Source organism: Pelodiscus sinensis, chromosome 24 (assembly GCF_049634645.1).
Source record: "Pelodiscus sinensis isolate JC-2024 chromosome 24, ASM4963464v1, whole genome shotgun sequence".
In the NCBI taxonomy this organism is placed as follows: Eukaryota; Metazoa; Chordata; order Testudines; family Trionychidae; genus Pelodiscus; species Pelodiscus sinensis.
The window spans coordinates 4,342,502-4,465,156 of record NC_134734.1 but is presented as its reverse complement, the minus strand read 5'-3'; the positions used below and the strand labels follow the sequence as shown (position 1 = coordinate 4,465,156).

General features: G+C 52.1%; 4 protein-coding genes across 5 annotated transcripts; all 4 read right to left on the bottom strand.

The window, feature by feature from the left end:
* Positions 1-8,181: 8,181 nt before the first annotated feature.
* LOC142819470 (trypsin-like) lies at positions 8,182-21,098 on the bottom strand. The gene is made up of 6 exons (XM_075906922.1): positions 20,732-21,098; positions 19,705-19,793; positions 18,059-18,224; positions 15,612-15,865; positions 12,689-12,825; positions 8,182-12,127 (listed from the first exon to the last, which is right to left on the bottom strand). Exons 2-6 carry the CDS (start codon positions 19,748-19,750, stop codon positions 11,969-11,971), a joined length of 762 nt encoding a protein of 253 aa, XP_075763037.1. The 5' UTR covers positions 19,751-19,793; positions 20,732-21,098; the 3' UTR covers positions 8,182-11,968.
* Positions 21,099-22,490: 1,392 nt separating this feature from the next.
* On the bottom strand, positions 22,491-35,486 carry LOC102449662 (trypsin-3-like). 2 transcript variants are annotated; one of them, XM_075906928.1, is made up of 6 exons: positions 35,390-35,486; positions 34,401-34,495; positions 32,746-32,890; positions 30,204-30,457; positions 27,230-27,366; positions 22,491-26,728 (listed from the first exon to the last, which is right to left on the bottom strand). In XM_075906928.1, the coding sequence occupies exons 2-6, from the start codon at positions 34,459-34,461 to the stop codon at positions 26,567-26,569; spliced, it is 759 nt and encodes a 252-aa protein (XP_075763043.1). In that variant the 5' UTR covers positions 34,462-34,495; positions 35,390-35,486; the 3' UTR covers positions 22,491-26,566. The 2 variants fall into 2 exon arrangements, with proteins under 2 accessions (XP_075763043.1, XP_075763044.1); XM_075906929.1 differs by lacking the exon at positions 35,390-35,486 and having other exon boundaries at positions 32,746-32,930; positions 34,401-34,494.
* A 13,602-nt stretch (positions 35,487-49,088) lies between these two features.
* LOC102449909 (uncharacterized) lies at positions 49,089-82,832 on the bottom strand. The gene is made up of 12 exons (XM_075908244.1): positions 82,609-82,832; positions 80,953-81,035; positions 80,684-80,843; positions 78,895-79,148; positions 75,620-75,780; positions 74,175-74,322; positions 69,165-69,486; positions 60,329-60,417; positions 55,647-55,821; positions 52,172-52,425; positions 51,383-51,519; positions 49,089-50,695 (listed from the first exon to the last, which is right to left on the bottom strand). The coding sequence occupies exons 2-12, from the start codon at positions 80,990-80,992 to the stop codon at positions 50,528-50,530; spliced, it is 1,908 nt and encodes a 635-aa protein (XP_075764359.1). The 5' UTR covers positions 80,993-81,035; positions 82,609-82,832; the 3' UTR covers positions 49,089-50,527.
* A 22,547-nt stretch (positions 82,833-105,379) lies between these two features.
* LOC102450141 (trypsin-like) lies at positions 105,380-114,165 on the bottom strand. Its single transcript, XM_006116864.4, has 6 exons — positions 113,834-114,165; positions 112,282-112,372; positions 110,615-110,771; positions 109,645-109,898; positions 108,301-108,437; positions 105,380-105,692 (listed from the first exon to the last, which is right to left on the bottom strand). Exons 2-6 carry the CDS (start codon positions 112,319-112,321, stop codon positions 105,540-105,542), a joined length of 741 nt encoding a protein of 246 aa, XP_006116926.4. The 5' UTR covers positions 112,322-112,372; positions 113,834-114,165; the 3' UTR covers positions 105,380-105,539.
* Positions 114,166-122,655: the final 8,490 nt, after the last annotated feature.

Here is a 122,655-nt window from a genome sequence, read left to right as displayed (position 1 = left end):
GGTGTCAGACACGAGGTATAAGGAAAGCTAAAGCACCTTCCACTTAAGGCAACAAAGATCGTTCTGAAGAGCATGCGGGAGAAGCGGTTCCCCTCCAGAGCACTACTGATGCTAAGGTGGAGCTCAATGGACAGACGGCTGAATTGCCACTGTTTGTGGGGAAAGGCCATTACCCAGCCTTCATGGGGAGATGGTGGAGTAGGACGATCCCGCTGACGTGCACCGGATGACTAAAGCAGAAGCGGGTCTGACCAATGTATGAAAGAAACATGCTGCTGGTTTTGGAGAGGATCGGGGAAGTACGAGGGGAATCATTGTGAAGCTGAACATTAAACCCGGCAGCCAGCCAAAATATCTGAAGGCCAGAATTGTGCCATATGCCATCAGGCCAAAAGATGAAGCTGACCTGGAGCACCTACACAGAAATGGAGTCCTAATACCAGATTTGCAGAGATGTTAAGGTCACTCTTAAGGTCAGTGTTGTGTGCAGAGTAATACCCCCTTCCCTGCGTCGATGACGTCTTTGCAGGCCAGGCTGGGCAACAAAAGTTCAGCAAGATCGATCTGAGTCAAGCATATTTACAGATGCACATTGAGGAGAAGTCCCAAGAGCTGTTGACTATTGTGATACATAAAGAGGATGAAGGTCCCGTCCAGTTCTCTGAGGGTCTGTCTACACTACAAAGTTAATTCGAACTAACGGACGTTAGTTTGAATTAACTTCAATAGGCGCTACACATGCAAACCGCTAGTTCGAACTTAATTCAAATTAGCGGAGCGCTTAATTCGAACTAGGTAAACCTCATTCCATGAGGACTAACGCCCAGTTCGAATTAAGTCGTTTGAATTAAGGGCTGTGTAGCCACTTAATTCAAACTAGTGGGAGGCTAGCCCTCCCCAGCTTGCCCTGGTGGCCACTCTGGGCACAACCAGGGAAACTCTTCTGCCCCCCTCCCAGCCCCGGAGCCCTTAAAGGGGCATGTCTCGCTACGGTGCCCGTGCCAGGTGCAAGCCTGCCTGCACCCAGCCAGCAGACCCTGCACCTGGCACAGCTGGAGCCAGCCACCCGCTGCCACCCAGCCCTCTGCCACTTCCCGGTACCAGGCTGGCGGCTCTCGGGAGCCTGCCTGGAGCCGCAAGAGGCAGGCGCCCGCCTGGTCTAGTGCGGACATCGTGGACCTCATCCACGACCTCCACACTAGGCACAGGAAAGTGGCTGTTTAGGGCAGGATAGCTGCCAACCTGGCCACCCAGGAGCAGATTGGCATGAAAATCAAGGTGGTCCACTGAGACACCCGACCCTGAGCCCTGAGCTTAGAATGGCCGTACTGGGTCAGACCAAAGGTCCATCTAGCCCAGTAGCCTGTCTGCCGACAGCAGCCAACACTAGGTACCCTGGAGAGGATGGACCGAAGACAATGATCAAGCCATTTGTCTCGTGCCATCCATCTCCAGCCTTCCACAAACAGAAGCCAGGGACACCATTTCTACCCCCTGGCTAATAGCACTCCATGGACCCAACCTCCATGAAATGATCTCACTTCTCTTTAAACTCTGTTCTAGTTCTAGCCTTCACAGCCTCCTGCAGCAAGGAGTTCCACAGGTTGACTATTTGCTTTGTGAAGAACAACTTTCTGGTATTAGTTTGAAGTCTGCTACCCATTCATTTCATTTGGTGTCCTCTAGTCCTTCTATTATGGGAACTAATGAAGAACTTTTCTTTATGCACCCTCTCCACACCACTCATGCTTTTATAGACCTCTATCATATCCCCTCTCAGTCTCCTCTTTTCTAAGCTGAGAAGTCCCAGTCTCTTTAGCCTCTCTTCATATGGGACCTGTTCCAAACCCCTGATTTTTTTAGTTGCCCTCCCTTCTCCCACCCTCTCTCTTCCCCTCTCCCACCTCCTTTTCCCAGTCTCCCCCAGTTTTGTTCAATAAAGAGAGTTTCGATTTTTGAACACAGGTGTCCTTTATTTTGTACATCAGGTAGGGGGGGTTAGGGACGGGTAAGTGGAAGGAGGTGAGGGAGGAATGGGGTACGAGCCCCCGATGAGGAGGACTGGGGTGGCTCTGCAGGCTCCTCGGGGTGGAAGCTCTTCTGCAGCCCCCCGATTGACACCCCCCCCCCCCGGATGGCAGCCTGTGGCAAGTGCAGCCAGGCTGATGTGATGTGATGTGCCGAGTGTGGGCACTCAGGGCACTCCAAGCCAGGACTGCTTTGCTAGCGGGGAACCTCTGAGAACTGTCTGTAAGGGGTGGGGGTCGGGTCCCTTTAAGCACAGCCCTCGGCTAGCCTGAGACAGAAGCTCCACGCTCTAAGTCCTAATCTGATGCCCTGCCAGCACTGCTTCCGGCCAGTCTTAACCCCGGTTCAGGGTCCACTCAGTGTAGACATGCTAGCTCGAATTAGCAAAACGCTAATTCAAACTATTTTTTAGGTCTAGATGCACTAGTTCGAATCAGTTTAGTTCTAATTAACTAATTCAAATTAAGTTAGTTCGAATTAGTGCTGTAGTGTAGACATACGCTGAGATAGGTACATCTCCATATATAAATGTGTCCCTAGCATTAGCCTGTACAGAGGCCCAGGATATAAACCAGCAATTGGTTGTTCAAATCATCTGGAAAGGTCTACAAGGAAATTTGCCTTTGGAAATAAGGAAACTGTTGAGGGAAAACATTACAGACAGGGAGAGACAATTAATGGCAGGGTGGAAGTTGGCAAATTTTCCCCTACATAAAGATGAAACGGTTCTCCAAGCATGTGAAATCACTATACAACCCAACCTAACTGGTAGTATCTATGCAGTGGTGTCTATGGGAAGTCAGCTAATGAAAAATTTAATTATTTATTCCACCGATCGCCATTCCTGGACATATTAAGAAAACCAACATTTAATGTGGAAAATCACTGCCACCTTTCATTCAGTGTGTGGCCCGTGAAAATTTGGGATGTGTGTGGATCAAAATTTATCAGAAAGGGACAAATGTTTCTATGTAAAAGACTGTCATGATCATGAGAGATGACCAGCAGCCTGGGGAATAAGAGGTTAACTACACCTAAGACAGGTAGAGTCGGCCAATAGGAATGTAGGTAGGAATTTCAAACTGGTACCAAAGAATTTTCTGTTTTTTTTCTCCTCTGTCCCTGGGCAGTTTCTGTCCAGCTATTGAGGGGGACAGACATCTTGTCTACCTCCAAGAAAAGACTCTTCACTATGTGTAAGTAGGGTAAAGTTTAGATAAATCCATTAGGTTTTATTGTTTTATGGTTTGGGAATGGGAATCTGATGTCTGTGCATTTAAAAAATGGGTTTTCCTCTCCTTTGCCACTAAAGTCTTGGCCCATGGGAGGGAGGTCCCTCCATGAGTATATTAATTTGTGACTTTTCCATCTAGTCATTATGCTTGCTGTTACCCCAAAAATATCCTCACTGGAGACCATCTAAGGTTACACTAGTATGGGTTTATTTCCACTAGGTAAAACTAAAGAGGAGAAAGCAGCCACCAGAGGTTTAAAATAAAGAAGATAGAACTCTCTCTCTCTCTCTCTCTCTCTCTCACACTCACACTCACACACACACACACACACACACACACACACACAAGCAAGGAAGCACACACCCTTCCATTCATTCACTCCCATTCATTCCTGCCCACTGACACAGACACATGGGTTGCAGAAGGAGGAAAGGTATATGGATCCTGCAGGGTCTGTCTGCTCATCATAGATGGGGAAGCTGGTCAGGAGAGTCACTGGAGAGGAGCTTCTCAGCAGGATCAGAGGAAGGAAAAAGACAGAGTCTCACATGTGCTCCTTCTCTTTATGTAACCCTTCTGCCAGGCCGAGTTAATAGCAGCAAGGGCCGGGTTCAGTATCTAGGGGGTCTCCTCCCAAGGACATAATACAACACTGGCTCGAGCTCCCACCCAGTGACCTGGGAAATCTTACATACACTCCTGGGCGCCTCAAAGAAGCAATTCTTCCCCTCTCTCAAGCACAGAGCCTCAGTATAGCAGCAAATCTTTAATAACATGAAGTAACCGACATCAGCATTAACTTGGGAAAACACCACAACTCGGATTCATAGACCAAACATGAGCAAAGACCCACCCCCCAGGCACGAATCACCCAACGTCCCCAAAAGTCCAACACTCAAAGGGTCTCTTGGGTCCAGCAACCCAAAAATCTTCCAAAGTCCCAAAATCTGACACCCCCAAAGTGTCTGCCCCGGGTCAGTGCCGCCCCAGGGTTCAAAAGTTCACCCGGCAGGGTTTCACAATCCCAAAGTGGGTGGAATGGACGGGGAGGGTTGATACACCTGACATGGTCCGCTGCCGGGTCCGCCTCTCCGTAGGGTTCTGCTGCCGCCGTTAACGCAAGTCTCTCTGCCACACTCCACCTGCTGTCCCGTCAGCCACTCCAGCCGTCCCACAAACTGCCCTGCTCCGCCAGCCATCTCGGCCCACGCCCCTGGCCGCCAGCTGGTTGCTCCTGCAGCTGCTCCATGGCTGTCTGCTGCTGCTCCTACCGGCCGCCCGCCACTCGTCCCCACCAGCCGCTCTGCTAATAGCTCAGCAGTACAGTGTCAGGCTCCCCACAGCAACAGTGGGTTCAGCTCATAGCAGAAGTCAGCTCTTCAGCAGTATAGCTCCAGGCTCCCCTCAGCACACAGTGATGTCAGCTCTTCAGCAAGTTCAGCTCACAGTGGAGGCGCCTCAGTGCTAGTGCACCATTAGCCCACAGTGAAGTCAGCTCTTCAGCAAGTTCAGCTCACAGTGGAGGCGCCTCAGTGCTAGTGCACCATTAGCCCACAGTGAAGTCAGCTCAGCAGCTTGCAACTAGACTCCTAGGCTATGTCTACATTGGCAAGATTTGGGGCAAAAGCAGCTGCTTTTCACAAAATCTTGCTGCCTGTCTACACTGGTGGGGAGTTCTTGCGCAGGAACACTGACATTCTAATCTGTGAAATTAGTGCTTCTTGCACAAGAACTATGATGCTCCCGCTCAGAAATAAGTCCTCTTGTGCAACTGTTCTTGTGCAAGAGGCCAGTGTAGACAGGCAACATGAATTTCTTGTGCAAGAAAGCTGGATGATTAAAATGGCCATTGGAGCTTTCTTGCACAAGAGAACGCCTACACTGGTAAGGATGCTATTGCGCAAAAGTACATACCAGTGTAGATACTCTTGTGCAAGGATGCTCTTGTGCAAAAGTACATACGTGCCCCTAGCTGCATGCCAGCAGCTTCCTTCCCCCCACCGCCACGGGGCCCTGCATGTGCCGTGCAACCGCGGGTGGTGCCGCATGCCCGGGCCTGGGACGCCAAAATGGCTCGGTCTGACCCTGCTGGTGAGGTTTGTAAAACCAAACTTGCACAAGCTGAAGGTGATTTGTTTGAGGGAGCTCAGTGTGTGGAGCCTGGCAGTGTGGCTGCTGGGAGGGGCAGCAGGCCTGAGGGGAAGGGTTTCTTCCCAGCTCTCTGTCTGCAGGAGGTGCCCGTCAGCCTGGAAGGCTGAGGAGAGTGCTGTGGGCCCACATTCAGCTCTGGGGACAGCTGAAGCCCAGAAAAGGGAGGCCTCTAAGAAGTGTCACAATGTGCAACGTGCGTGATTTTCTGCAAGGGCCCTGGAAACTGTTACGAAATATACCCAAGGACACACTGTATGTTAAAAAACTGGTGATACTGACATTTCACTGTTGAAACCTGTAATGGAGTTTGGAGCGTCTCACTTGAGAAGGGGCATCCCAGGACTGGTGTGCTCTGTGGAAAAGGGAAACTGAGGCACGACTACATTTTTGTTTTCATGGCTAAGGCCAAAAATGCCTATACTATGGGGAATTAGGATTCATACTTTGTACCAGTGTGAATTGGATTTCAGACCATTGCCGAAGCTGGCGTGGATAAATTTAATTTGTTTAGCTCTAAGCAAGGGTGTTGCTGTAATCACTAATGGGTGTTGGGTCCAAATTTGGTGCAAAGGGGCCCATGTAAGGGGTCTACTGAAAGCTTGTACTCTGTGGATTCTATGCATGATACTTGTGTACTTCTGTGATGGTTGTATATGAAGTTACAGAATGGACTCTCTTCTTTTATGTTGAAATGTTTCTGTCTGACTCTGGAGCGACTAAGTGGGCGTGGACTGCCTACTGTGAAGCGTGCTTATTCAGTAAATGGCTGTGCTAAGTAGCACTGCCTCATGAACAATGACCCGACACCTGCATCTGGAAAAATGCAAACCAGCTTGCATGGGACTTCTTGGATAGGACCAGCTCCAGTTTGGAGACACAAGGAGCATTGAAGGGCCCTCGGAGGCTGACACTAAGGACTGTTAAGGGAGCAGTTTGTACTTTCTTTGCTAACCGCCCGCAGCACACACTCGGTGATCGATGTATGACAAGTGTTCGCATTAACAACCTTACTCTCCACTTTTTCTTTCTTTTATTAATATCCCTTTGGAGTTTGGATTCTAAAGAACTGGCCCAGCGTGCCCTTGTGGGTCAGATCTATAGTGAAACCTGGCCTGGAATGTGGCTGAGTCCTTTGGCCCAGGAGGATCTGTCTGGAGTTGGTGAGTGTGGGTTTTCTAACCTCTCACCTGTGTGTGAGGCCTAAGTCTGATGGTGGCACAGGGAAGCCGGGGTGTGTCACATTACTGGATTTTAAAGGGAGAAGCTAGATCACTCTTGCACCCATGGGGGTGTATGTACCCCAAAAGTCTGTACAAAGGGGGCCATGTGAGGTGTCACATGAAAGCTTTTGTTCTACTGATTCTGAACGTGCTATTCATGTACTTGTGTAATGTCTGTGTGGAGAGTTATAATTATGTGCTCTCTGTTGATGCTGGAAGGAAGATTCTCTGTCTAAGGCAGAGCAATGGGCAAGGAATGCTCAGCCAATGGCTGTGCTAATTAGCAAGGAGACAATGAAGCTATAGGGGCCAGTACACACCTCCTCAGGAATAAAATGCAGGACAATGTAGCACTTTAGAGACTAACAAGATGGTTTATTAGATGATGAGCTTTCGTGGGCCAGACCCACTTCCTCAGATCAAATAGTGGAAGAAAATAGTCACAACCATATATACCAAAGAATACAATTAAAAAAAATGAACACATATGAAAAGGACAAATCACATTTCAGAACAGGAGGGGGATGCGGGGGGGGGGGGAGGAAGGAAGGAAGGTAAGTGTCTGTGAATTGATGATATTAGAGGTGGGGAGAGTGGGATGTTTGTGAGTTAATGGTATTAGAGGTGATAATAGGGGAAGCTATCTTGGTAATGGGTAAGATAGCTTGAGTGTTTGTTCATTCCTTTTTGGAGAGTGTCGAATTTTAACATGAATGACAGTTCAGAGGATTCCCTTTCAAGTGCAGATGTAAAAGGTCTTTGTAGCAGAATGCAGGTGGTTAAGTCATTGAGAGAGTGTCCTTTCTGGTTAAAGTGGCAAGAAACTGTTTTCTCTTTGTGATCTTGTCCGATATCTGTTTTGTGGGCATTAATCCTTTGGCGAAGTGTCTGAGATGTTTGTCCAATGTACATAGCAGACGGACACTTTCGGCACATGATAGCATAGATTATATTTCTGGAGGCGCAGGAATATGTGTTCTTGATCTTATAACTCACTTGGGGTATGTCTACACTACCCCGCTAGTTCGAACTAGCGGGGTAATGTATGCATACCGCACTTGCTAATGAAGCCTGGGATTTGAATTTCCCGGGCTTCATTAGCATAAGCGGGGAGCCGCCATTTTTAAATCCCCGCTGCTTCGAACCCCGTGTAGCGCGGCTACACGGGGCTCGAACTAGGTAGTTCGGACTAGGGTCCTATTCCGAACTACCGGTACTCCTCGTGAAACGAGGTGTACCGGTAGTTCGGAATAGGCACCCTAGTCCGAACTACCTAGTTCGAGCCCCGTGTAGCCGCGCTACACGGGGTTCGAAGCAGCGGGGATTTAAAAATGGCGGCTCCCCGCTTATGCTAATGAAGCCCGGGAAATTCAAATCCCGGGCTTCATTAGCAAGTGCGGTATGCATACATTACCCTCCTAGTTCGAACTAGGAGGGTAGTGTAGACATACCCTTGGTTAGGTCCAATAATGGTATCAGCAGAATGAGTCTGGCCCATGAAAGCTCATCACCTAATAAACCATCTTGTTAGTCTTTAAAGTGCTACATTGTCCTGCATTTTGCTTCAGCTACCCCAGACTAACACGGCTACATTTCTATCACTCCTCAGGAATGTGACTGATACTTGCAAACCAGCCAGGGCCAAAGGGCTGCCAGCATGGGACACAGGGATAGGTTGTTGGACCACGGGACCTGCACTGATCTCTTCTGGCCAGGAAGATGCCAGGGGAGGTATATAAGTGCCATATGGCACCCTCCATCTGGTCTTCAGAAGCTTTATTCCAAAGCCTGGAAAGATAAGGTTTTGGGGTACTTCTGCAGGCCCCCACTTCTGCATTTATGGGGAAAAGCCTTGACAAAGACATAGGAACCCAAAGATGGATGTTTGCTATATTAGGCATGTACTCGGGAGGGGGGGGGGGAGAGAAGGGTGCAAACGCACCCTCCCATGGTTCCCCAAGGAAGCGTGCTCTGGCCGGCCAAGGGAAGGCAGGAGTTTCACACTGTCTGAGCCTCCCTCCCCTGTGATCTGGTCGGCCAAGGGAAGGCCGGGGATGATTTCCCCGACTCCCCCAGGAGAGAGGCCGGGGCTGGGCTTCACAGGTGGTCGGTGAAGGTAGGGCTGGGGGAGGAAGCCCCACCCCCATCCCCACCTCTTCTTCTAGGCTCCACCCATCCCCGCCCCTGCGAGGCAGGGCAGTGCACCGTGTATGTGCTCCCCCTTTCCAACCACAGGCAAGAGAGGGGAGTGGGTGCGCGCTCGCCGCAGCCTCCCCAGCCCCGGTGGAAGGTGCTCCACGCCACGTGACCAGCCAACCCCAGCCCAGCCTTGGAGCACCGGGGCAGGGAGGAGTCAGGGTGTGCAGCACCGCCCAGCCTGGCCCAGTCTCTCCAGCCCCAGAGCACCGGGAGGGTGAGTCCGGGAAGGGGGGCAGGAACACTCTGCCCCCAGATCACCTCAGGCAGCTTACTTGGGGGAGCATGGGGGAGAGGTGCGTTTGCTCCCTAATGCTCCACATTTACAAAGAAAGCCTACACCCAGCAATGCCTGCCTGCTGCTGCCAGGGAACCCATCCCAGAGCTTCCCCATCCTCCTAGGGAAATCGTTTTTCCAACCTAGATCTCCCCCACTGCAGCTTAGAGTTGGAAAGTTCTTCCTACGCTCTTAGACTAGGTTTCACGCCCTCACGTAACAGCAAAATGAAAGCTTAATGATTCAAAATGCCAAGGCTGCCCTGAAGCATGGGTTCTTCTCCTTTGCAAAACATTTTATGAAGCCAAAGGGGGCAGGGTTATAGGAATAAAATACTTTTACTGTAGAACTGCAACGTTTCACCATGAGCAAAACCATGTTTTTTTAGCATTCTCACTTTGTTGGAGATTAAAGATGTCAGCTTTTCACTCCCATTCACAATGGAGATCCTTTCTTCCCCTCCCCTCCCCGCCCCACAAAGGCTGTGTCTAGACTGGCATGATTTTGCGCAAAAGCATCCGTGCCGGTGTAGACGCTCTTTTGCACAAATACTTTTAACGAAAAACTTTTCTGTTAAAAGTATTGGCGCAAAATCATGCCAGTCTAGACTCAGCCATAATGTGTGAATTTCTCATGGAACAGGAGCCTCATTTTCCAGCCAGCTCTGGCTTGTAGGAGCACACGCTGCCTCCCTGTCGATCTCTTTCGTGTCACAGTTTCTTTTTTGGGTTCAGTCTGTGCTTTTCCCACCCTTGCTGCTGGCATTTCTGGCTAAGTCTAGACTGGAGGTTTCTTTTGGAATGAGCTTTTCTGGAAGAGATCTTCCAGAAAAACTTCTTTCGAAAGAGAGCGTCCACATGGATTGTAATAGAAATGTAGCCGTGTTAGTCTGATCTTGCTGAAACAAAAGACAGGACTATGCAGCACTTTAAAAACTAACAAGATAGTTTATTAGGTGATGAGCTTTCGAGTGCCAGATTCTGGAAGAGAATTGGCATGACCATATATACCAAAGAGATACAATGGAAAACATGAAAAAAAATTGAACACATTATAAAGGTGACAAATCAGATTTAGAACAGAAGGGCGTGGGGGAGGGGGAAGGCTTGTATCTATGAGATAATGATACTAGGGGTGATCATTGGGGAAGCTATATTTGTAATGGGTAAAGTAATTAGCATCTTTGTTAAGGCCCATTCGTAAAGTGTCAAATTTAAGCATGAATGGGATAGGATGCTCTCGTATTTCAGTTGTGATGACTGTGGACAGAGGGGCGACCAGGGCACCGGTGCTTTTTCCTGGTGGCCTCTTCTTTCTAAAAAAATGCTCTCTTCCGCATCCACACGCGCCTTTTCCCGAAAAAGCTCATAGACTGAGGTTAACCACCGTTGGAAAAAACCCTCCGTTCTTTCAACTTTCTGTCAAAAGAATTCACTCGCAATCTGGACGTCAAGTGTTGTTTTTCCAGAAAAACTCTGCAGCGTAGACAGACTCTCTGATGCACAATTTCAAAGAAGGCAAGTAGGAGCCCCCTGAAAATTGTGAGATTGGCTTTCAATGTCACAAGATTAAAAAACAAATGAAAGCTTTTGGGGCTTGTTTATTCGCTGGTTTTTGATGCTCTGTGGCTCAATTTCGGTTTTCTTTCTCCGAACCCCAGGACTAGAGTGTGATGGTTTTCATAGAATCATAGAACCATAGAGCTGGAAGAGACCTCAGGAGTCATCAAGTCCAGCCCCCTGCCCTAGGCAAGACCAACCCCAACTCCTTATTTATACTATCGGCTCCGCAGCTCGGTCGCTGTAGCTCTGCTTCGGTCGCACAATAAAGCTTCCGTGAGATTTCAGACTTTAGGACTTCAGAGCTGGTATAGCCACTTCCCCCACCCACACCAATGCAAGAGATCTGTGTGCTACTCATGGCATTTTAAAACCCGTCTTTGAGACCGGAAACTATTTTGAAATTTGAAATTCGACGTAAGGAGCTTCTGATTTAACAAATTCCAACTCGCGTCTCCTCACCACGGGGAAGCATCGAAATGAGTCCGAGGCAGGCTGCTTTAATGGGGACGGGCTGCCTCAGACTTAACTCCCAAGAAACCCTCTGGGGAGCTGCGGGAGTACTCCTGGAGGCCAATGCGTTTGAATCAGTGGCACCGGCGCATCCACAGTACCGTTATTTCGAAATTACTATTTCCAAGTTACTGTTAGTCTTGATGAAAACCAGAAGTACTGAGTTTGAATTCCGCAGCCAGTTATTTCAAAATAACAGGGGTCTTAGTGTGGGCACAGCACTTAGGAATTCGACCATGGGGACAGTTATTTCAAAATAAGGTCCTAGTGTACACCAGGACCAAACGTTTAATCCACTCTCTTCATCTGGAAACCCACCTCACAGTTGTGGTGAGTACAGAGGTTTTGTGGTTGTCCAGCCAATCCCGAGATTCTAAAGCAAATCTTTTGATTTTTAAAGTCGGCCTTTGGATTTCTGAACTGCTCCTGTTCACTCCAGGCTGATTCAGGGCTTTTATGGTTTTGGGAAACCAGTTGAGAGAATTTCAAGCTGATCTCGTGTTTTCTAAACCAATCTCACAATCTCCAGGCTGATTTGGGCTTTTTATGCCACTTGCACATTTTTCATTCAGTTGCTGGATTGTGTCAGGTCTGTGTTGTAACTGCTGGCTGCTTTGGATTGGCCACTCTGCAATACCCCCAGCGCAGTGCTGCCCGAGCAATCTCTCCACACTCCACTCGATATCCCCCGGGTGCTGTGATGAGGTGAGGAGAGGCATGGCGGGGGCGTGGAGAGGGGCCTGGTGGGTTACTGTGGCAGGCGTGCTGTGCTGTGAGTCCTCAGTCCCATTAGGTGGGCCTGTCCCTTATGGTGTCCCTCACCCACTGGACGGCTTTGCAGACATTGGCGTAGACCCCAGGATATCCCCGCTGGGCACAGACGGCTGTTCCCCAGGAGACCACGCCATGCAGCATCCCATTACAGACCAGTGGGCCTCCGGAATCACCCTGCAAAGAAACACGGAGGTATCAGCAAACACAGCCACACCCCAGTGCGTGTGCACAGCGAGCAGGGCCCGGCCCCTCCAGCAGGGGGCAGTAGACACACACACACACACACACACACACACACACACACACACACACACACACACAGAGCTCCCATCCCCTCCGGCAGGGGATGACACAGACACTCAGACACATACACACACACAGACACACAACAGGCCCATCCCCTTCAGCAGAGGGTGACAGACAGACAGACACCACAAGGGGCAGCAGGGACAAACAGAGAGGAAGGGTGTAAAGAGCAGAAATGGGGTCAGGTGAACTCAGTTTTCTCCACCAGTGCTGGGGGTCAGGGCAGGCCAAAGAAGTGACTGGAGCATTTAGGCCTTGGTGTAGCTGGAGGGCAGACTGGCTGCTCTTCCAGGGGGCAAGTAGACGAGCTGGCGACTGCCCCTCAGCAGCAGCCTGGAAGGATTTGGAGGTCGCCGGGGATAGGACAGTACCGAGCCCTGTGAGCGCCGACACCCGGCACCTGCCCCGATCTCCAAGGTTGCCCCTTACCTCGCATGAGCTTCTCCCGCCCTCTTCCACGCCGGCGCAGAGCATGTTCTCTGTGATCAAGTCCTTGTAACTCTCCTTGCACCTGTCCTCGCTGATACTGTAGATATCTGCGCACTGTAAGATGGGGGTGAGCTTCACTGGGCAATGACAGGAAAACACGCTTGTGAGGAGGGTGCAAGAGACTTAACCTTTGTGTAAGGCCCTCAACTGGCATAGATCCACTGACCCCAATAGAACGGTGTCTGCTTGACCCCAGCTCAGGATCTGGTCCCACTGACCCCACTAAACCTACGGCCCATTGACCCAGCTGGGATCTGGCCCATTGACTGCAATGGAGCTACAGCGCAGCTGGGATCTGTCAGATTGACTCCAATGGAGCTACAGCCCATTGACCCAGCTGGGATCTGCCCATATTCCTTTTCTAAAACAGGAGATATTTTACTAACAGAAAAGCCAGAAAAACCCTCATTTCAGGTCAAATGAGTCGTTATTGTTGGATACCAAATGTTGCGATATTTTAGTTTTCCTTGTGACCGGAAGCACGTCTGTGACATTTTAAAACCAACGAGTAGTCCTGTGGCACATTAGAGACTTCCAAAAATGCACAGTGTCATGAGTTTCAGTGGGTAAAGTCCAAGTAGTGGGCTTTTAAGTTACAGGTAACATGAGACTTCATAGTGTTTTAAAATTGCTCTGAAATCAAAAGGAAATGAAATTTCCTGAGAAAATGTATCAAATAGAAAAAGATACCATTGCGTCTCCGTGTTTTCAAAAGGAAAAGTTTGTGTGTGTGTGTGTGTGTGTGTGTGTGTGTGTGTGTGTGTGTGTGTGTGTGTCTGTGTGTGTGTGTGTGTGTTTTGGAAACAAATGAGATATACAGTCATACAAGATATATCGGAAAGATAGAACAGGTTGTGCTGATGGGGGAGTGGCACTATATGTGTAAGAAAATATAGAATCAAATGAAGTAAGAATCTTAAAGGACCTTCGATGTTCCATAGAATCTCTATGGGTAGTAATTCCATGCTCCAATACTAAAATATAAAGAAAGGGATAGTGATGAAATGCTGAGGGAGATTACAGAGGCTATCAAAAGAAAAAACAATGTAATAGTGGGGGATTTAATCTATCCCTATATTGAGTGGATCCACGTCACCTCAGGATGGGATGCAGAGGTAAAATTTCTTGATACCTTAAATGACTGCTTCTTGGAGCAACTGGTTCTGGAACCCACAAGGGGAGAGGCTATTCTGGATAAAATAAACATTAAAACTCCCTGGGACCAGATGGCAGTCACCCAAGAATTCTAATAGAACTCAAATAGGAAATTGCTGAACTGTTGACTGTGGTTTATAACTTGTCATTTAAATCAGCTTCCCTACCTGATGACTTGCAGGAGGAATAACAAGTAGTTCAAATTAGGGCTTTAATTCGAACTACCGGGTCCCTGACGCGAGTTGCCATGGCAGTTAGTCCGGACTAATGAAAATTAAAAATGGTGACCCGATGGGAAGATGCAAATAAAGCCCGAGATATTTAAATCCCAGGCTTCATTTGCAACTTCGAATACCTACATTAACCTCCATAGTTCATACTAGGGGGCTAGTGTAGACATACCCTATGTGATTGGGCAACAAAACAGCAAATGAAATTAAATGTTGATCAATGTTAAGTTATGCATATTAGAAAAAATAATCCCAACTACACGTACAATATGATGGGGACTCATTTAGCTACAGATACTCAAGAGAGAGATCTTGGAATCCTTGTGGATAGTTCTCTGAAAACATCCACTCAGTGTGCAGCGACGGTCAAAAAAGGAAACAGAATGATAGTAATAATGAAAAAGGGGATAGAGAGTAAGACAGAAAATATCTTATTGCCTCTGTATAAAACCATAGTACGCCCACATCTTGAATATTGCGTACAGATGTGGTCGCCTCATCTCCAAAAAGATATATTGGCATTGGAAAAGGTTCAGAAAAGGGCAACAGAAATGATGAGGGGTTTGGAACGGGTCCCATATGAAGAGAGAGTAAAAGACTGGGACTTTTTAGCTTAGAAAAGAGGAGATTAAGAGGGTGATTTGCTAGAGGTCTCTAAAATCATGACTGGTATGGAAACAATTGGAATAAGGATACATTATTTACTTATTCCCACAATATAAGAACTAGGGGTCACGAAATAAAATTAATAGGCCTCAAGTTTAAAACAAACAAAAGGAAGTTTTTCTGGACTCAGTGCACACTCAACCTGTGGAACCTCTTGCCAGAGGATGCGGTGAAGGCTAGAATTTTCACAGGGTTCAAAAAAGAGCTAGATAGATTCATGGAGGTTAGGACCATCAATGGCTGTTAGCAGGTCTAGCCAAACTCCGGCCAGAGCCACTTGCCGGCCCCGTGCTGTGCAGGCGTAAGACCAGCACTGTGCACATGCAAAGCGCTGGTGAATGGGGCTCGCAGCGCAACCACCCGAAATCTACTTGCCATGGACGTGTAGATTCAGCAATTTGTCGAGCCCTGGCTATTAGCCAGCATGGGTAGGAATGGTGTCCCTGGCCTCTGTTTCTCTGGAGGTGGGTGACAGGGGAGGGATCATGTGAGGATTATGTGTGGTGACCCCTCCCTCTGGGGCGTATGGCATTGGCCACTGTCGGCAGTCAGGACACTGGGCTAGATGGACCTTTGGTCTGACTCTGTCTGGCCATTCTTATGTTCTTATATTCTTGTGAGATCTCCCCAGATGTTGGTTTTGTCGAAGCTGCATTTTGCAGCAACAATTATTTCAAGTTGAAAAATGTCCCGTGTGAGAAGCCAAAGACTGTTGACAACCCGTTAGCAAGGTCTCCCTAACGATCATCAACCCCCTTCCCGACGCTGAGCCCAACCTCAATCCCTCCCTTCCATGCCCCAGTGCCCCTTACGTTCGGGGGTCGTGACGGTGCCCCATCCTGACACGGTGCACTTTGTTCCAGGCGCAGGACACTGGGTCGCCAGGCCGATTGTTTTCACGTTGCTATTGAGTTCAGCCGGTTCATCCAACTCCAGGAGCATGAAGTCATTGTCCCGGGGGCGGCGATTATACTCCGGGTGCACGATGATATTTTTAACTCTTCGAAACTGTTCTGTGCCTTCGTACGTCTGCAGGTCATAATCTCCCAGATGTACCCGCACTGACCTGCATAGAGACAGGGCAAAGGAGGAGATCAAGGGGAGGCGAGTCAAAGCTCATGGCAGAGAAGCAAGAAGTGTTAGGCCATGAGTGGAATTCCTGGGGCCGAGGCGACCTCTGAGACCTTGCCAGCTTGGGTCCCGTAGGGCTCAGTTTGACTCCAGATGCATCTTGTTTTTTTCTTGGCACACACTTCGCCTTCATCGAACTGAGCAGAGTCATGGGGAAGGGTTGGTATGGGGCAGGCCACAGACACAAAAATACAAGTATTGGTTACTTTATACACAAGTTTCACCCTATGCATGTATCCTCCATTTCCATGGTATTGTGCACTGCAAAGTTGGTCCAGTAATTTTTAGTCCCAATAGCTGGACATAAACTGCTTTGTTCTCCTGCCACACCTACGCAATATAGTTCGTTAGTTGTTCTCCGGTCTTACGAATCCCCTTCCTCACATTCTTAGCCACTGTTGCTGACACGGCTGCTTCTTCTGCCCAATTTTAACCAGCTGAAATAACCTCGAAATAAGCTATGTAAGTTGTGTAGTACAAATTGCATAGATTATTTCCAGTTAAGGGTGCAGTATAGATACATCCTAGCTGTGTCTACATTGGCACTCTTTTCCGGAAAAGGGATGCTAATGAGACAAGTTGGAATTGCATGAACATGGCTGACGCTTTTTTCTGGTTTGGGGCATTGCCGGAGAAAAGCGCCAGTCTAGACAGGATCTTTCGGAAAATAAAGCCTTTTCTGGAAGATCCCTTATTCCTGATTTTAAGAGGAATAAGGGATCTTCCGGAAAAGGCTTTATTTTCCTAATTATCCCGTCTAGACTGGCGATTTCTCCGGCAAAGCCCCGAGCCGGAAAAAAGCGGCAGCCATGTTCATGCAAATGCCGCGGGGGATATTTAAATCCCCCGTGGCATTTGCAATTCCGACTTGTCTCATTAGCATCCCTTTTCCGGAAAAGGGTGCCAATGTAGACACAGCCCCTGAGTCAGGCTAAACAGGCATTATCATTCTTGAAGAATAATAATAATAATTAATAATCAGGGCTTGAAAAACGGCAGCGAAAGCCACTTGCCAGCCCCGCACTGCGCATGCACACGCCACCGGTAAACGGGACTCCAGGTTGAAATCTACTTGCCACAGGCGAGTAGATTCAATAGTTTGTTGAGCCCTGATAATAATAATAAATGAAAACATACTAATCATATGTTTAAAAATTTCAATATCTCTTGTCCACTTTTTCAAACATGCTACAATTTGCATCTGAGCCTATTTCTTTCTGAGGGCCCTGTTAGTTTATTTTGAGAACATTTTCACAACAACCAAAATAAACTTTTCTCCCCTGATATTCAGATTCACTTGAGAAGTAGAAATTCTTTGACCCAGATTTCCTCTTTGCCATTCTCGGTGCTACCACACGGAGGTGTAACTTGGGATGAGCGACCATAGTGCACTGGATGAGTGAACAGTAAAACGAACCATATTTAGTGGGTCTCATGAGTAGGGGGAGCCGAGGGCAGTGTGAAAAGCCAGGTCATGTTTTTTCAGGCGGGGGTAGGGTTGCATACAGAAGGCAGACCTTCAACAGTGGGATGATCCCAATATTGCTGAGCGATCTGGTCCCCCCAAGCCAAAACCCAGGGGCAAAGGATCCAGGATCAGTTTATGAAAGATGGGGCTGTATACAACTAAGCACCCAACCTCCATTCACGCAGCTTCTTCCAAGAGCCTGGTGTCCACCCCTACGCAGCTTCTCCTGGTGGCCTGGGGCTTGGAGCTTCCTTCCTCCTCCCCCCACATGCTGCTTGGAGCCTTCTTGCAGGTTGGAGCAGAGCTGCAGAAGCTGGGAGCTCCTGTCTGGCCCCAGTCTGGCAGCAAGGAGCCCTGTATTTTGAAGAACCAGGGGGATGCTCCAAGGACTGATGCTGGCAAGTGCCGGGGGGTGAGCTTCCTTCTGTCCACACCACTGGGGAGAGCCATACGGGCCTGCCACCTCCGGGCTGGGCAGCCATATCTAAGGGTGCAGAGAAGAGCCACAAAATGGTGCGAGGGCTGAAAAAACGGGAGGGTGAGGCTGAGATTTGGGAGGGGCAGTGGGAGACGTGGGCACAGATGGGGGGACCCCAAGGAGAAGATAAGAACTGGGGACGTGGCCTCCTCCTTCCTCCCCCCACCTCCATGCCAACGTACCCGAGGTCTTTGTTGCAGTGCGCGGCAGTCAACACCCACTTCTTCTCTACCAGGCTCCCGCCGCAGTGGATGTGGCCGTCCTTCACGAGAGCCACCTGGTAGGGCCGGGAGCCAGGGATGCAGGGCTTCCCACCAGGGACTATGCGTTCCCCTCCCTGTAAGGCTGCTGTGGAGAGAGGTTCACGTCAGCCAGCAGCCGGCCAGGGGCCGGGGTGAGCATCAGCCACGGCCGAATGAATTGACTGGTGGCAGAAGGGCCATGAGCTTTTGTGAGCTGCCACTTGTGCACAGCCGTGCAGAGCACGAGGTGACCTGCGGCTGTCCCAGGCAGAACCGGCTCATAGGCCACACGGGGTTCAACACCCCCATTTCTGCGCAGCTTGCCATGGGGGAGGGAGAGCAGCTCTGTCTTTCTCCTGATGTGCCTGCCCCTGGCCCGCTCGGCCCTGCAGCAGGAAGGACACGGGGCAGCCGCCCACCATGCAGCCACATCAGCCAGGCCACGTGGTTGCCAGCGGAGCTGGAACCAAGGCCCTGGTGAGGCTCGCCCGGCAGGGACAGCCTCACCACGGCCCGGCTGCAGCCACAGCACACAGGGCAGTCTGCAGCGCCACTCGCCGGGGGAGGGAGGGAGGAGAATTGTTAGCGGGCACAGAGGCGCGCACCTTATAGGGAACGGAGCTCCCTGGTGGGCGGGGCTCGTTAGCAGCCGGGGGTGTGGCCTGGCAGGGGTTCATGGCCCCCCACCGCTCTGTGGACCAGTGATTGGGAACTGCGGCCCTAGAGTCAGGAAAGCGCCTTTTGCTGTTTCCAAGAAAAAGCCCCCAGAGCTGATCAAATGATCGGTCTCCGGAAATCACCGTTAGCACAGGCTCAGCAGTGCCCAGAGTCGGTCACCGAGTGGCGTTTCTTGGCTTTGCCGCAATACAAATAATTGAAACTTTTTTCTTCCTATTGGAAAATGCCATTTGGCTGAAGCTGAAAATGTCTGAAAATGAGCTGGTAGCCAGGGAACTTCTTTTATCAGATCTAAACAAATCAACCTCTCTGGGCCGGCCTCCACAATCAAACTACAGCTCCCAGGATGCCTCAAAGCCCGGGACTCCCATGATGCACTGGCTTCTCCTTATCTAGTGGTGCCTGGTGAGTCATGGGATGTGTAGTCTGACATTATTGGAAAAAAGCCATTTCGATTTTTTTTTAATAGTTTTATACGCCTGATTTTTTCTTAAAAGAATTAGCGTCCTATTCGAAATGGAGCTCTGCTCTGTATGTTTTGACAAAAGCTTTGCATGTAAAGACATTGAAGTCTCAGAGAAGCAGATTTTCCTCCCCAAAAAACATTCCAGTTTGTGGGAAATTTCAAAATTCTTCCCTTCTGTCCTGACGCAGGACGAAAACCCCTTGTGAAATCAGGGCTCCTGGCCGTCCCCACAAGCAATGGATGCTCATCAGCGATGAGGCCTGTCTATGTTAATCCCCTTTCACAACCTGTGGAACCGATTTAGGCTCTTCCTGGAACTCTGCACTTCCTGAGAAGCAACTTCTCTTATACCATGTCTGAGACACTCCTGTAGGGCCTGTGGCGAAACTGCAGAACCCTCCCACCCCGCCCAACGGTGGCTTCTCGCCAGGCTCTTCCCTACCTGCCGCTGCCCCGGCGACCAGCACGGCGAGGATCAGGAGCTGCATGGCGGCTGTGGTGATGGGAACAGTCGGCGACGTCGCTGGTTTACTGCAGGGAGAGAGCGACAGGGAATCGTTGGCCGGGGGTGTCTTGAGGAGGACGGGTGACACACAGGTAAGGGGCTCGCTAAGGAGTCAGGCGTGAGCAAGCTGTTTCCCTGCCCCGCAGCTACCCTGCCTGTACCGTAGGGCGATAGCAGAGCCCCTCATGGATAAACACACTGGGATCGTGTGGTGTCAAGGGGGGGCCAGTCTCCCCCAACTCTGCTCCATCATCCACTTCCACCCAGAGGCTGCCCCAAGGGCACGTTCCATGGAAACATCTGACCTGTTGTGGGGGGAGGGATGAAATCTTAAGCCAGCCGGCAAAGATCTCCATGAGCTGGCCTGAGCCCACCCCTCTCCTCCTAGTTCCCCTTCTCATGCGTTGCCGCAGTAACAGAGCCCCCACTTCCCCCAGCAGCTCTACAACACAGAAATGAATAGCTCTCCGGTGCCAGGTGGCTTCCATCACGGCAGCACCCCAGAGCAGGTGCTGTGCTTATCCCACAACCATTTGTGAGGCTGGGCAGGGCTACTGTCCCTGTTGCAGTGCTGGGGAAACTGAGGCACGGAGCAGCACCACCACTGGGCCAATGTCCGACAGGGAGGCAGCAGCAGCCCAGCGATTAGAAGCCATGTCTCCCTAGTACTGGCAGAGCCGTTAAGCTGCTAAATTCTCCGTCCTTCCTGAGCAACCCATCCCACCCCACCCCCAATAACAGCAGTGCCCCCATCCTCTGAAAATGGGGTGATGCTCTGGCAGCCCATAATCACCCCCATAAGCAGTGAGATGCCTCCCCATGATCTTCTCAGTAACAACGGGATGCTCCGGATCACCTCCCTGCACCACTCTCCAAGCCACAGCAACCTCCTGTGCACCCGTCTGGCACGCCCCCGCCCCTGCCAGACATGCTGATGATGAGGGCTGGAGGGGCCCCGCTTTACCTGTAGCTCCTGGCAGGGCCCTCAGGACCAGCGAGTCCCCAGCGGTTGTGACTTGGAAAAAGCTGAGAAGCCTCCGGTATGGGTCCATTTATATGCCTGGGAAAAGGCCGTCCCAGTGAGTCACTGTCATCAGTGGATCTAAGCAGATGATCAATGTTTTATCCACTGGGTGCCTCCCTCCACCCCCAGTCACCTGGCTGCCATCGGTTGGTTCCGGAGAGTGGGGGAGGGAACCAGATTTTGCTCCCATCTCTGTTGGGAACCTGGCAGGAAGCCCTCGAAACGGCAGTGGCCAAACCTGCCTCCCTGCATTTCCCGCCCTGCTCCAGAATGTGTCTTTCCTCCTCCCTTCCTGGTGCTCTAACCTCACCAGCCGCTCTGCTAGTAGCTCAGCAGTACAGTGTCAGGCTCCACACAGCAACAGTGGTTTTAGCTCATAGCAGATGTCAGCTCTTCAGCAGCATAGCTCCAGGCTCCCCACAGCACACAGTGACGTCAGCTCTTCAGCAAGTTCAGCTCCTAGTAGAGGCGCCTCAGTGCTAGTGCACCATTAGCCCACAGTGACGTCAGCTCAGCAGCTTGCAACTGGACTCCTGAGCTATGTCTACATTGGCAAGATTTTGCGCAAAACCAGTTGCTTTTGCACAAAAATTTGCTGACTGTCTACACTGGCGGGGAGTTCTTGCGCAGGAACAGTGACATTTTAATGTGTGAAATTAGTGCTCCTTGCGCAAGAACTGTGATGCTCCCGCTCAGAAATAAGTCCTCTTGCACAACTGTTCTTGCGCAAGAGGCCAGTGTAGACAGGCAACGTGAATATCTTGTGTAAGAAAGCCGGATGGTTAAATGGCCATCGGAGCTTTCTTGCGCAAGAGAGCGTCTACACTGGCAAGGATGCTCTTGCGCAAAAGTACATACCAGTGTAGATGCTCTCTTCTGGAAGAGGTTTTGCACAAGAACTCTTGCGCAAAAGAGTTCTTGTGCAAAAAGCTGCCAGTGTAGATGGATATACTTTACAGTTTGGTGTAGTTTCAGTAAATCCATGTGTATAAATCAAGTAAGCTCAGGATGAGGCTTTTTTATGCAACACTTGCCACAGGAATATTGTGGTGCTAATAAAAGTTCTTTCTCTTTTCTTTTTATGAACCTGATCTTGGTTAATTTTTGTGTCCTGTTTTTTTACTTTTGGGGGCTGAGATTTCCCCAGGTTTCTTTATTATTACTTGGGTGGTGGCAATGGATTTTTTATCCCCAAAATCGAGGGCTTTAAGATTTTGGGGGGAAGCTTTATACCAAAGCCTAGAAAGATAAGGTTTTGGGGTACTTTTGCGGGCCCCCACTTCTGCATTTATCATGCCAGAGTGTGGAAAAAGCCTAGACACAGTGGCATAGCAGTGGAATTATTTTGAGAAACCGGGATTTTTAAAAGGACACAAGTTTTAAGTTGCAAGCTTTGCAGTTTCTTTTCTCTTGCTCTTTTTTCTTTTCTTTTGTTTTCTGTGCTGCCTTGGGGAGAGGCAGACAGAAGGTTAACCTTAAGACAGACACAGACCATCCTACCTAAAAGGTTTATTTTATTGTAGCTTTTGGGATAACTGGATAGCTGGGCTAGTTAAGGCATGATGTCCAGCTCTAGGACAGATTCATACCCCCAAGGAGAGGGTAGGAGCAAGGTATAGCAGCCCTCCTCTCCCCTCACCAATGCCTTCTATGCGGGAATCTGCCTGTGTGGCAGACCTCTAACTGAGAAGGCGATGGAGTTTCTCCGACAGATAGAGGCCGAGGAGAAAAGCGCCCAACAAGAACATCTGGCGAGGCTAGCACAAATAGAAGCAGGAAAACAAGCAAGACTAGCAGCAATAGAAGTGGAAGCAGAGCAGAAGCGTGAGCGACGAGAGGCCAAGCGAAGGCAAGCAGAAGCGGAAGCACAGGCGAGGCTTACTAAAGTGAAGGCCACACTTGAAATGGTGAAAGCTAAGAAGCCGGACGTTCCAACCAACCACCCTACTCCCGTGAATGTTCCAGTCACTGTTCAATATCCCAGGAAACTCCAGCCCCAGAGAGAGGAAGACCGACAGAGACTGAATCCTCCAGGAGTTCAGTGGATAGCGGTGTGGATATGGGGTGTGATTATAGCGTGGCTACTATGTGTGATCGGGCTGATACCTTAACCCAGCCCCAGAACATGCATGAGTGTGAATCTTCTGTGCTGCCTGTAGCTAACAGGGAGGTCTGTGAAAGGGGTGAGTGTGATCCTGAGACGTTGTCTGTGGCTAGTCAGTCCTATTGGGAGCCGGGTTTGCTTGAGGGAGAGAGCTGTGTGGCTGTACGTACGATTTCTGCTTGTCTGCCTGAAGCCTCAGAGGCGAGGCTGGAATCAGACACAGGGCAGGAAGAGCCCAGTAAGCAGGAAGTCTGGAGTGGCTGGCCAGAGTGAAGTTTTAGCTGAGGGGAAAGATCAAGTTCTGGAAAGGGATGAGTTGTTGGCTGGTAAGCAGGACCGGACTAAGGGGCGGGCAAGCTGGGCAGGTGCCTGGTGCCGCCAACCGATGGGAGAGTCTGATGGCAGCTGCAAGGGGCACACGGCATCCCTTATAGCTGCCATCAGGCGCATTGCGCCCGGTTCCCGCAGCATCAGCCACTCCCATCCCCGCGGCACCAGCCAGCAGCGCCCTCCCCTCCCCGGCCGTGGGGCCCTGCACGGCCAGGCGTGGCCCACCCCTAGCTGCATGCCAGCAGCACCCTTCCCCCCACGGCCATGGGGCTCTGCACGGCCTAGAGCGGCCTGCCCCTAGCTGCATGCCAGCAGCGCCCTTCCCCCCATGGCCGTGAGGCCCTGCACGGCCCGGTGCGGCCCGCCCCTAGATGCACGCCAGCAGCACCCTTCCCCCCGCGGCAATGGGGCCTTGCATGTGCCGTGCGCCCGCGGGTGTCACCGTATGTCCGGGTCCGGGACACCAAAATGTCTTGGCCCGGCCCTGCTGGTGAGGTTTGTAAAACCAAACTTGCACAAGCTGAAAGCGACTTATTTGAGGGAGCTCAGTGTGTGGACCCTGGCAGTGTGGCTGCTGGGAGGGGCAGCAGGCCTGAGGGGGAAGGGTTTCTTCCCAGCTCTCTGTCTGCAGGAGGTGCCCGTCAGCCTGGAATGGCTGAGGAGAGAGCTGTGGGCCCACATTCAGCTCTGGGGACAGCTGAAGCTGAGCAAGGGGAGACCCCTAAGAAGTGTCACAATGTGCAATGTGCGTGATTTTCTGCAAGGGCCCTGGAAACTGTTAAGAAATGTACCCAGGACACACTGTATGTTAAAAAAACTGGTGATACTGACATTGCACTGTTGATACCTGTAATTGAATTTGGAGCTTCTCACCTGAGAAGGAGCATACCAGGACTGGTGTGCTCTGTGGAAAAGGGAAACTTAGGGTGTCACATGAAAGCTTATGTTCTACTGATTCTGTACATGCTATTCATGTACTTGTGTAATGTCTGAATGTGGGGTTATTATTATGTACTCTCTGTTGATGCTGGAAGGCAGATTCTCTGTCTGAGGCAGAGCAATGGGCAAGGAATGCTCAGCCAATGGCTGTGCTAATTAGCAAGGAGACAATGAAGCTCTAGGGGCCAATACTCACCTCCTCAGGAATGTGACTGAAACCTGCAAAGCAGCCAGGGCCAAAGGGCTGCCAGCATGGGACACAGGGATAGGTTGTTGGACCACGGGACCTGCACTGACCTCTTCTGGCCAGGAAGATGCCAGGGGAGGTAGATAAGTGCCATATGGCACCCTCCATCTGGTCTTCAGAAGCTTTATTCGAAAGCCTGGAAAGATAAGGTTTTGGGTACTTTTGCGGGCCCCCACTTCTGCGTTTATGGGGAAAAACCATGAGAAAGACAAAGGAACCCAAAGATGGATGTTTGATGTATCAGGCGCGTACACGGGGGAGGGGGGTGAGAAGGGTGCAAACGCATCCTCCCATGGTTCCCCAAGGAAGCGTGCTCTGGCCGGCCAAGGGAAGGCAGGAGTTTCACACTGCCCCAGCCTCCCTCCCCTGTGATCTGGTCGGCCAAGGCAAGGCTGAGGTTGATTTTCCCGGCTCCCCCAGGAGAGAGGCCAGGGCTGGGCTTTATGGGTGGTTGGTGAAGGTAGGGCTGGGGGAGGAAGCCCCACCCCCATCTCCGCCCCTTCTGCTAGGCCCCGCCCTTCCCTGCCCCTGTGAGGCAGGGCAGTGCACGGTGTATGTGCTCCCCCTTTCCAACCACAGGGAAGGGAAGGGAGTGGGTGCGCGCTCGCTGCAGCCTCCCCAGCCCCGGTGGAAGGTGCTCCACGCCACATGGCTAGCCAACCCCAGCTCAGCCTTGGAGCACCGGGGCAGGGAGGAGTCAGGGTGTGCAGCACCGCCCAGCCTGGCCCAGTCTCTCCAGCCCCAGAGCACCGGGAGGGCGAGTCCGGGGAGGGGGGGCAGGAACACTCTGCCCCCAGATCACTTCAGGCAGCTTACTTGGGGGAGCATGAGGGAGAGGTGTGTTTGCGCCCTAACGCTGCACATTTACCAAAGAAAGCCTACACCCAGCAATGCCTGCCTGCTGCTGCCAGGAAACCCATCCCAGAGCTTCCCCATCCTCCTAGGGAAATCGTTTTTCCAACCTAGATCTCCCCCACTGCAGCTTAGACTTGGAAAGCTTTTCCTTCGCTCTTAGACTAGGTTTCACACCCTCACATAACATCAAAACCAAAACTTAATGATTCAAAATGCCAACGCTGCCCTGAAGCATGGGTTCTTTTCTTTTGCAAAACATTTTATGAAGCCAAAGGAGGCAGGGTTATAGGAGTAAAATACTTTTACAGTAGACCTGCAACGTTTCACCATGAGTAAAACCATTTTTTTTTAGCATTCCCGCTGTGTTGGAGGTTAAACATGTCAGCTTTTCACTCCCATTCACAATGGAGCTCCTTCACCCTCTCCCGCCAGCCTCTCCCGGCCCCTGCAAAATGTGTATATTTCTCATGGAATGGGAGCCTCATGAGGAATAACGGTAGTTCGAACTAGGGGCTTTAATTCGAACTACGTAGACCATGCTGCAGGCAGGTAGTTCGAACTACGCGGCATTTAAAAATGGCGATGCCCGGGAACATGCAAAGGAAGCCCGGGATATGTAAATCCTGGGCTTCATTTGCAAGGTCAAATGATTACATTGCTACCTTAATTCAAACTAGGGTGGCATTGTAGACATACCCTTAGCGTGGGCGCAGCACTTAGGAATTCGACCAGGGGGGCAGATATTTCAAAATAAGGTCCTAGTGTAGACCAGGACCAAACATTTAATCCACTCTCTTCATCTGGAAACCCACCTCACAGTCGTCAGGTGGATCTCGTGATGAGCACAGAGGTTTTCTGGCTGGCCAGTCAATCCCGAGATTCTAAAGCAAATCTCTTGATTTTTAAAGTCGGCCTTTGGATTTCTGAACTGCTCCTGTTCACTCCAGGCTGATTCAGGACTTTTATGGTTTTTGGAAACCAGTTGAGAGAATTTCAAGCTGATCTCGTGTTTTCTAAACCAATCTCACAATCTCCAGGCTGATTTGGGCTTTTTATGCCACTTGCACATTTTTCATCCAGTTGCTGGATTGTGTCAGGTCTGTGTTGTAACTGCTGGCTGCTTTGGATTGGCCACTCCGCAATACCCCCAGTGCAGTGCTGCCCGAGCAATCTCTCCACACTCCACTCGGTATCCCCCGGGTGCTGTGGTGAGATGAGGAGAGGCATGGCGGGGGCGGGGACGGAGAAAGGGGGTTGGTGAGTTACTTTGGCAGGTGTGATGTGCTGTAAGTCCTCCATCCTATTGGGTGGGCCTGTCCCTTATGGTGTCTCTCACCCACTGGATGGCTTTGCAGACATTGGCATAGACCCCAGGCAGTCCCCGCTGGGCACAGATAGGTGTTCCCCAGGAGACCACGCCCTGCAGCATCCCCTCGCAGACCAGTGGGCCTCCAGAATCACCCTGCAAAGAAACACGGAGGTATCAGCAAACACAGCCACACCCCAGTGCGTGTGCACAGCGAGCAGGGCCCGGCCCCTGCAGCGGGAGGCAGCAGACACACACACAGAACTCCCATCCCCTCCAGCAGGCACCTACACACACACAGACACACAACAGGCCCATCCCCTCCAGCTGAGGGTGACAGCCAGACAGACCTACCACATGGGGCAGCAGGGACATACAGACAGGAAGGGTGTAAAGAGCAGAAATGGGGTCAGGCGAACCCAGTTTTTTCCACCAGTGCTGGGGGTCAGGGCAGGCCAAAGAAGTGACTGGAGCATTTAGGCCTTGGTGCAGCTGGAGGGCAGACTGGCTGCTCTTCCAGGGGGCAAGTGGGAGGGCTGGCGACTGCCCCTCAGCAGCAGCCTGGAAGGATTTGGAGGTCGCCGGGGATAGGACAGTACCGAGCCCTGTGAGCGCCGACACCCGGCACCTGCCCCGATCTCCAAGGTTGCCCCTCACCTGGCATGAGCTTCTCCCGCCCTGTTCCACGCCGGCGCAGAGCATGTTCTCTGTGATCAAGCCCCTGTAACGCTCCTTGCAGCTGTCCTGGCTGATGCTGTAGATCTCTGCGCACTGTAATTTCTTGGGGAAGGTCTCTGGGCAATGACAGGAAAACACGCTTGGGAGGAGGGTGCAAGAGACTTAAATTTAGTGTAAGGCCCTCAACTGGCATAGATCCACTGACCCCAATGGAACGATGGCTGCTTGAGCCCAGCTCAGGATCTGGTCCCATTGACCCCACTGAAGCTACGGCCCATTAACCCCAGCTGGGATCTGGCTCTGTTGACCCCAGAGGAGCTCCAGCCCATTCACCTCAGCTAATCAGTGTAGCAGCATTGCATAAGAGGGTTTTTCTGGCGCAAGAAGGGGCAGTGTAGACAGCTCCTTCTTGTGCAAGAGCCTCTTCCGCAAAATGGCGGCTCATTAGATATGCAAATGAGGCTCGGGGATATTCCACGCTTAGCCTCATTTGCATAGCTCTGGCGCAAGATCGCGCCAGTGTAGACATAGCCTATGAGTAGTAATTCCATGCTCCAATACTAAAAATATAAAGGAAGGGATATATTATAGACCATCTGAGCAGGACAGTGATAGTGGCTATGAAATGCTGAGAGAGATTACAGAGTCTATCAAAATCTAACCCCATATTGACTGGGTCTATGTCACCTCAGGACGGGATGCAGAGGTACAATTTCTTGTTATCTTAAGTGACTGCTTTTTGGAGCAGCTGGTTCTGGAACCCAAAAGGAGAGAGGCTATTCTGGATAAAATAAACAGTAAAACTCCCCGGGACCAGATGGCATTCACCCAAGAGTTCTAAAAGAACTCAAATGGGAAATTGCTGAACTGTTGACTGTGGTTTGTAACTTATCATTTAAATCAGCTTCCGTACCTAATGACTGGAAGATAGTTAAAGTGACGCCAATATTTTAAAAGGGCTCTAGAGGTGATCCTGGCAATTACAGACCGGTAAGTCAATACCAGGTAAATTAGTTGAAACCCTAGTAAAGAATAAAATTGTCAGGCACATAGATTAACATAATTTGTTGGGGAAAGTCAACATGGTTTCTGTAAAGGGAAATCATGCCTTACTAATCTGCTAGAGTTCTTTGATGGGGTCAACAAACAGGTGGACAAGCGGAATCCAATGGATGTAATGTACTTAGATTTCCAGAAAGCTTTTGAGAAGGTCCCTCACCAAAGGCTGTTAAGCAAAGTAAGTTGTCATGAGATAAGTGGGAAGGTCCTTTCATGAAGTGATAACTGGTTAAAAGACAGAAAACAAAGGGCAGGAATAAATGGTCAGTTTTCTGAGCAGAGAGATGTAACAAGTGGGGGCCCCCACCCCCAAGGGTCTGTCCTGGGACCAATCCTATTCAAGTTATATCTAAATGATCTAGAGAAAGGGGTAAACAGTGAAGCAGCAAAATTTGCAGATACCAAACTGCTCAAAATACTTAAAACAAAAGCAGACTGTGAAGAGCTTTAAAAAGATCTCACCGAACTAAGGGTATGTTTACACTAGCCCCCTAGTTCAAACTAGGGAGGCTAATGTAGGCATTCGAAGTTGCAAATGAAGCCCGGGACTCGGTAGTTCGAATTAAAGCCCTAATTCGAACTACCTGTTAAAGCTGCTTGCAGGAGGAATAAAAAGGAGTTTTTATTAGGGCTTTAATTCGAACTACCAGGTCCCTGCCCTGGCAGTTAGTCCAGACTTAAAAATGGCGACCGAACGGGAAGATGCAAATAAAGCCTGGGATATTTAAATCCCGGGCTTCAGTTGCAACTTTGAATGCCTACATTAGCCTCCCTAGTTCGAAATAAGAGGCTAGTGTAGACATACCCTAAGTGATTGGGCAACAAAAAAGCAAATGAAATTAAATGTTGATCAATGTAAAGTTATGCATATTAGAAAAAATAATCCCAACTACACGTACAATATGATGGGGACTCATTTAGCTACAGATACTCAAGAGAGAGATCTTGGAATCCTTGTGGATAGTTCTCTGATGAGGGGTTTGGAACGGGTCCCATATGAAGAGAGATTAAAAGACTGGGACTTTTTAGCTTAGAAAAGAGGAGACTAAGAGGGTGATTAGATAGAGGTCTATAAAATCATGACTGGTATGGAAACAATTGGAATAAGGATACATTATTTACTTATTCCCACAATATAAGAACTAGGGGTCACGAAATAAAATTAATAGGCCTCAGGTTTAAAACAAACAAAAGGAAGTTTTTCTGGATTCAGTGCACACTCAACCTGTGGAACTTCTTGCCATAGGATGCGGTGAAGGCTAGAACTTTCACAGGGTTCAAAAAAGAGCTAGATAGATTCATGGAGGTTAGGTCCCTCAAGGGTTATTAGTAGGGCAAGCAAACACCGGCCAGAGCCACTTGCCAGCCATGCGCTGCGCATACGCAAGACTGGCACTGTGCACGCGCAAAGCGCTGGTGAATGGGGCTTGTAGCACGACCAACTAAAATCTCCTTGCCACGGGCGAATAGATTCAGCAATTTGTCAAGCCCTGGCTATTAGCCAGCATGGGTAGGAATGGTGTCCCTGGCCTCTGTTTCTCTGGAGGTAGGTGACAGGGGAGAGATCATGTGGGGATTACCTGGTGTGACCCCTCCCTCTGGAGCATCTGGCATTGGCCATTGTCAGCAGACAGGACAATGGGCTAGATGGACCTTTGGTCTGACCCTGTCTGGCCATTCTTATGTTCTTATATTCTTGTGAGATCTCCCCAGATGTTGGTGTTGTCGAAGCTGCATTTTGCAGCAACAATTGTTTCAAGTTGAAAAATGTCCCGTGTGAGAAGCCAAAGACTGTTGACAACCCATTAGCAAGGTCTCCCTAACGATCATCAACCCCCTTCCCGACGCTGAGCCCAACCTCAATCCCTCCCTTCCATGCCTCAGGGCCCCTTACTTTTGGGGGTCGTGACTGTGCCCCATCCTGACACGGTGCACTTTGTTCCAGGCGCAAGACACTGGGTTGCCAGGCTGATTGTGCTCACGTTGCTATTGAGTTCAGCCGGTTCATCCAACTCCAGGAGCATGAAGTCTTTGTCCTGAAGGCGGCTATTATACCCTGGGTGCACGATGATATTTTTAACTCCTCGAATCTGTTCTGTGCCTTCGTTCGTCTTCAGATTATAATCCCCAAGATACACCAGCACTGACCTGCGTGGAGACAGGGCAAAAGAGGAGATCAAGGGGAGGCGAGTCAAAGCTCATGGCACGCAAGCAAGTAGTGTTGGGCCATGAGTGGATTTCCTGGGGCAGAGGCGACCTCTGAGACCTTGCCAGTTTGGGTTCCGTATGGCTCAGTTTGACTCCAGACACATCTGATCTTGGTTTTTTCTTGGCACAAACTTCGCCTTCACAGAGCTGAGCAGAGCCATGGGGAAGGGCACGTATGGAGCAGGCCACAGACATAAAAATACAAGTATTGGTTACTTTATATTCAAGTTTCACCCTATGCATGTATCCTCCATTTCCATGGTATTGTGCACTGCATAGTTGGTTCAGTTATTTTTAGGCCCAATGGCTGGACATAAAATGCTTTGTTCTCCTGCCACACCTTCCTCCTCCCCCCACATGCTGCTTGGGGCCTTCTTGCAGGTTGGAGCAGAGCTGCCGAGGCTGGGAGCTCCTCTCTGGCCCCAGTCTGGCAGCAAGGAGCCCTCGCATGCTGCTGCCAGAGAAGAGCAGGCGGATGCGGAGTGCGGGTGCAAGCAGGGAGAGGCTCTCCATGGACAGGAGAGAGAAGCCCAGAGAGGAATCCACAGTGATATGCAAGCCCATCCTCAGGAAAACCAGCCCACACGGCTGAGTCCGTCCTGAATTTGTGGGGCATTCTGTCATTACCAAAGCAGCCGTTTTCACCCAAAATCAGGAATTCCATCCCTAGGCTTAAATGAACTACCCGGCTGCATAAGGCTCCTGAAAAACTGGCCCTTTCACAAGGTGCTGGCCAGACGGGAAGTAAACTGCCTTGTGGGATGTTACCCCAGGAGCAAACACCTTTGAAACAGAGCTACATGGACAATGTCCGTAACTCCAGAGACCAAAAGGTATCTGTGCACACACATAAGGGCAACAAAACAGCAAATGAAATTAAATGTTGATCAATGTAAAGCGATGCACTTTGGAAAAAATCATCCCAACTACACGTACAATATGATGGGGACTCATTTAGCTACAACTACTCAAGAGAGAGATCTTGGAATCCTTGTGGATAGTTCTCTGAAAACATCCACTCAGTGTGCAGCGGCAGTCAAAAAAGGAAACAGAATGTTAGGAATAATGAAAAAGGGGATAGAGAGTAAGACAGAAAATATCTTATTGACTCTGTATAAAACCATAGTACGCCCACATCTTGAATACTGCGTACAGATGTGGTCGCTTCATCTCAAAAAAGATATCTTGGCATTTGAAAAGGTTCAGAAAAAGGCTACAAAAATGATGAGGGGTTTGGAACGGGTCCCATATGAAGAGAGATTAAAAGACTAGGACTTTTTAGCTTAGAAAAGAAGAGACTAAGAGGGTGATTTGATAGAGGTCTCTAAAATCGTAAATAGAATGTTAGGAATAATTAACAAGGAGTCCTGTGGCATCTTAAAGACTCACTAACTTATTTGGGCATGACCTTCCGAAGGTGAGTCCTTTAGGTGCCACAGGACTCCTCGGTGTTTTTGCTGACAGACTCCCACCGCTCCCAATCTGAAAATTGTGTGCAAGATGCATTGTTATGATATCAGGCTCCTATCAGCCCACAGCTCAAGCCTAGAGCCCCGAATGGAGAGGGGATGTGGGGAATAGTTGATGACAATGTAATCCCTGGAATGAATGTGTGGTGTTTGGCTGAAGCGGAAGCGCTCTCAAAATGCAGGTGACCTTTCTAGTGCTCTGTAAACACGGCCTGTCCTGAAGATAGCTCTGTCCTTCACACTCTCCCCTCCCCTCTGGGCTGAATTCTGCGAGGGGACCTCCAGACAGCGGAGCTATTTTGGGATTCTGGAAGAATTTCAAAATAGCAATTCCGTGTCTTGAAATGCATCTTTTATTTCAAAATCTATTTCAAAATACTGGGTACGCTATTCCGCACCACGAGGGTTACGGGACCAGTCGGAATAATGCTGTATTTTGAAGAACCAGGGGGATGCTCCAAGGACTGATGCTTGCAAGGGTGGGGGCGAGTTTCCTTCTGCCCACACCACTGGGGAGAGCCATACGGGCCTGCCGCCTCTGGGCTGGGCAGCCACATCTGAAGCAGGGCGCTGAAAACCCCCCGAAGGTGTAGGGAAGGGCCACAAAATGGTGCGGGGGCTGGAAAAATGGAAGGATGAGGCTGGGATTGAGGGGGGAGGGGCAGAGGGAGAGGTGGGCACAGAAGGGGGTCCCAAAGGAGAAGATAAGAACTGGGGACATGGCCTCATCCGCCCTCCCCCACCCCCGCGCTGACTTACCAGATATCTTTGTTGCAGTGCGCGGCAGTCAACACCCACTTCCTGTCGATCAGGCTCCCGCCGCAGTGGATTTGTCCGTGCTTCATGAGAGCTGCTTGGAAGGGCCGGGAGCCGGGGATGCAGGGCTTTGCCCCAATGACATGTACTTCCGTTGGGGAGAGAGGCTCACATAAGCCAGACACCAGCTAGGAGCCAGGGCGAGCATCAGCCACGGCAGTATGAATTGACTGGTGGCAGAAGGGCCGTGAACTGCCGTGAGCCGCCGCTCGTGTGCAGCCGTGCAGAGCTTGAGGCGACCTGAGGCTGTCCCAGGTGCGGTGTCTCCAGCAGAGACAGGGATGGGATCATAGCCCACATGGGGCGGGTGATGCAGGGTCCAACGCCCCCCATTTCTGTGTGGCCTGCCATGGGGGAGGGAGAGCGGCTCTGTCCTTCTCCCATTGTGCCTGCCCTGGCACGCTCGGCCCCACAATGGAAAGGACACGGGGCAGCCGCCCACCATGCAGCCCCATCAGCCAGGCCATGTGATTACTGCCAGAGCTGGAACCAAAGCCATGGTGAGGCTGCCCCCAAAGGGGCAGCCTTACCAAGGCCCGGCTGCAGCCACAGCACACAGGGCAGTCTGCAGCGCCACTCGCCGGGGGAGGGAGGGAGGAGAATTGTTAGCGGGCACAGAGGCGCGCACCTTATAGGGAATGGAGCTCCCCGGTGGGTGGGGCTCATTAGCAGCCGGGGGTGTGGCCTGGCAGGGGTTCATGGCCCCCCACCGCTCTGTGGACCAGTGATTGGGAACTGCGGCCCTAGAGTCAGGAAAGCGCCTTTTGCTGTTCCCAAGAAAAAGCCCCCAGAGCTGATCAAATGATCGGTCTCTGGAAATCACCGTTAGCACAGGCTCAGCAGTGCCGAGAGCTGGCCACCGAGTTTCTCGGCTTTGCCGCAATACAAATAATTGAAACTTTTTTCTTCCTATTGGAAAATGCCATTTGTCTGAAGCTGAAAATGTCTGGAAATGAGCTGGTAGCCAGGCAACTTCTTTTATCAGATCCAAACAAATCAACCTCTGTGGGCCGGGCTCCACAATCAAACGACAGCTCCCAGGATGCCTCAAAGCCCGGGACTCCCATGATGCACTGGCTTCTCCTTATCTAGTGGTGCCTGGTGAGTCATGGGATGGGTAGTCTGACATTACTGGAAAAGAGCCATTTTGATTTTTTTTAAATGATGTCTGTCGCATGGTTTTTTTCATAAAAGAATTAGCGTTCTATTCGAAATGGCGCTCTGCTCTGTAAAAGTGCTATGTTTTTACAAAAGCTTTATTTGTAAAAACATTGATGTCTCAGAGAAGCAGATTTTTTTCCCCAAAAAACATTCTGGTTTGTGGGAAATTTCAAAATTCTTCCCTTATGTCCCGACACGGGATGAAAACCTCTTGTAAAACCAGAGCTCCCGGCCTGCTCCATAAGCACTGGAGACTCGTCAGTGACGAGGCCTGTCTATGTTAATTCCCTTTTGCAACCTGTGGAACCGATTTAGGCACTTCCTGGATCTTCGCGCTTCCGGAGCAGCAACCTGTCTTAAGCCCCGTCTGAGACACTCCTGTACGGCCTGTGGCAAAACTGCAGAACCCTCCCACCCCGCCCAATGCTCTTCCTTACTTTTTCTTACTGCTGCCCCGGCACCCAGCATGGTGAGGATCAGCAGCTGCATGGTGTCCATGGCGATGGGAACAGTCGGCGACGTCGCTGGTTTACTGCAGGGAGAGAGCGACAAGGAATCATTGGCCAGAGGTGCCTTGAGGAGGGAGGGTGACTCGCAGGTAAGGGGCTTGCGTAGGAGTCCAGTGTGAACAAGCTGTTGCCCTGCCCTGCAGCTAGCCACGGAGCCCCACATGGATAAACACACTGGGACTGTGTGGTGGGAATGGGGGGGGGGGTCTCCCCAACTCAGCTCCATCGTCCACTTCCACCCGGAGGCTCCCCCAGGGGCACGTTCCATGGAAACATCTGATCTGTCGCGGCAGGGAGAGACAAAATCTTAAGCCCAGTGGCAAAGATCTCCATGAGCTGTACTGAGCCCACCCCTCTCCTCTGGTTCCCCTTCTCAGTTGCCCCAGTAACAGAGCCCCCACAAAAAAACAACAGAGAATTGAATAGCTCTCCAGTGCTATGTGGCTTCCATCATGGCAGCCAGGTACTGTGTTTATCCCCACAACCGTTTGGTGAGGCTGGGCAGGGCTACAGTCCCCATTGCACTGCCGGGGAAACTGAGGCACAGAACAGCTACACGACTGTCTAACAGGCAGGCAGTGGCAGCTCAGCGATTAGAAGCCATGTCTCCCTAGTACCTGTTGAGCTGCTGAATTGCCAAACCGTCCGTCCTTCCTGAGCGCCCCATCACACCCCATAATCCCCCAATAACAGAGCAGTGCCCCCTGTCCCCAGAAAACAGGGTGATGCTCCGGCAGCCTGTAACACTCCCATAGCAGCAAGAAGCTTCCCCATGATCTTCCCAGGAACAATGGGATGCCCTGGACCACCTTCCTGCACCACTCCCCAAGCCACAGCAATCCCTCTGCACCCGGCCGCCATGCCCCCGCCCCCAGCCAGACATGCTGACAATGGGAACTGGACTGGCCCCGCTTCACCTGCAGCTCCTTGCAGAGCCCTCGGGAGCAGACGAGTCCCCAGCGGTTGTGACCTGGAAAAAGCTGAGAAGCCTCCGGGATGGGCCACTTTATATCCCAAGAAACAGGCCGGCCCTGTGAGTCACTGTCATCACTGGATCTAAGCAGATGAGCAACGTTTTAGCCGCCGGGAGCCTCCCTCCACCCCCAGACACCTGGCTGCTGTTGGTTGTGCCGGGGAGTGGGGGAGGGACCCAGCCTTTGCTCCCATCTCTGTCGGGAACCTGGCAGGGATTAGCCCTTGGAACAGAACCTTCTCCACTGCCAAACCTGCCTCCCTGCGCCTCCCGCCCTGCTCTGGAAGGTGTCTTTCCCCCTCTCTTCCTGCTCTCCTGACCTGGTCCTGAATTTTGGGTAACCAGGCCCTGCTTCCTGATACTCAGCGCTGGGTTTGCCCTGGGGCTGCTCGGACGCTGACCTCTGGGATGGCGGCCCAGCTTGATTCCCAACAGCCCATAACCCACTCCTGACCCCCTCTCCCCGCGGGGGGCAGCGAGGGGCCTAGCCCTGTGTTTCTCAACCAGTGGTACGAGTACCCTTAGGGGAACTCGAGAGAAGTCTGGGGGGTACGTCAACACAACTGAAATGAAACTGAATTTTTTTTAAGTGTTACAGAGCTTTATTATTTTTGTACTTTTTACACCGAAAAATGTCATCGCCCACCCAGCTACGATTACGTTGTTTCAATGAATGTGTTGCAATGGTAGAAAAAAATTGTGTGTGTCTGAAAACTGTAGGTACTGGGGGTAGTTATCTTTTTTTTAAAAGGGGTACTTTATAAACAAAGGTTGAGAAACACTGGAAGAAGTAAATATATATATAAAACAAACAAACCTTTTTCGCTGTTCTGTAAGGTGGGAGTGAGAACTGACTGCAACACTGGGTATGTCTACACTACAAAGTTTTGTCGGAAAAAGGGCCGTTTTTCCAACAAAACGTGAGGAACGTCCATGCTGCAATTGCATTCTTCTGCAAGAAAATCAAAAGAACAGAAGGACTGTGTCTACACTGCACCCCTTTTCTGGAAAAGGGATGCAGATGAGACAAGTCGGAATTGCAAATGAAGCGGGGGATTTAAATTTTCCCCACTTCATTTGTATAAACATGGCTGCCGCTTTTTTCCAGCTCGGGGCTTTGCCGGAGAAAAGCGCCAGTCTAGACAGGATCTTTCGGAAAATAAACCCTTTTCTGAAAGATCCCTTATACCTCTTAAATTCAGGAATAAGGGATCTTTCGGAAAAGGGTTTATTTTCCGAAAGATCCCGTCTAGACTGGCGCTTTTCTCCGGCAAAACCCCGAGCCGGAAAAAAGCGGCAGCCGTGTTTATACAAATGAAGCGGGGAAAATTTAAATCCACCGCTTCATTTGAAATTCTGACTTGTCTCATCTGCATCCCTTTTCCGGAAAAGGGGTGCAGTGTAGACACAGCCAAGTGGTTTTCCAGCATTGGTAATCCTCATTCTACAAGGAAGAAGCCTTTTTTGAAAGAGCTCTTTCCCAATAAGGCCCGGATGAATGGGGAAGAGGAAGTTCTTTCAAAGGAAGAGGAAAGAGGAAAGAGCACAGGTGCCCTGGTGACCACTCCATCCATAGTAATCCCAGCTTTCATTCGAGAGAGTGTCCATTCAGTGTGGACGCTCTCTTTTGAAAAAGCAGATCACCTTTTTGATGTACTTTTGCAGTGTGAACGCTGCAAAGGTCTCTTCCGAAAAAAGCTTCTTTGGAAAGAAGACTGCAGTCTAAATGTAGCCTGTGGAGCCCAGAGGCTGAGAAAGAAAGAAAGAAAGAAAGAAAGAAAGAAAGAAAGAAAGAAAGAAAGAAAGAAAGAAGGGAGTTGTAGCAGCCACATGGCTACACTTACAGGACCACTGGAACTTTCTGAGGAGACTGTAGAGCAGTGGTCCCCAACCATTTAAGGTTGCCGGGCGCCAGGGGGCGTGGCCGTTTGCCCGCCAGGCGCCAGAGAGCGGGGACACTTGAGCGCCTGGGGGGGGCCTGTGCCCAGGGGCGGGGTCCCCCAAGGGCCGCATGCCCAGGACCGGCGCCCCCCCAAGTGCCGCATGCCCAGAGCGCGGGTGGCTAATCTGCGGCGCTCCAGGGGCCGGCGCTCACCGTGCGCCATGCGCCCGGGGCCGGCTCCGGCACCATGCATGCACCACGTGCCCAGGCTGGCCCCGAGCACTTGGCAGGTGCACACAAATGCCTCCACGGGTGCCATGGTGCCCGCGGGCACCGTGTTGGGGACCAGTGCTGTAGAGCAATGGCAGATATATACTAAAGGTAGGAAACTTTTTGATGTTGCGAATGACATTAAGGGAGAGAAGAAAGCGCCATTATTTTTAAGGGGCTAAGACCTACTCTCTGCTACACAGTTTGCTGCTCCCTGGTAAGCCAGAGACCAAATCTTACAGTGACATTGTAGAAATCCTGGGGTTATACTATGCTCCAGAACCATTGGTAACTGCCTAAAGGTTCCACTACAAAGACCAAAAAGAAAGTGAAACAATTGTACCATTTGTAGCAAATTTGAAAAAACTTGTGGCACGTTGTGAATTTCAAGAGATGTTAAATGGCACCATAAGGGACAGATTAGTGTGTGGCAGAGGCTCAGCTCACTCTACAGAAGGCCGTTGATATTGCGGTCTCCATGGAACTGGCCACATGGGAGGCGCAATACCTCAGTACACCCCCTCGGGTACATGAAGTGTCCAAGAACCAACTCACCAAACGGTGGGGAGATAGGAATGTTACTGCAGTGGAAAGCCAGGTCACTGTGCATCAGAATGCTGGTGTAAGAACCTCGTGTGTTGCTAGTGTGGGGAAAAGGACACACTGAGCGTGCCTGCAAACAAAAGAAAAAATGCCTGTGGTCTGGCAGGACAAAGAAGAAAATCTGCCTCCCATGGAGCAGACTCCTGATGATCCAGGTGACACCCCGTCTGAAGAAGAAGGGCCCTGCTATGTTTTGTCTTTGGCCAGGGGCTCCCGTGAATATGGGGTAGCCCCATTGTTGGGCGGCAAACCTGTACGCATGGAAGTGGTCACCGGTGCAGCAGTTTCATTGGTGTCAGACACGGTGTAAAAGGAAAAGCTAAAGCACCTTCCACTTAAGGCAACAAAGATCGTTCTGGAGACGTATGCGGGAGAAGCGGTACCCCTCCAGAGCACTAGTGATGTTAAGGTGGAGCTCAATGGGCAGACGGCTGAATTGCCACTGTTTGTGGTGAAAGGACATTACCCAGCCTTAGTGGGTAGATCATGGTGCCAGAAGATCCCGCTGAACTGGGCAAATGTGCACTGGATGACTAAAGCAGAAACAGGTCTGACCGATGTATGAAAGAAACATGCTGCTGGTTTTGGAGAATATCTGGGAAGCATGAGAGTGTAAGCCAGGGTTGAAATACTACTTGCTATCAGCCAGCTAAAAGGAGAGAGCTGCCCTGTGGGTGGGTGTGCTCGCTCCAATTGTTTAGCTCTGCAAGTTAATTAACTGTTAATTGTTGATATGTAAATACAGGTCATGCCAGGAGGGTGGAGGAATCCGAGGTGTGGCTGTGTAAATCCAATTCAGCCAAGGCTGATGAAAGATCAATGTTGGAATGGAATGTGGTGTACTGTAAATAATTTGGGGCTGTTGTGGGGGTCACTAATCATGCTAACCCTAAATGTGGGAACTGTAAAACATGACACCAGTGCTTGCAGGAGAGACACCATTATTGTAAGAGGTCTCCAAGGAACAAGCCTCCCCCCCTTCCAGAGTTGAGTGGACTGAGCTGGGGGGAAAGACTAAAGGGCTTGAGTCAGCCTGTTTCATACCTGCCAGGTGTGAACTGTAAGACTGGCTCAACCTTCCCCTTTCCCCCGGCTATGTCTACATTGGCAAGATTTTGCTCAAAAGCGGCTGCTTTTGCACAAAATCTTGCCCCCTGTCTACACTGGCCAGGAATACTTGCGCCAGAACACTGATGGTCTAATGTATAAAATCAGTGCTTCTTACACAAATATTCTGATGCTCCTGCTCAGCAATAAGCCCTCTTGTGCAACTGTTCTTGTGCAAGAGGCCAATGTAGACAGGCAACATCAATTTCTTGTGCAAGAAAGCCCTATGGTTAAAATGGCCATCGGAGCTTTCTTGCACAAGAGAGCATCTACACTGGCACGGATACTCTTGTGCAAAAGCACATATTTTGCGCAAAGGCACATGCCAATGTAGACACTCTGGGTATGTCTACACTACCACCCTAGTTCGAACTAGGGTGGTAATGTAGGCATACCGCACTTGCAAATGAAGCCCGGGATTTGAATTTCCCGGGCTTCATTTGCATAAACTGGCCAGCGCCATTTTTAAATGCCGGCTTGTTCGAACCCCGTGCCGCGCGGCTACACGTGGCACGGGCTAGATAGTTCGAACTAGCAAGCCATTCCGAACTATCTGTACGCCTCGTGGAACTATGCTACTCCCGTTCGGGCAAAAGTCTTTTTCCGAAAGACTTTTGCGCAAAAGGGCCAGTGTATACAGCATAGTACTGTTTTCCGCAAAAAAGCCCCGATTGTGAAAAAGGCTTTTTTGCGGAAAAGCGCGTCTATATTGGCCACGGACACTTTTCCGCAAAAAGTGCTTTTGCAGAAAAGCATCCTGCCAATCTAGACGTGCTTTTCCGAAAATGCTTTTAACGGAAAACTTTTCCGTTAAAAGCATTTTCGGAAATTCATGCCAGTTTAGACGTAGCCATTGTCTATGGGCAACTCCAATTGTTCCAGTACTGAAGAACAATGGTTCCATTTAGATTTGCGGAGATTTTAAGGTCATTGTTAATCCACCTAGAGAAAGGAGGCCTCCTTAACAGCTGGATCTTTAGTTGAGCTTAACTCACAGAGAAGGCAAAATAATCCCCAGGGCTAGCTGGGAACTTGAGGCCGTCTATCCTCATTCCATAGTTAGTGTTTGTTTTATTAAAGGGACTTATTAAGGGGGAGGAATGTGTGGGGTATTGGGTTGTAGACAGAGATCTTGTTGTTGTAGTAACTGGATTACTTCATTAGGAATCAGCCCAGCCAGGTTGGGCTGATTCTAGTGAGTTCTCTGTTATGAAAAAAATGGACACTTGCAACTGCTCAAGCTCTTTGTGTTCCAGTGATTTCTTCCTCCAAACGATATAACAGAGATGCCCTTGATGCAGTGCTTGGGGGTGGAAGGAGGAGTCTTCATCCCACCACAGGAAACCCGGGTGAACAGAGACCAGTGGCGCTGGGATGGCATGGGGGAAGGTCATGGCCCTCCCACTTCCTCAGGGTGGACTGGTCCGACCAGTTCATGGGGCAGATCCTGTCCCCTTCCCTCCTCTCCCTCTTGAGGCCCCATCCCTGGCCAAGCCAAACTGGCGCCTGGCTGAGGTGCATGCAGGAGTTGCATGGAGACTCCACCTGCCCGTCTTGCGGGGGGCCAGAGAGCGGCCCTAGCCCATGTCCCAGCCCCCTGGCCCAGGGCAGGAGGTGGGGGATTTTGTGGGTTCCCACCAGCTCTCCACAGTTGCCTGTGCAGCTTTGTCCCTGACCCAGTGCCAGTTCAGGCCTGGGGTAGGCAAGGGAGGGGCAGGGGGCTTAGAGCTGCAGCCTGGCCATGCTAAGAGCTGAGTGGGCAGCTGTGAGGAGCAATGGATCCTCCTCACATCCCAGGCAGGAGATCCAGGGGACAGTGACACTGGCTGGGGGCTTCTTTCCGTGGGCCCCACCCCCACACCACGGTCTGGTGGAGGGTCCGTCACTGCTCTCCACACTTGGCCACATGGGAGGCTGCAGCTCCATGGCCCTACCCCCACGGCCCAAGCCGGGTGAGGGTAAGAACCACGTGGGCAACTCCTGACACCTGGCAGGGCCTTGGGGGGAAGAGGAGGACCCTCGGGGGAGGCAGGGCCGGGGGGGTACATTGGCCCTTGGGCACCCCACTTTTGGGACACCTCCATGCCTCTGCAGCCTTCATCCTTCACAGTCTCTGAGAGAAATTGTCACATCAGCTGACTCCTCTGTCCCAGAGAATGGGAAACCCAAAGCCCTCCACCAGCTGGCAGGGAGAAGGACCCTGCAGGAAGGATCCCAGCATTTCCAGGCCCAACCACGTCATTAGGAAATGGAGAAACAGGAGAGGAGGCAAGAACTCCCCGCAGCCTGACTCCATACTCCAAATCCGCCCCTCCTGTTGTACTAAGAGCACCGCACGGGATCGTTACAGGGGAATACGGCAAAACGCCACATTTCTTGGTAATACACATAGCAATCAACACTTATCATATGCATATGAGAAATCACACACACACACTCACACACAAGCACACTCCCTCTTGCTACCACTAGTTGCTCCCCCCAACTGTACTGGACAGGTGAGTTAGGTGGGGGAGAGGTGGAGCTGGGCTCCTGCCAATTCTGATGGATGCTCCCATGTTGACAAAACAAAACCCCAGGGTGCCCCCTGCAAGATAATTTAGATTTATAGCAGCTCCTCTCTCATGCAAATCTCTCATCTTATGCATATGCAAAATCTGTGAGAGTCGTCATATGCATAAGCTGTCGAGGGCAAAGACCCACTTCGTCAGATGCATGTAGTGGAAATTTCCAGAGGCAGGTATAAATATGCAGGCCACAATAAGGCTAGAGATAACGAGGTTAATTAAGTCAGGGAGGGTGAGGCCCACTTCTAGCAGCTGACGTGGAGGTGTGAACACCAAGAGAGGAGAAACTGCTTTTGTACTTGGCTAGCTACTCACAATCTTTGTTTAACCCTAAACTGACGGTGTCAAATTTGCAGATGAACTGTAGCTCAGCAGTTTCTCTTTGAAGTCTGGTCTTGAAGTTTTCCTGCTGCAGGATGGCTACCTTTAAATCTGCTAGGCTGTGTCTAGACTGGCAAGTTTTTCTGGAAAATCATCTGATTTTGCGGAAAAACTTGCCAGCTGTCTACACTCGCCGCTTGAATTTCCGGAAAAGCACTGACGATCTCCTGTAAAATCATCAGTGCTTTTCCGGAAATACTATGCTGCTCCCATTCGGGCAAAAGTCTTTTTCCAAAAGACTTTTGCTCAAAAGGGCCAGTGAAGACAGCATAGTACTGTTTTCCGCAAAAAAGCCCCGATCGCGAAAATGGCGATCGGGGCTTTTTTGCGGAAAACCGCGTCTAGATTGGCCATGGATGCTTTTCCACAAAAAGTGCTTTTGCAGAAAAGCATCCTGCCAATCTAGGCACGATTTTTCCGAAAATGCTTTCAACAGAAAAGTTTTCTGTTAAAAGCATTTTCGGAAAATCATGCCAGTGTAGACGTAGCCCTATTGTGTGACCAGGGAGATTGAAGTGTTCTCCTACAGGTTTTTGTATATTACCATTCCTAATATCTGATTTGTGTCCGTTTATTCGTTTATGTAGGGACTGTCCAGTTTGGCCGATGTTTATAGCAGAGGGGCATTGCTGGCGCATGCTGCCGTATATTACATTGGTAGATGTGCAGGTAAATGAACCAGTGATGGTGTGGCTGATCTGGTTAGGTCCTGTGATGATGTTGCTGGTGTAGATTTGTGGGCAGAGTTGGCACCGAGGTTTGTTGCAGGGATTGGTTCCTGAGTTAGAGTTACTGTGGTGCGGTGTATAGTTGCTGGTGAGAAATTGCATATACTCCCATACATCTGTTAGTCTATAAGGTGCTACAGGACTCCTTGTCGCTTTTGGAGATCCAGACTACCACGGCTACCCCTCTGATACTTGACATCATATGCATATGCAGTTAGTCATCTGTGGCACCTTCTTCTGGGGGGTGTCTCACTGCTGCCATGTCTACACTACAGAGGGGGTTTTTTTATCCATTTTTCAAAAAAAAACCCTTACTTACATCTACACTGCAATCACATTCTTTCAATAAAAATAAATAAAAAGAACAGAGGGATTTCCCCAACATTGGTAAACCTCTTTCTATGAGGAAGAAGCCTTTTTCCAAAAGAGCTCTTTCAGAAAAAGGTATGTGTGTGGACAGGGAAGAGGGAATTCTTTGGATAGAAGAGGAAAGAGGAATAAGCACAGGTGCCCTGGTGGCCACAGATTACATGCAAGAGAGTGTCCATTCAGTGTGGATGCTGTCGAAAAAGCAGATCACTTTTTCAATGCGCTTTGGCAGTGTGGACGCTCTCTTTCGGAAGAAGTTTTTTATGAAGATCTCTTCCAGAAAAGCTTCTTCCAAAAGAAGCCTTCAATCTAGACATAGCTCACCTCCAAAGAGGGGGCTCCCAAAAGCAGGCCCTTGCTGCTGGCTCCCAAGGCGACCATAGGTCCAGTGGGCCCAAATCCCAGGTCGCATTGTTCTTGGATCTGACTTCCATCCCAACCTTTGCAACTGATTGTCTTTCACACCTTTTCCAGTCACACCTCATTCACTCCACAGGGCAATCCATTCAGCAAAAGGGGGGAGATCTATTCTGGTACGAAGACATTCTCTTGACCTGACTTATTTGTAGGGACTATTCTACCAAGACTTAATACAAAGTTTCTGTGTCCTATATGAAAAGATACATTTCTGTATAAAAAGGACTTGATACAAAGTTTAAAAGTATCATATATATAGTAGCCAAGTGTCTGAGAGTCTTGAGATAGAAATGTAGCCGTGTTAGTCTGGGGTAGCTGAAGCCAAATGCAGGACAATGTAGCACTTTAAAGACTAACAAGATGGTTTATTAGATGATGAGCTTTCGTGGGTCAGACCCACTTCCTCAGATCAAAATCTGAGAGTCTGTAATGCCGAAATGCTGGCTGTTCCCTCTGGGGGGCGCTGTTGCCTGAAATGCTGGCTGTTCCCTCTGAGTGGCCCATGCTGCATGAGGAGTGTGGGGCCCAAACGGCCACTTGCTCCCCCGCAGCGGCCCAGCTGAGTGGCGCACAAGTCAGCCAAGTGCCACGGTGGGAGGCGAATGGGGGCGGGGCGGTGACGTGTGGCGTGACAGCGGCTCCAGGCCCCACCCCCTGGCCGTGAACGTCACCGCCCCGCCCCCTTTCGCCTCCCGCCGTGGCGCTCGGCTGACTTCTGTGCTGCTCAGCCAGGCCGCCACGTGGGAGCAAGCGGTGCAAGCGACCATTTGGGATCCATGCCCCCCTCCCCCCCATGCAGCACAGGGAGTGCGAAGCCAAAACGGCCATTTGGGCTCCACGGTCCCCCAAGTGAGAGGCAGGAAGGGGAGGAGAAGTGAAAGAGAGGGGGGGGGGGAGGCAGGAGGAAGAGGAGGAGGAGAGAGAGAGAGATGGAGCAAGAGTGAGAGACCGGAGGCTCAGGAGAGAAGACCGACATGGAGGAGAGACCTGAAAATCCCATTTTATGATGGGCTAATCGGCTAGAATATAGAGATTATATAAAGATGATCCACACTCACATGAAAATGACTAATCCAGAGATTTATGATTACTATAGAGATGTATTATTATGCCCCTTTATTCAGCTCTGGTGAGGCCATATCTGGAGTATTGTGTCCAGCTCTGGGGGGGGGGCCCCCACTATGGACTCATTGGAGAGGGTCCAGCGGAGAGCAACCAAAATGATTAGGGGGCTGGAGCTCATGACCTATGAGGAGAGACTGTGGGTACGTCTACACTACAGCGCTAATTCGAACTAACTTAGTTTGAATTAGTTAATTCGAACTAAGCTAATTCGAACTAACACATCTAGAACTAAAAACTAGTCCAAATTAGCGTTTTGCTAATTTGAACTAGCACGTCCACATTAAGTGGACCCTGAACGGGGGTTAAGGCTGGCCGAAAGCAGTGCTGGCAGGGCATCAGATAAGGACTTAGAGCGTGGAGCTGCTGCCTCAGGCTAGCCAAGGGCTGTGCTTAAAGGGACCCGACCCCCACCCCGGACAGACAGTTCTCAGGGGTGCCCCGCTTGCAAAGCAGTCCTGGCTTGGAGTGCCCTGAGTGCCCACACTGGGCACATCACAGCACTCAGCCATCAGACCGGCTGCACTTGCCACAGGCTGCCATCTGGGGAGAAGGGGCAATTGGGGGGCTGCAGGAGAGGTTCCACCCCCAGAAGCCTGCAGAGCCAGCCCAGTCCTCCCCATCGGGGGCTCGTACCCCATTCCTCCCTCACCTCCTTCCACTTACCCTTCCCTAGCCCCCCCTTCCTGATGTACAAAATAAAGGACAATTGTGTTCAAAAATAGAAACTCTCTTTATTGAACAAAACTCGGGGAGACTGGGAAAAGGAGGTGGGAGAGGGGAAGAGAGAGGGTGGGAGAGGGGAGGGCAACTAAAATGATCAGGGGTTTGGAACAGGTCCCATATGAAGAGAGGCTAAAGAGACTGGGACTTTTCACTTTAGAAAAGAGGAGACTGGGGGGGAATAGGATAGAGGTTTATAAAAGCATGAGTGGTGTGGAGAGGGTGCATAAAGAAAAGTTCTTCATTAGTTCCCATAATAGAAGGACTAGAGGACACCAAAGGAAAGGAATGGGTAGCAGGCTTCAGACTAGTAACAGAAAGTTGTTCTTCACAAAGCAAATAGTCAACCTGTGGAACTCCTTGCTGCAGGAGGCTGTGAAGGCTACAACTAGAACAGAGTTTAAAGAGAAGTGAGATCATTTCATGGAGGTTGGGTCCATGGAGTGGTATTAGCCAGGGGGTAGGAGTGGTGTCCCTGCCCAAAGTTTGTGGAAGGCTGGAGAGGGATGGCACAAGACAAATGGCTTGGTCACTGTCTTCGGTCCATCCCCTCCAGGGTCCCTAGGTTTGGCCGCTGTCGGCAGACAGGCTACTGGGTTAGATGGACCTTTGGTCTGACCCAGTATAGCCATTGTAAACTCAGGGCTCAGGGTCGGGGGTCTCAGTGGACCACCTTGATTTTCATGCACACCTGCTCCTGGGTGGCCAGGCTGGCAGCTCTCCTGCCCTACACGGCTACTTTCCTGTGCCTAGTGCGGAGGTCGTGGACGAGGTCCACGATGTCCGCACTAGCCCAGGCGGGTGCCCGCCTCTTGTGGTCCCGGGCAAGCTTCCGGGAGCTGCCAGCCTGGTCCCGGGAAGAGGGAGAGGGCTGGGGGGCATCGGGTGGGTGGCTCGAGCCGTGCCAGGTACAGGGTCTGCTAGCTGGGTGCTGGCAGGCTTGCACCTGGCACGGGCATCGTAGCCAACCCGTGCCCCTTTAAGGGGTCCGGGGCCAGAAGGGGGGCAATAGAGTTTCCCTGGTGTTGGCCAGAGTGACCACCAGGGAAAGCTGGGGAGGGCTAGCCTCCCACTAGTTCGAATTAAGGGGCTACACACCCCTTAATTCGAACTAGTAAGTTCCAACTAGGCTTAGTCCTCGTGGAATGAGGTTTACCTAGTTCGAACTAAGCGCTCCGCTAGTTCGATTTAAATTCAAACTAACGGAGCGCTAGTGTAGCACCTATCAAAGTTAATTCGAACTAACGTCCGTTAGTTCAAATTAACTTTGTAGTGTAGACATACCCTAAGGGATTTGGGTCTGTTTAGTCTACAGAAGAGAAGAGTGAGCGGGGATTTGATAGCAGCCTTCAGCTTCCTGAAGGGAGGTTCCAAAGAGGATGGAGAGAGGCTGTTCACAGTAGTGAGGGACGGCAGAACAAGGAACAATGGTCTCAAGTTACAGTGGGGGAGGTCTAGTTTGGATATTAGGGAAAACTATTTCCCTAGGAGGGTGATGAAGCACTGGAATGGGTTCCCTAGGAAAGTGGTGGAATCTCCATCCCTAGGGGTGTTTAAGTCTCTGCTTGACAAAGCCCTGGCTGGGTTGATTTAGTTGGGATTGGTCCTGCCTTGGACAGGGGGCTGGACTTGATGCCTCCTGAAGTCTCTTCCAGCACTAAGATTCTATGATTCTATGTATCTACACTTCCACCATCCACCAGTTGCCCCTTCCTGGCTTCCTTGCAGACCCACCAGCAATAACTGACTTGCATTTCAGGGAAGACATTCATGTGTCCATGTCACTGAATTGTTCCTGTCAAAATACAAAACCCGGGGGGAAAAAAATCCAAAAAAGCAAAACATTCTGTTCGAAAAATTTCCAGAAACCATTTCCAAATGTTCCCTTCCAAATCATGTGTGTGTAGAAATTTTCCTTTAATTTTTACTGTTTTAATGTAAAATGTTTATAAAAGCTCAATGTCCCAACAAAACTTTTTGTTTCGGAACTGTTTTGTTTGATCTCAAATGATCCCACCCCAAAATTGCAAAGGACCTGAAAAATCTGCCCAATGCTCTGAGTCAATTTCGGTGGCACTTTTGATGGAAATGGAAAAAGCCAGAAGAGTGGGTTTGTTTTGACAATGTGAAAACAATTCATTTCCATAAGGTGCAAATATTTTGTTTTGATTGATTTCTTCTTCGCCTTTATGTGACATTGAAATCTTGATTTAAGAAACATTTTAATATTCGAGATTAGCAGATGTACCAAGCATTGCTTGGGTCTTTAACTGAAGTGGTTTTTTTTAAATAAATGGAAAATGTCCATGCTTTATCACAGTGATTGTATTTTTTTTAAATGAAGGCTGGAGTAAGGGTCTGGGGGTAAGGAGAGGTGTGTGTGTGTGGCAGGGGGATTAGGGCAGAGGACTGGGAGATGGGGGGGCTCAGGGCAGGGGGTGGGGTCCTTAGGGTCAGAGTATGGAGGTGGGGGCTCAGGGCAGGAGGAAAAATTATTTCACTAAGAGGGTGGTGAAGCACTGGGATGGGTTACCTAAGGGTATATCTACATTAGCTCGTTAATCCACGCTAGGTAGGCAAATGAGGCGACTGGAGTTGCAAATGAAGCCCGGTATTTAAATATCCCGGGCTTTATTTGCATGTTCCCGTCTGGTCACCATTTTGAAATTTCACTAGCCCGAACTCACTGCCGCACGGCTACATGGCATACTCCATGGAATGAGGAGTAACAGATAATTTGAACTAAGGACTTAGTTTGAATTAACGTTTCACTGCCATGGGTAGCCGCGCGGCCGTGAGTTCGGGTTAGTGAAATTTTAAAATGGCGATTGGACGGGAACATGCAAATAAAGCCCTGGATATTTAAATCCCAGGCTTTATTTGAAACTCTGGTCACCTCGTTTGCCTACCTAGCTCAGATTAACGAGCTAGTGTAGAAATACCCTAGGGAAGTAGTGGAGTCTCCATCCCTAGAGGTGTTTAAGCTGGGTTTATTTAGTCGGGATTGGTCCTGCCTTGGGCAGAGGGCTGGACTTGATGACTCCTGAGGTCTCTTCCAGCTCTAGGATTCTGTGATTCTAGAGTGTTAGAAGGGACCACATGGGAAATCAAGAGAAGTTGCAGGGCTCTGGAAATGAGGGGCTTTTACTGTACAAACATGATTTTCCAACATGAGCAAAATAATTTGGGGGCATTCTCCCTGCATCCGATACCAAGAGATTCCACCTTTTCATTCCCACATCACAACGGATTCTCTTCCCACACTTGAAATGTCTGAATTCCCCATTTTCCACCCTGCTCTAGTTTATGAGCACAACCAGCCTCTCTCTTCTCTGACCCAGCTTCTTCTCTGAGGTCAGCCTGCGCTTTTCCCATCCGTTGTCTCCAGGGCCTCTTACTGCATGCCTTCAAAATGGCAAATCTGGGCCCACCCCAAACTGAGAGATTGGTTTAAAAATCACAAGACATCCAAAAAACTGCAAGATGCCTTTATTCACTGTTTTGTTTTGGTTTTCTTTTTGTTTGAGGTTCTTGGGGTTGGTTTCCCAGTTTTCTTTCCCCAGCCTCCAGAGCTGGCAACCGGTATTTTCCGACAAAAGCTCAGATTCTCATGAGTCACCTGATTGCAGGGGCTCGATGCTTTGTGAAACCCACCCATCCTCATGGGACTTGTCCTAAGATCATGTGAGATTCGGGTCACTGAGTCTCACCATTGCCAAATCTTGAAGTTGAGACTTGCGGGGACGTTAAGGGCTAAATGTGTCCACTTAGGATATCCACCAGATGTAGAGGATGGCGGACATTGCCTGGAAAAGAAGCAACTCTTCGAAAGATTTGGAGGCTGTGGTTGAAAATCAGCTAAACTTGAACTCCCAGGGCTCGTCTCCACGAGGGCATCTCTGCCGCTATGTTCCCATAGCACCGAACCATAAAGCTTGAACTCCGTCCGATCTCAGACTTCAGGACTTCTTGCCCCAGGCCAACGTAAGAGACCAGAGCCGGGCACCGCTTATGGCATTTAGTCTCATAATTTTTAATCCTGTCTCATGATTTTAAAGCCCATCGTTAGGCAGCTCGCATCATAGCTCCTGCTAAGGTGCAAGCCTGCGCAGCCACGCACAAAAAGTTCTTCCCCCGCCCACCTCCTCTGGAGAGCCGTGCATCAGCACTTGCACAGCAGGCGGGTGATCCGGCAGATGGGGCCGGCTGAGATGGTGCGGTGAGGGAGCTGCTGGGCATGGGGGGGGGGGGGGGGGGGGGAGGACGCCTGCTCTGGTGGCCGGGGTTGCCACATGGCGGGGGGAGGCCAGGAATGGGACCTGCCGCATGGTGGCAGGGAGGGTGAGGAGGCAAGGTCTGCACCGGCAGCTGGGAATGGGACATGCTACTTGGCAGGAGAGTGTGTGTGTCTGCTCCGAAGGCCAGGAACATGTGTGTTAATAAATTGGGTGCCATGGTGGTGCACATCCAAACCAGTGCACTGTTGATGCACAAGCCAAAACTCCCTCCACTCATGGTTGGAAAATCTCAGAGGGGCCCTGGCTCGTGTGATTTTCAAAGCACTCTCCAGGTGTTCAAGCTGGCCCCATGATTCTAACTGAAATCTCATGATTTTTTTTAAAAAAACCATTTCATGAATTCAAGCTGATCTCCTGATTTTGAAACCTGTCTCACAATCTCCAGCTGAGTCGGGCTTTCTAAACTACTCACCCATTTTTAACTCAGTCTCAGGATACTGTTGGGCCTGGATCATGACTTGACTGCTTTGGGCTGGCCCCATGACAACTCCCCCATCCTAGTCCCACCCGGGCCACATTCCCACCCCCCGTGCTCCTCAGGTACCGCGGCAAGGGGACAAGTGGTGTGGCTGGTGTGGGTGGGGTACTGTGGCAGGCGTGACATGCTGTAAGCTCTCAGTCTGATTTGGGGAGCCTGCCCCTTATGGTGTCCCTCACCCACTGGACGGCTTTGCAGACATTGGCGTAAACCCCAGGCCGTCCCCGCAGGGCACAGACGGACGTTCCCCAGGAGACTATGCCCTGCAGTATCCCATTGCAGACCAGTGGGCCTCCGGAATCGCCCTGTGGAGACAACGCGGAGGTATCAGCAAACACAGCCACAACCCAGCACATGCACACAGCGAGCAGGGCCCGTTCCCTCCTACAGAGGGCAGCAGGGACACACACAGACACACACACAGCGGGATCCATCCCCTCCAGCAGGGGGCAGCAGGGACACACACACACACACACACACACACACACACACATATCAGGATCCATTGCCTCCAGCAGGGGGCAGCAGGGAGGGACACACACACACACACACACACACACACACACACACACACACAACAGGATCCATCCTCTCCAGCAGAGGGCAGCAGGGACACACACACACAGCTTGCCCATCCCTTCCAGCAGGGGGCAGCAGACACACACAAACACAGCAGGACCATCTCCTCCAGCAGGGGGCGGCAGGGGCACACGGAAAGGAAGCATTCAAAGATCAGAAATTGGCTCAGGTGGAGCCAGCTGGCTACACCTGCGCTAGGGATCGGACCCATAAGGTGGATGACGCAAGTAAGGCTTGGTGCGGCCTGACTGCTCTTCCATGAAGCCCAAAGCCAGGCTGGCACAGGGGCCGAGTGATGACTGCCCCTCCATAGCAGGCTGAGAAGGATTTGGAGTTCGCCGGGGACAGGAGAGTACTGAGCTGTGGGATCTCCAACACCCGGCGCCAGCCCCATTTCACCGAGGCCCCCTTACCTGACACGTGTCTACGCCACCCTGTTTCACGCCAGCGCAGAACATGTTCTCCGTGATCCTGCCCGGGTAATTCTGCTGGCACTTCTCCTGGCTGACGATGTAGAGATCCGCACACTGCAAGAGGGCCGGTAGCCGCTCTGGGCAATGACAGAATAACCAGCACTTATGAGTAGGGCACAAGACGCAAGGGAAGAAAAATCAGTGTAAGATCCTCTTTGCTGTAAACTGGTTCAGATCCACTGACCCCAATGGAGCTATGACCCATTGACCCAGCTGGGATCTGCCCCATTAACCCCAGCTGGGATCTGGTCCCATTCTTTTTCCCCAAAATGAAATTTTTGATGAGCAGAAAAGCCAGTGAAAAACGCTCCGAGCAAACCAATCACATCACTGATATCCAGCATTTTTGGGGCGATTATATTTCACTGTGATTTGAAGCAGGCCTGTAACAGTTTAAAATGGTGTTGAAAACAAAAGGGAAGAGAATTGCAAAGGGAAACGTGTCAAAGGGCAAAAAATCAGGTCGTTGGGTCTCAGTGTTTTCAAATGCAATGTTTTTTTCCTGAATCTTTTTTTTTCTTTCAGAAAGCAATGAAATTGTTTCACATTGGTGGGAAACTTTCCTGTTGTAGATGTGGCGTTTTTCACCAAAAATCACTTTGGTTGTAAAATTTCCCCCAGAAGTAGCCATAGGACTTGACAGTCCATTGATGAGGTCACCTTAAAGCTCCTCCCCCCCAAACTGAAGCCAATCTCAGCCTCTCCCTGTTATGCGCTGGCACCCTGTACCTTGGGGGGACTTGATGGTGCCCCATCCCGACACGCTGCATCGCATTCCTGGGGTGGGACAACGGGTCGCCAGGCTGATCGTGTGCACGAAGTTGTTGAGTTGAACAGGCTCATCCAACTCCAGGAGCATGAAGTCGTAGTCGTGAGGGCGGGATTTATACCGAGGGTGCACGAAGAAGTTGCAGATTCTTCGAGTCTGTTCTGTGGGTTCGCTTACCCGCAGATTATAATCCCCCAGATTCAACTGCACTGAGCTGAACGAAGGAGGGAAAAAGGAAGAGATGGATGCAAAGCTAGGAAGGAACAATCCGTGTCACACATACAGAATGGGAAGTGACTGTCTAGGAAGGAGTACTGCAGAAAGGGATCTAGGGATCAGAGTGGGTCACAAGCTAAATATGACTCATCAGTGTGACACTGTTGCAAAAAAAGCAAATGTGATTCTGGGCTGCGTTAACAGGAGTGTTGTGAGCAAGACACGAGAAGTCATTCTTCCGCTCTGCTCTGCACTGGTTAGGCCTCACTTGGGGTGTTGTGTCCAGTTCTGGGCATCACATTTCAAGAAAGATGTGGAGAAACTGGAGAAGGTCCAGAGAAAAGCAACAAGAATGGTTAAAGGTCTAGAAAACATGTCTGAATTGGGCTTGTTTGGTTTGGAAAAGAGAAGACGGAGATGGGACATGACAGCAGTTTTCAAGTATCTAAAAGGGTGTGACAGGGAGGAAGGAGAAAAATTGTTCTCCTTGGCCTCTGAAGATAGGACAAGTAGCAATGGTCTTAAATTACAGCAAGGGAGATTTAGGTTGGACATCAGGAAAAACTTCCCAACTGTCCAGGTGTGACGTAGTGGGGGTACTTGCTGGGCTGTGGTGACCCCTGCTGTCTGGAGCAGGACCCAGCAGGGAAAGCCTCACTATGCAAAGGTAATGCCGAACTTGTTGAACCAGACACCCCCCATGGAGAGGAACAAAGGAAGGTGGAGGCTGCCCTGGCTGGGGGGCAGGGCTGGAAGAGGGTTAGTTAGTTCCTGGCTGGAAGGCAGGGAATAAGGAGCTGGGGAGGGGGCTGGGACTCCCCTATCTCAAGGGGGGGCACTGAGGCCTCTTAGCCCCAGTTCCTGTAACCAGATTACATCTGTGCTGCGCTGTGCTGGAGGAGCAATAAACAACCCTCAATTCCACTGGCTGGTGCAGTCTGTTTGTGCCATTTCGGGGTGCAGGAGACGGGGAACCCCCAACGCGCCGTCACACCAGGTAATTATGCACTGAAATAAATTCCCTAGAGAGGTTGTGGAATCACCATCTCTGGAGATAATTAAAAGCAGGTTAGACAGACACATCTATTGGGGATGATATAGATAGTGGTTGGTCCTGCTGTGAGAGCAGGGGACTGGATTCAATCTCTCAAGATCCCTTCCGGTTCTATTATTCCATGATTCTATTACTGTATTCAAAGGTCATAGCTGGCAAGCAATTAGAGGTGGGCCACGAAGGAATTTTCCAATTTTGGGGCAGTCTTTGAGACCTCATCAGTTTGGATCCCTAAGAATTCAATTGGACTCTAGCCTCATCCAATCTTATTTTTTTTCTCAGTATTCACTTAGACGCCTCAGAGCACCATGGAGACACAGGTAAGGGCTGCATATTGGGCATGCCATGAATTAAAAGCATGCAATTTGTGACGCCGCCAACTCCACATAGAAGGAAGTCACTAGACAAACTCTAGAAAACCATGAGGAGTTGTTTTTTAAGCACTCGAAAGGAGTCAGAAAATACCAGGAAGCAAAATTTCCCACGAATTCAACAGAGAATTATATAGAATGTGTGTGTGTGTGTGTGTGTGTGTGTGTGTGTGTACAACCAAGGCGAGTGTAGTCACATAACTATCCACAAACAGCTCAATAGCATTGATGAACTCCATTCCGTGCCCTTCTTACGGGTTTAAAGATGGTCTCAAAGCTAACGTTTGAAATGACACATTGCACGGTGCACAGGCTTAGGGGAAAGGTTCTGTACATCGGGGTCCATGATCGAGTTATGGGAAATTCAGCGCCTTGCTTAGAAAGTCATAAGATGCCAACAGCACAGATTGACCCAGATTTGTGCAGGGCAGAAGCATTTGGGCACAGAGCTAGTCGAGGGAGAGCAGAGATAGGAAGGGGTGGGGATAACCACATTCCTTTGTGCACCAAGCCACGGTCATTAGCTCTCAGTTGAGCATGACCTCAGAAGGAATCACATTCCAGGGCTTCTTGGGCTGGGATCACTCCGATCTGCCAGGGAGAAGCTATTTGTGGAGGCTAATGAAATACTTTGCTGAAGCCAGGCACCCTTGGGAGATGCTGGGCTGTTGGGGAAGATGGCTAGAGACCTGGGCAGGGCAGGGGAGGGCAGGGAAGGCGGGTTAGGCAGCGAACATAAGAATGTAAGAATGGCCATACTGGGTCAGACCAAAGATCCATCTAGCCAGGGCTGGATTAAGACCTTTAGAGGCCTTAAGCACTGAAAAGATTATGGTGCCCCCCCCCCCACCATATGTAATTCAAAATAAAAACAATACTATACTGTAAAATCTCATTTTTTTTAGTGCCCCTGCTTTGCTGGTGCCCTGAGCACGTGCTTAGTCTGCCTATTGGGTCATCCAGCCCTGTGCACCGATATTGAGGTTGTGTGTTCTGGTGTGGCTGTGTGTCACCGTGGCACCCAAGTTATTAACACACACACGTTCCTGGCTGCCGGAGCAGAACCCCCCTTCCCTCCACTGCTATGTGGCAGGTCCCATTCCCTGCCCCAGCTGCCAGAACAGGCCCCGCCCTCCTGCCACATGGCAGCCCTCACCACCAGAGTAGGCCTCCCGCATCTGCCACGCAGCCGTGGCAGGTCCTGGCCTCCTGCCCTAGTGGCTCCCTCACCACCCTGTCTCAGCTGGCCCTGCCCACTGGAGCAGCGAGTGCTGCTGCTCTCCAGAGGAGGTGGGCGGGGGAAGAATTTTTTGCGCACGGCTGCACAAGCGTGCACCTTAGCAAGAACTCTGCCCGGCACGGAGGCGGCAGGCCAGTAGGGGGTCTCCTCAAAGGCATGTGCAGAGGGAAACTCGCCCCCACACTAGCCCTTGTAGCATTGCCCTGGTGGCTCGTGGGCAGGTTTTCCAGGGGCTGATGGAATGGAGTGGAGCCTCAAAGGTGCACAAGCCAAAACTCACTCCGCTCATGGTTGGAAAATCTTAGCAGGACCACTGGCGTCGGCGCGGGCTCAGCTGAGACAAGATGCTGGAAAACCACAGAGTGGGCAGAGGAGAGCCACAAAAATGTTAGAGGGCTGGAAAAAATGCATGAGGATGGGGCTGAGCCTTGGGGGGGGCAGAAAGAGAGGTGGACATGGATGGGGGACCCCAAAGGAGAAGGCAAGAACTGGGGCCGTTGGGTCATTCCCGGGCATCCTAACCCCACTCCCCCTGCACCCTTGTGCTGACTTACCTGATGTCTTTGCTGCAGTGTGCGGCAGTGAGCACCCACTTCCTGTCTATCAAGCTTCCACCGCAGTAGATGCGGTTGTCCTTCACGAGAGCCACCTGGTAGGGCCGCAAGCCAAAGAGGCAGGGCTTCCCCCCAATGACCCGGTTCCCAAATCCCTCTCCATCTGAGAAGGCATCTGCAACAGAGAGAGGCACATGTCAGGCATGAGCGGGGAAGGGGGCGGGGCAAGCATCAGTCAGGGCCCCACCGATTGGCCGGTGGCAGGACGAACACGCCCAGCCATGCAAAGGCCCAAGGCAATCGGAGGTTGTGCCAGGCGAGGTGTCTCTGTAGGGATGGGGGATGCTTTCAGGGCCAGATTAATTCTTTTGGGGGCCTAATTTTGTGCTGCTAGATTTTGTGGGGCCCCTTAGGCTCTGGGGTGGGCCCCAAAATCAGGGGATCAGTGTGCGGGAGAGTGCTGCTGGAGGGGGGAGGGCTCCAACTGGGGGTGCAGGTGGGGCTGAGGTTGAAGTGTTTGGGGGCAGGGGTCTCCTGGGTGTGGTCAAGGGGCCTGGATTGCAGGAGGAGTCCAAGGGCAAAAGGCTGGGGTGAGGGGCAGGACCAGGGTGGGAGTGAGGGTGAGGGAGGGACTCAGGGTGGGGGTTGGGGTGAGGTTGCTTACCTGGGGCAGCTTCCATTAAGTGGAGGGAACAGGTGGCTCCACGTGGCCCATGCTCGCTTGTAGGCAACTACCCCCTGCAGCTCCCATTGGCTGGGGATCCAAGCCAATGGGAGCTGCAGGGGTGGAGCCTGCAGGCGAGAGCAGCACTGGGACAGAACTTCCTGGTGCAGGGGTCATCATAGCCAAGTGTCTCTGGGGGGCAGAATGGTGCCACATGGAGCCACCCCCTCCCCGCCCCCGCTGAGATGCAGCTGGCCTGGAAGGCACCACACAGGGGCTTCAGTGGACGCAGTTCTGGGGGCCCCTAAAGCCCTTTTCTTAATCCAGCCTTGAGATGAGGCAAAAAACCTCTCTTGACCTCAGTACATGTATGTGACCAAGTTGCCCCGGTAGCAGGGACTAGACATGATGACCCAGAAGGCTCCATCATAAGAACGTAAGAACAGCCACACTGGGTCAGACCAAAGGTCCATTCAGCCCAGTGTCCTGTCTTCCCCAGAGGGAGGGATCACCCTAGGTAATCCTCACATGATCCTTCCCCTGTCACCCACCTCCAGAGAAACAGAGGCTGGGGACACCATTCCTACCCATCCTGGCTAATAGCCATTGATGGACCTAACCTCCATGAATTTATCTAGCTCTTTTTTGAACCTTGTTAAAGACCTGGCCTTCACAACCCCCTCTGCCAAGGAGTTCCACAGGTTAACTGTGTGCTGTGTGAAGAAACTCTTCCTTTTGTTTGTTTTAAACCTGCTGTCTATTCATTTCCTTTGGTGACCCTTAGTTCTTATATTGTGGGAATAAGTAAATAACTTTTCCTTATTCACTTTTTCCACACTAGTCATGATTGTATAGACCTCTGTCATATCCCCCCTTAGTCTCCTCTCCCCCTCGCAGCACCTCCCCCATCAGAGCGGGGGTGCTGTGCCTGCGCTGCATGGGGCACCTGCACTGGCAGGGACAGCCCAAAGTTGGTCACATGTCCCAGGTGTGAGGCCACCTGCCATCGGAATGGGTGGAAGTGGGGGTCAACCTGAGATTTGGGTCCTGGAGCCTGACATGTCTGGTTTCAGATCTCGGGTGAAGCATCCTCCCACAGCGATTTGAACAGGGTGAGAATCCAACAGAGGAGCCCTAACTCTGACACGTGAGCTCTGGGCTTTGAGATGGCCCTCAGCTGGGAACTGGATTCTTTGGATCCTGACTGGCCCGTAGACAGAGCTGGGAGAAGCTTCAAGACCAAGTACGATTTCCCCGACTTTCCGTCTCATGGGTCCGTTCATAGCTTGCATCAGTGGAGCATCTGGATATTAATGTCACATACCCCCAGCTGCGGTCTGTGTTGCTAGCCCATCTTGCAAATGCAGTGTTGCTGATGGACATCGGCCAATTCTTTCCAGTTGTTCAGATTCACCCTCCGTGGTCCATTTCCTTTCAGCCTCCCTCAGCAATAGTAATATCCCACATGTTGTGTTATCTGCGATGTTCTTCTTTCATTTCCCCCAAGACAGCTGACATATCTAGTGCCTTCCACAGCAGCCCTGTGTCTCTAGCTTAGTGTTTCTTAAACTGTGCTCCGTGGCACACTGGTGTCGGAGGTATGCCGTGGAGAACAACAGAACTCAAAATGGCCACCCTTAAAGAGGCAGGCGATCTTTTTTTTGCTCAATAACTTCCCCCCGCCCCCTTTTTTTGGTCAATAACTTTTCCCCGCCCTCTTCTCACCCTCCCCCCCCCCCCCCCCATTTTTTTGCTCATCAAAAAATCCTTGGTGTTCTTCATAAAAAAAATATTGTTTGGTGTTCCTCAGTTTTAAAAAGTTTAAGAAACACTGATCTAGCTAATAGCTCCACCACAGGTGTAAGTTCAGGGAGAGAGCTAGGTGGATAATTTCCAATGGAACAGTTTTTCATCCAAAAATGCCGTTTGGTCAAAATGGAAACATTTCACCAGGATAGGGGCAGTCTCAATGAAATCTTGTTTCAAAAAAAATTGACATAATCAAAGTGAGACGTTTCAATTTAGGTTTTGAAATGACTTTTGGGTTTGATAGTTTGCAGTTTTATTTAATATATTTTAATTCTTTACGAATTAAAAATGGGAACTCAAACCCTCCACAGTCTCCAAATGCAACATTTGTATCAATGAACAGAGGGGGGAAAGGGTTGGAAAATTCCATCTCGAAATTTCAAAATTCATCAGTAGGGTTCCAGGTGAGAATGAAAATACGTTTCAAAGTCACAAAAGAGCTCACATAAGATTCCAGTTCTTGCCTAAGTGCCCTCAGAAATCTGCAGGCGCATGAAGCAGGATTGTTTTCTTCACAGAAGAGGAGCTTGGGGTTTCAAAGGTTGAGATCCTGGATCCTTTTCCTGCAGAAGAGTTTACCAGGGGCATCATTGACTGGGATGCCCAGAAACTGTGTTTGGATGAACAATCAGAGTATCAGCAACACTGAGCTTTTCAATTTCTTCAGAACATTTGGGGTTATTTTTAATTTGGAAATTCTGCTGGCAGGCTTCTGTGGTGCTGTAGTTTGGATCCCCTTTTTCTTCTATAGGCGATGCTCCACTATGGGACTATATCTCCCACAATGCATCACAGACAGGGATTCCCATAATGCCGGTCAGCTCCCCTCGCCTTGGTGTATCATGGGAGATGTAGTTCAACCACAGAGCATGGTGAATAGAAGAAAATGGGGTCCTCAAGTCCCAGGAAGCATTGTGCCATAATTTCCAGATCAAAATGTTTCAGGTTTCCATTTTTTTCTGAACACATTTTTTTTTTTGTTCAGCTGAAAGAAGAAATCATTTGGCTTTTGGGATCAGGCAGTTGTAGGGTTGCTGGTATTTACTGCTTACAATTTCCTTTACCTGAGCAGGCAGAATTTACGTGTAAAACCAACTTGCTTTGGCAGGAATGACAAAGCATTGAAGGTAGTGCTGGTACACCTACAGGCAAGGGAGCCTAGTACTTTCCTTGACTAACTCCTGTTTTCAGATGCTGAAAGCTTCACCCAACTTCAACCCTTCAGGCTGCAGGGCAACTCAGTTCAGCCAAATCCAGGAATGAGGTTTGGAATCATAGGTCATTTGTCCAATGGTCAAACAATTGTCTGCCCACATTTTCAAGCACTTTAGCACCTTGGCAGCAGAGATTTCAATAGCGCTGGAGTCAGGGAGGTGCCTTTTGCAGTTCCCAAGAAAATCCCCACAGAGTTGTTCAAATTGTGACAAATTGCATGTGCTCAGGAGAGCTGATGGTTGGCCACTGACTGACATTTCTAGGCTTTTCCACAATACAAATCACTGAAACTCTCCAACTTTTTTCTTCCAAATGCAAAAATGCCATTTGGGCAAAGTTGAAATGTTCCGTGGAAATGAGTTGATCGTGATGCAAATTCTTTGAAAGAAATCAATACGAGTGGCTCCATGTGGGCCAGCCTCCACAGTCAAACTACATCTCCCGTGATGCCTCACTGCCAGGGACTCCCATGATGCACTGGCTTCTCCTTATCAAAAGTTGCATGGTGCTTCATGGGACAGGGAGTCTGGCATGCTCAGAAAAAGGCATTTTGATTTTTTTTTTCAATATTTTTGCATACATATTTTTTGGAAGGAATTCACATTCTATTAGAAAAGTCACTCGATAAAAGGGATACATTTCTAGGCAGGCTTTGAGACCTCAAAACCTCAGTGAAACAGACTTCCCCTCCCCTCGCCCAAAGGTGTTTCGTTTTGTAGGGAATTTCAAACTGCCTTCCTTTCTGTCCTGATTCGTGATGAAAACACATTGTGAAATCATGTTTCCCGGCCGGCTCCACAAACTGTAAAGACTAGTCAGACGTGAGGCCTGAATACATTAATTCCCTTTTGCAATCTGTGGAACTGATAACAGGAATTTCGCATTTCCTGAGCAGCAACTTTTCTTCTGAAACTTCTCTGAGACACTCCTGTAGGGAAAGTGCTGAATCTTCCCACCCTGCCCAACAGTGGCTTCTCGCCGGGCTCTTCCCTACCTGCCGCTGCCCCAGTGACCAGTGCGGCGAGGACCAGCAGCTGCATGGTGGCCGTGGCGATGGGAACAGTCGGCGTCGTCGCTGGTTTACTGCAGGGTGAGAGCGACAGGGAATCGTTGGCCGTGGGCGTCTTGAGGAGGACGGGTGACTCGCAGGTAAGGGGCTCACCTAGCAGTCAGGAAAGGCCGGCATGAGCATGTCGTTTTTCTGCCTCGTGGCCACCCTGCCTGTACCCAGAGGGTGACAGCAGAGCCCTACATGGATAAACACACTGGAATCATGTGATGGAACATAAGAACATAAGAACATAAGAACGGCCGTACTGGGTCAGACCAAAGGTCCATCTAGCCCAGTATCCGTCTGCCGACAGTGGCCAGCACCAGGTGCCCCAAAGAGGGTGGACCGAAGACAATGATCAAGTGATTTTTCTCCTGCCATCCTTCTCCAGCCTCTGACAAACAGAGGCCAGGGACACCATTTCTATCCCCTGGCTAATAGCCTTTTATGGACCTAACCTCCATGAAATTATCTAGCTTCTCTTTAAACTCTCTTATAGTCCTAGCCTTCACAGCCTCCTCTGGCAAGGAGTTCCACAGGTTGACTACACGCTGTGTGAAGAAGAACTTTCTTTTATTAGTTTTAAACCTGCTACCCATTAACTTTATCTGGTGTCCTCTAGTTCTTCTATTATGGGAACTAATAAATAACTTTTCTTTATCTGCCCTCTCCACACCACTCATTATATACCTCAATCATATCCCCCCATCAGTCTCTTCTTTTCTAAACTGAAAAGTCCCAGTCGCTTTAACCTCTCTTCATATGGGACCCGTTCCAAACCCCTAACCATTTTAGAAATGGAAATGGGGCTGGTCGCCCCCAGCTCAGCTCCATCGTCCACTTCCACCCCATCCCTGGCTCTATTCCATGGAAAGATCTGCTCTAAATCTCAACCCAGAGGACAAAGTTCTCAATGACCTCGACAGGGTCCACCCCCTCTCTCCCTAGTTCCCCTTCTCATGTGTTGCCCTGAAAACAGAGGGTGAGCACCCATAAGCAGTAGTAGTAGTAGTATCTCAGCACTTCCCAATCTTTTGTATCGTATTTGTCCCCACAACTCCATGTTGAAGCAGGGCAGGGCTATGGTCCCCATTGCACAGATGGGGAAACTGAGGCACGAAGCAGCTGTGCAGTTGGGCCCAGTTGGGTCTCCCAAGTACCAGCTGAACAGCCAAACCGGCAAAGCCTCCACCTTCATTGAAAGCTCCATGCCACCCCATAATCCCCCCGGCAACAGAGGAATGCCCTCCTGTCACCCAATTGCCCCCTGAAAACAGAGAGATGCCTCCTGGCAGTCCCACAACTCCCCCAATAACAGAGTGATGCCAGGGCAGCCCATAATCACCCCTGTGACAGCGCCGTGCACCAGGGCACCTCCCTACATCCCTCCCCAAATCACAACAATCTCCTTTTCACCCAGCCGCCATGACCCCCCCAAACTGACGCCAGCGGCTGGACTGACCCTGCTTCACCTCTCGTTCCTGTGGGGGGGTTCAGGCGAGGAAGAGTGTCCGCTGGTTTTGTCTCAGGCTCCTCCGGGATGGGCTCCCTTATATGCTGTCCCTGTGAGTCAAAGCAATTACTGTGTGCGGGGACTTGCCCCACACGGCAGCAGCCAGACACCTCCCTCCACCCTCACGCTGCTGGCTTCAGCAGGGCATGTTCCAGGGAACTGTGGGAACAAGGCAAACCAGCCATACATAGATAGATAGATGGATTAGATAGATTAGATAGATAGATGTGTGGGGATAGACAGACAGATAGATAGATGGTGTGTGTATAGATAGATAGATAGATAGATAGATAGATAGATAGATAGATAGATAGATAGATAGATAGATGGTGTGTGGATAGATAGATAGATAGATAGATAGATAGTGTGTGTATAGATAGATAGATAGATAGATAGATAGATAGATAGATGGTGTGTGTATAGATAGATAGATAGATAGATAGATAGATAGATAGATAGATAGATAGATAGATAGATAGATGGATGTGTGGGGATCTATTGATCCTGGCCTGGGAACAGTTTCGGGTTCTACACACTTTGGAGCAAAACCCAATCCCAGCCACTCTGCCCATTGTGCTGATGAGGAAACTGAGGCAGCGGGAGCGCCTGGAAGCCTTGCTGAGGGTCCCAAGACTGTTGGGAAGGGACAGGTGCAGGACTTGAGTGAAGATCCCCCCCCCATTCCTGGACGTTGCACACCACGGAACCGGCTCCCCTCTGGCTTTGAAGGGGAAGGCAGGCCACGCACTTCAAACTTCCCTTTGGGATCTTAAGGGCTTTTTTTGGTTTGTCTGAGCCAATCACAGGGTGCCAGCTGTTGAGAACAGCGCCGGCTGTCAGGAGAGCTGGCAACCCGGCCCCAGGTGAGCACCTGCCATGCCCAGGGGGGCGGGGTGGAGCCTGCTCCAGCTTGCGCCCAGCAGCTGCATGCGGCAATCCCACACCGGTACCGCGGGCAGTAACGACAGCACCGTGCCAGCCTCAGTATCAGGCAGGAGCCACACGGCAGAGGAGCCAGCCCAATGTGGGCAGTGCTGTGGGCCGATAAAGGGGAGGGTGGTGCCACCTGCCTCCCGCTGCAGGCCAAGGAACCCCCCGGTTCGCATCACCACGAATTCCAGAGCAGCCAGGGAAGGGAAGCAGAGGAGCCAAACACTGAACCAGCCTCGAGACTGGGCCTGGTTAGTGCCTGGAGGGGGTGCTCCGAGCGGCGGAGCCAATCTCTCAGGCGGCTCTAGGGCAGGGCTCCGAGTTACCACAGAGAATCCTGCCCCAGGGTCTCGCCCACATGCGCAGGACCTGACTGACTGGCAGATTTTGGACTAAGACGGAATCTGCCCCTAGATCAGGTTGGCAGAGACCCTGGGGCGGGCGACGCTGAAATGCCAAGAGCTGTCCTTGTGTCGGGGACTCTTGGCCCTTTACTAAAGGGGCGGGGGCTGGGTGGGTCACTCCCAGGATCAAAAGGAAGGGGAAGGGTCTTTGGGGAGAGGCCAGTGTTCCCGGTCAGCCTGATTGACAGGTCGGGCAGCCCAATGAGGGAGTGAATTGTCTGGGGAGAGCCCCAACCTCCCCGTGAGCTGGGTTTGCCCGGGTCAGACTGTGTGGGGCAGAGTTAAGGAGACAACATGGGCCCAAACTGAGCGGGGAGGAGCCATGGCAACCAGAGAGAGCCAGAGACAGGGCCCAGCAACAGAGCCATGGCTGCAGCCACAGAACCGGAGGGGCCAGAGGAGCTGCCCGGGGTCCAGAGGCAGCACAGCAGAGAGGGGAGCTGTGGCTGGAGCTGGGTGCGGGGAGCAGCTGAGGAGAGCAGGGAGAACCTGGGCAGGGCGACTCCACCAGACAAGAGGCCTGGCAGGCCAGACGGGGGAGGGACTGATGCTGAGGAGAAGGGTCCCGCTACCCACAGCAAGTGTCGGACCAGCACCATCCCTGCCGCACAGCCAGGGCCTGAGGAGGGGCCGGGGACCTACAAGGACCAGACTGTGACCTGCCATGGCAGAGACGCTGTGGGCGAGGTCTCCGGGCCACAGAGTGCGGTGACGTGTTCCGGGACCATTTTCCAAGTTCTCTTTATTCTCTTCTCCTAATTGGCAGATGTTTACTGAATTGTATTTGCTTTTAAGTGCATGTGGTCAGCGGTGGGGGAGAGCAGTGTCCGGTGTGAAGAGAGAACCCCGGAATGGGGACGCCCGAGCCCCTGGCCACAGCAAGGCTAGAGGTCGAGCCCTCAGGAATCCTGAGCCCAGTCTTGTTGGGGTTATGAAGACTCTGCTACACAGGAGGGTAGAAGAGGAGCCCTCAAGGTCAGGGAGGCCTCTGGGTGAAGGAAATGGGAGCAGGAACTCAGATCCTATCACTCGCCCATGTTACCAGGGTCGTGTAGGAGCCAGGAATGTCCCCCTCAATAGCAGGACCATTCCCCCGCCTACACCTGGAGACCCAGCCTACCCCTTGCTTCCATCATGGCTCATGGAGCCGTTCCTGGGCCGCCGGGGCAGCAGTAGGGAGCAGTTCCACCATAGGCAGGGGTTTGAAAGCCCGCTAGTGCAGTTTGCTCACTGGGTTAGCCCTCAGTCGAAACACCGTGCCCACTGCGGTCGCTGTTTGCTGTGTGCTCCATAATAGCTGTGAAGCCAAGGGGGGACGGAGTTTGCAGTGGGGTGGGAGGAAGAGGTAGCTCACTCGGCAGCCAATTCTGAGCCGCCAGAGCAATAAGAAGAGAACACAGGGAGACGCCCTGCCCCAGGACCCGATGACACCGCAGCGGGCGGGACAAGGACATGTTGTTTACAGTTGCACTGTGGTAGCAATCACAGCAGTGGGGACGAGAGGCTTCTGCTCTCCCTCCTCCGGAGCTGAGTACAAGGGATACCAGAAATCACCAAGCCCTGCATTCGAGGGGGAGAGGATGGGGAATTTGGTGAGGAGGGCAGCTGGTTCATCCCTGGAGGACTCTAAGGTCCAGTGGCCTTTTCAGAGCCTCAGCCAGATGCCTTGATATGGCTGTTTACTCCTCTCATAAGCTGCAACATCTCATCCTGCATGTTACCTGCGTGCTCTCCTGTCCTCTTGCTCTATGCACATGCTCTCTGACACTATCAGTCTTCATGCACTGAGCTGGGGCTTGTCAGACTCAGACCAATACATCAGCTCACAGAGCATGTCTTCCCTAATTTTCCGGGGCAGGCTCTGGGCTGGTGTGGAGTTTCCAGCTGCAAGATTATAAAGTACAAGAGCAGCCATAAAAATCATACATCTTTATAACCACCACAGGGAAGATTTGAACATGGGATCTCAGAAGCTTAGTATAGGAGTGGCTACTGCTTGAGCTATAAAGCCAACTGCCGCTTAGCTTCGGATATAGAGTACCCTCATTCTTATCTCTCGCTATCTGTGGTCTAAGTGCCACTCCATGGGACAGTGAACCACACGAGGTGTGTGCGTGACACCTGCATTGAAAGAACCACGTCACTGCCGTAAATACAGTGCCAGAGGGGCAAGGTAAATGTTTGTCTTTCAAAGAAGCCCTTACCAGCCCGGAACAGCCCCCGGTGTGCTTCAGAAATAGGTTTGCCGACAGGCATGGGAAGCCCACAAAGGAGGGAAGGGAGGCCTTTTGGTACCGCTTTTCAAACCTCTGGGATTATTGGCTTCAGCCTGTTGCCCCCCCGTAGCAACGTGGATGTTGCTGGGGTCAGGCCCCAGCATCCGTCCACAAGTGTTTGTTAATCAGCTTGTGTAAAGAAGCAGCAGGTTGAGATGGAGAGGAATGGGATTTGCACAGCGGGAAGTGAGGAAGTGGGTCTGGCCCACGAAAGCTCATCACCTATTAAACCATCTTGTTAGTCTTTAGAGTGCTACACAGTCCTGTTTTTTGTTTCAGCTGCATCAGACTAACACGGCTACATTTCTACCTGGATTCAGAGAGACACTCTTCAGAGGGTACCGGGATGGGCGCCTGTTAGTGGTGACATGGCCGGAGGCTTTTGAAGACTGAGGCTGTACAGGAACCTGCACTTGGCCAAATGGGGGCGCTTGCAGGAGGTGAGTGCTGACCCGTCACAGTGGCATCCAAAGGTCATTGGGCCATGCAAACAGATGGCTGCAAGAGTGGGCGATCTACCACAACCTTAGACAGGGAGCTGGGCACCTTTGCAAATAAAGACTTCTTCACCAATGGAGCCTGGAGGAACTGGCTACCACCAGGATCCGAAGGACAAGTTGGCTATATCTGGAACATGGGGGCTCTGGATGCCAACACATGTGAAGCAATCAAGCAGAAACTAACTGGCGTGAGGTCAGATGGGCACCCACAGGAAACCTTAAGAAGAACCTAGAGCAGGGCGGGCAGAACAGTTGTAGTCAATAGCACACAGCAGCTAGGAAGAGACGGAAGAGGCTAATTTCCGCCCTGCTGAAGCGGAAGTGTTGGACAAGTGTCCACACTACTCCCTGGCACAAATTCAGGTAACTAGGACTTTAGGTGTCCACAGGTTTGGATGGCAGCTGAGCAGCAGTGGCACCTAAATGTCCTGATCGTCTAGATCTTGTGTGGCTCTTGCTCTTACAAGTCTAAATAGACAGGACGGACACAATATAGGAGAGGGGGAAACTGAGGCACAAAAGTGAGTTGTTCAGACAACTCAAGAGGTCACTGGTAGAACCCAGGAAAGTTTTACCTTTGCTCGTGTTCCTTCACTTGCTCCTGCTAATAATCACAAAACTTTTGGGAGCTGGTAGCAGAAGCCAGGGAAAATGTTTTTGGTGTGCCCCTCCCCCCCCCCCCCCCCCGAGACACTTTGTGAATTTGTGTCAGTGTCAGTAAATTCATTATTTCTAAACCAAAATGAAGAGCTTGCAAAGGGAATTTTTGTATTTCGGTGTGAAACACGTTTTCTCTCAAAATTGCTTTTTTGTTTTTATGGAGCATATTTTAAAATAGCTGAACTTGAAATGAAGTGTTTCCATTTTAGGGGGGGAGTTGCAATAACTGTGCATTAAAAATCTCCTTCTCTGAACCTTCTCTAGGAGAAACTCTACTGATCCAGCTCTATCAGTACCCAGCTCTCAGACTGGTTTTCTAGCCCTTAGATTATTCCCATCACTTTTCTCAGACCCTTCCCCTTATTTCCCAACATCCTGTTTGATGTGCAGCCCCCTCCTTCCCCAGGACTGGGCACAGACTCCAGTCATGGTCTCCTCCATGCTGTATCACCTCTGAGCCACCATCTAATGCAGACTGCTCCTGCAGCAGACCATTGCATGCATCTAGACCCTCACTTTGCTGTGCGATTGCACCGAGTTGGGTTCTCAGCATTGTGTGAACTCCAGTAACATCCCTGAATTTAAAAAACCAACACACAGACCTGCAGAGGGGAGGCAGTGCTGCCTCCATGTCACCACTGGGAGGTCCCACGCTGCTGGGAAGATCCCACCGTGATGGGGTGCGGTCACAGAAGACCCCTTGGGGGTGATTCCTGGAGAGCTGACATGGCCACTTCCATTCGCATTCCCATTCTCTGGGGCTTCTCACTGCTCGGTCCTGTTGGGTCCCCCAGGCTAAGCACTGAGCTGAGATCACAATTCCTCCCCCCCTCCCCCCCCAGAAGCAGCACAGACACTCAACCTCTTCAGGTCCAAGGAGAGTGCAGTTTTGGGCCCAGACTCCTGGGATATCCCTCCCTAAAGAGGAGCAAACCCCAATGAATTGTTTGGGTAAGTCCCTCTAGCAATGAAAGGGGGAGTGTGCACACTGGTTGCTCTCCCAGATAATAATTGTTCACACTGGACTTGATGGTAAGTAAAAGTGATTTTATTAAGGAGATGCAGCAGGATTTAAATGGTTATAAGCAGGGCTCGCCAAGCAGCGGCGAGACCTGCTTGCCAGCCGCGCGGAAGCGCATGCTGTGCATGCGCAGACTGCACTGTGTGGCCGCACCGGGCTATAATCTATTTACCACGGGCGAGTAGATTAGCCTATTTGTCAAGCCCTGGTTATAAGTGAGAACAGACCGAGCAAAGTAGATTACAAATTAAAAATAACAGAAAACGCTTCGCTAATTCTAACTAAAACCTCAATATGAACTTATTACAAACTCACGCTAAAAGTGTGTCTGTTCCAGCTGCACCTTCAAACCAGGGAAATCTCCCTTCCCCTGCGGTCTCTGGTTCACCCTCCTGGGGTGTGTCCAGCCAGCCAAAGGCAAAAGACTCGGACCTTCCTATTCTTTTTAAAGACTCCCTTATTGCTTGGGAAGTCACCTGGCCACCCCCTACCAACTACTGCTAAGACCTAAGGACGAAAGGCTGTTGGCAAGAATGAGCCACACACCAAAACAAGAGAAACGGAGCCCGTGGATGAAAGCATGAAGATGGATCAGTTACATGAAGCAATTTGTCCAAAGCACCTTTGAGTTACATACATTTATGTCCGTCAGTCCATTTCACAAAGCATGGGAGGGTGAATCCTCACGCCCCCTCCCACCCCGATCTACCTTGACCAATTAATGCCCTTTGCATTAATTAGAGTGATCCCAACCCTCTAGTCCTCATTATCCTGCCAGGCAGACCAGCTCATAGAAGAGTCTGACTTCTCTCGGTACCGAAAGCTTCTTTGTTTCATATTTTAAAAATCAGCATTGGATGCATCTCCTCCCAGAGCTTCTCATGCACCCCCTCCGAGCCCCAAACCAGTATCCTGAGACTTCCCCCGGGAAGCTTGTTCATTCGTTGGCTCCAATTCATTCAATAACTGGGTCGTTTCTGCATCTAGGCCCCTTTGCCTTTCTTCTCTGGGCCCCGAAGGGTTTAAAATCAGGCCTGCTCTTCAAACGCAGATACAATTGTGAGCAAGGGAGGTGCTGCAAAAAATCTGCTTTTTGGCCCCCAAAAAGGAATCAGAGCCACCTCTTTCCGTTTGAGTCCTGGGGGATTTCGGGGTCACATTTTCAAGCGTTTTTGTAGAAGGGGGAGACTCTCTCTGTTTTGTTCATGAAATCTGGCACTACTCAGACACACATCCTGACTGTTGCTACAGCCTATCTGTATCACACTCACTGACAGCTTAGCTGGATCACAAACTAAGTCTGACCCTAGGTCTTCCAATGCAGTCTCCATCCAATGGAGAACAGGGGAACGAAACCACCTTTCTGCTGATTGACAGCTCAAACTTCCCAGAAGTAGAGGAGCAAAACAGTCACCGGGCTGGGCTGCTCCCAGCTGGTTCTGCCAGAACTTTAATACCAGGGCTGGGCAAATTACCTTGTAATTGGCTCTAACGATCTCTCCCGCCGCATTCCTAATCTGGAGCATTTCCCGACGGGCTGATTTCCCTGTGAGCCTGCAAACTTCTTAAAGGAGCTCTGTCTTCTTATATCTTTGGCCCATGCTGCTCTTTTGCAGCTGCCCATGCGGTGTGTGCAATGAACAAGGTTGCAGAGCCGGGTGGCTGATTTTTCCCCCACGCAGCCAGCATTCCCTGGATCAGTGTAACCTGTTGGAGCGCTTTGCAGCTGGGTGTTATCCCAATTCACTTCCAGCTGCGGCAGTGTTGCAAGGGTGTAGTATGCTCCACCCCATCTTTAAGGGATTACGTGAGTTGAGTTGGCCCAGGTGTGGCTGAGAAGAAGTACTGCCTATTGGTTAGCGACACGTAAGCAGAATCGGGCAAAGAACTGAGTTTTTGAGGTTTTGGCCACTCCAAAAAATTGCGGTGGGCGGGAGGGGCGGGGGCTGGTAAATTTCAGATTGGCCCAACAACAAAATGTCTCCACATTTTGGGTATGTCTAGACTACATGGCTCCGTCAACGGAGCCATGTAAACTAGTTTACCTGGCATAGGCAAAGAAGCGGGGATTTAAATAATCCCCGCTTCATTAATGGCCGCCGCACTGTGCCGACGATCAGCTGATCCGGCACAGCGCGGCAGTCTAGACACGGATCTGTCAGCTGGGGAAGCCTTTGCCAACTGATCCCTTATGCCTTGTGAAACGAGGTTTACAGGACAGGTCGGCAAAGGCTTCCCCAGCCGACAGATCCACGTCTAGACTGCCATGCTGTGCCGGATCAGCTGATCGTCTTTCCTCAACTCAAAATGTTGAGGAAAAATAATTAATTCATTTTGGGTCAAAGGACCCAATTTCAGCCCGTTTCAGATTCCCAAACTATTGCCAAAATGAACTGGAAGGCAACTTTGAAACAAAAAAGCATTTTGACTGAATAGGGAAATATGCTATTTCCAAACTAGGGAAACATTTGCTTTAGAAAATCCTCCAAATAAAATGTGTATAAGGGGCTTTTTTCCCCCGTCCCACCAAAGCGAGTCAATGAAACTGATGTGAATTTGCAAATTGTTTTGATCAACCGGACTTATATTTTTCTGTCAAAAATGGGGGATGGTATTGAAAAATTCTGCTCAGAAGAGATGGATTCAATTCCTGGCTCTGCTACCAACCTCCATCAAGTTATTTTGTCCCTCTGTACCTCAGTTTCCCCATCTAGACAAGGGTACTGATCCTCTGGGGTAAATGCTTTGAAATCTACAGATTTGTACAGATGTTACATTGTTTGTCCCCTTTCGCACATCTGCCTGTTGCTACCTCTTCTTCCCCACACTTTCCTCCCTGGCTTCCTTAGGAGACCTAGACCTGAGCTATGTATGTGCATCTAGCACCTGGTCTCTCCTGGAGATGGTGCTCCCTAGTGAAGACAGCCGGAATGGCTCCTCCTGCCACTTTCCTGCTGTTTCTGCAAGTGATTGTGAGTAGCTTCAATGTCACTTGGTTAAAAGAGTCACACTCAGCTGGAGGAACAGGTCGCATTCCAACTCCACTTACCATTACATTCTGGGATTTAAATTCAGAACTGGAGCTGGCGGTTTCCATGAAATCAGCTGTTCCCAGGCCTCGTGCTGCAGTGTGGGAACTGTCCGTCAGGCAAAGGGCAATGTAAATATGACAGTGCATCAGCCCAAGTCCTCATGGGAATTGTAGTTCATTCTGTCATTCCCCTATGGGAACAGCACTCTTTGGCTGGGCTACACCTCCCATGGTGCACTGCTGTCTGGCTGTGCCATGGGGTATATCATGGGCAATTTGGAGCAGCCTGGCTGTCCTCTGTGCTCCAGACCCTGTTCCCCTTCCAGAGCCAGAACTCAGGAGTCCTGACACCTAGCCCAGAACCTACTCCCCTGCCAGATCTAGGGATAGGTCCCAGGAGTCCTGACACCTTGCCCCCTTGTGCTTTAGCACACTAGACCCAGCTCACCTACCAGAGCTGGGAATAGCAGACAGAGTCCTGACCTCCAGCCACCGCCCCCATGCTCTAACCACTAGGCCCCACTCCCATCTAAGGCCTGGTCTTAGTGACATAGATCTGTGGGTGTACAGGTGCCTTCCAATGGGCGTCCCAATCACAGCCAGGCCAAGAATTGACTGACATTGTCCCAAAGTGACAGCCAGATGTTCCACGATCCATTAAGCATCTGGAGTTTGCTGACCGTTCGGGAGTCACTGGTTTCAAGCGTTGCCTGGCAACATGTCATCACCGCTGTGATGAGTCGCTCATTTCACGAGCCAGTCTGCAGCAATTCACTGCTTCTCGTGTCAAACACTCATGCTCACTTTCCAGCCATAAACCCTGCCTTGAGGCATCCCACATTAGCACAGGATGTGGGGGACCCAGTGGGGAAGGAAGGTCGTGAGATGCCCAGAGACCATGGTTTTATAGATTCATAGAACACTAGAACTGGAAGGGATCTTGAGAGGTCATCGAGTCCAGTCCCCCACCCTCACGGCAGGACCAAGCACCATCTAGATCCATCCCTGACAGGTGTCTGTCCAACTTGCTCTTAAATATCTCCACGGATGGAGATTCCACAACCTCCATAGGCAATTTATAAGGGCACGAAACAGACAACAGATTGTACCAACCCTTGGTCCTTATCGAAATGTCCGGAACTGAATTCTAATAGGACTCTATGCTCTCTTACAATCCCTGAGACATCCCGGCCCCAGTATATTTCTTCTTGATTCCCATGGGTCAATTTTTATAAAAGTTTCCCAAGCCAGCTATAGTATGAACAGGAGTTGTGCATGTTTCCCCTGTGCAATTTTGGTGATGCACCTCAGTTAGGGGGTTCTTAGGGCTGGCAAAGACCTCAGGAGTCATTGAATCCAACCCCCTGTTCAAAATAGGACCAACCCCACCTCAATCATCCCAGCCAAGGCTCTGTCAAGCCGGGACTGAAAAACCTCTAGGGATGGAGAGTCCACCCGCTCCCTAGGGAACCCATCCCAGAACTTCCCCACCCTCCTCAGGAAATAGTTTCCTAAGATCCAACCTAGACCTCCCCCACTGCAACTTGAGACTGTTGCTCCTTTTTCTGCCACCTGCCACCCTTGAGAACAGCCTCTCTCCAGCCTCTTTGGAACCTCCCTCCAGGGAGTTGCAGGCTGCTCTCAAATCCCCCCTCGCTCTTCTCTTCTGCAGACTGAACAAGCCCAAATCCCTCAGCCTCTCCTCGTAGGTCATGTGTCTCAGCCCCCAAATCATTTTGGTCGCCCTCCGCTGGCCCCTTTTCAATGCGTCTGCATCCTTTTTGTAGAGGGGGACCCAGAACTAGACACAATACTCCAGATGTGGCCTCACCAGTGCCAAATAAAGGGGAATAATCACTTCTCTAGATCTGCTGCTGGAAATGCTCCTCTTAATGCAACCTAATATTCCATTAGCCTTCTTGGCTACAAGGACACCCTGTTGACTCATATCTGACTTCTCATCCACTGTAACCCCCAGGTCCTTTCTGCTGAACTGCTGCTTAGCCAGTTGGTCCCCAGCCTGTAACTATGCTTGGGATTCTTCCATTCCAAGGGCAGGACTCTGCACTTGTCCTTGTTGGACCTCATCAGATTTCTTTTGGCCCAGTCCTTCAATGTGTCTAGGTCACTCTGGACCCTATGCCTGCGCTCCAGCGTATCTACCTCTCTCCTTAGCTTAGTGTCATCCGCAAACTTGCTGAAGGTGCAATCCATCCCCTCAGCCAGGTCATTAATAAAGATATTGAACAAAACTGGTTCCAGAACCGATCCTTGGGGCACACCGCTAGAAAGCGACCGCCAACCTGACATCACTACCCATTGGGCCTGACAGTCTAGCCAGCTTTCTATCCATCTTACAGTCCATTTATCCAATCCATATTCTTTTAACTTGCTGGTGATGGGCGGCAGAGTAGGAAAAGTATCCCAAGATAGGGCCAGCTAAATGCTCAGGCGTAGCCTGCATAGCTGCAGTCAAAAGACCGTCTGACAAATACTTATGGATTTAACTGTCCCCTGGGAGGAAGGGACTTTTATGTAGTGCTCATGGACCAAAAGTGGGCTGTTTCTATTCGATTTTTTCTTAAAAAAAAGCCTCATTTGCAATGCAGTTCTTCATTTTCCAAGAAGGAGGGGGTGGTTGGCCCCATGCACAAGGCTTTCAACACCCAACTGTTCCATGAGCAATTTTTGTGACCAGCTGTAGTTATCACCGGGCTGACTCCAATGGTGCTCTGGGGCTGGAGCACCCATAAGATAATAGTGGGTGCTGGGCACCCATTGGCAGCGCAAGCAGTCAGCATCTCCCCCTCCCTGCCAATGCTCCCCGCCTACTGGATTGGGCTCCTCTCCTTCCTTCCAGAGCTTCCCGCCCTCTGGATTGGCTCCTCCTCCTTCCTCCTAGCACCTCCCACCCACTGGATTGGCTCCTCCCCTTCCTGCAGTGCCTTCTGCCTACTGCCATCAGCATCCTCAGGCTGGTCTGAGCACACCTACCGGGCCAGGTCCCACTGGGGAGCTGGGACGTGATACAGAGAGCCGGTGTGTTTTACCAGCCACACTAGCTCCTGCACCCACAGGTCCCCAGGCTCACCCCCCACTTGCCTCACTCCAACTGGCCCCGGACTCCGGTTCTGATACTGTTTCCTGGCCCTAACCGCTAGGCATGACTCCTGCTCCGCTCCCCCCCCCCCCCGGAGGGGCACAACCCCTTCCCCAGCCTGGTCTTATGAGCAGGCTTAAGAATCCCGCTGGAGTTGGGACATGAGCAACTGGCAGTGCAGCACTCCTGCGAGGCAGGGCGGTGCCAGGACGTAGGCCCCCAGGGGGGTTGGGCACGTGGACCGAGTGCCGGGCATGGCGGCGTGGGAAGGAGACACCGGAGAGCAGTGCCCCAGCTGTCAGTGTTTTATTCTGCAGTCTCCCCGCCAGCACCCCCCCGGCAGGCGTGGTCAGCCGGAATTCATGGTCTGCAGCAGCCACGGGACGTAGTTGCACACCTTGACGAACACACCCGTCCGGTTGGGGCGGGAGCACCCTTCGAAGCCCCAGGAGGAAATGCCCTGGAGCTCCTGCTGGCAGATGAGCGGCGAGCCGGGGTCTCCCTGCGGGAGCAAGGGCCGAGAGTTAGTAGAACAAGAGCCCCAGGTGAAGAACCCTCAGCCGGGCCCGGCTGCCTCTCAGAGGGAGCGTCCCGCACCTCCAGGCTTGGGTAACCCCCACTCACGGGGGCGTGAATCTATCGCATGTGCGCTGGGCTCTTGGGCTCACGAGGGCCCGGCACACACAGGATGGTCAGGCCCTCCAGACGTTACAGGCTAAATGGACTAAGGGTAGGAGAGGAAGCAAGGCAGGAAGGGACTTGCCTGTGTCCGTACAGGAGATCAATGGCAGAACCAAGAGTCCTGGCTCCCAGCCCCCCATCGAACCCCTCTCTTGTCCCAGAGCCTGAGAGAGAACTCAGGAGTCCTCACTCCCAGCCCCCTGTCCACCTCCTTGCTCTAATCATTAGACCCCACTCCCTTCCCAGAGCCCAGGAGAACTCAGGAGTCCTGGATCCCAGCACCGCCCCCAGCCCTTGCTTTAACCACTAGACCCCACTTCCCTCCCAGAGCCCAGGAGAGAACCCAGGAGTCCTGGCATACAGCCCCCTGCTCCAACCCACCGGACACCACTCCCATCCCAGAGCTGAGTCTGCACCCCAGGAGTCCTGGCTCTACCCACTGGGCCCTTCTCCAGAGGGGCTGGGGAAGAGACGTTTCAGCAGTGAAAGAAGGCAGCCAGGTTAACCCCAGCACCATTAACAAGTTCCCCCAGCAACGACCCAACCTGGCTGCACGAGGGCTCCCCAGCAAGCAGCCGGATGGATCTCTGAGCTGTGCTCATGGGCCGCTTCCCCCCATCGGCGCGAGCAAGAAGGGATCTTGCAGGCTTCCAGGCGGCCGTGAATCCCTGCCCTGCACCCCATCCCATGCACCCCTCACCTCTGTTCTGAGCGTCAGGCCCACGCAGGCCACGGGAATTCCTTCACTTCCCTCCGCCACACTTGTGCTAGCCTGTGCCGCTCTCTGTGCTGCCCCATACATCCCCTAGCCCTGCCTGGCCTGCTCCCTCCATCCTGCCCCAGCAGAGGGCTCCATGCCCCATACACCTCCTAGCCTTGCCTGGCCTGCCCCCTCCGCCCTGCCCCAGCAGAGGTCCCATACACCACCCCCCAACTCATCCCATCATCCCCCAGTAGGGGGCTCCACACCCCATATGCCCCCCAGCCTATCAATCCTGCCCCAGCAGGGGGCTTCATGACCCATACACACACTGCAGCAGGGGACTCCAAGCACCCTACGCCCCCTAGCTCTGCCTGGCCTGCCCTGCACCCCACTGCCCAGCCCATGCGCCCCTCACCTGGCAGAAGTCAGTGCCCCCGTGGACCACGCCAGCGCAGATCATGTTGGGGGTGATGAGCCTGGGGTGTGTGTCCCGGCACAGGTCATCAGGCAGCACCGTGATGTTCCCACAGAGCATGACGTCGGAGTGCAGCCGCTGACGGATGCAGCCACGCTTGGCTGCAGATGTGAGGGTTCGGGGGAGAGAGCAACTGAGAGTCATCTGATTTCCAGGCTGGGATCCGGGAGAGAGCCATGTGGGGCTCTTCTCTGTCTGTCTGTCTGTCCATTCCCATACATCTCTTTATCTATCCCCAGACACCCCTGCTAGCTATCTAGCTCTTGTTACAAAAGCTGTATTGTTACCCCTGGAGATGGGCCCCCTCTTATGGAACATCTATTTCTGGGTGCCACTCCGGTGCTTCACAGGGCCCGACTGCCAGGTTTGGCCTCCGTCCCCATCTGAGAACACCATCTCATGCTCCAGTTCTTTTGCTAAGCTCAGAGGTGCACAGAGTTTAGGCCATTAGGGATCTAGTCTGGTCTGATTTCCCTCATAGCACAGGCCAGAGATTGTGGCTCAATTTGTGCCTAGAAGAGACCAGGACAGATCTAGGTGCTGCCAAAGCAAATGACCTTGGTATCTGCAGGGAATTCATTGGCTAAGATAAATCAAATCCAGGCCCTGTGTTACAGAGGGTATCAAAAACTCCACCCAGAGTCTTTGCCAATCCAACCCGTGGGAAATTTCCCACCCCCTCCTGCCCCCGGTTCCAGATCTGAAGGTCAGCTGCAGGTTGCTGTTTGGGGGATTCTCATGAAAAATGCCGATTTCTTGAAACTGAATCTTTCCCGGCAACCAGGCTGCAGTTGCGACCAGTTTCTCCATTTGCTAATCTTGGAGATTGAAAACAAATTCAAAGTGGTGGAAGAGAAATGAACATTTGACTCACCGGGTTTTTTCCGCTTCCAACCCCACTTTTCATTTCAAAATGGGAATGAAAAAAAAATCCTCTCGAAATTGAAACCCAAATTGGCTTTCTTTCTGTTCCCCCTGCATTTTCCATGTCGGAAAGTTCACAAGTGAACCCCGGATCAGATTTCTTCTCCCCTGCCTCCCTGCACATGCACATTTTTAGCTTCGGAAGGTATGAACATGAAACTCAAATCAGATTTCTTCCCGGCTGCACTCCCCTTGATTTTCACCTTGGGAACATTTTCCAGATCTCAAATTGTTCTAGACCTCAACAATTTGCCTGGCTCTGGAACCCATTTTATAGAATCAGGGCAGAGCCTAGGAACCCATCAGAGTCGGACTTGGATGACCCAGGCTAGAATCTCTCCCAGTAGCCCCTGTCCGAGCTTGAGAATTCAACTTTAATGGAAGCATTTTCCAAACCAGCCTCTGGATTGGACGATGCCAAGGGATGGAGAAGAACCCCAGAGTCATGGAGCCACTGGGCTAGAAGGGACTGCAACGGTCCCATCATTCAACCTCCTGCCAAGAGACAGGATCTACTGTGTCTCAGCCATCCCAGCCAGACACTATTCAACCTCCTCCCCCAGCCTCCATTCGCCTACTCAACTTTCTGCTCAGGAGATTTTTCTTGAGATGGAATCAAACTCTGCCCTGCTGCCGTTTGAACCCGTTGCCGCTTGTCCTGCCCTCAGTGGCGAGAGAGGACGACCAGCCTCCATCTTGCTAATGGCAGCTTCTCGAGTGTGTGAAGACCATGATCAGGTCCCTGCCCCCATCTCCCCTCCTCCAAACTCAGCGTGCCCAGTCCCATCAGGCCGAGCTTGTGCAGTGGCATTCTAGCCCTTGGATCATCTCTGCCATTGGCCCCTGCGCCTTTACATCCTTTCTATACACGGGTTTATAACGGTACCAGTGGTGCTGCGACTCCTGGTGCACATGGCATCTGGAGCAGGGGCCTGCCCCACGTGGAGTCCCCCCTCACCAATCGGTCCTCTCCCCTCCTGTCCCCTTGGGAAACTGCATTTCCCCTTCCCTGCCTGTTGAAGGGCAACAGCCAGCAATGGTCCCAGATGCATCGGGGGGTTCAGCCCCTCCCTGTCCCTCTCTAAAGGGCATCTAGAGCAGTGGTGTGATCCCCGTGGGTCACAACCCCCAAGGGGGTTGCGGGTGTCTTCCTGGGCAGTCATGGCACTTAGATCTGGCCGGCTGGTGGCTGGGCCCAGCAGCTGGTGGCCCCCATGGCGTGGGAGTCACAGATCAAAAAAGGTTGCACACCACTGGTCTAGAGCATGGGAGGTTTGGGAGTCAAGTAATCCTGGATGGAGCGGGGAGGGAGCACTCAGAAAGCCCCTTCTATCTTCCCGGTGAGTCTGTCTCTTTTCTGATTGGTTTTAAGAGAAGCCATCCAGTTCCAGGTTCTTCCCATTGTCCTAGCACACATTGATCCTGACCTCCCTTAAGAGGGAGCAGAGTACCCAATTTGGTGGCCCTACCACGTCTGGGGAGTGCGGAAGTAGCCTGATGCCAGGGCCCAGAAAAGGTTCGTCTGTCTCGTGGGCCGGGGTTTCCCTACACTGAGTGGTCTTTCCGCCAAAGATCCGAGACGTCGATCTTTGCACCTGACCTGACGGCAGATTGGTCGCACAGGACGTTTTAAGAAGAGACTGTTTTAACCTCCTGGGCTTTTGGCTCTTGTTCCCTGCAGGTTAATCTGGCCTGAGGTTTTGGTCACAGAGGTGACTCCAAATTGGGCACCGTGCGGAAGCTGAGCCCTCGCCAGCGCCGGCAGCGTGGTAGCCATGACTCCCGCCACTTGCCGGCGACGCCTCTTGCAATGCAGCCTACAGCTGCATCCGATTTTTTGTTTGTTTTAGCAACAGCAGCGCGGGGCTGACTCATGCTGAGGTTGTGAGCCACGCCAGCTCCCAGAGCCTTTGCATCAATCACTAAGCACATCAAATGGTGCAAAGAGGAGGGAGAAAAAGTGTTTTTAACCTCTGAGGGGAGGACAAGAAGCAAGGGGCTTAAATTGCAGCAAGAGGGGCTTAGGTTGGACATTAGCAAGAACTCCCCAACGGGCAGGATGGTTCAGCACTAGAATCATTTGCATCAGTTGTGGAAACTCCATCATTGGAGATAGCTAAGAGCTGGTTAGACAGACGCCTGTCAGGGTTGGCCTCAGGCCTGCCAGGAGTGCAGGGGAGAGGCCAAGACGACCTCTGCAAGTCCCTTCCAGCCCTGGGGGTCTAATTCCCTTCTCATTAACAATCCGTGCCTTGTTTTGGAGGGGAGGGGTTCGGTGTTTGCTCCTCTACCTTTTGGGAAGGCGTTGCTGCCCCACCCAGCAAGCACACAGGTCGAATCGGGAATGGGGCAGGTGCTGGGCAGCGGGAGCGGCTGAACATTGCGGTTGATCAAGGCTGGCACCAGGAGTTTCACCAGCATGATGTTGTTCTGGCTGGTGCTGGGATCGAATAAGGGGTGGGTGATGACCCGGGAGCTTATGGTCAGCTGCTCTGTCCAGTCGAGATGCCGCAGGTTGTGCTCCCCCAAGCGGACGTGGAACAGGCTGCAGTAGAAAGACGACATGGTCATGGGGAATGTGGCTTCCTTGGAACGCCAGCCACACAGATGCCCTGGGGAAAACTCCGCTTCACTGTGAGGGGACCAGGAGAGAGCTCCCAGAACACCAGAAATGTCCCTCCAGCCTAAGCCCCCTGCACAGCCCAGCCCAGAGACCCTCCCTCGGGGTATGTCTAGACTACCCTCCTGATTCGAACTAGGAGGGTAATGTAGGCATACCGCACTTGCAAATGAAGCCCGGGATTTGAATTTCCCGGGCTTCATTTGCAAGTGCGGTATGCCTACATTACCCCGCTAGTTCGAACTAGCGGGGTAGTGTAGACATACCCTCAGGGATTTCTGCCTCCAGTTCAAATCTGGGGGTGGGACTGGAGCACCCCAATGCATTCCTGAGGGAAGGTTTCTGGCCTAAGTTATGCAGGAGGGGCAGAATGGTGCCTTCTGGCTTTGGAATCTATGAGACAATGAAAGGGGTGGAGTTAAGGGCATTCACACAAGGGGTGGAGTTAAGGGCATTCACACAAGGGGTGGAGTTAAGGGCAAACATACCCTGCGCACGCGCACACAGACACGCAAACTCAGAGTTAAATGGACTCACACAAAAGGGCTGGGATTAAAGGCACTCATCCAAGGGACTAGAGTTTAGGACATACAAAAGGGCTGCGTCTAGACTGGCAAGTTTTTCCGCAAAATCAGCTGCTTTTGCGGAAAAACTTGCCAGCTGTCTACACTGGCCGCTTGAATTTCCACAAGAACACTGACGATCTCATGTAAGATTGTCAGTGTTCTTGCGGAAATACTGTGCTGCTCCCGTTCGGGCAAAAGTCCTCTTGTGCAAATGCTTTTGTGCAAGAGGGCCAGTGTAGACAACGCGGTATTGTTTTGCGCAAAAAAGCCCTGATTGCGAAAATGGCGATCGGGGCTTTCTTGCTCAAAACCACGTCTAGATTGGCATGGAGGCCAGTGCTTTTGCGCAAAAGCATCCCTGCCAATCTAGATGCTCTTTTCCGCAAATGCTTTTAACGGAAAAACTTTTCCGTTAAAAGCATTTGTGGAAAATCATGCCAGTCTAGACGCAGCTAAGAAGTGTTAAGAATACACAGTCAAGGGGGTGGAGTTAAGGCTATCCACCCAAAGTGGGTCGGGGTTAAGGATGAACACACGGAAGGGGACATCTATAAAAGTCATGTTACAAATGGGAAGAGTTAAGGACACATCCACCAAGAGGCGGAGTTAATGTCATTCGCACCCGGGGGTGGAGCTAAGGACGTGCCCACCCAATGGAGTGGAGTTAAGGTCCCTCATACCCAAAGGGGCAGAGTTAATGTGCCACACATAAGCGCACACATGTCCAAGGGTGTCGCGTTAAAGAAACACACACCCATTTGCAGAGTTAAGGTCACATCCAAAGGGGCAGAGTTAAGGGCAGACGGGAGAGCCCCCTTCCATTGGATCTGGCAGCGTAGAGGACTCCCCCATTCTGATCAGTCCCTTGGCCCTCCAGCTCATGGGCAGACTTACCGGCCGGTGTGGCACTGTGCAGCCGTCACCACCCATTTCTTGTGTATCAGGGTGCCGGAGCACCGGAACTGGGTCCCATCAAAGAGCGCCACGACCCAGGGCTGGGAGTGCAGCTGGCACTGGAAACCCCGCAGCATCCGGGGGTTTTCCTGCGCTAGGGCTGCAGGGGGAGAGGGACAGGCGTTACAGCTGGGTGTGTCCCACGCTTGCCACGCACGGGTGCATACAGAACCCTGGGGAGCGACACTCGTGCAGACGCACACACTCACCGGCAGCCGCAAGCAGCAGCATGAGGCCCAGCCGCTCCATGGTGCGCAGGAGGGGAGGCAGGCAGGGCAGAGGACTGCTGGTTCTGGGGAGGAGACAAAAAAGGTCTTGTGAACTGAGTGGACCCCCGGGCTGACACCGCTCCCGCCCCCCGCCTGCACCCACTGAGGCCTGCTCGCCATCCTGATCCTGACATCGAACTTCCCAGCCAAACCCTCGCACACTCTATGGGCGCCTTGGCCCACCCCCTCTGGGACTTGGCCCCATTGACTCCAGTGGAAATTCATGACAACCCCATAGTGGCGACGGGGCATCACGGAGGCTCGTGGGTCTGCGGCTGGTTTCCCAGATGCTGAAGGCTTTAAACCCAGCCTGGCTGGGTACAACCACTCAACGGGCCCCCTCCTGCAGACAGATCCCCTCACGCTAGCCCATGCCCCGCCCTTTCCATGTAGGTAACGGGTCCTAGCAGAAGGAGCACTGGTAACTGGGGTTCCATGGCCAGTTCTCCTTCCATGCAGTGCCTCAGTTTCCCCATCTCGGCAATGGAGGACATGACCCGCCCCCTCCACAGCTTTTTTAAAGGCGCTGGTAAGAACTCGGTGTTATTCTAACGCCAGTGCAAACAGCAATGCCCTCACCCATTTAAATGCTACCAGCCAGCAGACACGTGAACATATGCACACACTCCATGTAAACACGCACTTCAAAATGGACTTGCATCCGCCCCGCACTCCCCACAACGACACACACATTGACATGCATTGTCAAACCACCCCCGGGTGAATGTCCATACTCATGTATCTGCATATGGACGTGAGTGCACAACATACGTGTGGGCACACTCCCCTCACCCCACAAGCACTGACACACATTTGAACACAGACACGTGTATGGAGATGCCCATGCACACATGCACATACAAGCACACACATGAATACACTCATGGACATACACACACACAGAGGCACACATACGCATCTTGAACACATGACATACAAATGCATGTATATTTAAACTGATGCCGAGGCACACATATACATGTGCAGAGGTACGTACATACCTGTAGACACACAGAGAGATACACACACAGCCACATTAATACACATGGAGGCACACACACGCAAACATACACACACCTCACATACATGCTCACACACCTATTTCAACACACAGAGTGGCACACATGTCTCACACATATATGTGCACGTATGCGTAAACATATCAAAGCATGCAGTGGCACACCCTTTCAAACTCACACATCACGTATATGTGCACACGCACTCACAGAGGCATACTGTGTGCACGCACATGCCTCAGCACCTGTAGAGGCACCTGCAAGTAAGCATACACACGTAACATGTACATGCTCATATGTGTAAAGACACAGGGCACACATGTATGGCACATACATGTACAGGCACTCATGAACATAGCAAATACACACATCTACGTGAACAAAGCCTGCACACACACACACACACACACACACACACACACACACACACACACACTCTCTCTCTCTCTCCCTTCACCCCTGACAGCCCCGGCTCCTGCCCCAAACCTACAAGCTGGGCCCGGTGCAAATCCGCGAGGCTTTCCGGAGCAGCACCCTGCAGTAGGGCAACCAGCCACCTCTTGGAAGAGTCTGGACTCACCCTGGTAGCTGCGCGCGGTGCCGGGCGACCAAGCCCTCACCGCCCTCCTCCTGCAGAACTGGCCTGGCTATCTCCTCACTCGGCCCGCGCAGACCTGGTCTCCGCGAGTCGGGTCCTGCCCTGCCGCCTCCACACGCAGCGTTAGCCCCACGCCCTGCCTGCCACTGGGTGGCTTGGATCCAGCCGTGCTTAGCTCGCCCGCCCTGCTCCTCTGGGGCGCCTGCTTTTAATGCCCCGCCAGCCCCAGGCAGTGGGGAGCATCCGCTCCCTTGGTGACACCGCCTTCATTCAGCCCCAGCCCTGCAATAAAGCAAAAACAGCCGGCGTGAGTCACTTTTTTCGGGGCGGAGGCCCGAGAAACTCCCTGGCAAGGAGGCCGCATTGGAGATGCACCTCACTAGAGGGGCCGAGCTGACCGGGGTCCCTAGGCTGGGAGGTGTCCGTTCATCTCTTTCCCCAACCGCCCTCAGGCCCACACCAGCCGCAAGAGGCTCCGGCTTCTGCGCCGGGTCCCTCCTCAGTGCCCCCCGCCTCTGTGAGATGAGGAACTCCTAGATCCCCACTGCGATCGTCTCATCTGACCTGTCTCGAGTCGCACAGGCTGGAGACCCACCCAGCTACCATTCCTAGAGCAGGGCTTTCCGGAAAACCTCCGGTTTCGATTCGCCCCGGCCACGAATCCACCACACCCCTGTTGCCATGGTTATCGATTCTCGTTCCCCGTCTGGATTGGTCTGACCGCTGCATCCTTCCGTGGCGGGTGTTAGACCTTCCGCTGGTGGCCGGCGAGCCCGTCATTAGCCACGTGTCCCCCAGGCAGTTCCCCACAGACTGGGACCGAGTCGCCCCTCCTCCTCCCTTTGTGACACCAACTCCTGGGTGCGCCTTGTGGCTGGCTCCCTCGGGCCGGGTTCCGGAGCTGTTCTGCATCCCCCTGACTCCGCTCTGAACCTTCCCCCCGGTGCAGCCTCCTGCCTGGATGGGGGACACCAGAACCGGACGCAGGGCCCGACCCAGGGGGCCAAATTGCCCCTCTGCTCACCCCCTGCTTGTGTGGCCCAGGCAAGGTGACAACTGCCAGCCAATGGACAGGCACTCCATTGGACAGGGGGCACAGGGCAGGAGTGAAGGGGGCGCAGGGCAGGAATGAAGGGGCACAGGGCAGGAGTGAAGGGGGCGCAGGGCAGGAGTGAAGGGGCACAGGGCAGGAATGAAGAGGCACAGGGCAGGAGTGAAGGGGCACAGAGCAGGAGTGAAACCTACCCACAGGCAACCCACAAAGCCACGCAGGGTGCTATGGCATATGTGGCATCAAATGGCCCCAAATTTCATGGTGCTCTGGTCACCTCCATCCCTCGGCAACCCCTTCACCCCCACCCCCCGCTCAGTGCCAAACCCAGCGAACCGCCCTTGCAGCCTGGAGGGCTCAGGTGGAGCAGGGGGCAGCTTCACTATGGGCGGCTCCAGACAAGTGACATTTTGCCCTTCAAAGCGCCATTTCTCTCTGGCAGCCTGCACGGCCGCCTCTGCAACTGCCCCTCCCACCCCTGCTGCAGGCGCCTCTGGGACAGAAGAGAGGTGCAGGGGCAGGTGTGAAGGGGGCCAGCACAGGAGTGAATGAGGTGCAGTGCAGAGGTGAAGGGGGCCTGTGCAGGAGTTGGGGCACAGGGCAGGAGTGAAGAGGGCGCAGTGCAGGAGTGAAGGGGGCGCAGTGCAGGAGTGAAGGGGGCACAAGGCAGGAGTGAAGAGGGCGCAGTGCAGGAGTGAAGGGGGTGCAGTGCAGGAGTGAAGGGGGCACAGGGCAGGAGTGAAGGGGGCGCAGTGCAGGAGTGAAGGGGCGCAGGGCAGGAGTGAAGGGGGTGCAGTGCAGGAGTGAAGGGGCGCAGGGCAGGAGTGAAGGGGGCGCAGTGCAGGAGTGAAGGGGGCACAGGGCAGGAGTGAAGAGGGTGCAGTGCAGGAGTGAAGGAGGTGCAGTGCAGGAGTGAAGGGGGCACAGGGCAGGAGTGAAGGGGGCGCAGTGCAGGAGTGAAGGGGCGCAGGGCAGGAGTGAAGGGGGTGCAGTGCAGGAGTGAAGGGGGCACAGGGCAGGAGTGAAGAGGGTGCAGTGCAGGAGTGAAGGGGGCACAGGGCAGGAGTGAAGGGGGCGCAGGGCAGGAGTGAAGGGGGCACAGGGCAGGAGTGAAGGGGGCACAGGGCAGGAGTGAAGAGGGTGCAGTGCAGGAGTGAAGGGGGCACAGGGCAGGAGTGAAGGGGGCACAGTGCAGGAGTGAAGGGGCGCAGGGCAGGAGTGAAGGGGGTGCAGTGCAGGAGTGAAGGGGGCACAGGGCAGGAGTGAAGAGGGTGCAGTGCAGGAGTGAAGGGGGCACAGGGCAGGAGTGAAGGGGGCACAGTGCAGGAGTGAAGGGGGCGCAGTGCAGGAGTGAAGGGGGCCTGCGCAGGAGTGAAGGGGGCGCAGTGCAGGAGTGAAGGGGGCACAGGGCAGGAGTGAAGAGGGCGCAGTGCAGGAGTGAAAGGGGCGCAGGGCAGGAGTGAAGAGGGCGCAGTGCAGGAGTGAAGGGGGCACAGTGCAGAGGTGAAGGGGGTCAGCGCAGGAGTGAAGGGGGCGCAGTGCAGAGGTGAAGGGGGCACAGGGCAGGAGTGAAGGGGGCGCAGTGCAGGAGTGAAGGGGGCACAGTGCAGAGGTGAAGGGGGCCTGCGCAGGAGTGAAGGGGGCGCAGTGCAGAGGTGAAGGGGGCGCAGTGCAGAGGTGAAGGGGGCCTACGCAGGAGTGAAGGGGGCGCAGTGCAGAGGTGAAGGGGGCCTGCGCAGGAGTGAAGGGGGCGCAGTGCAGAGGTGAAGGGGGCCTGCGCAGGAGTGAAGGGGGCGCAGTGCAGGAGTTGGGGCACAGGGCAGGAGTGAAGGGGGCGCAGTGCAGGAGTTGGGGCACAGGGCAGGAGTGAAGGGGGCGCAGTGCAGGAGTTGGGGCACAGGGCAGGAGTGAAGGGGGCCTGTGCAGGAGTTGGGGCACAGGGCAGGAGTGAAGGGGGCCTGTGCAGGAGTTGGGGCACAGCAGAGAGGAGCAGGCATGGGGGGGGGGCGCTTAGGAAGCCCACCGAGGACCAGAGGACAATGAAGGTTACCATGACAACCGGGGCCAGGGGCACCAAAATGCAAATTCTCCGAGGGCGCCATTTTCCCCGAGGCCGGCCCTGGCTCCAGGGACTCAGCAGTTCCCGGAGAGGGGTGGGAGGGGAAGTGTCCTGGCCGGGGGCTGCTCTTCTGCGGGTGTCGCTAGCGCCAGTGCAGCAGCCACTTGTGGAGGGCATGTGAGCCACCCCGCCCTGCCGGGCTCCCCGGGTAGAGCAAGCCAGGCTCCCCCTCCCTGGCGGGCCATGTAGCACCCGCAGGCTCCCCAGTGGCAAGTCAGTCACAGCAGCTGTCCGCTGGTTTAGAGCTGAACATCCCGCTCTGGAGAACTCGGAGGGCTCTGATGACGCCAGCAAGTCAACAAAAGGAGCCCAATAGCATTGCTGTTGCGATGCCGGAATGCAAACTTTCAAGGCCGGCTCAATGGGTTTTGGTGCTCTCGGCAAATCATGACTTTGGTGCCCAGCCCCCGCTTCAATACAGAGAAAAATGAGGTGTCTAGAATGAAATTTTACTTTCATTGACCTGGCATTCAGAAAGAACAGTTGAAAAACCCAAATAAATATTTCATTGGTTTTTTTCTGCTTTTTTTTTTCTGAGGGATCTAGGTTGGATATTAGGAAAAGCTATTTCCCTAGGCGGGTGGGGAAGCGCTGGGATGGGTTCCCTAGGGAGGGGTGAAATCTCCATCCCTAGAGATTTTTAAGTCCTGGCTTGACACAGCCCTGGCTGGGATGATGGAGTTGGGTTGGTCCTGCTTCAGACAGGGGGCTGGACTCGATGGCTCCTGAGGTCTCTGCCCACCCTGGGATTTCATAATTCTATGCCACAATTATACTGGATAGGATAAACTGCCCGGTAGCCAACACTTTTCCAGTTTTAATCCTTTTGATTATACAGTGGCTCCAGTCATCGCTATAAACAGTTGAATCTCAAATTGCAACTGTCTTCCCTCCAGCAGAACTGGTTTTTGGGAAGCTGTGAAAATGTTTATTCCTCGTGGGCACAGGGATCACGGCGAGCAGCACTGACTCAGCTGTGGGACTGGCCAACACCGGGCTGCTAAGACTGACTGAACTGCCCGATCCCGACCTCAGGCAGCAAACGGCGGCGGCTGCGCCATGCCACATTCAAACTGTAGTTACATACCCAGCCGTGCTCCACGGCGTGAAATAAAGATCATCCGTCAACTTCCCACCCGGAGATGATGCCCTGTGTGAGGAGTACGATAGTTGGTACTTTGGTTCCTAAGTGATAACATACTAATATATATGTTTAAATAGAGAAAAAATTCACTTCCATTTAATTTGGCACCTCTGATACCCCCAGTGACAGCTTACTCCGCCTATGTGGTTGGGCCAATTCTGCACACATTGACTATTGTTTACTTTTGTCCATTGGAGCCACCTTTATACAGTAGACTTCCGATAATCTGGAACCTATGGGACCTAGGTGGTGCTGGATTATCAGATATGCCGGAGTATCAGGAGGTACTATAAGATGGTTATCTATATACTGTATATAAAGTATCCTTAACCCTTTTTATTGTACATGCTCTATATAGTATACTGTAATGTTTTAGTTTTTTAACCCTTTTTACTCATTTCGCTCAGTTCAGCTGCTGCCGCTGTTACCTCGTGACTCATTTTTTGCCAAAGCTCACTCACTAGGCTCTTGCCATTTTGATGCCAGACTATCAGGCATGCCGGACTATTGGATGCCGGACTATTGGAGTTTTACTGTATAATGTAAGAATGTGTCTGTCAAAAAGTGTGACTACCCCTCATTGTTTTCTATACGGTCCATAAAAATCAACAGCTGGCAACCCGGAGGCAGGATCGCATTAGCTTGGTGGGCTGCAGAGTCGCCCCACGGATTCGTGTTCATCTGATTCTCCAGCGTGACCTCCCCTCGTTCCTTTCAGTCTCTGCTCCCCCGCCCCATATGCATGGTCTGCGTTCTCCGGTCTCAGAGAGTGGCCTTGACGTTTGCCAGTGCCCCATTACCCAAGCCGACTTTTTTGGTATTTACAGCTCAGCGGAAGGGCCAGTCACAAGCAAAAAACTGCCACTTGATTTCAGGCAATTAGAAGCACACTGGGTGCTGGGGGGGGAGTCGTCCGTTGGTGATGGTGAGTGTTGTGTGAGACCCTCCAATGACCCAGGAGTGCCTGGAATGTTTGACAGACCGAGTGCAAAATGGGATGAGAATAGGTTAAATGAGGGTATTGAGAGAGGCCAAAGCAAACCGAAATGAAATTCACTCCTGATCAATGTTCCCTATAAGTTTTTCCATTGTTGGGTGGAATAAATGTTGTTCTGTGCACCAAAGCATGTGCATATGTGCACCACCAATAGAAACACATGCTGTCTGCTGTGAGCAGCTGTGGGCATTTTGCTAATCAGCTGGGCGGCACCTGAAACTCTGTCGGGCAACCATCTAGGTTCTCAGATTACAATGCTGCTCCTGACATACACAAAGGACAAAGGGTAATTCCTCCTATTAGGGGGATAATCCTGACAAAACAGGCACTCTCCCCTGCCAGGCGCTGCCCAGACCCCAGCTGTGTTAGGTGCTGCACAGCTCCTAGCCAGGTTCCAGCCTCTGCGGGGCTGCAATGTAGGATGATTCTCTTGTGACGGTCACCAGGTGGCGCTCTTACATATGCTCCTGCTAGTGCTTCCCCTGAGTGCCTGGGCAGAGGCCAGCCTTTGAAGATGTGCCTGTTGTTGCTCCCTTGGTGCTGCAGTTTTCTTTGCAGCGGATCTGTTGCAAGCAGCAGGAAAATTGGCTCCTTCCTTAATTGCTCTAATGAGGCCTCTTGCTCCCTGGGGTTGGAGCTGGGTATAACATTGGCAGGGAGCTGTGACTTGGGCGGGGGGTGGGTGCAGAGCGTTTGGGTGGTGACCTGTGGCAGGAGCAGGGAGGGGGCGTTGCCCGGGGGCAGACTCTGTCTGGAAGGTGCTAACGTAGGCAGCTCCCAGCCACCAGCCCAATGGGGGCCCCAAGGTGGGTTCCCTGCCTGCTGCAGCCCCAGGCTGCCCAAAATGTCTGGAGGCTCTCTCCATAGGCCGCTCTGCGCCACATGCCCATGGCAGAGAGTGGGGGGCGTCCGGCCAATGGGAGCACAAAGTCTCCCCCTTCCCTCCACATGGTCATGTGGCCCTAGAGGATGTGGACCAGACATTTTGATCGGACTCAGGCTGCAGGATCTTGGTGGGGATGGCTGTGGGCCTGCCCCTGATTTAGATGATTCCTGATGGGGTTTGTCTAACCTGCACTTAAATATCTCCAGTGATGGGGATTCCACAACCCCAGTAGGTAATTTATTCCAGTGTTGATGGGTAGGAAGTTTTTTCTAATGTCCAACCTAAACCTCCCTTGCTGCAGTTTAAGCCCATTGCTTCTTGGCCTGTCCTCAGAGGAATATTTTTTCTCCCTCCTCCTTGTAACACCCTTTTGGATACTTGAAAACTGTTGTCGCAGCTCCATCTTCTCTTTTCCAGGCTAAACAAACCTGATTCTATTAGTCTTCCCTCATAGCTCATGTTCTCTAGACCTTTCATCATTTATGTTGCTCTTCTCTGGACTTTCTCCAATTTTTCCACATGGTTCCTGAAACGTGGTGCCCAGAACAGGACACAACACTCCAATTGAGGCCCAGTCAGTGTACTCAGGAGACAGGAAGCTGAACCAGGAGCTGGCCAAGGGACAGAACTGGAGGCCAAGGGTCGGATCTGGGGATCAGAGCCAGGCGCCAACCCAAGCGCCAGTGCCAGGACACAAGTTGGAGCTGGGAGTTGGAAGCTGAGCTGTGGGCTGGAGCTGGAGCCAGAACCCAGGGCCAAGGATCAGAAGTCAGGCACAGCTCAGGAGTCGGGAAGGATGCAGCAGGAAGCAGGAATTGGCCCAGTGGCACAGACAACTACTTCTGCCACCCCCAGCTTCAATGGTGCAATGGGTAGGATTGGCAGATGGTTGAAACAAAAATACCAACCCCCCCCCCCCCCCCAAAAAACCACCGGGAAAAAATTCTGTTGAAGGGAAAAAAAAGGGGGGGGGGGATCCAAGACTTAAGACTTATCAAGCAAAAAAAAAAATTAAAATAAAACAGCATTAAAGCAGCATGTCCCCTTTAAGAGTGAGTGCAGGGATAGGAACAAGGGAGCGGTTGAGCACTAAGACCCAGGGGAAGCATTGCTTCCCCTTGGTCTTTTTGCCAGTAACCATTTTGTGCTGGCAGCCTTGGGGAATCAGATAAGCATGGGAGCTGCAGTCGGTGGGCTGGGAGTGTTGGGAGATGGAGGGATCTCAGCGGGGAGGCCAGGCACTGAGTGTTTGTAGGGTTGCCAGGTGCCCGGCATTTTCACCTCCTATACGGGGAAAAATTCAGAAAATACCCAACATCTCGGGTGTCCGGTATTCTCTGAATTTTTTTACCGGGCAGGAGGCAAAAATACTGGACTGTCTGGGTGAATACCGGACACCTGGCGACGCTATTGATGGGCCCTGCAATCAGGACACCCATGGGCAGTGCCATTGCCGGGCCAGGGTCCCATTAACCACCACAACTTCCTGGCAGGCTGGGAGGCAGCTGCCAGCCGGCTGAGGCTCTGCAGAGCCGGGTCCAGGCCCGTGGAGCCTCATGCCCGCCAGGGGCAGGGATTGAGCTCAGCTCCAGCTGGGCAGCTGCCCTGGTCAGAGCAGTGAGGGGAGGAGGCCTGCAGCCGTGGTGGCTCTGCTGACAGGCCCAGCGGGATTGGACATGGAGGCACCTGAAGGAGCAGGACTCCAGTGAGGCCTGACGGCCCCGTGCCTGAGACAGGTCACGAGGCCACAGGGGGGTGCCCAGGCAGTGGGGCCATGACGTCTGCACCGTGCTGCTCAGCGTTCGGGTCAGTTGTTTGGACTGGGCAGCCAGCAACAGCCAAATGGGAAACAGGGCCCAGGAGAGGGGCTGTGGCACAGAGCGGCCTACATGGCTGGGGAAGCGGGTCCCTCAGGCAAAATGAGTCCCCAGCGCCCCGCTGTGGGGAAACAGCCAACGCCATCTGGGGGGTGTGAACAGAAGGCAGCGGGGGGAAGGGGCAGAAAGGAAGGGCCCTGGGGAGAGCGACTACGGGATGATGTGCTCAGCTTCAGGGAGGGGAGGGGTTAAAGGACGTTGAACCATCGCAGAAGGGCATGATGAAAATGGTTGCAAGGTCCTGCATGGGGTGACACCCAGGGGCTAACAGGCTCAGGAGCAAAGGCTGCACAAGAGCCAGCAGCCGAGAGCTCCTGCCAAACACACTCCCATGAGGAATCAGGCACCAGCGTTGATGAGCCAGCGGGTAATCACTGGGGGTACGTCTACACTACAGCGCTAATTCGAACTAACGCATCTAGAACTAAAAACTAGTTTGAATTAGCGTTTTGCTAATTCGAACTAGCATGTCCACATTAAGTGGACCCTGAACAGGGCTTAAGGATGGCCGGAAGCAGTGCCGGCAGGGCATCAGAGGAGGACTTAGAGCCGTGGTGCTCAGAGGAGGACTTAGAGCATTTCCATGTGCCCGCCAGGTGCTCGGGGGTGGCCTGGCACCGGGCGCATGGCGGGGGGAGCGCCGGCCCCGGGTGCGCGGCTATGGGGGGGCCACCCCCGGGCATGCGGTTATGGGGGGGCCGCCCCTGGGGCGCAAGTGTCCCCGCCCCCTGGCGCCCGGCGGGCGAACGGCCCCGCCCCCTGGCGCCCGGCAACCTTGAAAGGTTGGGGACCACTGACTTAGAGCGTGGAGATGCTGTCTCAGGCTAGCCGAGGGCTGCGCTTAAAGGGTCCCGACCCCCACCCCGGACAGACAGTTCTTAGGGGTGCCTCGCTTGCAAAGCAGTCCTGGCTTGGAGTGCCCGGAGTACCCACACTGGACCTCGCTTGCAAAGCAGTCCTGGCTTGGAGTGCCCGGAGTACCCACACTGGACACATCACACCACTCGGCCATCAGCCCGGCTGCACTTGCCGCAGGCTGCCATCTGGGGAGAGGGGGCAATTGGGGGGCTTCAGGAGAGCTTCCACCCCCAGAAGCCTGCAGAGCCAGCCCAGTCCTCCCCATCGGGGGCTCGTGCCCCATTCCTCCCTCAGCTCCTTCCACTTACCCTTCCCTAGCCCCTTTTCTTGATGTACAAAATAAAGGACAATTGTGTTCAAAAATGGAATCTGTCTTTCTTGAACAAAACTGGGGGAGACTGGGAAAAGGGGGTGGGAGAGGGGAAGAGAGAGGGTGGGAGAGGGGAGGGCAACTACAATGATCAGGGGTTGGGAACAGGTCCCATATGACGAGAGGCTAAAGAGACTGGGACTTTTCAGCTTAGAAAAGAGGAGACAGAGGGGGGACAGGATAGAGGTCTCTAAAAGCAGGAGTGGGGTGGAGAGGGTGCATACAGAAAAGTTCTTCATTAGTTCCCATAAAGAAGGACTAGAGGACACCAAAGGAAAGGAATGGGTAGCAGGCTTCAAACTAGTAACAGAAAGTTGTTCTTCACAAAACAAAGAGTCAACCTGTGGAACTCCTTGCTGCAGGAGGCTGTGAAGGCTAGAACTAGAACAGAGTTTAAAGAGACGTGAGATCAAGTCACGGGAGGTTGGGTCCATGGAGTGCTATTAGCCAGGGGGTAGGAGTGGTGTCCCTACCCAAGGTTTGTGGAAGGCTGGAGAGGGATGGCACGAGACAAATGGCTTGGACACTGTCTTCGGTCCATCCCCTCCAGGGTCCCTAGTGTTGGCCGCTGTCGGCAGACAGGCTACTGGGCTAGATGGACCTTTGATCTGACCCAGTACGGCCATTGTAAGCTCAGGGCTCAGGGTCGGGGGTCTCAGTGGATCCCCTTGATTTTCATGCACACCTGCTCCTTGGTGGCCAGGTTGGCAGCTGTCCTGCCCTAGCTGGCCACTTTCCTGGGTGGTCCACGATGTCTGCACTATTCCAGGCAGGTGCCCACCTCTTGCGGTCCCGGGCAAGTTCCCGGGAGCCGCCAGCCTGGTCCCGGGAAGAGGGGGAGGGCTGGGGGGCATCAGTTGAGTGACTCGATCCGTGCCAGGTGCAGGGTCTGCTAGCTGGGTGCTGGCAGGCTTGCACCTGGCACGGGCACCATAGCCAGACCGTGCCCCTTTAAGGGCTCCGGGGCCGGGAGGGGGGCAGACGAGTTTCCCTGGTGTTGGCCAGAGTGGCCACCAGGGAAACCTGGGGAGGGCTAGCCTCCCACTAGTTCGAATTAAGGGTCTACACAGCCCTTAATTTGAACTAGTAAGTTCGGACTAGGCTTAATCCTCGTAGAATAAGGATTACCTAGTTCGAACTAAGCGCTCCGTTAGTTCGAATTAAGTTCGAACTAACGGAGCGCTAGTGTAGCGCCTATCAAAGTTAGTTCGAACTAATGTCCGTTAGTTCAAACTAACTTTGTAGTGTAGACATACCCTGGGGCAGGCTCCCCAGTGCAGGCCTGGGCTCCCCATCCCTACCACTCTCCTGGCACAACTGGAGATGTCCCTGGAAGGCCCGTTAGTCCCGCCCAAGTCAGAAGGCTCAGTCCATGGGCAATGGGGAGTATTTCTCTGACCTGGGGTATAAAGTAGGTCAAGTTTCTGTCCACTGGCCTTAAAGGAAATGAAGCAATAAACAATACATAAGTAAAGCATCAAGGGGAAACTGGCCAGTGAAGCTACAGGCCATTGGCCCAGCTGGGATCTGCCCCATTGATTCCAAAGGAGTTATTGCCAATTGACACCAGTTGGGACCTGGCCCCATTGACTCAAATGCAGCTACCACCCATTGACCCCAGTAGTGATCTGGCTTCATTGACTCTAATGAAGCTATGGCCGAATACCCCAGTTGGGATTGACTTAATGGAGCTACAGCCCAGTGACCCCAGCTGGGATCCACCTCCACTGACTCCAATCGGGAGCTACAGCCCATTGATCCCAGCTGAGATCCAACTCCATTGACTCCAATCGGGAGCTACAGCCTATTGACGCCAACTGGGGATCTGCCCCATTGACCCCAATGAGGCTACAGCCAATTCACACTCTACCCTGAGAAACCGGAATTCGCCACGGAGCCTGAGCATTCCTTGGTGGACAGAAATGGCTGTTGACAAGCTCTGGATAGTCACACCCCAGCCTGGCGGCCCATGGTAGAGGACTGGCACGGCCCGTGGCAGATGTGTTCTCCTGAGACTGGGCTGTGATTGACGTCATTGCCTAAAGGGCTTTCGTTCCTCCTCCCGCCCAGGAGAGCCATGTGGATTAGTAACTGTGAACGTTTGAAGTTCTTCAGCACCTCAGCTGGTCTGTTTCCCAGCACTGCAAGCTGGGCTAATTACTGCAGTCGCAGCATCCCTGGGATGTGCAATGAGGTGTTGGATGGAATCCAGACCAGGCTGGGGCCTGGCATGATGACAACCCACTGGGTGGGAAGGGTGTTGCTCCTGACTCCTTCCACCCACCCCATGCATGGGTGCGGCTGAGCCATCTTGTCCAGCGTCAGGACAATCTCTCCTTGGCTGGATTTCAAGGCAGAGGAACAGGAAGGGCAGCTCCCACCCAGGACAAGAAATGAGAAAGCCGGGTCTATGGGCCAAGACAAAACCACAAACACACCTGGAGTATTGTGTCCAATTCTGGGCTCCCCACTATAGAAAGGATGTGGATGCATTAGAGAGGGTCCAGCGGAGGGCGACCAAAATGATTCGGGGGCTGGAGCACATGACCTATGAGGAGAAACTGAGGGATTTGGGTTTGTTCAATCTGCAGAAGAGGAGAGTGAGGGGGAATTTGATAGCAGCCTTTGACTTCCTGAAGAGGATGGAGAAGGCTGTTCACAGTAGTGATGGATGGCCGAACAAGGAGCAAAGGTCTCAAGTTACAGCGGGAGAGGTCTAGGTTGGATATTAGGAAACACTATTTCATTAGGAGGGTGGTGAAGCACTGGGATGGGTTTCCCAGAGAGGTGGTGGAATCTCCATCACTGGAGATTTTTAAGTCTCAGCTTGACAAAGCCCTGGCTGGGTTGATTTAGTTGGGATTGGTCCTGCCTTGGGCAGGGGGCTGGACTTGATGACCTCTTGAGGTCTCTTCCAGCTCTATTGTTCTATGATTCTAGGAGTTGCCAAGTGAAATGGGCATAAAGGAAAGGGCATGAATGAAGCTTTGGCCGACTAACATCTGTCAAGATTTGACTCATGGACTTCAATGTAGCTACGGATGATTGACACCAACTGGGATCTGGTCCCATTGACTCCAATGAAGCTATGGCCCATTAACACCAATTGAGATCTTGCCCCGTTTACTCCAGTGAAACTCCCACCAGTTGACCCCAAGTGGGATCAGGCTCAATTGACTCTAATGGAGCTACGAGCAAATGACTCCAGTTGGGGTCCCAATGTGCATGGTACATCCAGGCAGAAGGTCATGGAGCCACTGATGATCAGCCACCGAGGAGCTCTCCATAGCAATTGGCCTGATGAGTACCCTGAGGGCCCATGATCTGTTCTACTGCTGGCCATAGGCCCCAAGTATGTATGTATGTATCCCTATACACCCCCATCCATCTAGCTATCTAGCTATCGGGGGAGCACCTGGGATGTGCCACAATTATTTGTTGACCACTGATGCATAATGTCACTGGAGTGTGTAGGAACCCCCCTCGTGGAGCTGTAGAGGCTGGACAAACACAACCAGAAAAGATTCCCTCCCTCCACTCCCACCATCCGCCTCCCCCACCGCCAAGAGCGTAGGTACGAGACAAGCAAGTCCCAGTGGCAATGCATGGGTGAGCATCTGGAAACTGGGAAGGAGTCCTGCAGAAAGGGATTGAAGGATCATAGTGGACAACTAGTTAAACATGAGTCAACAGCATGACTCTGTTGCAAACAAAGCAAACATGATTCTGGGCTGCATTAACAGTGTTGTGAGCAAGACACGAGAAATCATTCTTCAGCTCTACTCTGCACTGATTAGGCATCAACTGGAATGTTGTGTCCAGTTCCGGGAGCCACATGTCAGGAAAGATGTGGAGAAATTGGAGAAGCTCCAGAGAGGAGCAACACAATTGATTCAAGGTCTAGAACATGAGCTACGAGGGCAGACTGAAAGAATTGGGCTTGTTTAGTTTGGAAAGGAGAAGACGGAGAGGGGACATGAGAGCCATTTTCAGGTATCTAAAAGGGGGTCACAAGGAGGAGGGAGAAAATTTGTTCTCCTTGGCCTGCGATGACAAGGCAAGAAGCAATGGGCTTAAGTAGCAGCAAAGGAGGTTTAGGCTGGACATTAGGAAAAACTTCCTACCTGTCAGGGTGGTTAAACACTGCAATGAATTGCCTAGGGAAGTTGTGGAATGTCCATCACTGGAGGGCTGTGTCTACACTGGCATGAATTTCCGGAAATGCTTAAAACAGAATAGTTTTCGTTATAAGTATTTCCGGAAAAAGAGCATCTACATTGGCAGGCTGCTTTTCCGGAAAAGCCCTTTTTCCGGAAAAGCATCTGTGGCCAATGTAGACGCGCTTTTCCGGAAAAGAGCCCCGATCGTCATTTTCGCAATCGGGGCTTTTTTCCAGAAAAGACTACTGGGCTGTCTACACTGGCCCTTTTCCGGAACAGTGTTCCGGAATAAGGACTTATGCCCGAGCGGGAGCAGCGTAGCTTTTCCGGAATAGCAGCTGATTTTGTACAGTAGAGCGTCGTTGCTTTTCCGGAAATTCAAGGGCCAGTGTAGACAGCTCGCAGCTTATTCCGGAAAAGCGGCTGATTTTCCGGAATAAGTGGCCCAGTGTAGACACAGCCGAGATGTTTAAGAGCAGGTTAGACAAATACCTGCCAGCTGAGGGGAGAAGACTGGACTCGATGGCCTCTCGAGATCCCTTTCCAGTCCTGTGATTCTATTGTTATATTGGCTCCCTTTGAAGTTTAACTCCGAGACCCCTACCAGGGACCTCACAGGTGCAACACGAGGTCACACTAGGCAGCAGACATCACTTGGAGCCCTGCAGACGTCACATGGAGCCCTGCATTAGAATGCTGGAGCAGCTGAGCCGGCAAGCCAGACCCAGCCCAAAGAAAAACTCTCCCTTGTCCTCCTGTGGATGGCAGTTACCTAGAACAGCCACTGAGGACGTGATGGAGGCTGGTGCTCTTGGCCACCCTCTCCTCCGGAGAACGCTGTCCAAAAAGGCCGCCACAGTGAAATTGACGCTGGCAGAATCTCCCAAAAGACTTTTGGAAGCCAGTTACAGAGAGTGTGAAAATCTTCCCTCTCCCCACTGGGATGCACCAGTTCTGATCTCCTGTCTGGAGTGGCTATTCCTTTGGGGAGGAGAGAAGGGAAGGTCAGATCCAGGAGCGTGCATAGAGGTGGGGGGTAGGTGGCGCTGGAGACTGGGGGTAGAGCTAGTCCTGGAAGAGGGACACTGAGTCCTGCGGGGATGGCTGAATTAGCTTAGGCGGAAGTGGGGCGTGCATGCTCGGGAGCAGCTCAATGGGGCTGCTGGGTTGCGGTGGCTGGTCCCAGCCTGCGGCGTGTCCCGTGTGCATTTTTGGTTGCAGCCGGGTCTTTGTTTGGGGCGATATGTAGGTTGTCTCCCTCCCGCAGCACTGTGAAATTCCTGTAGTTGGAATGTACAAGGAGAGTTCTGCCAGGAGCTGGTCCACCCATAATTAGCCCGGATTAACTCTGCAACTTGCTGTAGCAGCAGCGGCTTTCCAGAGGGATTCTTGGCAGAGTGGAAATGTGGCTTGCCTGATTGATTCGCCCCGTGACAATCCCACACCCACACGGAGATACACAGGCTGTCGAGCTCCACCCAGTAGCGCCAAAGGAGATGAAGCAAAAATGGACTTTACTTCAGAAGAGAAAAGCAAATGGACGAAGGCAAACTGGGGACTAGCCAGCCACGTGTCCATATGGCTGAGCGTGGGTCAGCACAAGTGGGTGTCCATGGTGTGATGCCGCTGTGGGAAAAGCTGATATCCTCATGGGGAGCATGAACTGGAACGTTGCAAGTAAGACAGGAGAAGTCATCCTCCCGCTCTGCTCTGCACTGATGCAGCCGCAGGTGCAAGGTGGTGCCCATTTCGGGGTACCGCACTATACTCCAGAAACGGAAGGATGGCTCAGTGGTTTGATCATTGGCCCGCTAAACCCAGGGTTGTAAGTTCAGTCCTTGAGGGGGCCATTTTGAGGTCTGGGGTAAATCTGTCAGGGAAGGTATTTGGCTCTGCCATGAGGGCAGGGGACTGGACTCGACTTGATGATCTTGCAAGGTCCCTTCCAGTTCGGTGAGATAGATATGGCTCCATATATATAACCCTGATCACTGAGGAAAGGTTAAAAATCCAGCCCATGTTTATCCTTAAGAAAAGCAGATAGAATGCAGACTTGATTATGGTCTTCAAACATGTTGCAGTTGTTATAAAGAGGGTGGTGATGGATTGCACTCCATGGCCACTGATGGGGGGACAAGCAGGAAGGGGTTGTGGCATCTCCCACCCTGGAAGATATTTAATAGCAGGTTAGACAGACACCTGTCAGGGATGAACTAGACAGTGCTTGGCTGGGCAGTGAGGGCTGGGGACTCGACTCGATGACCTCTCAAGGGCCCTTCCCATTTTAGGGTTCTATGATTCAGTGTGTCAAGGGAGGAATTAGGTTAGGGAGCAGGACAAACATTGTATCTCTCAGGGGTGTTAAGTTCTGGAACCAGCTGCCAAGAGAGGTTGTGGGATCCTGGTCATTGGAGGGGTTTAAGAGGCGGTTGGACAAACCCCTGTCAGGGAAAGTCTAGACTGACTTAGTCCTGCCTACGCATAAGGCGCTGGACGTGATGCCCTCTCAAGATCCCTTTCAGACACAAATTTCCATCACTTTATATAAATAACCAACTCGTGGAGATTAAGATCAGAAGACCATCATCTAATCTGGTCCCTTGTAGAGCACAGGTCATAAAATTCCGCCTAGCTACCGGACACACACCTTGATAGCTTGGGTTTTTCTAAAGCGTCTTTCAGAAAGGCCTCCCGTGTGTCTTTGCAGACACTAGGTCAAAGTGCAAAGCTCAATCTAGCTAGAGACAAAAAGACATTCTATAAATACATTAGAGGCAAGAGACAGACCAAGCTCAGGATAGGACTATCAATGGAGAAGGAAAAACAACAACAAAGAATGTGGAAATGGCAGAGGTAGTTGTTGAATTTCTTGTTTTGATTTTCATCAAGAAGGTTGATGGTGACTGGATGCTTAACATAGTGAATGTCAATGGAAATGGGATAGGTTCATAAGCTAAAATTGGGAAAGCACAAGTTAAAAGTTACTTAGACAAGTGAGATGTCTTCAGGTCACCAGGGCCTAATGAAATGCCTCCTACACACTCAGGGAGCTGATAGCGGAGGTATCGGAGCCATTAGCTATTATCTTTGAAAAGTCCTGGAAGATGGGAGAGATTCTATAACACTAGCCAATTAGCCCGTCATAAGACGGGATTTTCAGGTCTTCTTTCCTGAGCTCTCTTGCTCTGTCTCTCTCTCTCTCTCTCTCCTCCTACTGCCTCCCCCCCCCCCAGCTCTTTCTCTTGTTCCCCTTCTCCTGCCTCTTTCTCCCCTCCGTCTCTCCCCACCCACTTTTCCCTTCCCCTTCCCCTTCCCCTTCCCCTTTCCCTTCCCTCCCACCGTGGCGCTTGGCTGAGTGCCGCCTGCTCAGCTGGGCTGCCACAAGGGAGGGGAGTGGGGCGGTGACATGTATAGCCAGGAGGAGGGGCTGTGTACATCACCGCATTCCCTTCTCCTCCCACCCCGGGGGAGCCCAAACAGCCCCTTGCACTGCTGACTCCCCTAGCGTCCCGGCTGAAGGGCGCACCACTCAGCTGAGTGCCACAGCGGGAGAGGAAGGGGGTGGTGACGTACACAGCCAGGGGGTGGGGCTGTCTACATCACTGCCCCCCCCCCTGAAGTGGCCCGGCTTAGGGGTGCTCCACTCAGCACCACGGCAGGAGGAGGAAGGGGGGCCGTGACATACAAGGCCCCGCCTGCTGGCCATGTACATCACCGCCCTGCCCCCTTCCTGCCCCACCAAGGCTCAGCTGAGAGCTGAGCAGTGCAGTGCCAGCACCACTCAGCTGGGCCGTGACCGGAGAGCAAGCGGCGGCAAGCAGCTGTTTGGGGTCCAGCTGCAGCCAGTGGCTGCAGTCCCCCATCGCCAGGTCTGCTTCCCGCCCCCTCTTCCTGTCGGCCAGCCCCACGGCCCCATGGACACCCCCCACCACTCCCTGCCAGCACTGCTTCCCTCCCCCCTTCCTCCGGGCCCCTCCATCCTCCCCTACAGCCCCACAGCCCCCGGTCTCCCCCAGCTCTGCTTCCCACCCCCTTCCTGCATGGCGCCCCGCCCCCCCTTCCCCTCCCTTTGTGGTGCGCTGCGCTTGCCACCACTTGCTCCCTCACTGGGGCCTGGCAGGAGCATCACAGTGTGCCACGGAGGGAGGGGAAGGGGGGCGGGGGCCATGCAGGGAGGGGAAGGGGGCAGGGCTGGCTGGAAGGGGGGTGGGAAGCAGAGCTCTCGGGGGGATTGGGGGCTGTAGGGGAGGATGGGGGCCCGGAGAAAGGGGGAAGGGAAGCAGCACTGATGGGGGAGGTGTCCGGGGGGCCGTGGGGCTGGCCAAACCACCACAGAGGGAGGGGAAGGGGGGCGGGGCACTGACGTACACAGCCAGGGGGATGGCCATGTATGTCAGCGTTACAGACTCACAGACAATTGGCTACTATATATATGACAACACTAGAAATGGGCAAATCTAGTGCCCATCTATAAAAAGGGAAATAAGAACAACTCAGGAAACTACAGACCAGTCGGCTTAACTTCTGTGCCAGGAAAGAGAATGGAGCAAGTAATTAAGGAATCAGTTTGCAAACATCTGGAAGATAATAAGGTGACATGTAAAGGTCACCACGGATTTGTCAAGACCAAATGTTGTCAGACCAACCTAATAGCTTTCTTTGATAGGATAACAAACCTTGTGCATAAGGAGGAAGTGGTAGATGTGGCATACCTAGTCTTTAATAAAGCTTTTGATTCAAATCTTGCATGACCTTATCATTAACACAGTAGGGAAAAACAGCCTAGTTGGAGCTACTACAAAGTTGGTGCATAAGTGTTTGGATAACCATTGCCAGGGAGTAGTTATCCATAGTTGTTATCCATATTCACAGTCATGCTGAAAGGGCATATTGAGCAGGGCATATTCTGCAGGGATCAATTTGTGGACTGGTTCTGTTCAATATCTTTGTCGACTATTTAGACAATGGTCTAGAGAGTACACACACCTACTGGGTGGGCTGCACTGTCCCATCTAGTGGCACTGATATCACTTACAGGGAGAATAATGAGGCTGCTTTAACACCAGCTGGCTTTTTCGCTCATGCGGTAAAGCCTCGTGCACTAAGCTCCAGAGGTTCCAGGTTCAATTCCTCCTATTGGCATGACATATACATTTATTAAGTTTGCAGATAATACCAAGCTGGGAGGGGTTGTAAGTGCTTTGGATCATTCATAATGATCTGGAGAAATGGTCTGAGGTAAATAGGAGGAAGTTTAATAAGGACAAATGCAAAATGCCCCACTTAAGAAGGAACAATCAGTTTCACACATACAGAATGGGAAGCGACTGTCTAAGAAGGAGTGCTATAGAAAGGAGATCTAGGAAGGGGTCAGAGTGGACCTCAAGCTAAATAGGAGTCAACAGTGTGACGCTGTTGCAAAAAAAGCAAACGTGATTCTGGGCTGCATGAACAGGAGCGTTGTGAGCAAGACAAGAGAAGTCATTCTTCCGCTCTGCTCTGCACTGATTTGGCCTCATCTGGAGTATCGTGGCCGGCTCTAGATGTCACTTTTCAGGAAAGATTGGAGAAACTGGAGAAGATCCAGAGAAGAGCAGCAAAAATGTTTAAAGATCTAAAAAAACATTGCCTGTGAGGGAAGACCAAAAGAACTGGGTTTATTTAGACTGGAAAGAGAAGACTAAAAGGGGATAGGAGAACAGTTTTCAAGTACCTAAAAGGGTGCTACAAAGAGAAGGGAGAAAAATTATTTTCCTTAACCTCCGATAATAGGGCAAGAAACAATGGGCTAAAGTTGCAGCAAGGGAGGTTTAGGTTGTTTAAGTTCCGGCTTGACAAAGCCCTGGCCGGGTTGATTTAGATGGGATTGGTCCTGCCTAGAGCAGGGGGCTGGACTTGATGACCTTCTGAGGTCTCCTCCAGTTCTATTATTCTATGATAAGGGGATGGTTTGAGGAGATAACATGATCTTGGTAACTAATTGACCATTCATTATCAGTGGGAAATAGGTCAATGGAGGGATGATAGGAGTTACTATAGAGAAATTTCCTGGGTGTCTAGCTGGTGAGTCTTGCCCATATGCTCAGGGTTCAGCTGATCGCCATATTTGGGGTTGGGAAGGAATTTTCCTCCAGGGTAGATTGGCAGAGGGCCTGGAGGTTTTTCGCCTTCCTCTATAGCATGGGGTACAGATCACAGCTGGAGGATTCTCTGCATCTTGGGGCCTTCAAAGTATTTGAAGGCTTCAATATCTGAGACATAGGTGAAAAGATTATTCTAAGAGGGGTGGGTGAGATTCTGTGGCCTGCACTGTGCAGGGGTCAGACTAGATGATCATAATGGTCCCTTTTGACCTTAAAGTCTATGAGTCTATGAGTTGGACATTAGGAAAAACTTCCTACCTGTCAGGGTAATTAAACTTTGGAATAAATTGCCTAGGGAGGTTGTGGAATCTCCATCGTTGGAGATATTTAAGAATGGGGATGGTGTAGATGGTGCTTGGTCCTGCCATGAGGGCAGGGGACTGGACTTGATGACCTCTCGAGGTCCCTTCCCTACGATTCTATGTTCATGTTCCAAGGTCTAAAGGCACCACTGTGATCATCTAGTCTGACCTGACGCGGAACACAGACCAGAGAACTGTCCCAGACCAGAGCTTCCAGACAAACGTCCAGTGTTCTCTTGGATCAGCTGAGCACATCAAGCTCGTTAGTACCCTCGTTCACTGGCCTTTTCTCCAGCTCTCCAAGCCGTCCCCTGGCTCTCTTCTCCACCGCTTCCATTGTTCAGCTTCTGGAGCTGGTGAATCCGTGCTGATTATTTTTGTAAAAATCGTATGTGTTTGAAATCCAGTCTTGAGTGTTTTGCACAAGCACGACTCATGAATTTTGCCCATTCCAGGTTGGCAATATGGAGAGGGAGGGGGGAGCTCATGCACAGAAACAAAATGAGGCTTCTGCAAACACCAAACACCCACTGGAGCGCTGCCTGAGCCTCTTCTTTCTCTTTTTGTAAGCAGTGGGATTACTGTGTGGTGTTGTGACATTGTGCCACATATGCCTTCTGGCACCATGCTAATGTCCGTGAACATGCATGACTGGAAAAGGCTTTATGCACAATAATTCTTGTAAGGTGTCATTGGAAACCTTGTGAGTTGCTGAATATAGTCATTCTATTTCTGTGCTTGTATCATTTCTGTATTTGGCATTAGAAATGTGAAACAGAAGCCTGTTTTACCAATCTAGTCCTGCTACGTGAGGTCCATTAATGGTACATGAGGAACTTAATGGCCCGGTACTCAGGACAATGCTCTGTGAAGAGTCTTATTTTTCTTTTAAGCCTGAACTATGGTTGGTCCTGTCAAGACATGTGGCCAGGTCACCTGATGCCGGAACCCATTTTGGATCTGGTACTTTTCCACTGAAGGGGAGAAAAGTTTGAAATGAACACACAGGATTCCCACCTTGGGAAAAATGTATATAAAGGTGGGAAACCACACAATAGAGGCTGCAGCCAGAGGTCAGGACACTCTTGATGACCACCCATGATGCCTGCTGGAAACATCTAACACTGAACAAGGGGAAGGAGCTTGGTCACCTGTGAGAAAGGACAATTAGAAGGACTGGCAGGGTAAAGTATGGCACGGAACACGTTTCTTAGGCTGAGCTGGAGTATTTTATTTTATTCAACTTTGTAACATAGTTAGATCTGTCTATTGGTTGCAATCGCTTCAATCCTGCCTTGTATTCTTAATAAAATTCCTTTTGTTTATTTAGGAACCCAGTGTAAATCACTATTACCAGAGCGGAGGGGGGAGCTGTGCATCTCTCTCATTGACAAAAGGGGCAAACATTTTATGAGCTTTCTCTGCATAAAACTTTATACAGAGTCAGACGGGTTTATCTGGGGGCTCTGTGTCAAGTCCCCATGATTGAGTCTTCCCAGAGCTGAGCTGCTCTCGATGTCTGCATGGGCCGACACCCCAACTCTGTGCCGTGGCTGGGGGAGATGGTGGGACGTCCCAGGTTGGTGGGCTCAGTGGTGTTTCAACCTGTCATGTGACAGTCTCAAGGGGATCTTTGTGACCCTATCCATCACAGCTGCTTCTGATGGAGTGAAACACCAGGCTTGGCACTGATATGACCCCTGCTGTAATTCAGCATCCAATTCTGGCATCCATAATGCAAGGAGGGCAGTGACGAGGTGGAGAAGGATTTGAAGACATGCTCAGTAAGGAGAGACTCATGGACTCCATTTATTCAGTTTAACAAAGTGAATGGGTGACTTGATCGCAGCCTATCAACGACCCTGGAGGCCTTTTCAATCTAGCAAAGATCTGACAAGAGCCGAAGACTGGAAGTTGAAGCGAGACACATTCAGGCTGGAAATACGAGTTTTTGACAGAGGGGAATTAATTCTTGAAATGCACCGAGGACTTTGGCGGAGTCTCCCTCATTGGCTATTTTTCAGTCAAGTGGGGATAGTTTTCACTAAAAGATCTTCCCTGCTTCAGACAGGAAATAAACAAATAAATAATGGTAGGTCAGGTGCCTGGTACCCCTGTGTTCCTCTAAGGGCTGGCACCACGGTTCAGCTACAGCTCCCATGATGCACCACAGTCTCCCCCTCTTACTGAGCCACCAAGGTGCATTATGGACATTGTAGTTTCAGGTGCCTCCTTTCTCTCCTTTCTGGCCCAGGCATTCTGTCTGGACGTGATCTTCCAAAGGCCAGTCCATGTTTGCCCCTCACCTCCAGGTCCAAAGGCATGGGATCAAATGTGTCTCCACTCCACTCCTCAGCCCTAGTCGACACCTCCACAGTTTTTTCTCACCAGAGAGGAGGAGAGAATATCCCCTTTCTGAAATGTGGGGAGATGGAGCAGGGAAAGAGAAAGCCACTTTTTCCTTCCCCACGTACCCGCACTTTGGAATCTTCCTCTGTGGGAAGTTCCGTTTTCCCACAGAATGTTCCATTTCTGACCCGGCCCGCTCCCCATTCAGAAAATCCCCACCAGCCAACAGGGAGGAGGGGAGCAGAGGGGGGCACCTCAGCCTTGGATGCCCTGAATTAAGTTGCTGCTCTGCTACAGGCTTCCTGTGCGAGCATGGCCAAATCATTTACCTGCTAGGCAATGGGGAGGCGAGCCTGCCTCGCTTTGCCTCGGATGGATGTTCAAGGAAAAAAATGCTGGTGATTGCGAAGCACGACAAGCAAAATACCTACGGGTGAGCAGCTACACTGCCAGGGCCTGGTGCTCCACTACAAACCAGGCGTGAAATCATGCAGTGCTTCTGTGAACTAGCCACTCCCGGCAGCGAAGGGCCTTTATTATTTAACATCCGTGCACATGGCCAGGGGGGACAACCTGGCTAATGCACCCCCAAAGGCTCCGTTCTCTGCAGAAGTGCAAGTCAAAGAGGGAGGGATCAGTGTCCGGAGGAACCGAGGCTCAGTTGTTGTTTATGGTCTCCCGGATCCAGTCAATGTAGTTACAGATGTTCACGTAAACACCTGGCTTATTGGGCAGTGCACATGTCTGGGTCCCCCAAGACACGATACCCTGGAGTACCCCATTGCAGACCAAGGGTCCCCCGGAATCTCCCTAGAAAGAAACAAAACAAGATATCAGAACAAGAACACACCTTAAATAACATCGATTGACCCTCCAGCCCATGATGCAAGTCCAACCATGTGCAGAGAAAGTTTTGCTGTGTGCACCAAGGCCATGCAGATGTGCACCACCGATAGAAAAACATGCTGCGAGATATGGGCAGTTGTGGGCACTCTGCTAATCAGCTGGGCAGCACCTGGAGCGTTCCTGGGCGGGCGCCCAAGTGCTCAGCTTAGTGGGTACAGAGCACGGTGCACCTGGGAAAATGGGGCAGAAACGCTCAGTGACGACAAGTTCACTTTTGCCCATGTTTCCCAGCCAAAATTCCAATGCTGAAATAGTTCAGCCCAAACAGAAATATTTTGGTATATTGGGCTCTGGGAGCACAAGATTTAATTTCCACCCCATCTGCCACTCGTCTAAGCAGACGAGTTGTCAGTGGGGCATTGAGGCAGGGAGAGAAGAGACGTGATTTGCCCAAGGTCCGATCCAGGAGCTTTGCTCCATTCTGCAAGCGTGGAAACTAAGGCACGGCGCAGGGAGAAGCAAGTTGATACTCAGCATGGGAGGAGCACGCATGTTTATGATCTCTGAGATGGGGAAACTGAGGAGCGCAGCAGTCGCTTGCCACAGCAGGTGGGGCCAAGATGTCCAAACCCAGCTTGGGGGAAGGAAACGCAGATGCCCCAGTTCCATCATGGACACTGCCCTGCTGTAACTTGGGGGCCACGCTGCCCAATGAGACTACCCAGGAAACCAAGAAGCGGTGCCAGGCTCCGGCACGGTTTCCACTGTTCCAAGCAGAGCAGATCGTTGTCTTCGCTTCCACAATGGGATTGTTTTTGTGACTGAGGTTACTCTGAGCCATGCCAGCCCTCCCTGTCAAGACACGTTGGCCCATTAGCGACTCAGCGCTTGTGCTGCAACCATCAGATAAGCAAGTCCCACCCGCTATAATTGCTCCCACGTGTTCCTGCTCTTTTCCGCCCTGTCCTGAGCGCTCCTGGGTTCCTCGCCAGACTTGCCAAACTCTGATGATGTAACCCAGACACCTCGTGGGCGTGGTTCACTGGCCCAGACAGTGGCACGTGGACCACTTACAGTGAGAGATAAGAACAAGGGAGCTCTACAGTCTAAGCCAGTGGTGCACAACCCGTGGGTCACAGTGCCAGGCCGGCCGCCATTTTGTTTTCCCAGCTTGGTGCCCAACGTATGCATTGCGGGGGCAGGGGGTGTGGTAGGGGAGCAGACCGGTGCTTTAAAGTAAAAGGGCTGTAACAAAATATTGGGTGGGGGGAGGGTTGTGAAATTAAAAAGGTTGAACACCACTGATCTAAGCTGTGAGCCAGCTGGCTTTATAGCTCAAACTGTAAAGGCTCCTACACTAAGCTCCAAAGGTCCCAGGTTCAAATGTGCCTGGTGATGGTTAAGGTCTGTCTCAAGATATTTAGACTTCCCTTAAACCCCCAGCTCCTGGAGTGTTGATGACCTGGGAAAAAACAGGAAGCAAGATGATCCAGGGACCCTTCTAGCCTGGAACTTTATGACTGTGGGGAAAAGTTTCTACACAAAACTTTCATTCGGTGACGCAGAAACATTTTGTGACTGCCTGGATTTCACCCGCTCTGATTCAGGCAGCAAGGAAGTGACCTGAAATTTCAGAAACGTGCAAATGTGTCTTCTTGCCCATTTGGAAGCCAAATGTGGCCATCTTCCGGCTCGCTACGATGTCCTCCTCAGCCCGACCCTAGCTACGGAGGGGCACAAGGGCAATGAAGTGTTCTGATGTTGTCAAAGTGAAATGAGGCCCTCGCCCACGGCAGGTTTTTTTTCTGGCTTTGGATACGCCCAAAGTAACAAAACATTTCAGAGGTGGGCAGACCAGACATAAACCTTTTTTGTGCCAGATTTTCAGGCACCATGAGATCTAAAATAGCTGTTAGTGGCCTGGTCCGGGAGAGAAAAGCTCTGCTATGAGAGTTTAAAAAATAAAATATGTTTCTAACCTGACCAACACCCCAAACCCTCATTTATGGGTCCACACAGGAGCCTAGAGGAAGCACCAAGACTCTATGCCACCCCCCACCCATGGAACTGTGTGTGCCCCCCCACACACTGATTTTTTCTGTGGCTCAATGGTCCTTCATGGAACTAAGCTCCCACGCCCTGGCGTCCTATGTGAACAACATACACCTTAAGGCAGCGCTAGGCAAGTGTGCACACCAAATTTGGTTTGAAACAGGAGTAAATGAGTGAAATGTTCCACCTTCATGGATCTAATTACCCCTCTTAGAGAGCTCAACTCCAAATTGGGCAGAGTTAAGGGTAATCACACAAGGAGGTGGAGCTGTGGATGGTCTAGCATGACCTCCCAGGGGGCTGAAGGCAGGAATCTCTATATATGGCATATGCAGCAGGGCACCCTGGTAGGGCAACATGGTCTGCTCTGGCCTTGAAAGCCATGGTTGGTCTCACTTTCTTGCCACTCGCTCCTCCCTCTCTTGGTCCAATCCCTGCAGCAGCTGCCCCCAAGGCACGAGGACTTCAAGGCACGCTCCCCCCCCCCCCACTCCCACCCTCAGTTAAGCTGTTGCCTCACCTGGCATGAGTCTACTCCCCCCTGTGGCAGCCCGGCACAGAACATGTTCTTGGTGAAGTAGCGTGGGTAGATCGAACGACATTGCTCCTGGGAGAAAACGGAGATGTTGCCACAGTAGAGAACAGGTGGGAATCTCACTACAAAAAACAACACCACAACACAGTGGGTACATTGTCAGTGGGAGAAAGTCAGAGGGTTAGATCCAGGGCCAGGGTCACTGCACACGGCCCCAGTGCCGGAGGAGGGTGTTGAACCTGCAATGCCCGTATTTCCTCTTGGACGCCTCCCTCAACCTCTCCTATTGGGGAGACTTTGTCTAATGAATTAATTATTGGGACTTGAGGAGGGAGGTTAACGTAGCCCGGCCACTTGGCTATTGGCCAGTCTGTGGTGGCAGCGTTTTCTCGTTTTTCATGGAAAAGTCCCAAGGTCTCTATTTTGTCCCAAAGCAGGATGGGAAAAATCTAAAAACTGTTCATGGGTCTGGAAAATCATTCCCCACCCAGCTCTCCCCAGGCTGTTTTACCCCACTGGGCTTAGAAGTGACCAATCAACAAGCCGCTTCCAGCCGTGACTCCCAATCACTGACGAGCATCTAACCAGCTCACGTCTCTGCCACATCTAGAACCCACTTACTCACTCATGAACCCTGGTAAACCCTCAAGAAACAGAACTAATACTCCTTGGAAAATAGACGGGGCAGAATTTCCTCTTTTAAAAAAATAATAATAACAGAGCCCTCCTCCCAGCTTTTTTTTTTTCTTTCTGTATCTGGCCCAATATTTTTCCTTTTTCAACTGGAAATGTTTTTGTCTTTCAACACCCCTCAAATCTGCAAAACTCTTCACGTCTTGTCCAAATTCTGGTTTTGTTTTTGGACAGCCACCTCCAATTTCCAACTAACATGGTTTTCAGTTTTCAGGTTTTTTGACGACAAAACAAACTTTCCCCAGGAAGCGTCCCCATGCGGAGACTTTCAGTGGTGCAGCCCTCACCAATTTTACGAATGGGAGGCAGGGGATAAAATGTAGATGGCAAATTTCCCAATGGCTCTACATGCAACCTCAGCAATTACTGGTTTCTAAAAGAAAGCGGGAAAACAAGCATATTCCTGGGAAGAATTTTCAAGGGAGATGGCCGGGAAAGTTGCAGACGTAGATAGTGCTATGTCAAAAAAAAGGAGGAGGAATTTTCAGAGGTGTTCAAAATTCTAGTAATGCCGCTTTTTCTCTTTTTTCCTCCCTCGTGCCTCCCTCCCCCCCCCCCCGATTCACCACAGCCCCCCCGGAAGATAAGACCACCCCCAGTCTGTTCTCAAACATTGGCTGAGCTTTGGTACCGTACATTCAGGACTTTTTGTTGTTCCCCATCCGGATACCACGCAGTCCTGCCCTGCTGCGGGGCAACTGGTAGGCAGCGCCAGGGGCTGGACATTTCTGTTGATGTTTGCCGGGGTGAGCAGTTTGATCAGCATGATGTCATTGTCCTTGCTAGCTGAGTTGTACTTGGGGTGGATGATCATTTTGGCTGAGAGCCTCAGCTGCTCTGTGAAATCCAGCTTCCTGATGTTGTGTTCCCCCAGGCGCACGGTGAGGATGCTGCAGATAAGACACATGTCCGAAAAGTGAGGGGCGGGGGACCTAGTCCATGGTGGAAACTGGACACTGGTTAAATAGGAGGGCAAGCTGGGTGGGCAGAACATGAATCTATGGAATCCATGAGTCTGTGGAGCTGAGGACACATGGACAAGGGGGTTTAGTTAAGTGTGCGCTAGCTCAACAGTCAGATATGGGCTGGCTGCAGAAATCAAACACCAGCACAATTCCATGGGCACCCAAACCCCCATTCCCAAACACACGTATAATCATGTGTGCGCTCTTACCCCCACCCATACAGAGTCATAAGTCACACACATCCTCCCCAAACACACACAAATGCACAATTGTACCCTAAAACACACTCACAATCACACCCCCCACAGCAAATGCACTCACAATCACACTCTGACAGCCACTTTCACACACGTGGGCCCCCCCCAACACAGGCTCAGATCCACAATCACACGCAGGCCTACTCACAACCACACCCTCCTCAAAACACGTGCACGCACAGTCGCCCTCTCACATTCACAATCAGACATGCCCTCCCCAGCCCACTCTCACAATGCACAGCCGCACTCACAGACCTGCTCATAGTCACCCCCATCCTCTCCAACACACACACAACCACGCTCTCACGCTCACTCCGTTACACACGGACCCCCCCCTTACACCGCTCTCCCCCTCGTCCGACGCACCCACAAGTCCACACTTACCACCTGATGTTGCAGTGGGCTGCAGTGATCACCCAGTTCTTGTCAATCAGGGTCCCTCCGCAGCTAAGCTGGGAGCCCACAAAGAGAGCGGCCTGCCAGGGCTTGGAGTGAGGCTCACAGGGAGCACCGCCGATGATCCGGGGGTTGAAGCCGCTTACTGTAAGGCAGAGCAGAAAGGGTCACAAGTAGGGTGTGGAGGGATCTCTGTGATACCCAGCCCTCCCCCACCCTGTCCCAGCTCAGGATCAGGGCCCCCCAGTGTCTTCAGTGTCTGATTCAAACTCGCCCCAGAGGCAGCCGGCAGAAATTGGCAGCCGGCAGAAACCTTCACCAAATTGTGCTCCCGCCAGTCTGTGTCCAGCCTGCCCATCACCGCAGCATCTGGGACCCTCACCCTCTGGATGCAGCGACCTTCACCTCCACCTCGGGAGGGCTGCTGTCCCGTTTGTGCACTAGGGGAAACTGAGGCACGAGGCAGCACCGTGACTTCACCAACATCTGACCCCATCGGTAGTGGGGCAGATTCACAGCCAACTTTCCCACATTGCAGGGCTGGCTGCTAAACACTGGATGGTCCTTCCTGGCCCCCCAATTAAAACCCTCTCAAATGGAGGAGTCTCTTCTTATTGGCTTTGCAAGCGCCAGCTCGCAGTGCAAAACACACACACACAACTGTGCACACAGCACGGAGATCAGCATGCATTTGTATAGGGGGAATAATTAATCGTCAGATCCACTGACCAGGGAAACTCTGCCGCTGACAACTTTTACCCGCCAGACGCACACACTTGTCTCACAGACGTACATTCTACCACACTTGTACACCTCTACAGTCTGCAAAGACGGTGAGGGCTGTTCGACGGAGGACACGGATCAATTGTTTTCTCTGTCCACTGAGACCGAGAAGGAAACGGCTACATCTGCAGCAAGGGAGATTGAAGATAAATAGTTGGAGAAATTTGCTAACTCTAAGGAGACTTCAGCTCTGGAAGCAGCATCCAAGGGGGATCATGAGATCCCTGTCACTGGAGGTTTTTAAGGACATGTTGGACAATCCCCTGTCATGGTCAATGTTCTCTCTAATTTTTCCATCCCTGTGTGGAATAAATTTTGTTGTATGCACTGAGGCATGTGTGGATGTGCACCACCAATAGAAAACCACACTGCCAGCCATGGGCAAAGTGACCACTCTGCTAATCAGCCAGGTGGCATTAGAATCTCTCCTAGGTGGCTGCCCAAGTGCTCAGCTTCCAGGGACACTGGATGGGGCTGATCTGGGGTTACTTGGTCCTGTCTGGAGTAGATACCTCTGGAAGTTGCCGCCAGCCCCACGCTGCTGTGATTGATACACACCCTGCCAGAGATACACCCTAGGTCTTCCTTGCACAATACTCGCAGATAAAGGACTCTCTCGCACACAGAGTCAAGCATGCATGCTCACCCCTGTTTGCAGATAACCACAAGCACACACGTGCACATACTCACCGGGTAACGCACACGCGCGGCCATGCACACATACTTGCACAGGAATGCACACAACCGCACACTGGGTGACAAAGCCACGTGCACAGCCACGAACACATACTAATGTGCAGACGCACACACCGAGAGGGCAGGGCACGTCTCCTCCAGCAGGGCGCGACACACATGCATGCACACACACTCACCTGCAGTCACCAGCAGGAGCGCAACGCCCAGCCACTCCATGGCAGAGGGGATGCTGGGAGGTGACGAGAGGTGCTTGTTCCAGGAAGCACCCTTTGCGCCAAGGGGCGGGAGGGAAGGAAAGAGAATTATCACCCAGGAACTGGCCTTAAGACCCGCTCCACTGGAGTCTCCGCCCCCTGAGCCCTGCTCACTGCCCTTACTGGTCTCCGCCCTCCCGGAATCCCAGGCTCCGACTGGCTCCCGCCGGCATATCTCAGCGCTGACCAAGGGGAGAAGGCTGCGATGCTATAGGTCCTGGCAACCCTGGGGGTTACGGATATGGCAGGGCCCCCACCATGCCCTGGGTGGGAACTGTGTTCCAGCAATGGGCCTGCAGGTAGGCTGGACCCAGAGAGCCACGGCCCAAGAGGAGGCTGGGTTCAGGCCAGGTCGTGAGTTGGTGTCTTCCATCCCGAGGCCTGAGGTCACACGTAGCACCAATGGGCTGCATGCTCCCTGAATGGGTGTAAACACCTGTGGAGTCACTCCTGATTTACACCTGTGCATGCAGGGGGACTCGGCCCCATTGACACAAATGGAGTCACTCCTGATTTACACCTGTGCATGCAGGGGGACTCGGCCCCATTGACACAAATGGAGTCACTCCTGATTTACACCTGTGCATGCAGGGGGACTCGGCCCCATTGACACAAATGGAGTCACTCCTGATTTACACCTGTGCATGCAGGGGGACTCGGCCCCATTGACACAAATGGAGTCACTCCTGATTTACACCTGTGCATGCAGGGGGACTCGGCCCCATTGACACAAATGGAGTCACTCCTGATTTACACCTGTGCATGCAGGGGGACTCGGCCCCATTGTCACAAATGGAGTCACTCCTGATTTACACCTGTGCATGCAGGGGGACTCGGCCCCATTGACACAAATGGAGTCACTCCTGATTTACACCTGTGCAAGCAGGGGGACTCGGCCCCATTGACACAAATGGAGTCACTCCTAATTTATAGCCGTGCATGCAGGGGGACTTGGCCCCATTGACACAAATGGAGTCACTCCTAATTTACACCTGTATGCGCTGGGGGGAATCGACCCCACTGACATAAATGGAGTCATTCTAGATTTACTCCAGGTGAGTGCAGTGGGAATTAGCCCCATTGATGCAAATGGAGTCACTCTTGATTTACACCTGCTGAGCACGGGGAGATTCAGCCCCATTGACACCAGTGGAGTCACTCCCGATTTACACTGGGTAAGCACAGGGGGGATCAGCCCACTGACGCAAGGGGAGTCACTCCTGATTTACACTGGGTAAGCACAGGGGGATCGGCCCCATTGATGCCAGTGGAGTCACTCTGGCTTAGCCCCGGTGCTCATGCTATTAAGCGAGTGGCACGATTGGGAGAAACCCCTTCCCCTCCTCCCAAACCCACATAAGCAAAACCCTTTGTGTCGAGATGTCATTTTGATCATGGCTCCCACACGCCCCGACAGGCCCGAAAGAGGCCCTGTGCACGAGAAGAAAATCAGGCAGGTGGGCCTGTGGTTTACCTGTAGCTCCGGCGTCGGCAGCCTCGTGCGATGTGTGGACAGAGCCCGGCGCGGCGTAGCTTTATAATGTGACTTCCCGGCTGGCTCCAGGAGATCTGGGCTGTCAAATCTGGCTTCAACTCTGGAGATCGCACAACGCAGAGATCTCCAGATAGAACCTCTCCACGCCTCCAGGAGCTTTGCCTAGGGGACTGATTGGCCCAAAGAGCAGGAGCAGGGCGGGTAATTTTGTTCTGCCCTTCCCCACAAATTAATCTTTCTCAGTCCGCCAACAGCCCTGGTGCAAGGCAGCTCCCAAAGAACCAGCTCCAGTCTCAGTTTTCTTTCCCCACCCTTCCCTGGCTTTTATTTCAGTCCTGCCTATGGCAGCAGGAAGTGCTTCAAGGGGCAGGGCGTGTCCGTCTTCATCCTTAATCTTTCCAAGAAGGAAGAAGTCACGTGCTATTCCTTCTCAGGGTTTCCCCATCAATGGGGCCAGGCAGTTTTGCACCAGGGGGAAAAAAATTCGCCACTGATTCATTCAATGTGAGATTAGAGATGAACCTCCCGATTTAGAAAGACCAAACGAAAAGGGGCATGTTTGTGTGACCTTTCCACCCTGGCTTTCATGTAGCCAGAAAACAAAGAAGGCTAAACCCGTGAAAACCAGTGGAAATCAAACAGCTGCCGCAAAATGTTTCCACTGGTCCACCCGGAAGCTGTTTCTGATTGTTTGCGGAAAGGTCGATCTTTCGGCCTGGTGCAGGAGGAAATGTTGCAATCTCACAACTTCTTAAAGGATGGGAGAAACGTTTCCATTCCAACCCTACCTCTGAGTCCTTTCCACTCAGGCCAAGCCAAGCCAACCATGCTCTGCCCTACGGGAGGAAGTCGAGCTAAGACACAGGAGCTGGAGATGAGGTACCTTAGCTCATTTGGCCACAGCGGGAGGTCGACAGAGAAACTCTCCCGCCACTTTCCCTTAGTCCTCCCAACCCAGCGGAGTACCCAAGTTGATAGGGGTGGGATCAGCAGTCAATTGAGTAAGTCCTTACTAGACCTGCTAAATCAAACTCCAGGAGATCCATCTTCCATTAAGTCATAGAAACCTGACCTTACCGGACTCCTTAGTAAATAATTCCTAGTGGCTCATGAGTGATTTCAGAGCACATTACAAAAGTGTCATTATCCTCCTTGTGCAGCCAGGAAACTGAGGCCCAGAGCAAGGAAAGAACTTGCCAAAAGCCATCCAATTAACTAATGAGTTAATCTCCATAAGGACGATTTGGATTTGCCATCACTAGCTCAACCAATAAGTTATGCGCTGGATGCCGGAAAGTGCAAGCAAGTACCCCTTCTTCCATCCTTTCACTCGGACCCCACCCTCCACCACTCCTAGGGGGGTTACGCGGTGGCAAGGGCCCCTTGTCCCTGTGGCGTAGAGTGTCTGAGCCCATTGCTCTGAGTGGGGGGAGCTGTTCAGAGTGGAACCGATGCACCGACGCTGCCAGAGACTGAATCCATTGCTGAGCTAAGGGAGTGCCCCTGACGTAACCAACTCAGCAGCAGTGCCTCTGTCTGCAGAGAGCCGGGAACAGCTGCTCAGTGAGCAGGGAGCTGTCCTGAGTTTGACCCGATACAGAGCACAACAGCTCCGCTGTGACAGAGCACCGGGAATGTCACCACAAGTGATGCATCTCAGCAGGATGACTCAAACGTGACACAGAACTCCCTGAGGCAGGCTCTCCTAATGACTAGGAGGGGCCGGGTTGCATTAGAGCCCGGTATGGGGAAGCAAAAGTACTCCCACAGCTGCTCTGCATGAATCCCTCATGACAGATTCCTGTCACTGTTATCTGTGCCCCAGGAAGCAAGGGACAGCATGAGATCAGATGCCCACTCCCTCCCGTGAACAATGGATCGAGGAGTACGCAATAGTGTCTGTTCTCGTTCCCCAACCTCATACATCCACACACTCCTCAGCCTTTCCGAACCCAGGAGGGCTGGTTCTACAGCCCGTCTGCTGCAAAACAAGCAAACAGCTGAGCGTTCTAGACAGCAACTGGGTTAAAATCTTCTAAAAGTGAGGGTCCTGATCGGAGCCAGTTGACAGTCAGAAAGTCTGAAATCCCCGTGTTTTCATTCCAAATCTAAGGAGACCCAGAAAACTTCCCGTGGAACATTACGGCTACGTCTAGACTGGCATGATTTTCCGGAAATGTTTTTAACGGAAAACTTTTCCGTTAAAAGCATTTTCGCGGAAAAGCGCGTCTAGATTGGCAGGATACTTTTCCACAAAAGCACTTTTTGCGGAAAAGCATCCGTGGCCAACCTAGACGCGCTTTTCCGCAAAAAAGCCCCGATCGCCATTTTCATGATCGGGGCTTTTTTGCGGAAAACAAATCTCTGCTGTCTACACTGGCCCTTTAGCGCAAAAGTTTTTCGGAAAAAGACTTTTGCCCGAACGGGAGCAGCATAGTATTTCCGCAAAAGCACTGACAATCTTACATGAGATCGTCAGTGCTTTTGCGGAAATTCAAGTGGCCAGTGTAGACAGCTGGCAAGTTTTTCCGGAAAAGCGACTGCTTTTCTGGAAAAAGTGGCCAGTCTAGACACAGCCTACATGTCAACTGGAATGTTGAGTCTATATACTCAGAACAAGGTTTTCTTCTAATTCCACCCAGAAATGCTGATAATCAGCTCCGTTCTGCCATGATGAAAACTGAAACGTTCCACCCCGATTCTGACTTCCCCCCCTTCTTTCCCCCTGTCTGATCATTGATAGTTGAGGCTACAAGTCAATTTTGAATTCCATGATTTCACGTGACCTCCATGACTTCATCCCCGCATGGCAGGACTCCAGCTGTGAGCTCCAGGCGGCAGGCCTTTGGCTGCAGCCCCACCTGGCTGGGTACCAGCTCTCAGTCCCGGCAGGCAGGGCTCAGGCTTCCGTGGTGTATTTTTTATTGCCCATGGCCTGTCCGTAACTTGTTCTAAAAATACCCATAACAAAGTGTTAGCTGTATTGATGGGCAAATCTAAATTCACCTGGATTTTGAAAGGCAAAGGCACTGGAAAATGAAACAGAAAAGTGTTCCCTTTCAACCCCATCGAATTGCTTTTTTTTTTCTTTCCATTTTTCTTTTCTAAGTGCAAGCGCATTGAAATAGCGGAAATGACATTTTTGGACAGAAAGAATGCAAGGGGAGAGCTGGAAAACTTCCTACTGGCCCTCACTGACAAAGGGACAGATTTAAGTACCAGCTCAGGGAGCCCTCGGCTACCCTTACCCGAAATCTACCAGATGGGGGCTTTCAGGATGTAGCTACCCTTTCCACAATGCACTTCACTGATTTAGGATCCTGCCATCACCATGATCTAAGCACCTAACTACTCTAACCAGTCTGGCTTTAAATCGCTTTGGAGAATAGGACTGAGGCTAATCAGGGAAATGTTCAAGCCGGATCTGGAAAGAGCAGCTCTGTCAAGAAGTAGGGTGATCCTCACCAGAATGTGGGGTCATAGGTAAGAGCGGTGGGTTTGGACTTACCCTTCTATTCCCAGCCCTGCCACTATGTGACTTTGATTGAATCCCTCCATCTCTGTGGGCCTCAGTTTCCCCACCTGTTCAGACCGTAAACTCTTCAGATTAGGGAGTTTTTCTCATTTTGAACAGCCCCTGGTAAAACAGAGCTATGACTGGTGTCACTAACAGCTACCATAATACACCTGCTTGTGCTTCCCTCTTATAGTGTCCCTTTGGTAAATGCATACATTTTGGCTGTGTGTAGACTGGTCAGTTTTTCCGGAAAATCAGCCACTTGCCAGCTGTCTACACTGGCCACTTGAATTTCCACAAAAGCACTGACTTTCTACTGTAAGAAATCAGTACTTCTTGCGGAAATACTATGCTTCTCCCATTCGGGCAAAAGTCCCTTTTGTTTTGCACAAAAAAGCTGAGATTAGTTTTGCGCAAAAAAGCCCCAATCGTGAAAATGGCGATCGGGGCTTTTTTGCGCAAAAGCGCGTCTAGATTGGCCACGGACGCTTTTCCGCAAAAAGTGCTTTTGTGGAAAAGCGTCCTGCCAATCTAGATGCTCTTTTCCGCAAATGCTTTTAACGGAAAACTTTTCCGTTAAAAGCATTTCCGGAAAATCCTGCCAGTCTAGATGTAGCCCTGTGAGAACCAAAGAAACCATTTTTCCCATCCAGCCTGTGCTCCTTCATGGCCCAAGCCAGACAACCTCCTCCAGGGATCCCTGCCTCCAGCCCCTATCTGGGGCCTGAGCTAGAGTGACCCTAATGCCACCCCTTTTCAGTGTGCCCTTAACTCTGCCCCTTCATTGATTTCCAGCCCATATCTGGTGGGTGAGCTAGAGCAGAGTTTTAAGAGAGAGATGCCTGATCTCTAGGGAAAGACTCCCCAGGTTTGAAAATCCACCCTGTTCCTGGGAAGTCCTTCCAGGGGCCAATTCCCCTTATTCCCAGTCTGAGTTCAGTGACCAGCTGCTGGGCCATGCTCTGCCTGCTCCGGCTCTACTCCCAAAATCTGATCTTCTGGGAGACACTGATAGACTGAAGCTCCACAGATCCAGCTCCTTCAGTCTGTGCTCTCAGACAGGTCTCCCAGTCTTTGGATCATCCCCATCACTGTTCTCTGAGCCCTCCCTGATTTCCCAATATCCTGTTTGACATGAGGTCACCCCCCAGAGCTGGGCGCAGGCTCCAGTCATGGTCTCTTTCTAGAAAGGACTCCACCTAGAATCCTAGAATCCCAGGGCTGGCAGAGACCTCAAGAGGCATCCACTCCAGCCTCCTGCCCACAGCAGGACCAACCCCAACTAAATTATTCCAGCCAGGGCTCTGTCAAGCCAGGACTTAACGACCTCTTGGCTCCTGCTCACTATCCCGATTTTCCTGCCCAGGGTCACCCACGTCATGCAGGGAGCTCATGAGCAGTCGGTCCCACCAGGACTCCAGGGTCCTTCCCATGGCTGCTCTCCAGGATGCATCCCTCCCCCCAGCCTGGAAGCGTGAGCTGCCAGAAATAAATACAGAGGAGCAAAAACCGCCCTGCTCTTGTTCAGGGAGTCCAGGGCCAGATCCAGGAGTCATGTCGCTCTGTGCAAGTTACCCCGACGTGGCTACAAATCCCCATTTCTTTCCAGGGGCCCCGGCGCTGCCATTCACACCAGCCCCGCCACACAGGAAGAGGAGCAAGCGCCGTGACTCACCTGGGCTCAGGGCCAGCCCAACAATCCTGCAGCAATCGCTGAATTCCGGGGGGTGGCGGCTCCCGGGATTGCACATGCTCGGTCAATGTGCTGGGAAACGCGGCACTCGGGGCTAATTGACTTCCAGGTAGAACTGGGGTATCTGACACTCGGGAATAGGCAGGACACCTGAGACATTGCCTCTCCTCCTGTCCCCTGCTCATTGGTGCGCTGCTACCCTGCTCCCGCAGTGCGCCGGGGGCATCCCCGGCAGGCAGGACTGTGACGCAGCCTTTGGCAATTGAAGGCTGGCTTGTGAGGCAGGGAGGCCTAGTGGATAGAGCAGTGGGCTTCCGCTGGGGCTTGGGGATAACGCTTGTGCTTTGAGCGCTATGCCGGCTAAGAGCTGGGAGCGGGTCTCATTACAGGGAGAAATTGGGGAGCAGAGAGAATCCAGCCACCAGCTAGCAGAGGATGTCTGCAAAGCGCAGATTCGGAAGAAAGACATTTTTTCAGTGGGAGGGGAAGGAACATCGGCTCAGTGGGACGAGGGCTGGGGGAACGCCCCATCTCTTGGTCAGGAGTCCTGGGGTTTCTTCTTAGCCCTCTGAACTCGGGCAAGTCACCACTTCCTTCTGTGCCTCTGTTTCTCCTCCTGCCCTTTGGCAGTTTAGACGCTGAGCTTTTGGGGTAGGGCAGCGTCTGGCCCAATGGGGCCCTGATCCCAGCTGGGCAGGGCCTGTCTCCGGCCTTGTCTGGGCAGCGCCCGGCACAACGGGGCCCTGATCCCAGCTGGGCAGGGCCTGTCTCCGGCCTTGTCTGGGCAGCGCCCGGCACAACGGGGCCCTGATCCCAGCTGGGCAGGGCCTGTCTCCGGCCTTGTCTGGGCAGCGCCCGGCACTACGGGGCCCTGATCCCAGCTGGGCAGGGCCTGTCTCCGGCCTTGTCTGGGCAGCGCCCGGCACAACGGGGCCCTGATCCCAGCTGGGCAGGGCCTGTCTCCGGCCTTGTCTGGGCAGCGCCCGGCACTACGGGGCCCTGATCCCAGCTGGGCAGGGCCTGTCTCCGGCCCTGTCTGGGCAGCGCCCAGCACAACGGAGCCCTGATCCCAGCTGGGCAGGGCCTGTCTCTGGCCTTGTCTGGGCGGAGTCTGGCACAACGGGGCCCTGATCTCACTTGGGTCTTTCCGTAACACTAATAACTCCGACTGTGCCGGTAATTGGGCTGGTTATAATGTGGCTTATTCAGCTTTTGCTCAAGGGCTGGCCGTTCCATCCCTTTTGTGATTTTCCAGGGATGTAGCGAGCCTGCCAGCCCGGCCCAGCGCATCGTGTCAGTGGCTCACGATCAGAGGCACTGGAGTCTCAACAACGCCCACCGTGTCTAAGTGAACAAATACCCCCTGAGAGTGGCTTGGCTGCCCAAAATCTGCCTCCCCACATCCACTTCCCGCTTATCAAGTCTCCTCCGCCCTTCAGGGCAGCTACACGACCCCCCTGCTTTTTGAGGAAGGGTTGGAGTCATCCCTCCTTTCTTTTAACAGATGGGGAAACTGAGGCACGAGCTGACTTGCCTAGGTGGGGAAGCACTGTTGCCAGGTCTGCAGGCTGAAAATTCCCAAGAGGGGCCAGCGGCGTCACACAATTGGCTCTAAAACCCACGAGAGTTGTTAACACGTCATCCCCCTGGGTTGGCACCGCCCCATCTCCCAGCGACAGGGACAAGTTCTCCGCTCTGTCGGTCACACCCAGGAGCATTTCTCCCCAGTCGCAAGGGCTCAGATTTCCTTTTTTACAAAGGAAATTTGAGATTTCCCTCCCCCTCGCCCCCCGGTCCTACACCTTCCTGGGCAGGGGTCCTGAGCCGGAGGTTACGGGCCTGTCAGCGAACAGCTCTGTAAACTTGGGGGGCTGAGGCTGGCCTTTTGCTCTCGGCTTGCACAGCACCAGGTGCAGTGGCTTTCTGGCCTGGGATCGGGGTCCTAAGCCATGCCGTAATACCCCTAATAATGCGCAGCTCGCAACACAATGAGCTCTTGGTTCATAAGTGGGGCTCCCATGCTACCATAATACTCCTAATAATGTACAGCGCCTAGCACGGTGCCAGTCTATGTTTGGGGTGACTATGTGCTACCATAATATGCATAATAAAGAGTCACATATAGTGCAGGACACAGTGTGGGGGGGATCTTGCATTATGATTAGGGTCCCGCATGCTACCATAATACACCTAATACTCGCACCATGAGATTATGGGAAATCGGGAGCTGGGCTCTTGTGGCTGCTGCCCAGTAGTGCCCAGGCCTTACCCTGTGGGGATGCGACTGGGCCGTTGGGGCCGGGGTTGCTGCGCTCAGCAGAGGGCTGGGGAAATGGGGCCGGGCCCAGCTCGGAGGCAGCAGGGTGGATGGCAGGAGCCAGGTGACTTGTGGGGTGAATCAGCAGGGCTCGGCAACCGAACCGTGTTGCAAATGGGGTCACAACCTCCCAGAGTTGGGGAGCAACCCCCCCCCAAGCAGGGCAAATAGGGCCGGGGTGTTGCAAACTGGCTGAGCCAGCCAGGGTGGCGGCTGGGAACAATTAAGTCACGGGTGGGGACCTGGAGCCCTGTGTGCATTCACCTGGGGAGGCCTTCACCCATGTGCAGGCACCTGACTGGCTGGGGGGGGGGGCGGTGGCATCACAACCAGGCCCAGCCATGGGGGCAGCATAGGTGGGCTCCATCCCAGCTCTGGGAAGGCAGTTGGGTCTAGTGGTTAGAGGGGGAGGGGAGGACTAGACGGCAGGGCTCCTGGGCTCCATCCCAGCGCTGAGAAAGCAGTTGAGTCTAGTGGTTAGAGGGGGCTAGACAGCAGGGCTCCTGGACTCCATCCTAGCGCAGGGAGGGGCGGGGGATCTAGTGGTTAGAGCAGGAGGGCTGGGTGACAGGTGCCTCACATTCACAGGATTTGGTCTGTGGCCCGGTTCCTGGGTGCATCCCTTCAGCCTACTAGGGCCAGGCAGCCCCCCAGGGCCTCTGGGCCCCACCCCCCTCCAGGGCTCCCCACAACCAGTCCAGGCTCGCCATGCTCGGGTAGAGGCCTGCCCCGCCCCCGCTGGGGCGCCAGGCTCCGCGAGGACTTAGCAGCGTCCTCAGGCCGCCAGTCCCCAGCCAGGGAGCGATTACTAAGCGCCTGGATGCCTGGGGGGGGGGGATGCGTGAGGGAGGAGGGGCAGAATTCAGCCCTGCCTGGCTGCCCTCCCTCTCCCTGGCTCCGTCCTGCTCTTGCCCCGGCCAGCAGGCCCTCAACCTGAGCAATCCCAGGGGCCCCCAAACTAGGGGACGCTTGCCCTGCAACGGCAGCCCCACGGCAGCCTGGGGGAGCGCCGGTCTCAGGCTGGGGAGCGATGGGTTTGCAGGCTCAGGCTGGGGGCCTGGATCAGAGACCCCCCCCATGTGGGGGGGAGGGGTCGCAGGTTGCAGCCCAAATCCCAGGGGTTTGCAGTGAGACCTGGGAGCCCCAGGCAGCTGCCCCGGCCAGTCACGGGGCTGCAGTCGCAGTGTGGGTGTCCCTGCGGGACTAGCGCTGACGGGACATGGGCAGCCAGGGGACCTTGGGGGGCTCCCCCAAATTGAACCTGATTTCCCATG

Bases quoted from the DNA above. Each gene is read 5' to 3' on its own strand.
- LOC142819470 (XM_075906922.1), bottom strand. From the start codon at position 19,750: ATGCAGCTCCTGATCCTCGCCGTGCTGGTCGCCGGGGCAGCGGCAG. The intron at 18,225-19,704 runs GTAGGGAAGAGC...CTCTCTCCACAG, and splicing joins GGTCGCCGGGGCAGCGGCAG to CAGCCTTACAGGGAGGGGAA. The intron at 15,866-18,058 runs GTACGTTGGCAT...GTCTCTATGCAG, and splicing joins CACTGCAACAAAGACCTCGG to GTCAGTGCGGGTACATCTGG.
- LOC102449662 (XM_075906928.1), bottom strand. From the start codon at position 34,461: ATGGACACCATGCAGCTGCTGATCCTCACCATGCTGGGTGCCGGGGCA. The intron at 30,458-32,745 runs GTAAGTCAGCGC...GTCTCCACGCAG, and splicing joins CACTGCAACAAAGATATCTG to GTCAGTGCTGGTGTATCTTG. The intron at 26,729-27,229 runs GTGAGGGGCAAC...GTTTCTTTGCAG, and splicing joins GCGGGAGAAGCTCATGCCAG to GGTGATTCTGGAGGCCCACT.
- LOC102449909 (XM_075908244.1), bottom strand. From the start codon at position 80,992: ATGGAGCGGCTGGGCCTCATGCTGCTGCTTGCGGCTGCCG. The intron at 60,418-69,164 runs GTAATTTGCCCA...CTCACCCTGCAG, and splicing joins TCGTTAGAGCCAATTACAAG to TAAACCAGCGACGACGCCGA. The intron at 52,426-55,646 runs GTAAGTCAGCAC...TCCTTCGTTCAG, and splicing joins CACTGCAGCAAAGACATCAG to CTCAGTGCAGTTGAATCTGG.
- LOC102450141 (XM_006116864.4), bottom strand. From the start codon at position 112,321: ATGGAGTGGCTGGGCGTTGCGCTCCTGCTGGTGACTGCAG. The intron at 110,772-112,281 runs GTGAGTGTGTGT...TCTGCCTTACAG, and splicing joins GCTCCTGCTGGTGACTGCAG to TAAGCGGCTTCAACCCCCGG. The intron at 108,438-109,644 runs GTACGGTACCAA...TGTTTTTTGTAG, and splicing joins AACAACAAAAAGTCCTGAAT to TGAGATTCCCACCTGTTCTC.